Source organism: Elephas maximus, chromosome 4 (genome assembly GCF_024166365.1).
Source record: "Elephas maximus indicus isolate mEleMax1 chromosome 4, mEleMax1 primary haplotype, whole genome shotgun sequence".
In the NCBI taxonomy this organism is placed as follows: Eukaryota; Metazoa; Chordata; class Mammalia; order Proboscidea; family Elephantidae; genus Elephas; species Elephas maximus.
This window is the reverse complement of record NC_064822.1, coordinates 85,733,754-85,859,576: the sequence shown is the minus strand read 5'-3', so window position 1 is coordinate 85,859,576 and position 125,823 is coordinate 85,733,754. Positions and strand designations below refer to the sequence as shown.

General features: G+C 37.4%; 3 protein-coding genes across 6 annotated transcripts; 2 read left to right on the top strand and 1 right to left on the bottom strand.

The window, feature by feature from the left end:
• The first annotated feature begins 11,139 nt into the window (after positions 1 to 11,139).
• On the top strand, positions 11,140 to 44,454 carry TM7SF3 (transmembrane 7 superfamily member 3). The gene is made up of 12 exons (XM_049882711.1): positions 11,140 to 11,510; positions 21,734 to 21,888; positions 24,690 to 24,840; positions 27,541 to 27,661; positions 28,621 to 28,792; positions 33,050 to 33,227; positions 35,194 to 35,280; positions 36,873 to 36,953; positions 37,748 to 37,900; positions 41,353 to 41,450; positions 42,254 to 42,416; positions 43,836 to 44,454. The coding sequence occupies exons 1-12, from the start codon at positions 11,420 to 11,422 to the stop codon at positions 44,096 to 44,098; spliced, it is 1,713 nt and encodes a 570-aa protein (XP_049738668.1). The 5' UTR covers positions 11,140 to 11,419; the 3' UTR covers positions 44,099 to 44,454.
• A 3,112-nt stretch (positions 44,455 to 47,566) lies between these two features.
• On the bottom strand, positions 47,567 to 68,080 carry FGFR1OP2 (FGFR1 oncogene partner 2). 2 transcript variants are annotated; one of them, XM_049882691.1, is made up of 7 exons: positions 67,834 to 68,080; positions 60,741 to 60,889; positions 58,556 to 58,673; positions 57,335 to 57,477; positions 54,222 to 54,335; positions 51,644 to 51,757; positions 47,567 to 49,868 (listed from the first exon to the last, which is right to left on the bottom strand). In XM_049882691.1, the coding sequence occupies exons 2-7, from the start codon at positions 60,873 to 60,875 to the stop codon at positions 49,731 to 49,733; spliced, it is 762 nt and encodes a 253-aa protein (XP_049738648.1). In that variant the 5' UTR covers positions 60,876 to 60,889; positions 67,834 to 68,080; the 3' UTR covers positions 47,567 to 49,730. The 2 variants fall into 2 exon arrangements, with proteins under 2 accessions (XP_049738648.1, XP_049738649.1); XM_049882692.1 differs by lacking the exon at positions 54,222 to 54,335 and having other exon boundaries at positions 67,834 to 68,079.
• Positions 68,081 to 68,251: 171 nt separating this feature from the next.
• Positions 68,252 to 99,689, top strand: INTS13 (integrator complex subunit 13). 3 transcript variants are annotated; one of them, XM_049882686.1, is made up of 17 exons: positions 68,252 to 68,787; positions 70,101 to 70,336; positions 73,801 to 73,875; positions 82,185 to 82,387; positions 82,789 to 82,869; positions 83,968 to 84,058; positions 85,409 to 85,537; positions 87,061 to 87,145; positions 89,871 to 89,960; positions 90,139 to 90,246; positions 92,590 to 92,768; positions 94,048 to 94,218; positions 94,496 to 94,650; positions 95,214 to 95,444; positions 96,704 to 96,843; positions 98,380 to 98,515; positions 99,374 to 99,687. In XM_049882686.1, exons 2-17 carry the CDS (start codon positions 70,112 to 70,114, stop codon positions 99,411 to 99,413), a joined length of 2,139 nt encoding a protein of 712 aa, XP_049738643.1. In that variant the 5' UTR covers positions 68,252 to 68,787; positions 70,101 to 70,111; the 3' UTR covers positions 99,414 to 99,687. The 3 variants fall into 3 exon arrangements, with proteins under 3 accessions (XP_049738643.1, XP_049738644.1, XP_049738647.1); XM_049882687.1 differs by having other exon boundaries at positions 90,157 to 90,246; positions 99,374 to 99,686; XM_049882690.1 differs by lacking the exon at positions 73,801 to 73,875 and having other exon boundaries at positions 99,374 to 99,689.
• The last annotated feature ends 26,134 nt before the right edge of the window (positions 99,690 to 125,823 follow it).

Here is a 125,823-nt window from a genome sequence, read left to right as displayed (position 1 = left end):
AGACCCTAATACACAGCATTAACAGGATACAAATCATAACTAACAGCACACAAACTCCAGAAGATAAGCTAGATAACTGGGATCTTCTGAAAATCGAACACTTATGCTCATCTTGGAAACCCTGGTGGCATAGTGGTTAAGAGCTACAGGTGTTAACCAAAAGGTCGGCAATTCGAATCCACCAGACATTCCTTGGAAACAGTATTAGGCAGTTCTACTCTGTCCTTTAGGGACTATGAGTCAGAATTGACTAGATCCAGTGAGTTTGGTTTTTTTTGGTTTATGCTCATCAAAAGACTTCACCAAAAGAGTAAAAAGAGAACCTACAGACTAGGAAAAAATCTCTGGCTATGGCAAATCCGACAAAGGTCTAATCTCTAAAATCTACAGGAAAATTCAACACTTCTACAATAAAAAGACAAATAATGCAATCAAAAAATGGGACAAAGGAAATGAACAGACGCTTCACCAAAGAAGACAATCAGGCAGCTAACAGACACATGAGAAAATCCTTGCAATCACTAGCCATTAGAGAAATGAAAATCAAAACCACAATGAGATACCGTCTCACCCTGACATGATTACTGGCATGAATTAAAAAAAAAAACCAACGTAAAATAAGGAATGTTGGAGAGGCTGCAGGGAGATTGGAACTCTTATGCACTGCTGTTGGGAATGGAAAATGGTACAACCACAACGATTATGGCACTTCCTTAAAAAGTTAGAAATGGAAATACCATATGATCCAGCAATCCCACTCCTAGGAATATATGCTAGAGAAATAAGAGCCATTACAAGAATAGACATATGCACACCTATATTCATTGCAGCATTTTTCGTAATAGCAAAAAGATGGAAACAACCTAGATGTCCATCAACAGATGAATGGATAAACAAACTATGGTACATACACACAATGGAATACTACACAACGATAAAGAACAACGATGAATTTGTGAAGCATCTCACGACATAGATGAATCTGGAGGATATTATGCTAAATGAATTAAGTCAATCACAAAAGAACAAATATTGTATGAGACCACTACTATAAAACTCAAGAAAAGGTTTACATACAAAAAGAAACAACCTTTGATGGTTACAAGTAAGGGGAGGGGTGGGAGAAAAAAACACTAAATAGACAATAGATGAGTGGTAACTTTGGTGAAGGGTAAGACAATACACAATACTGGGGAATCCAGCACCACTTGTCCAAGGCAAGATCATGGAAGCTCCATAGACACATCCAAACTCCCCAAGGGACTGAATTACTGGGCTGAGGGTTGTGGGGACCGCGGTCTCAGGGAGCATCTAGCTCAATTGGCATAACAGTTTATAAAGAAAATGTTCTACATTCTACTTTAGTGAGTAGTGTCTGGGGTCTTAAAAGCTTGTGAACAGCCATCTAAGATAAAATACTCCACTGATCTCACCTTGTCTGGAGAAAGGGAGAATGAAGAAAACCAAAGACACAAGGGAAAGTTTAGTCCAAATAACTAGTGGATCACAAGTATTACAGCCTCCACCAGACTGAGTCTAGCACAACTAGATGGTGCCTGGCTACCACCGACTGCTCTGACAAGGATCACAATATAGGGTCCCAGACAGAGCTGGAGGAAAATGTACAACAAAACTCTAACTCACACACACACACAAAAAGACCAGACTTACGGATCTGACAGAGACTGGAGAAACCCCGAGAGTATGGTTACCGGACACTCTTTTAGCTCAGTAATGAAGTCACTCTTGAGGTTCACCCTTCAGCCAAAGGGTAGACAGGCCCACAAAACAAAAGGATACTGGTTGGGCACACCAGCCCAGGGTCAAAGATGAGAAGGCAGGAGGGGACAGGAAAGCTGGTTATAGTGAACCCAAGATCAAGAGGAGGAGAGTGTTGACATGTCATGGGGTTGGTAACCAATGCCACAAAACAATATATGCACTAATTATTTAATGAGAAGCTAGTTTGTTCTGTAAACTTCATCTAAAGTACAATAAAAAAAGGGGGGGTAGAGATGGAGGGTGACTTAGAGTCACACTTAGGGGCATGCTGACAGGTATTTAACAACTAACTCTGTGAAGAGAAAATAAACACCTAATTTGTTATATTGGCCAAAAAAAAAACACACACACAAGATCCAAATACATGCTGGGTGTATAAGAGACCTGATTTAAATTGAAAGACAAAGTTGAAAGTGAAAGGATAAAAAAAATATTCCATATGAACATTAGCCAAAAGAGAGCTGAGGTGGTAATATTAATATCAGACAAATAGATTTTAAGTCAAAATCTGTGGCAAGAGACACAGGATACTTGAAAATATATATGCATCTAATAACAGAGTCCTAAAATACATGAAGCAAACACTGATAAAACTGAAGGGAGAAATAATTCTATAATAGTAGGTGGAGACTTCAATACACCATTTTTAATAATGAATAGAATATCTAGACAGAAGATCAATAAGGAAATAGTGGACTTGAACAACACTATAAACCAATTAGATGTAACAGGCATATAGAACACTCCATCCAACAACAGAATACACACTCTTCTCTAGTGCACATGGATCATTCTCCAGGAACGACCATATATTAGGTCACAAAACTAGAACTAATAAATTTAAAAAGAATGAAATCATGTGAAGTATCTTCTATGATCATGATGGAATGAAACTAGAAATCAATAATAAGAAAAACTGGAAATTTTACAAATAAGTAGAAATTAAATATATACTGTTAAACAACTAATATGTCAAAGAAGGAATCACAAGGAAAATTAGAAAATATTTCATTGACAATGAAAGCACAACATACGGGATGCAGTGAAGGCAGTGCTCAGAAGGAAATTTACAGCTGTAAAGCTTCTATTTGAAAAGTAGAAAGATCTGAAATCAATAACCTGACTTTACATGTTGAGGAACTACAAAAAGAAGAGCAAACTAAGCAAACGTACCAGAAGGAAGAAAATAACAAAGATTAGAGCAGAGATACATGAAATAGAGAGTAGAAAAACAATAGAGAAATTCCATGAAACCAAAAGTGTTTTTTTTTTTTTTTTTTTGAAGATCAGTAAAATTGGCAGACCTTTAGCTAGACTGACAAGGAAAGAAAGAGAAGATGCAATGAACTAAATCGGAAATAAATGTGGGGACATTGCTGCCAACCCTACAGAATAAAAAGGAGTATAAGAGAATACTATGAACAATTATACGTTAACAAATTAGATAACCTAAATGAACAGATTCCTAAATGAATATGTGAACTACCTATGTTGACTCAAGAAGAAATAGAAAACGTCAACAGACCCATAAATAAGAGATTAGATCAGTAATCAAAAATCTCCCAATGAAGAAAAGTTCAGGGTCAGATAGCTTTGTTGGTAAATCCTACCAAAAAATTTAAAGAAGAATTAACACTAATCCTTCTCAAATTCCTCCAAAGCATAGGAGAGAACACTTTTTAACTTATTCTATGAGACCAGCATTACCCTGATACCAAAGTCAGAAAGAAAATTACAGAATGTAAATGCAAACTTCCTCAACAAAATGTTGGCAAACATAATCTAACAGTATCTTAAAAGGCCTGCACATTTTGACCAAGTGGTTCAACGTAGGAAAATCAATCAATGTAATACACCACATTAATGTTTTTGTTAGGTGCCATTGAGCCCATTGTTGCAGCTACTGAGGGTCTTCCTCTTTTTTACTGACCTTCTATTTTATCAAGCATGATGTCCTTCTCCAGGGACCCCCCCCCCCCCGATAACATGTCAAAAGTATGTGTGATGAAGTCTCGCTATCCTTGCTTGCAAGGAGCATTCTGGCTGTACTTCTTCAAAGACAGATTTGTTCATTCTTTTGACAGTCCATGGTATGTTCAATATTCTTCACCAACACCATAATTCAAAGCCGTCAATTCTTCTTCTGTCTTCTTATTCATTGCCCAGCTTTCACATGCATAGGAGGCAATTGAAAACACCATGGCTTGGATCAGGTGCACCTGAGTCCTTAAAGTGACATCTTTGCTTTTTAACACTTTAAAGAGGTCTTTTGGTGTAGAGTTGCCTAATGCAATGTTTCGTTTGATTTCTTAACTGCTGCTTCCATGGGCATTGATTGTGTATCCAAGTAAAATGAAATCCTTGACAAAAAAAAAAAAAAAAGAATATTTCAAGGTCTATTTTTTTTTTTATCATGAAGTACAAGGCTGTCAGTGATATGATAATATCCATACACCTACTATGAAGACCAATTAGTAAGACTATTATTCAAATTTATGCACCAAGCCCTAAGGCCAAAGATGAAGAAATTGAAAATTTTTACCAACTTCTGCAGTCTGAAATTGATTGAACATGCAATCAGGATGCATTGAAAATTACTTGTGATTGGAATGTGAAAGTTGGAAACAAAGAAGGATCAGTAATTGGAAAATATGGTCTTGGTGACAGAAACAAATTTTGGAAGACCAGCAACTTCTTCATTGCAAATACTTTTGTCAACAACATAAACAGTGACTATACAGATGGACCTTACCAGATGGAGTACACAGAAATTAAATTGCATCTGCAGAAAGAGAATATGAGAAGTTCAATATCACCAGTTAGAACAAGGCCAGGGGCTGACTGTGAAACAGACCACTGATTGCTCATATGCAAGTTCAAGTCGAAGCTAAAGAAAATTAAAATAAGTCCACGAGAGCCAAAATATGACCTTAGGTATATCCGACCTGAATTTAGAGATCATCTCAAGAATAGATATGATGCACTGAATACTAATGACCCAAGACCAGACAAGTGGTGGGATGACATCAAGGACATCATACATGAAGGAGGCAAGAGGTCATTAAAAAGACAGAAAATGAAGAGAAGACCAAACTGGATTTCAGAAGAGACTCTGAAACTTGCTCTTGAATGTCAAGTAGCTAAAGTGAAAGGGAGAAATGATGAAGTACGAGTTGAACAGAAGATTTCAAAGGGCAGCTTGAGAAGACAAATTAAAAGTATTATAATAACACGTGCAAAACTCTGGAGATAGAAAACCAAAAGGGAAGAACACGCTCAGCATTGCTTAAACTGGAAAAAATTCAAGCCTTGAGTCACAATATTGAAGAATTCTATGGGGAAAATATTAAATAACACAGGAAGTATCAAAAGAAGATGGAAGGGATACAGAGTCACTGTACCAAAAAAGAATTGGTCAATGTTCAACCCTTTCAGGAGGTAGCATATGATCAGGAACTGATGGTACTGAAAGAAGAAGTCCAAGTTGCACTGAAGGCATTGGTGAAAAACAAGGCCCCAGGAATTGACGGAATACCAACCAATATGTTTCAACGAATGGATGTAGGGCTGGAAGCGCTCACTCGTCTATGCTAAAAAATTTGGAAGACAGCTACCTGGCCAACCAACTGGAAGAGATCCATATTTATGCCTATTTTCAAAAAAGGTGATCCAACCGAATGCAGAAATTATCAAACAATATCATTAATATCAAACGCAAGTAAAATTTTGCTGAGGATCATTCAAAAGTGGCTGTAGCAGTATATTGACAGGCAACTGCCAGAAATTCAAGCCGGATTCAGAGGAAGACATGGAACCAGGGATATAGTTGCTGATGTCAGATGGATCCTGGCTGAAAGCAGAGAATACCAAAAAGATGTTGGTGTTTTATTCACTATGCAAAGGCATTCAACTGTGTGGATCATAAGAAATTATGCATAACATTGCGAATAATGGGAATTCCAAAACACTTAATTGTGCTCATGAGGAACCTGTACATGGATCAAGAGGCAGTCATTCAAACAGAACAAGGGGATACTATGTGGTTTAAAGTCAGGAAAGGTGTGCGTCAGGGTTTTATGCTTCACCATACTTAGTCTGTGTGCTGAACAAATATTTTGAGAAGCTGGACTATATGAAGAAGAACGGGGCATCAGGATTGGAGGAAGACTCATTAATAACCTGCGATATGCAGGTGACACAACCTTGCCTGCTGAAAGTGGACTTGAAGCACTTACTGATGAAGATCAAAGACTACAGCCTTCAGTATGAATTATAGCTCAACATAAAGAAAACAAAGATTCTCACAACTGGACCAATAAGCAACATCATGATAAACAAGGAAAAGTTTGAAGTTGTCGAGGATTTCATTTTACTTGGAGCCACAATCAACACCTGTGGGACAGCAGTCAAGAAATCAAAAGATGCATTGTATTAGGCAAATCTGCTACAAAAGACCTCTTTAAAGTGTTCAAAAGCAAACATATCACTTTGAAGACTCTGGTGCACCTGACCCAAGACAAGGTGTCTTCAGTCACATCATCTGCATGCGAAAGCTGGATGATGAATAAGGAAGACTGAAGAAGAACTGACACTTTTGAATTGTGGTGCTGGTGAAAAATATTGAATATACTGTGGACCGCCAAAAGGAACAAATCTGCCTTGGAAGAAGTACAACAAGAATGCTCCTTAGAAGCAACAATGGCAAGATTATGTTTCACACATTTTGAACATGTTATTAGGAGGGATCAGTCCCTGGAGAAGGACATCATGCTTGGTAAAATGGATGGCCAAAAAAAAGAGGAAGACCCTCAACAAGATGAATTGACACAGTGGCTGCCACAATGGGCTCAAACATAAGAACAATTGTGAGGATGGCACAGGACTGGGCAGTGTTTTGTTCTGTTGTACTTAGTGTTGCTATGAGTCAGAGCTGACTCGATGGCACCTAACAATGACATAACAACAACATGTGTGCTCCACCAGCACCATAGCTGAGGAGGCTAAGAAAACTTCCTCTCCCAGGTATTTTATACCCCTAGTCAAAGTGACTAATTGTATCTTTTTAACCTTGCTTATAAATATCCTACTGCATCATGCCTACCTCCCACCCTCACCCTGTGGCTTTCTGAGGAAGGGGCATGGTTAGCCCAGAATTGTATCTTTTTAATCTTGCTAACATCAAACCTCAGTGAGATGGTGGTTTGTTCGGAGGCCTGAAGATGTTAGCAGGAAGGGAGAAAACCCTGGCTGCCTGTCTTATCCAAAGGACTTGCTCCTCACACCTGTCATTATCACGCTCACAGGTTTTTAGTTGTGTCAGACTCATAGTGACCCTATAGTTCAAAGTAGAACTGGCCCATCAGGTTTCCTAGGCTGTAATCTTTAGAGAAGCAGATCATCAGGTCTTCTGCATAACTGCTGGTGGATTAGAATCACCGACTTTTGGTTAGCAGCCGAGCTCTTAACCACTGTGCCTCCCATGCTCCTTAAGTTTCCAGTAGCTCCCTAGATAGATACCTCAGGTTGAAGTCCAGTCCCTGGTCTCCAAGGTTCATTATAATCGGGTTCCTGCAAACAGGTCCAGCCTTCCCTCCAAGTGTGAAATAATCCTCTGCTTTAGCTACAGTCCCTTAACCCTTAGCTTTCTTTGGCTTCTTTTTTTAGGTTTAAGATAAAAGCTATGAACACTTTCTGTAGTGCAGACTCTCAAAATTTTGTATACAGTTTTAAGGTGTTTATGAATCCCTTGAAACCATGGACTCCAGGAAATAACTGGGATCTAACCTGGATAATCAAATACAGTCTGATGCGTCTACCTCAAGGTTTCCCAGCAGCGGTGTTATTGGCATTTTAGGCTGGATAAATCTTTGTTGTGAGGTGCTGTTTTGTTCCTTGTAGGATGCTTAGCAGCATCCCTATCCTCTACCCGTGAGGTGCCAGTAGCACCCCTGCCCCCAGTTATGATAACTAAAAATATCTCCAGACATAACCAGATGTCGCCTGTGGGGCAAAACTGCCATATTTGAGAACCACTCTTTCCTCATACTTCACTCTTCTCAAAACAGTTTCTTCCCTGTTATTTAATTCGTACTCTACCTTTTTGGGAAACCTTGGTGGCGTAGTGGTTAAGAGCTATGGCTGCTAACCAAAAGGTCGGCAGTTTGAATCCACCAGGCGCTCCTTGGGAACTCTATGGGGCAGTTCTACTCTGTCCTATAGGATCACTATGAGTCGGAATGGACTCGGCAGCAACAGGTTTTTCTACCTTTTCAAGTTTTACCTGTTTTGTGTAAACTTCATGAATTACTAGAGGCTGTATGGAGCTCTGGTTTCTCCCTTCCATACTGACTGCACCACGGATTGACACTTTTTCATATGTTGTCTTGTATTGCTATTAAATGTTCATAACCTCTTCTTGCCTCCCCATCTGGATTATATGGTTTTGAGAGAGAGAAAAAAATCAGTATTATATATCTCATATTTGTTAATCACATAATTTTGGTAAGTACTTTCTTTTAAACTTTATATTATTGAAAGTTTCAAATGTGCACAAAAGTAGAGAAGATAGTGTAGTGAACCCTCGTGTACCCATCACCCAATTTCAACCATCACCAACTCATAGCCAATCTGTGGTAAGTACTTTGATGTTTTTTTTTAAAAACCTGCACTGACTTCTTTTATTTTTAGAATAAATCTTTAATAATTTTTTAACTTGATGCTCTAGACCTTTAACTACCTTTATTATTTAGCCGGTCACAATTTATTAAATATCTAAAACGTTCCAATCTCGGAGCTGAAATATAATTCTCTCTTCCTTGCCTGAAATGCTCATTTCTCCATATTCACCTCCACTTTGCTCCCTTGGTCAGCCCTCAAGTCTTATGTTAAACATCTTTCTTTGTAAAAAACTTTCCTGAACTCTGAGAGTAAGTTGATTGTTGCCAATCTTTAGCACAGTTGTTCTTCTCTTATATTTTGCACTTAGCATAGAGATGTAATTATTGTTACGCGTCTCTAATTCACCCCCTGGTGGCACAGTGGTTAAGCTTTGGGCTGCTAATTGAAAGGTCGGCGAACTCACCAGCCACTCTGTGGGAGCAAGATGCGGCAGTCTACTTCCATAAAGATTACAGCCTTGTAAACCCTACTGGACAGTTCTACTCCGTCCAGTGGGGTCGCTATGAGTCTGAATCACTGAATGGCAATGGGTTTGGTTTTTTTGGGTATTTCCTAATTCACCCACCCACTGAAATTAATTCAGTGGGGCCAGAGAGAGAGGTCTGAGTTGAGTTTCAGCAAGAACCTGGAGAGGGAGGCAGGGCTACATGGTGAAAGGCATTATGTGTCATTCTTGGGAATACGGACTTTATCCTGATGCTTTTACAAGAAAAGCTTTAAAACTATACGCATCTTTTGAAGCATTTTTCTTCTTCAAAAGCAATACACGTACCATGCTAAATTTTTAGAAACTGCAGAAATGTGCAAAGAAAATAATTCTGAATTCATTTACCTGGAGATAACTATTTTAAACATTTTGATATATGTATTTTCAATCTTCCCATGTAGACATGATTGCATATTTAGAAAGAAAAGAAAGCTCATACTATATATATTTGTTGCTTTGTAACTTGACTTTCCATAAACACTTTCAAGATCAATCACTTGCCTTCTTAAACATGATTTTTGAAGGGCTGCACAGTAATCTAACCTACGGGTATGTTATAGGTTTTTTAATTCCTTATTGCTGGGTATTTAGGGTGTTTTAGATTTCTTTGCTTTTATAAAAATACCTGATGAGTGGTTTCGTACACTAATTATTATATGTACATCTAATCATATACTTAAATCTAAAAGCAGAATTATTATACGAACAGTGTGAAAATTTGTAAGATTTTTGATGCAAGTTATCAAATTACAAAAGTAGTGTCAAGTTACAGTCTCACATTCCCTGTCTGAGAGTGCCTACCTCTCAGCTCTCTCATTTACACTGGATGAATCTTTACATCTTAGTTTCTTAATCTGTTTTTGTTTTGTTATTGTTACCAGTGAGATTGAACTTTAAATGTTTTTATTAGCCGTTTCTACTTTCTTTTTGTGTGTGAAATTTCCTACTCATGTCCTTTGCTAATATTTATTTTTTGGTTGTCAATTTGCCTTTTCATTTTGTTTATGGCATTTTTGACTTTCATAAAATCTAAATTTTTATGTAGCTATAAAGAAACCTTCATGGCTTCTTCCTTTGCTTTTGTGTTTAGAAAGTTCCTCCCATTCTGAGCTCAGGTTTGTTAAAAACCATGTATTTTTTTCCCCTAAATTTATTATGGTTTTATTACTTTGGGATTGCAAATATATGTAGAGATAGAGAGAGTCTAATATCCCCTACCTAATACAAAGAAGCTAATCAGTTATCAGAGCACAATTTAATGAATTAGCTATCCACTGATTCAAATGGTACCCCTATCATAATCGCTTGGATCACCTTCCTGGGATCTTACCTGCTGAAGGTTATAGGAACCTGAAAGAGTGACTAGACACTATGGTCAGAGCTACAAAAGGTGTGAAAATTTGGACCAGGAAGTGAGAGAATAGGAAAGGAGTTGTGCCTATTAACAGTATTGTGATTATTACAGACTTTTAGTAGTGGATTAACTGAACATGGATTTTTAAAAATATAGTAGCTCGTTAAGATATGCAAATTAAAAAAACAGGAAAAAGAAAGTAGGGCAACCTTCTCCAAAGGATTTTGATTTTATAAATCTAATCATCTCATGATCTATCTGTCACATGGACTATTTTCTCTTTAACGGCACTCAGGTATGAGATTTGAGAGAGGAAGTTCAGATTAAAGTCGCGAGTCTTCGAGGATATTTCTGAGCAAGAACAAAAATTTATTTATCTGCTATCCATGCCTAGCGCAGCACACCCTGGCATTTTCTTGTAACGTTAGCTTTAGCAGCTAAGGCAGTTGCTACTGTGGGAAACAAGCTTCAATCATTCTTGCGAAAAAATGACTCCTGCGCCAGTCTTGACGACAGCGGGTTAAAGGCAGCCAGGAGATTCCTCTTTTTGTGCAAAACCCACCCAAAAAGACCGTTAAACACTCGAACAGGAGACTGCAGACGTTAGGCCGCAACAGAAAGTTATTTTTTTACTGTAACGGTGGTTTCGTAAGCGGCGAAGATACAAGAGCTAAGAGTAAATGTTCAACCACATAACTTCCCGGGGTCTTCTGTGACCCCCGCGCTGGGTCCCGGGAGAGTCCGGCCGCCAGCCGCCAAGCCCCACCCGCGAGCCTGCCGCGCGCCGGGAGGCGGTGCGCGCCGCTTGGAAACGCCTCTGGCACCGCCTCCTCCCGGGGATCCGCCGCGGTTACGTAAAAAGGGTCCGAGAGGTGGCGCGGGGAAGGCCAGCGGGGGTTAATTGCCGGAAGAGGAAGCCTTTCGCTGGCGTGGGGTATCGCTGCCAGGGTCGCGAACTAGCGACTGTGGGGTTGGCAGGTGCGCGGCGTCAGCACCTAGCAAGCGATGTCACCTGGCGCGAGCGCCCCGGGGTAGCGCAGACTAGGCTGCGAGGCCCCAACGCGCCCTCCCGCGCCCCTCCTGGACCCTTTCGCTTGACCGCCCGAGCCGGGACAGCTATGGAGCTCCTTCGGCTGCTGGTTCTTGGGGTGCTTGCCCTGGAACCGGGGGTAGCTGGAGGAGCCGAGGCTGTCGGGAACTCCAGCGAAGGTAAGGTCGAGGACGCTGCGCTTCTGCAACCCAAAGTTAGTTTTGCATTTCCAAGGGTCTTGCAAGGTCAAAATCCGCCCAGGGGTCTGTTTTAGGAAGAGAGGTGGTGCCGGAGGGCTTTGTTTAACGCTGGGTGGTAACTTCACTTGCAAGAATGGGCCACGGTCCTTTCCTGCAGGAGGAAACTCCCGTTGCTAAGGAGGTCTTACTGTCAACCTCTTAATTTAGGCTGGTGAAATGAGAAGAGATTAAGAGCTGTCTTTTTCCACATACACTCTTTTCTCCCTTTGGGGGAAGCCATGTTTGTGGCTTTAATTTAACACAAAAGCGCCTCTTTGCTTTCAAGTGGCATATCTGAGCCTATGGACAGCGAGCGAGGCTTGGTGCAGAATTCAACGGTTTATGATGAGTGGCTTTCCAAGCAGCAGCGGGATTTCACACTCTGTAGCGTTTGAGAGGAAAAATGAACCCGGAATGGGACTTTAGATCGTAGGTCATGTGCTTGGTGCGTGAGTTTTAGCAACAGATAGTGGTTTGTTAATATAAAACGTAGAAAGCACTTATTGTGCATACCCATAATCATGTGCTTTTCTCTAAGGTTAAACACATTTTCAATTTTGTTTTGAACCTGAGACTAATTGCAGCTCCCAAACAGTATTTTCTGAATAATGCGATTGTGTTCCTAAGTGCTTATTTTTGAAAAGCTCTTGTGCAAACTGAACCCTAGAATCTTTGCATCGTTAAAGGCTGAAAAGGGAAGTTATATTTTTTTCAGGGGAAAAAACCTTGTTTATAATAAGGAGCTAACATTCACTGCCTGCACTCAGTGCCAGGTGCTTTTTGTGTGCAGTACTATTTAATCCTCCCAACTCTCTGAGATAATTGTCATCCTCACCTGGCAGAAGCTGAAGCTGAAGATGTTCCTAACACAAGTCAACTGCTCAGAGGGTTATGGGCAAGATTTGAACCCCAGGTGTGACTCCCTGCAAATGTCATGGCCCTCCTACTGCAACAAAGCTGCCTTCCAGTAAGAATATCATGCATAATATGGTGCTTTATACTTAGAACTTTGCATGTGAGTTCTCTTCCCTCAGAAAAGCCTTGTGAGGGAGGTAGAAGAGACGCTGTCACATTTTAACAGGTTAAGTATTTGAGAGAATGAACTTGTAGCTGATCCAGGCAACCCCTGAGCCAGAGGGGCTGGGATGCAGATCTTTTTATTTCCAGTTTGGTGCGTTAGTATTCAATAATATCTAGAAAATTTTACACAAGTTGAGAAACCTGAGCCATAATTTGAGAAATTACATTTCTTTAGGTACTATTTCTCACCTCTTTTCTGTGATTAAAGCCCTGGTATATCCTCAGCAGGGTTATTCTTTTTGCCTTGAACTAGTATTCTGTGCAGGAGAGGGAGGATGTGTGGGAACTCACTATTATGTGGCTAAAAAGCTGATTTTCTCCACATCCGAAAAATGAAAATCAGTAGGGAGGCTAAGAAAGGTATAGTTGAAAACTTGCATCATCCTTCCTGGAATTTCCTGGGTTGCTGGTTTGAGGATTCTGATAGCTGCACAAACTGCAGCATTGAGCAACTGCTGTAATTTAGGAGGATTCTCTCACCCTTAGCAGGATGAGCTAACTTAGAAACAATTTGAGTAGTGGCTTGAAAGGTGAATGAGTCCTTGACAGCAGATCAACTTCCTAGAATGTCTGGGGAAGGTGCTTTCTATGACCAGCAGCTCACAGGAGGTGAACGTTTAAAGTTTTCCTTCCTTTTGGAGTCACAGTTCTCTGCTACCCTTATCACCTTTTGCTGCTTTAGATTCATGTCCAGTAACTCATGGGGCATTACATAGTAATTAGAGTAGGGCAGATTGTCATTTTGGCCTTCTAATGTTTGTGCTATTGATAGTCCTTTAAGTAAGATGCCAGGCCACTTGTGTAGTTAATTGCAAGTGATCTCTTTCTCTCAAAAGTGTGTGAAAAGTAGTGTGTTCATTTTTCTGTTTCCTTTCAGCATTTAGGGCTAATGAAAATTCCTAAGATAAAAATGAGAAATTGGGAGCGGCAGTTGAATGCTGGCCAGCTCAAGTAGCTAAACCATTTTTATTTTTAATATCTCATCTGAAGAAGATTACGAAGACCAAGCTAGGACAGACCTCCTCTAGAATTTGGTTGCTGCATTGAAGCTTAAATAATGGAGGTAAATTTGAGATAATTTTTAGCAAAATAGTAAAAAAAAAAAGTTGAAGATTTTTTTTTTTTTAAATCTCAGCAATGTTATACTAAAGAAACTAAACACCATTACATACAATATTGTCCATTTATAGAGAGTTCAAAAACAATAGAAGTCAGAATAATGGTTGCCTTTGCAGAAGGGGGTCAGGACTAGGGAAGGCGTTCTTTTTGGTCTTGGAAGTGATTAGACAAATGTGTTCATTTTGTAAAAATTAATTACATAGGATTTCTGAACTCTTCTGTAATATGTTATATTGTTGTAAAGTGCCATCAAGTTGGCTCCGACTCATAGCAACCCTGTGTACAACAGAACTAAACACTGCCCGGGCCTGCACCGTCCTCACAATCGTTGCTATGTTTGAGACCATTGTTGCAGCCACTGTGTCAATCCATCTCATTGAGGGCCTTCGTCTTTTTCACTGACCCTCTACCAAACATGGTGTCCTTTTCCAGGGACAGGTCCCTCCTGATAACATGTGCAAAGTATGTGAGATGAAGTCTCACCATCCTTACTTCTAAGGAGCATTCTCGCTGTACTTTCTCCAGAACACATTTGTTCATTTTTCTGGCAGTCCATGGTATAGTCAGTATTCTTAACCAACACCAGAATTCAAAGGCATCATTTCTTCAGTCTTCCTTATTCAGAGTCCAGCTCTCGCGTGCATCTGAGGTAATTGACGGTATGATGGCTTGGGTCAGGTGCACCTTAGTCCTCAAAGTGACATCTTTGCTTTTTAGCACATTCAAGGGATGCTTTTGCAGCAGATTTGCCCAATGTAATATGTTGTTTGGTTTTTTTGTTGTTGTTGTTTTTAATTGTGCTTTAGGTAAAAGTTTACAATGTAAATTAGTTTCTCATTCAAAAATTTATACACAGATTGTTTTGTGACATTGGTTGCAATCCCCGCGATGTGTCAGCATTCCCCTCCTTTCCCTTTATACCCCGAGTTCCCCATGTCCATTCATCAGGTTTTCTGCCTTCTCATCTTTGCTTTTGGACAGCTGTTCCCCACTTGGTCTCATATACTTGATTGAAATAAGAAGCATGTTGCTCCATGTGTTATAGTCTGTTTTATAGCCCTGTCTGATCTTTGGATGAAAAATAGACTATGGGAGTGGCTTCAGTTCTGAGGTAGCAGGGTGTCTGGGGGTCATAGTCTCATAGGTTACTCCAGTCTCTGTCAGGCCAGCAAGTCTAGTATTTTTTTTGTGAATTTGAATTTTATTCTACATTTTTCTCCCACTCTGTCCAGGACTCTCTATTGTGATCCTTGTCAGAGCCGTCGGTGGTGGTAGCCAGACACCATGTAGTTCTTCTGAGCTCGGGCTGGAGGCTGTGGTTCATGTGAAAGCTGAAGATTTTTAAGTTTGCGAGGTTAGGATCTGATTGGGGCAGAAAAAGGAAAAGATTAGGATTGGGCTCTTTTTAGAATAGAATTATTGGAAAGAAAAATAAGTCTGACAAATAGAAAAGAGTACCTTACTATGGGTCAGATGGCAAAGAATATGTTTGGTGGAAAAAGGAGAGCCACTGCTTTTTATAGGAAAGCTACAGTGTGTGTAAAGGCTTGGTCTTGATGTTTGCCATTTGCTCTGTAATTCCATTTGATGTGCTGTCGTTTTTCCTCCTACATCCAAAGTCATAAGATCTAATTACACCTCATAAAATGTTTCTAATGAATCCTTTTCCAGATGGCTTAGAGGTGAGGTTTTAAATGAATACTTTTTTTTTTTTTCAATAAGGATCAGCACAAAGCTCGTTCCTATGAGGTGGAGGTTAAAGGTGTCTCAAATGTCCAACTTCCTAAACTGCTGCACCACTCCATCATCTCTAACATCAACTGCTACCATCCCTCAATACTCTCCCTCCTGTCTTTGGGTTCCATAATTCCATAATGTCTCACAGAACTCAAGAACCATACTTAAGTGGTTTATTAGGGAAGTAACAGCGTATAATTCGGGATTAGGATCAACTTGGAAGTAACAGGAATAACAGCTCAGAATGAGTTCCTTGATCCGGACAGGTTCTTCTCGCCCTTTGCTGCTGGGTCCTGCTGTGGTTTTGTTGCTGCTGGGCCCTGTGGGGGGCTTCTTGGGCAAGTGTTACACCTCTTAGCTCCATGGGTTGGCAAGCCCCACTGCAGGCATCTTGTGCTAGTCTCCTGGTTCCTGCTGTTTTGTGCCGCTGTCTCTTGCTGTCTTCAGTGTTACAGCTCCTGTCTCTCCCTTTAAGTGCAGAGGGATGGCAAAACTGACCAGTCCCCTCCTTAGTGTTCCATATGCCTTATTTGCATGGTCCCACTCCCACAAGGGTGCCATGCACATTCTTTACACTGTTAGGAGGCTATCCAATCCCTTTGGTGAACCACAAGCACCTCATTTGCATAGCCTCACCCAATCATTTGGTGGGTGTTACAAAGACTATGGCTAGAAGTGCCATAATAAGTAATTCACTGCACTGCAGGTTCAGTTGCTATTAACTTCTTCAGGATATGTTTTAGGTATGTGCCTTCTATTGCCGAATCTGTTTTTGTGAGTAGAAATTAAATGCCGTTTCTGCCAGGCTGTACTGTTAAAGTTGTTTTGACTACAACTTTCAGTATCTTTCACTGTCATGTCTTTGGAAGTCTCTTCCTCACCATTATGCTTATCATGTGCCAGGCATTTTTGTGTGTGTTTCTGTTCCCTTTTTCCCACTAGTTTTTTTCATAGGGTCAAAAGGAGTCCTGGTGGTGCAACAGTTAAGTGCTTGGCTGCTAAATGAAAGGCTGAAGGTTCAAACCCACCTAGCTGCTCTGTGGGAGAAAGACCTGGTGATCTGCTCCCCTAAAGATTACAGCCAAGAAAATCCTATGGGGCAATTCTACTCTGTAACACATGGGGTTGCTATGAGTCGGAAATTGACTTGATGGCATTTAAGGACAATAATGAATGTAGTGAATATCTAGCCTTTTTTATTTTTTTTTAAGTGAGGACATGAGCCTCTGAAGCATTGGAAGGCTAATGGATGTTAATAATGATGTTTTATTTTGTAGCATTATTAAAATTCTTTCCCATTTGTTTGATCCTTACGGCAAGCAAGTGAAGTACATAGTATAGTCACCTCCATGTTACCATGTGAGAACTGAGACCCAGAGATATAAATTAATGCTGTATGATTTATTTAATTAAATTTCAAAAGCAGGCAAAGCCCATCTGTGGTGTTAGAAGTTAGGAACATGGTTACCTCTGGGGCGGAGGGAAGAGGTAGTGATTGAGGAAGTCTGAGATGCTAGAATGCTTTCTTGATGCAGGTGATGGTTTCATGGGTGTGTAAACTGTCTTTAATTCTCTGTATGCAAACTGTTTTTTTTTTTGTAAAATATAAATAACATAAAGTTGCCATTTTAACCATTTTTAAGTGTACAATTCACTGGCATTAATTACATTGTTGCGCAACCTTCACCGCTATCTATTTCCAGAACTTTTCATCACTCCAAACACAAACTCTGTACCCATAAAGCAATAACTCCTCATTTCTTCCTTCCCTCAGTCCCTGGTAACCTCTAATCTGCTTTTTGTCTCTTTGTATGCTATTTTAATAATAGTCAAAAAAAACCAAACCCGTTGCCGTTGAGTCGATTCTGACACACAGCGACCCTATAGGACAGAGTAGAACTGCCCCAAGGAGTGCCTGGTGGATTCGAACTACTGACCTTTTGGTTAGCATCTGTAGCTCTTAACCACTACACCACCAGGGTTTCCATTTTAATAAGAGCATGCACATATTTTAATTGTTTATTTGTATTTAATTGTTTCTGTGTTTTAATTGATACTTGCACTCTACCTGCCAGGGATTCTGATTTAAGTGGTCAAAACTACCTCCAGACCGTTGTAATGTACAGTTAGGGTGGATAACCACTGTATTAAAATTTCTTTCTGATAAGAATACCTCATGAGCACTATAAAACGTTTGAAAAATAAGGAAATGTGTAAGGAAAAGAAAAATTATTTAAAATACACTCTTAGTGATACCTGCTTTTAGTACCTCTACTACATTGTCAAGGGACCAGTTTTTTTTTTTTTTTTTCATGTATACAGTGCCTCTTTATTGTCTGGCTTCCATCTGGTTCTTGCTATAGACATTTGGTTGGGGAAAGAGAGGTGGTAGTGAAGTATCATCTTCTGTAGCTTTCAGAAGATCCAGAAAGTAATAGATAAGAGTTGTAACTTCCTGAAATGCCAGGTTTAGTTCTTCCCCTCCCCTCTTTCCCAGATATAGCACCCCCCATGTTCTTGAAGAAGACGTCAGAAGTAGAGACTGCAACTTAACTTTTTGGTCCTGATCATTATGTATTCTTACATGGACTGTTTGCTTTCATTTCTGATTTTCTTACACAGAATAGAAGAGACTTCTTAGGTTCAGTTTAATCATTTAAGATTCCAGGTGATCTGTTATACTGTCACAACAAAAACCTCTTTAAACGAGTTTATTGCCTGACATATATACATTCTAGAATACTCTTTCACAAAAACAACTATTTTACTTCTTATCGTCTCTTATTCATGCTGGACTGGTAACGAACCTGTATGTTCATCAGTAGAGATTGATTGAAATTCTGGTACATACACATGCTGAAATACTACATAGCTTTTAAAATGGTAAAGCTAGAATTATTATAATGATATGGAAAGACATCTATTAAATAGGCTATACCTACTAAATAGGCTATACCAAATATATTTATATCTTTCTTTTTCCTCTCTGTAAAAATATGCATGCTGATATCAGTGTAAGTCCTGAAAGGTACATACCAAACTGTTAACAGTAGTTATTTCTGAGCAGTATATTTCCCAGAGAAATTAACTTTGTCTATATTTCTTACCTCTTTTTTGGTAAGGATTATATATTATCCAGAAAAATATTACCATTTTACGGGAAAAACAAAACAAGTGGCAGAAGTGTTGAGAGAGTATCCCCATTTTGTGTAGGGTGTGTCCTTATTTTATAAATTTCAGATGTAGAGTTGAGATAAAACCTGTGTTTTGAGTGCCATCAAGGATGGGGTTTTTCAAATTGTGCAAGTTCTTTCTGAGAATATCTCACGATCACTATAGAACGTTGGAAAAAGAGGAAATGTGAAAAAGTCACTTAAAATATACTCCCAGAAATACCTGTTTTTAATATTCCTATTTATTTTGTCAATTCACCAGTTATTTAATAATGTATTTTAATATCCATGGTTCTGTACTTCTTTACTGTCTTTCTAAAGTACTGAAAGTTTTGGTTCTCCAGGTGTTTCTGAGTCATGATTCATCCTCACCCCCGGATGATAGGTAAAGGGAAGATTAAGAAGTTACCACCAACACATCTCTAGTTGATGTCTGCATCCTTTTCCAGGGCTTTTAAAAGTTTTGTGTAGTCTTTTGGGGGAGTCCTCGTGGCTCAGTGGTTAAGCGCTTGGTTGCTAACTGGGAGGTTGGCTGTTGGAAGTCACCAGCTGCTCCACGGAAGAAAGATTAGGCAGTCTGCTTCCGTGAAGATTTACGGCCTTGGAAACCCAATGGGGCAGTTCTACTCTGTCCAACAGGGTTGCCATGAGTTGGAATTGACTTAATAGCAGTGGGTTTTTTTGGTTTTGATTCAAGGCCAGTGTTATAGGAGATAAACATAGGAATTATCAAAGCATTTTTTAAAGTCATATTGAAGGACAAATGTATGTGACAATTATAGAAGTCTTGGCTAACCTTTATGAGTTAGCTTGTGCCAGCTTGGTCATGATGCCCAATACCAGAGTGACTAGTGTATAAGTGCTCAATAAATATTTATTGAATAGAGAAAAATGAGGACAGTGGGGAAAAACTGACAAGAAAAAAAAAAAATTAAAGGTCTAATTTAGAAAAGGCAGAATAGTAAATGAGTTGAGTGCTTTGGGCAAGTAAAGGATGGAAATCCAATCAATTTCCAGAAAAAAACAGACTGCTTTTGTTGGAGAGACTAGAATTTGTGGATATTTTTAAGACTTGGAAAATGAAGGAAAAATGGACCAAAATTAAAGTGCAATACATGAAACATTTTTAGTGCTCTTTACTGACATTCATTTTGATTTATGTATAATTTGGTTTCCTAAGAAAATAATCATGATGATGGAAAGGCTTGAAAAGTATAGAAAATATTTTTCTTGTTTCTCTTAAAAAAAAAAAAAACTACACATTTTCCAGACTTCCCTACCCATATTCTATTACATACTTCCCCACATTTTTATCCCTGTTCACGCTGGAGTTTTGTTCCATGTAAAATGTCTTTCTGGCTACATAAAAAGGAGGAAATGTACCTTCTTCATTTGTCATTGTTACAAATATTAAAATTTAGTTTGGGTTTTTAGAAATTTAACTGTAAATGCATTTTTTCTATCATCAACTTTTTAAAACATTAAGTTATGAAAGTAACACAGTAGCCTCACAATTTGGAGAAATACAGACTAACCATTATTCTGGTTTTAGCACTATTGGTATGTTCTGTTTGGCTTTCTTTCCATAGCTTGGCCATTCTTAATAATCTTCCCCCCCCCCTTTTTAATCATCCAGATGGAGTATTTGTGTTTTTTTTAAAAAAAAGTGTCGAAAATTGGCCTTTTCGAGAAATGGTACATAAAAATATGTTAAGCTATTTAATCTCTGGAGTGGTTTTTTTTTTTTTTTTTCCTAACTAACTGACTCTAATTTACTTCTGAAATTAAACATGATAGTTCCACTATGGGACTCTGGTGAATTGACAGTCTTTTCCTCATCGGCTCCTTTTCATCCGAATTAAACTTAAATCTTTTTCTGTTTTTAGATTTGAACCTGTGACAGTGCTTATGTAATCATGCTTGGGGGCTCTTCTGGTTTTTATGCAGAGATGTACTGACTCTAGGGTAGGGAATGGGTGGGGTGGAGAGTCCAGGAACCCAAAGAAGTAAAAGCAGCCTAATTTAGCAGATTATTTGAGAATTGACCTGGAAAAAGAAAGAGCTGGTGTGCAGCGGGGAGAAAGTCACACAGAGAACCATGGACAGAGTGAGTTAAATACAACCAGACCACGGAGGCCAGTCTACAGATGGGAGAGGCCTAGATAAGGTGTTGGAAAACCATTCTTGTTATAACTTGTCTTTTATATGGGCTTTGAACTTGAGTCCTTAAAAAAAAAATCCTTTTGCCAGAATGCCTGTGGTTCCCCTGTGTGTAAAGCACCTGGCACAGGCACTGTCCAAAGCTAGGTAATGCAATCCCTGTTTGAAGATGAGGAATTTGAAGCTTAAGGGAATTAAGTAACTTGCCTAAAGTTACACAGCTGGTAAATGGGATTAAATTAAAGCTACTTCCATCTCTGCAGCCTGGGCTGACTTCAGAATTCACTAGAGGGTACTGGTAGTATTCTTTAAAACCAGCACATTCCTGATTGTTTGTAGCCCCTCAGGGCTGTTAATCCTTAAATTCAGAGACACTGTTCTGAATAGAGGAACCCTGGTGGTGGAGTGGTTAAGCGTTTGACTGCTAACCAAGAGATCGGCAGTTCAAATCCACCAACTGCTCCTTGGAAACCCTATATGACAGTTCTGCTCTGTCCAGTAGGGTCCCTATGAGTCAGAATCAACTTGACAGCAGTGGCTTTTGAGTTCTGAATAGAATTGTTACCTCTGTTACCAGATAGGGAATTTTCCTGGGCCCTGAGAGCTGGGTACCCTGAGGGTCATTACCACTTTAAATGTTATTCATATGTTTTGAAATACTTTTCCTCCTTTTTAGTTCTCAGCTCTACCGCTCACTAGCTGAGTGACTCTGGGTGGGATGCTTCCCCTCTTTAAGCTTCATTGTCCTCATCTGTAAAGTAGGGGCAATAATATTTACCTCGGTTGGTTTTTCCTAGGGATTAATTTAGCATTTCATATATGTTTACCTGTGTGATTTCTACAAACTGATATTAAGGGTACAAATGTTATAATGAAAAATTTCTCCCATTGTAGGTCTTATTGAATTTTCTCTGGGGAAATTTAGATACTTCAAGCTCAACAAGCCCTTTCCAGAAGAAGCTGTTTTGCGTCATATTTCCAGCAATGCAACTTTTCTTATTTTCCAAATACACTCACAGTATCAGAATACAACAGTGTCTTTTTCTAAGGTAAGCACAAAGAATTATATTTGGGTGTTGTATTTAGTATAAGCATTGAAATTTGATGTCTATGTTTAAGACTTTAAAAAAAAAAAAAAATTCGAGATTGGGTCCTGTTAAGTTAGCAGTTGAGACTGGCTAAGAGGTGAGTATCGCAGGCCTCCCTTGAAGAGGTGTGACAGTGCTGAGTTTATGGGGAGGGTGTCTTGTGCCAAATGTGTCCTTCTCTGAAGTTAAGCCTTCCTCATGATTTCCTACTTTTTCTTTTCTTCTCTAGTGGGTCTTTGATGATTTTTACCTGAGCATAAAGGTTTCTGTTGTTGTTCAGCTATTTAGTGTTGAATTTCACTAAAATCCCTATAAAATCAACTTTATTCTTTTGGAGTCTTTCATGAAAATAAAAGAATTATAACACTTCTACAGATATAACACTGCTATGCTTCCAGCAATGTTAAGAACTCTGTTACAGAGGTCATGACTAAATCCCTTAACCTTGACCTCAGCTTTGAAAAGTTTTTAAAATGCTCTGGATTAGCTTTTACAAATTTATATATATTTAGCCTATATGACTTTTTAGACTAATAAATGTATTTCACCCTGTATGAAGTTGGGCTTCTTTTTATTTGTCCTAAGCCTACATTGTAACATTCTGGAATTTAGTAAACAAAGCTGTCTTAACCAAATTAATATATAGTTTAAAGTTGTAGAATTTGGTCACATTAACTTTCAAACTAAGTATTTTCTGCTTTTTGTTTCTGCTTTTCTGTTCCTACCATGTTGGTTTATTGTGTGTATGTGTGTGTGTTGTGTGTATGCGTCTGAGTTAGTTAATAGACTAGAAATAGAACAGTTTGACCAAGGAAAAGAGGAAGGAATAAATTGTGTTAATCACAAGAGTTAACAGTGTCTGTGATCCATATATTGATTTTGCCTGAGTTCTTTGCAGCCAGAGCAGAAAGCAGAGTATATATATGTGTATACAAAGTATGTTTATGTGCATATATACATGTCTGTTGTATAGATATACAGTGTATATATGTGTGTGTATATGTATATATATATATATATATATATATATATATATACACACACACACATTCATTCATTCATGAGGACCTCCTGAAGCTTCATCAGTAGGACCTTTGGGCCTCTGGTTGGGAATCCTGTATTTGGTTTTCTATATAAAACCAAACCAAACCCCTTGCTGTCAAGTTGATTCCAACTCATAGAGACCCTGTAGGGCAGAGTAGAACTACTCTATAAGGTTTCCAAGGAGAGGCTGGTGGATTCAAACTGCCAGTGCTTTGGTTGCTGAACTCTTAACCACTATGCCACCAGGGCTCCTTGGTTTTCTATATAGTTAATTTAATTCTTACAACAGCTCTACAAGGTAGTTGACAATCCTTCTTTTACATCTGAGGAAATGGAGCTTAGATAAAGGGATGTCTTCATAACTAATAAGTAACAAAAGAAGCCTGGAAGAATAGTATCTTGAGCTTCAATTCCTGTGCAGGAAGGATCTTAAAGAAAACAAAAACAAAAACAAAAACCTCATTGGTGTCAGTTGATTCCAACTCTTAGAGCAACCCTACAGGACAGAGTAGAACTGCCCCATAGGGTTTCCAAGGAGCAGCTGGTGGATTCAAACTGCTGATGTTTTGATTAGCGGCCAAACGTTTAACCACTGCACCACCAAGGCCCAAGGAAGGATCTTAGTTATCCTTAATGATAACAGTAGTCCTTTCTTGGGCTGCCTTTAGTTTCCACTGTATTTATATAGTAGAGAAGATGATGACCAGAACTGCACATAGCTCTAGATTGAGTGGTCTGTGTGAAGAGATTGCTTCTGTTTCCTGTGCCCTTTGTGATGAAAACGTGTCACTTTCGGTCTCTAGGTCAGAGGGATTTGGTTCTTTGAAGCTGTTAACCCTGTAGTTCATCAATTAATATTTGAGTTATTCTCCCTTCTGTTTTTCACATTGAAAATCATCTAGCATTTTTTCTTCCGATTTCCTTAACTTTAAGAGAACACTCTGAATCTGTTATCTCCTAGCTTAGCATCTTATTATTCAAAGATCTTTCTAAGCCAGTGAAGGGAGGAGAGTATAGAGAGGAGGGTTTTGTGAGGAGGGATTACAAGGGGGCATGAGGAAGCTTTTGGGGGTGATGCATATGTTTGTTATTGTGAGTGTGTTGATGGTTTCGTGGTGTCTGTATTATATAAACTTATCAAATAGTATACTTTATGTGCAGTTTATTATGTCAATTATAATTAAACTAAAAAAAGCTTTCCAAACACTATGAACTCCTTCACGGCAGGGCTCATGCTTTGTCTTGGCAGTTTCAGTACTTGGCATAAACCGGTTACCAAACCATAGTCGTTGAGTCGATTCCAACTCACAGTGACTCTATAGGACAGAGTAGAACTGCCCCATAGGGTTTCCAAGGAGTGGCTGGTGGATTTGAACTGCAGCTCTAGCACTTAACCACTGCGCCACCAGGGCTATGTCAGGACTTACTATGTCAAGGCAATGCTTGACATAGTAAGTCTTAATTCAGCTAAATAGAAAAGCTTGGGAATCCCACTGTGCTTCTGCTATTCCTGACCAAAGATTATCTTTTAAAGAGTCCTTCTATGTGTATGCATGGTTGCATGCAGAGATGAAAACAATTCTTTAATTATTTAATGAAGGCCTGTTTTTTGTTTGGAGAAGATCTAGAATAAAACATGCATATTAGACCAACTTTGGAATTCAGATATTTTGCTCAACTCCCTATTCATGATGACTTTTTTTTGGTTCTAATTGCAGACTCCTCTTCCGAGTACCTCGGGAACAGGCAGCGACATAGGACTGGTTTTCATTCTTAGACCAGAGCAGAGTATGTGCACATGGCACTTAGAGGCTGCAGATGCTGAGCCTGTCCAGAATATGGCTATTCCACTCTCCTATTCAGAAGGAGGTAAGCTTCTGTAATTGACTCTGGTACTCTCCAGAAAGATGGGTAATATGGGACATGTTGATGAAATTTTAGAGGAAACTATTTTTTAAAGTGCTTATTACAAGTATAATTGATTGAATCAGGTTTTAATAGCAAGGGAACCAGAGAATTGGCATAATGATTGAAAGCCCAGGTAGTGACTAAGAGAATAAATTTTTTCATCCTAAAAACATTTAAAGAGACCTTGGGGAAACACTAATAGAAAGATAAGACATAGTCCTTCACCTGTTAGTTGGCTGTTCTAGGCAGAGAAAGCAGTAAGCTCAATGTCATGAAGATGTGGAAGAAGAATGGTAAATTTGGAGAATGATGAGTAGTGGGTGTGGGCCTTGTATACCATTTGAGGTTTGCACTTTGTTCTGTGGGTTCCAGAGGAGGCATAGAGAAATTTTAAGCAGAGGAATGATGCAATCCATTTTGTCTATTAGAAAGCAAACTCTAGAAGCAGTGTGAGGTGGATTGAAGAGGGCCTAGCAGAGTCAGGAGTATCAGCACACCTTTGAGGAGTCAAAGTGAGAAATGAGGATCTGAACCACAAGAGAAGAGATGGAGAAGAAGGGCTGGACTTGAGATATTTGGAAGGTAGAATTGATAAGACACAATGACCAGTGGTTATGGATTATAAGAGGGGGTAGCCCGGACCTCCCATTTGGGCAGCTGATAGATAGTGATGCACAACAGATGTAGGAACAGCCTTGTGGTGGTGGTAAATGTTTTCGGGAGTTGGATGGGGAGATAGCAATTTCATTTTAGGATACAATCTGAGATTCCTATAGGACATCCAGATGGAGATGCCTAGTAGGTAGTTTAAAATAGGGACTTAGAGTGGAGAGGTGAGGTTAGATATGGAACCATCACGAAATAGATGTTTGTCTAGAGTGTAGTTAGAGATTTAGAAGAAAAAAATAACAGTAAATGCTGTCATAGTGCCTGCCACATGCCAGATGCTGTTTTGGGAGATACTGACTGCTGAGGAATAGGCCCAAGACTGAGAAGTAGCTGCACAGGTAGGAGGAGAGCCAGGAGGCTGCACCTTAAGCAAGAAGTGGTAAATAATACGCTTCAGAGAGGTCAAGAGAAGTGACTGAAAATGTCTATATGATAGGGCAATTAAGAGTCAACGGTGACCCTTAATGAGTGTCATTTTAGTGGTGCAGTATGGATGGCAACTAGATTACAGAGATTGAAGAATGGATATGAGTAAGGAAATTTAGACTGCTTTTAAAAAGTTTAGTGGTAAAGCAGAAGTGAAGGAACAATGGCTGGTAAAAGAGGTAGAATACAAAAAGTTACCAAAGTTGAAGAGAGAAAATGTGATCTGTAGCAAAATGGTACTTGGTGAAAAACCACGGTATCTTTGACCTTCCATGAAAGTACAATGTACAAAGCAAAATTATGAACACTGGAGCTTCAATTAGAATGTATATCATTTTCTAAAATGTAGTAAATATTTGGAAATGCAGGAAAAGGAGAGTCCGAAAGAACAGCACAGAATTTTGAGGAAGATTCCATATGACGTTGAAACATAAGTTCGCACTGCATATCTCCATTCCAGATCTGGCCAGGGGAAGTCAACCATCAGAATTCCAAAAGTTTGTGGAAACTAAGAGCCAACTGTGGGAATGATTGTATGAGTGTATGAAGTTTGTGATCTTATAAATCTTTAAATTGGCTTACCCTGTTCTATCTTAATGCCACCAGAGTGGACCATATACGGTTCTTCATGTGGAGTTGAGCTAATGTCTGGTTACTTTGAATTTTGTCGTGTGTAAAGGTCATAAATAGGATTTCTAATAAGAAAAGAAGAACTGCTTTGGCCACATTATTGGTGGAAATGAAATATCCAAATTTTGTTTTTAATTAAGTACTCAAATGCTCTTATTCCTGTAAACTCTTGGAGGTCTTGGAGTCTTTTATTTTTACTCTTTTGTGTATATGCAAAGACGATTCCAGCTGTGACAATAACACCATGTCTTCCTTTCTGGTGGGAACAGCATGTGAAAAACAGACACCCCTTCCTCTATTACCCACAGAATTTCTTTTCTCTTTGGCAGTTTTTTTTTTTTTTTTCATCTCCATGTTCTTAAGCTTTTTGAAGTCACAGACACCCAAAGTCTGATAAAAACTTCTCCCCCTAGGAAATGCATGAACTCAATATTTGACATTATAATTTTAGGATGTTTGTGGAGCTTTTGAAACCCATCCTTGGACCCCAGCTCAGGAATCTGTCTCTTCTGACCTTTTTACTCTAAAGAGGCTGGCCAATTACAGACCATGAGCTAAATCCAGCTTGCTGCCTGTGTTTGTACGTAAAGTTTTGTTGGAATACGGCTATGCCTATTCATTTACATATTGTCTATGGCTGCCCACAGGAGCAGAGTGAAATAGTTGAAACAAAGACTGCCAGGCCCACAAAGCTTAAAATGTTTGTTGCTTGACCCTTTACAGAAAAGGTTTGCTGACCCCTGCTTTAGATCTCTTAACTCCAGTTAACCTTAACCTCTTTAACCTTAGTTCATGAGATAGTATAAAACTAGAAGCTCTGAAGAATGTTTAACTTTTACCTGGGAAATTCTTGTAAGATGAAAGTTCTGTTTTTCTGAGTATGATTTAGATATATCAGAATTTTTTTTAGTAGCTTGTTATTTATTTTTCATTTAGATCCTGTCCCTGGAGGCTGTAATTTGGAGTTTGATTTAGATATCGATCCCAACATTTACATGGAGTATAATTTCTTTGAAACGAGCATCAAATTTGCTCCAGCAAACCTAGGCTATGCAAGGTATGTCTGTCTCCCGTCTCCTAAACTGCTTTTAGAACATGTGTGAGTAGCTATTGTGTAGATACAGGGAACTGTCTCAGAATCCGTAGGTCTCTTCAGTAAAATTGAATTGGCTTAATTTTTTTTTGTTTGGAATTGGTATAATTTAAATATTGTTACTAATATTTGAGTTCTTATTCACAATATTTTCCCCCTCCATTCTTATCAACTCTTTTTATTTGAATAGCCAGATGCCAAGTCTCTATTTTGAGCTCGCAGGTATAGCTTAATTTCTGTAAAGAATTTTAAATATAGAAAGCATTCTGCAGCCCTAAAATACTTTTATATTTTTATAAGGGCTTTATTATTTTAGCTAAACTCTGCCTCAGTTTTTACTTTAATATTAATAACAACTAACATTTGAGTGCTCCTTCTGCTCACCAAAAGGTAGGAAGTTCGAATCCACCCACAGGCACATCAGAAGAAAGGCGTGGTGACCTACTTTTGAAAAATCAGCGATTGAAACCCCACGGAGCACCGTTCTGCTCTGACTTACATGGCCTCACCATGGGTCAGAATCGACTTGACAGCAACCGCTTGTGCCTCATCCGTGATGCTGAGTGCTATGTAATTTTTGCCGTTTAATCCTAACAGTTTTATGAAGAAGGGCCAGTTGTTCTTATTTTACAGAGAGGCTCCCTCATGGTTATTGAGGTTAAGTGGCTTGCTCACATGCATACCTCTAACAAATGGTAAAGCTGGTTTTGCCTCTAGGCCTGACTGATAGCGGAATCTGATCGTTTAACCTCACAGCCTCTCAGCGTGTTACTTTTCTTCCGAATACCGGTTATCGCCTCTGAAAAAGGTGAACTGTTAAATTGGAACTGTTGCAAGAGTATGAAATTAGAGCTTTGGTTCCTCTTTATAGATGGAACTTGCACCGCAAGAGATTGATGTTCAGTTTTGTTGGTTGACTTTAGAGGCACAGACCCTCCGCCATGTGACGTTGGGATGGGCCAGGACTCTAGGTGGAGGTTGCGGTATGATGTCTATCAGTATTTTCTGCCCGAGAATGACCTCACTGAGCAGGTGTTGCTGAAGCATCTGCAGAGGATGGTCGAGGTGCCTCAGGTGAAGGCCAATGCTGTCAAGGTAAATCTGATTCTTGTGATTTGAGTGGCTACGTTGTGACACTTTTGTAAGTGCTGAGAAGAGGAGAAGCTACCAGAAGGTTATTGCTTTATTGTTTTTTTGTTCCTTCTGAGATAATCATTTTATTCTCTTTTATTTCTTCATCGTCTTGGGAGTCTGCTAATGATATCCCAAGGGGGTGTTGGCTGTTGAGGAGATGCATTTAAATTATATTAAGTTCTAGTTGCAAACACATATGTGCCTTGGTATTCTTGAGATATGGGTGGAAGTGGGTGTACTCCCACTCTGTCTCATAAATTAGATAAAACTTTTGACAAGTGTAAGGAATGTAGTGTTTTGAGAAAAATTAATGAGGAACTGTTCAAGATTATACACATTAGCATTAATATTTGAACCCAAATTCAGAGTCTCTAATTTGGAGCAAAAACATTCTTTGAGCTTTCAAGCCCCACACTCTTGGCTACTCTGAAGTATGAACGTGACTAGTAGCATTGGGATCACCTAGTAGATTGTTGGAACTGCAGACTCTTAGTACCTAGACCTACTGAATCAAAATTTGCATTTTTATAAGATTCTCAGGTGATTCCTATGCACATTAAAATTGGAGACTCACTGCTATAGATCATTTTTGTGGAGGGCAGGATTTTTATCTTTATATCGTGAAAGGTAGCTGTATAATATACAAGGTTGCTCATCAGTCTAGTGGTTGATGGATGGAATTCTTCTAGACTACTCTGATTCTTCTTGGAAGGTTGATAGAGAACTTGATTATGTAGAAAGTGATTGAAATAGGGCACATGTGATAGACTAGGGGCAATGTGCATTGCAGAGCAAGATCTCATTTTGTTGAGGGGGTCCCCTAGGATGTTATTGCTCCATGATAAGGCAGAGCTTTTTCTCTGCTTGTTTCTCTACCCACTTTTTGCTGAAAATTCTTGCTGGTTTACATTAATTTCGTGGTGGGGGTTGATTTTAATTTCTTTCTGAGAAACTCAACATAGAAGAAAACTGGTTTGCTTACTTATGAATTGAGAAGCTCTGTTGGTAAAGCGTATCAGTTGCCTTTTTAAGTAAGAAATATTCAAGACCAATTTTATTCTCATGAGGAATATAAGATCTCATAACAGGGCCTATTTAGGCTAGTGAAAAGCAAGTTAAATGCTCCAGAATGCAAAGAAACCCTCAAAGACTAACGAAGGTATGTCAGTAGAACTCTGAAGCCTTTTTAAAGGGCATTAGCCAACTTTGGGGCAGTTCAGGCATCACAAAGAATAATGATTGTGTTGGAGAGGTTACAGGGAGATAGGAACTCTTATGCACTGCTGGTGGGAATGCAAAATGATACAACCATTTTGGAAAACGATATGGGGTCCCTTAGAAAGCTAGAAATAGAAATACCATATGATCCAGCAATCCTACTCCTAGAAACATATCCTAGAGAAATAAGAGTCACCACAGGAATAGACATATCCACACCCATGTTCAGTGCAGCATTGTTCACAATAGCAAAAAGATGGAAGCGACTTAGATGCTCATCAATAGATGAATGGTAAAAAAACTGGTACATACACACAATGGAGTATTATGCAGCGATAAAGAACAATGATGTATCTGTGAAGCATCTTGTAACATGGATGAATCTGGAGGGCATTATGCTGAGTGAAATAAGTTAATCACAAAAAGACAAGTATGAGACCACTATTGTAAAAACTCATGTAAAGGTTTACATGCAAAAGGAAATGGTTACAAGGGAGAGAAAGGATGGGGATGGAAAAACACTAAATAGACAATAGATAAGTGGTAACTTTGGTGAAGGGTAAGACAGTACACAGTACTGGGGAAGCCAGCACAGCTTGTCCAAGGCAAGGTCATGGAAGCTCCGTAGACACATCCAAACTCCCTGAGGGACAAAATTACTGGGCTGAGGGCTGTGGGGACCATGGTCTTGGGGAGCACCTAGCTCAATTGGCATAACATAATTTATAAGGAAAATGTTCTACATTCTACTTTGGTGAGTAGCATCTGGGGTCGTAAAAGCCTGTGAGCGCCCATCTAGGATACTCCACTGGTCTCACTTCTTTGAGAGCAAGGAAGAATGAAGAAAACTAAAAATACAAGGGAAAAATTAGTCCAAAGGACTAATGGACTGCATCTACCATGGCCTCCACCAGACTGAGTCCAGTACAACTAGATGGTGCCTGGCTACCACCACTGACTGCTTTGACAGGGATTATGATAGAAGGTCCCGGACAAAGCTGGAGAAAAATGTAGAACCAAATTCTAACTCAAAAACAAAGACCAGACTTGCTGGCCTGACAGAAACTAGAGAAACCCCAAAAGTGCCCCCGGACACCCTTTTAGCTCAGTAATGAAGTCACTACTGAGGTTCACACCTCTATAACCAATGTCATAAAATAATATGGGTACTAATTGTTTAATGAGAAACTAGTTCTGTAAACCTTCATCTAAAGTACAATAAAAAAAAAAAAATAATGATCATGATTGATTGTAAGCCATGAATAAAAATGAGCCCATGCTGAAGTTAAAAACAAAAAAGAAAAAACTCAGTTGCTACCACTGGAGATGACGCTTACACCAAATCCTTATGCTCAAATTTGGTAAAGGGAAGGAATTTACTCTGCCTTTTTAAAAGAGGAAACTGTAATTCATCCTTAGTTGATCAGAGAAAGCACTTCTTTATATTGGATATAATATAAAATATCAGATTAATTCTGATTACCTTTAGAGTAAAAGGGAAAACTACCTTTAGAGTGAAGTGATCTGGTGGTCTTCACCTTTTCCAGGTGGTCAAAGTTCACTTAACTGATAGTGGGTCAGTGTGCATTACATACTCATTATGTAATGCAGTATGAAATAACCACCATTGCCTTGGAGTATTCTTACAAAAAACTTTTAACCTGAATTCAGTCTGTTGGATTTCCTGTTTATAGGAAATACAGGTGGTAAAGGAACAAGTTAGATACCGTGAACGCAATTTGATAACACATTCTGACTGTGGAATATTCTATAATTGACTCCATCCTTCAGAAGTCATTATTGTTGCTGGTGGGTGGGTAGAAGAGCATGATGGGAAGATCTGTACCACATTAACAGAGTTTGGAGATAAACAGCAAGTATGAAATCTGGTTAGCTCTTGGTTAAGAACTTGGTTAAAAGCTGTAAAAGACACTTGGGAAAATCTGAATATGGACCATGAATTAAATAGATAATAAGAAATTACTGTTAATTTTCTTAGATGAGCCAAGGTATTGTGTTATGTAACAGAATATCCTTATATTTAGTATTTTGCTACCCAGAGTAGACGGGTGCATAGCATTGGCATTACCTGGTAGCTTATTATAAACGAGAATCTCAGGTATCACATCTGACCTACAGAATCAAAGTCTGCATTTTAACAGGATCTCCCAGTAACTCTTAGGCACATTACTTGTGAGAAACACTGTTTTAGGACATGCATGCTTAAGTATTTAGAAGTGAAATGGCATGATATTTTTAACTTACTTCAAAATGGTTCAGCAGGATATTCCTGAACTGTGGAAGTCTTCTGGGAAGCTCATAATTATTTTATTCTGGAAACTCTGATATTTTACTTTTCTCATTTCTGTATTAGTAGGAACATGTCTATGTATTGTAGTTATATAGAGCGTCTGTTATTCTAGTGTATGTATTACCTATCTGAAAAAAAAAAACTTTAAATGGGAAGTTAAGAATTATTATATAACACATCCACATGTAATATTTTCTTATTTCACAGCCTGTTAGAGAAAAATTAGTGGATACTTTCTAAAAGATGTTAGCAAACATTGTGTATGCCAGTTACAGAGCTAGTAGTAATGGCTAACATTTATGGAGCACTTACTGTGTGTCAGGCATTGCACTAAGTGTTGAGGAAAGATTATTGAGCAAGATAAACATGGCCCTTGTCCATATGTGGCTTACAGTTTAGTAGATGAGAAAAAAATTTCTTTTTGCCTCGTCCTAACTAGCATTTACACATGATATCCATCATATTTTACATAAGTTAATAACATTTAACACTGTACAAAAACTTTAGAAGCAGTTTGTCTAAGAGCTTGTTCATATTAACACACAAACTGTGTGGGGTAGTCCTTTGACAAAGCTTAAAGGGTTGGTGTGTGTTTTAAACAAGAATTATAATTTAATATCACATGGAATTAAAGTAGCTTTTTTTTTTTCTTAATGTAAATACCGATAATGCATTATTTTTGGCTTCAGGTGGTTACCCTAACAGCTAATGATAAGACAAGTATTTACTTCTCCTCTCTCCGGGCACAAGGTGTAATTTATAATGTCATTGTTTGGGACCCACTGCTAAATACATCTGCTGCTTATGTTCCTGTTCACACATACGCTTGCACCTTTAAGGCAATGGAGGGTAATTGTTCTTCCCTTGGTAAGTATTATGGATTTAAACTTTGAAAAAATTTTCTTTGGCTTTGTAGATCTATATCAACTAATAGAGAACTTAAAAATACTAAAAATGCTTTTGTCTATTTTTCATTCACTCATTCAACAGATATCTTTTAGGCCCCTCACATTATTCCACTCTCTTTCCTAGTTGTTGGGGATATAGCAGTTAACAACCAGGTAGCCCATCAGTCCTTAGGTCAGTCTTTATTGGGCTGGAAGACCTTGCCGTTTTGGTGATTATACTTGCTGGAAACTTCCACCAAATTTTCATTTGAAAAAAAATCATCCCAGTGAACTCCATATTTTGGGTATAAAGATTGAATCCTAAAATGATAATCAACCACAGGTCTGAAATAGTAGAACGTGGAGTTTTAATCTTTTGTTCAATCTTCTTTCATTTGTAATCTTCATTCTTGGAAGAGTGATACATAGGTATATGTTAGGGCCTACAAATTCTGGTCATCTGTCTGTGTTTCTTATTTAAATGTATGTCTTTATGGTATCTCCATCTGAGCTCTCTAAAACATTTTAACTTATTTTGATTTGTGGTAGGTTTGTTAACATTAGCTTGTGAAATAGTACAGGTGTTTTTCTTTTTAATTTGGAATTATCTTTTTATGCTTGTCTCTAAGGAGTTATGAGGGTGGCAAGTTAGTGAGCAGGTTCTTCTCTTAAATAAGCTCCACTTTTGAACAGTAATGTTTATGAAGAGCCCTGATGGCGCAGTGGCTAAGTGCTGGGCTGCTAACAAAAGGTTGGCAGTTCAAACCCACCAGCTGCTCCACGGGAGAAAGATGCGGCAGTCTGCTTCCGTAAACATTACAGCCCTGGAAACCCTGTTGGGCAGTTATATTCTGTCCTGTAGGGTCGTTGTAAGTTGGGATTGACTTAATAGCAATGGGTTTGGTTTGGTTTTTGGTTAATGTTATTTATGTTTAAATTTGTGCCTATTAAAGGTCATGGAATTAGGGATTTGTTGACATCATGAAGCATATTACTGTTGTGCTTTATTATTATAATGTTTTTTCCCCAAACAATATATATATAATTGATAAGGTTGTAATATAAAGGTAGTTTGTACTTGTGTGAGTTAGAGTGTAATACATGTTCTTTTATTTTAATGCATGTTTGAGTTTAAACTTTTTTATTATTAGGAAAACTTTAACAAACTCCCATATACCCATCACCCAGCCTTAACAGTTTTTGACTCATTGCCATTATCTTGCTTCAGCTATACTCCCACCTTCTTCTCTGACTTCCCATCCTCCTTTATTATTGCATTATTTTAAAGCAAACCCCTGACATCATCTTGTTCACAAATACTCACCAATATTTCAGTATGTATATCTTAAAGATGAGCTCTGTTTTTCCCTCAACATAACCACAATACCATTAACACACTTAGAAATATTGAAAATAATTCCTTAATAGCATCAAATTTCCAGGCAATGGAAATCATCAGTGGTCTCAATTGGTTTTAAAAGTTTGTTTGAATTAAGTTTCAGGTAAGGTCTATATATTACATTTAGTTGATATATCTATTACTCTCCCCCCGCACCCCCTTATTTTCCTGGCAGTTTATTTGTTGAAGAAACAATTATTTGCGTTAGGCAGGTTCTCTTTCTTCCTGCCTCCTTCCTTCTTCTTTTCCCGCTTCTTCTTCTACTCTCTTTCTGCAAGAATATGTCATAGGTAGTGTTGTATACCTCTCTCAGGAAGCATATATTGTTTGATTTCTCTTTTGTTATAGCAGCAATGAATAGTCAATGTAGCAATGTTATAGATACAGTGAATATTCATTAGTGGTGGCAAGGATATTTAAAAAATAATTTTATATATGTATGTAATAAATCATTGTCAGTTTCCTTTTTTCATGAAGCTTTTGTCTATTAGTTAAATACAAAGTATCAAATTGTTTATGTTATCCACTACATTTTCATTGTTTTTAGGAAGAGTATCTACCAAAGTGTTCTTTACTCTCTTTGCCCTGCTTGGTCTCTTCATTTGTTTCTTTGGACACAGATTCTGGAAAACAGGTATTATACATCTGATGTAGTGGCTCTTTATATGCCTTGTGGTCTTTTTTCTTAAACACTATTGGGGGATTTATGACCTGGAGTCCTGGTGGTGCAGTGGTTAAGAGCTCAGCTGCTAACCAGAAGGTCAGCAGTTTGAAGCCACCAGTTGCTCCTTGGAAACCCTATGAAGCAGCTCTGCTCTGTACTGTAGGGTCACTATGAGTCAGAATTGACTCGGCAGCAATGGGTTTGGGTTTTTTTTGGAAGGAGAGTAAGCAGTTACTTATCTTCATAGGTTTGTGGCTGGGTTTTTCTCGTAAAGATTTTGCTGAGTTGCTTTGCATTTTTATTTTTTATCCCTTCTGTTAACAATGGAGTGCAAGCTCCTCTTATTAACAGGGGAATAAAATTTGGTTTGTGCAGCAGACTTCTTCAGTTGCTAGATCTGCTTGTAGGCAAAAGATAGCCTAGATTAGAAATCAGGATGGTTTAATAGAAATATATGTTGATTTTGGTGATGGTGATTGACTTGGTTTTGTATACGTCGGCTACACAGCTGCAATATACACTGAGATCGAAATGTCTTACTCAGTCCTGGGAGGTTCGGACACCAAACTGGAACTCCAGAGTCCGCATCAGTGAGCAAAGTGCAGTATAAACTATACCCCTTGAATCGATCGGAATTCTTTGGGTTGACTTTTATGGAACTGATGCTCTCAGTTACTAAAAAGGAAAAAAACTTCATTTAATTAATCAACAAGCCCTGTAACTGAGCCTCGAGGGGAGAGTGAACATAATCCTGTTGTAATAAAACTCTTTACACTTGCTTTTAGAAATTGTTTGAAGTGGCAGCTCCTTTCCCTCCATTAGGAGTCCCTGTGTGGTCCAAATGGTTAAGAGCTAATAGAAAGGTTGGTGGTTTGAGTCCACCCAGAGGTGCTTTCAAAGAAAGTCCGGGTGATCTGCTTCCAAAAAATTAGCCATTAGAAACCCTATGGAGCACACGTGGGGTCGCCATGAGTCGAAGTTGACTAAATGGCAACTAGTGTTTTTGGTTTTCCCTCCCTTACTATACTCCTTTCATGATTAATTGGGCAGAGCGTATTGTGAAGACAATTTAATTCCTCAAAGTGTAGGATGATGTGATAACATTTAACTACTAAGCTTGCTGACCTGATGTTTTGGAATATGTTGTTATATTTTTTTAACTTGCAAAATTTTTTTTTTTTTTTGCCTACGTAACTATTGAAATTTAGTGTGTAATTTCAGATCAGACACAAGTGACAAAAGTACTATTCTTGTATTAAGTATAAATATATTAAAATGAGCTATGGAATTAACAATTTAATAATTGAAATTGATCTAGATTTAAAAAAGTATACCCTGTAGTTAATACTTTAATATTGTATCTGTTTAATAATAATAGTATTTACTCCCAATGACTTCTAAAATTCTCCTCTTAGATAATAATTTTTCTTCTCTGAATGCCCTGATGTGCAAATTCTGGGAGTTTAAATGTATATTTGTAGATGAGATACTTAAATTGCATTGTAAAAAGTGTGCCTAACCATAGCATGTTTTCTTTTACTTTCCTGCTGGTTTGGTACCAGAATTATTCTTTATAGGTTTCATCTTCATGGGATTCTTCTTTTATATACTGATTACAAGACTGACACCTATTAAGTATGATAGTAAGTAAAAACTGTATAGTTGGAGTGTTCAAATGGGAAGATGCTGTTTACACACCACCTTTCCTTCTACAGTCTGAGCAGTATTATGTCCAATATTCCATTATATGTGTAAAATAAAGGGCCACCCATCCTCTAAACAGAGCCCTTGTGGCTCAGTGGTTAAGGGCTTGGCTGCTAACCAAAAGGCTGGCAATTTGAATCCACCAGTAGCATCCTGGAAACCCTATGGGGCAGTTCTACTCTGCCCTATAGGGTTGCTGTGAGTTGGAATGGACTCGACAGCAATGGGTTTGGTTTTTGTCTTTTTTTATGCTCTAAACATCTTTTCTAAACTACTCATTCAGACCTTATCTTCCTGTGTTTTAATCTGCATGGTAAATTTCTTAGTACTTAGAGAAATGAAGGGCCTTATTGATTATAAATCATGTGATATACTAATGATATGAAATTTACAGCAATCAAAATGTTAAGATGTTCTTTACCTTAAAATAAACACCCTCTCCTCCCCTAACACATTTAACAGAATACTGGTCAGCTCTTCTTCCTCAGCTCTAACTTCCAGGTTGTGCCAGGCCAGGCCTGTCACCAGTCCTGTGAGGCTTAGCTTGCTGGCTAGCTTCCACGACTCAGACCAGGCCCCTCCCGGAAAAGGGTCTCTCCATGCTTGTGTCGTGAGACCACTGCAGAGACCAACAGAAAGCCTGGGGCTGGCTCTGGCAGTGGTATTGTGTGTCTCAGCATGGGGTTGGGATTGTTGCTAGTGATCAATCCGTTCATCTTTTCCCTTTGTACAGTTCGTCTGATTCTAACAGCCATAGCGGGAAGCATTGGTGGAATTTTCTTGGTCGGTACATGGTGGCGATTTGGAACCCTCGTGCTCTGCATGCTGTGTGTTGGACTAGTGCTGGGGTTCCTCATCTCATCCATGATGTTCTTCACTCCGCTGGGTAGGAGATCCATAACTCACGTTTTGTGTGTTCAGTTCATTGCTTGAGAGACTTTATTTGGGCTCTCTAGATTCAAGTGGAGTTGCTGGGTAGTGTAAACGGTTAATGCACTTGTTGCTAACTGAAAAATTGGTGGTTCAAGTCCACTCAGAGGTGCCTTGGGAGAAAGGCCTGGCAATCTGCTTCTGAAAGGTCACAGCCTTGAAAGCCCTATAGAGCAGTTCTACTCTGACACACACGGGGTCACCATGAGTTGGAATCTGATGGCAACCAACAGCAGCAACACCAGGGTAGTAAGTAGCATGGGAATGGTTCTGGGAATTTGTTTTTAAGTAATTCAATTTCTCCTTTTTTAAAACCTGGTTAACTTGAAAGTTAACCTTCTTTGCTGTTGTTCAATAACTCACATTTTCAAAATGCAAAAAACAGAATATCTACATCCGAGGTGCTCTATTAGGCTGATTCATTCCTGTGATATATGCTTAGTTTTTATGTTATAATATTAGATAAAAGAGAAGACAGTCTGATGCAGAGCAGTGCTATTTAGACTTTGCTAACCTACAGATTCATGTGGGGTGTTTGTTGAAAATAGATTTGGGGCCCCACCCTAAATCTCTAGGGACTCAAAGACTACATTATGGGCTCTCCCCTTTTTTAATGTTTGGAGGATGGGGGTGTTGATAGTTTCTAATGTTTAGTGTGTTTTTGATGAGTAGAATGAGCAAAAATTATGAAGTCAGAAAAAAAAAAAAACCCAGTGTTTACATTCTGGCTCTGTCACTAGTATTCTCACTAACTTATAACCTTGTACAAGTTATTGAAGCTTTGTTTCATCACCTGTAAGAGCAGTAACTATCTTATAGAGTAGAATTGAGGAGTAAATGAGATAATATAAATAGAAAGGCCTCTTAATTTCCCTCTTTATAAAAATAGCCTAGAGAAGTTGTCACTAAACTTTAACTACTTCTATTGGTAGAAATAATTTTAGCATATACCCTTTATATGTTTGCCTGTGAACTATTTCATAGGTCAAGGACATTTGGGGTGAGGGTCTCCTCAGCGATAAACCATAAACCAAACCCATTGCCGTTGAGTTGATTCCAACTCATGGTGACCCTATAGTCATAGTGGGTGCAAAAGTCCATATTTTAAGTCTTAAAATTTGAAAACTATTTGGCTGACCTCTCAGAGGTGATTAGATTACTATTGATTTCATTGTATAATGTGGATAGCAAAGAGCTTATACTCTGAGAGGGTCAGCTCTTCACATGTTTGCATCATAACTACTATTTTCAATCCCTGGTTTCCTTGAAAGGCTTTTTGTTAAGTTACGTGTATTTTGTGAAGGTTGGTACTATATAGTTAAAGTAGAGGCTATGGCCCGTAATCCACCTTATGGCAGCACGTTGCAGTTCACTTTAGAGAAGGAACACGTGGGTCCTGAGGTCAGATCTTCTCACTCTGGATCTCCCACTCTGCCCAGGATATGTGAGCCAGCTGACAAATGGACTGAATGATGGCGCCAGTGTCAGTATTAAACACTGGACTTGTGTTCTTGGTTTTTAAACTTAATTTATGAGCAGGAATTCTGATATGTTTATCATCCTACAAGTGTGCTGCACTTTGAAATTCAGCAGGGGGAGAACGACAGTAGATGAGTGGTTAGCTCTTGTCTTTCCTGATGCCCAGGGAAATCACGTCTGCCAATGTGCAGTGGCTTCACAGGAAACACTGTGATAGTAAAAATCTATTAGATGGATTTTGCTTATTAATACTGGGTGTGAGTTCATAGCCATTTATTTGTATTTTTACTTTGCAGTACAAAATCATGGAGTCAGAAATTTAGAGCTAGAGCCTGGAGTTGATGCTGTTCAATATTCTCGTTTTATGGGCTAGGAGCTCTAGGCCCAGGTTCACAGACCTAGTGAGTGGAAGAGCTTGAACTACTCCTACCCTGCCCCCCCGCAAAAAAAAAAAACTAGTTACTGTGGGGTTGATTCTGACTCATTTTCAACCCCATGTGTGTCAGAGTAGAACTGCACTCCGTAGGGTTTTCAATGGCTGTGATCTTTTGGAAACAGATTGCCAGGCCTTTCTTCCAAGGTGCCAGTAGGTGAACTCAAACTGCCAACCTTTTAATTAGTAGCTGAGTGCTTATCCATTTGTGCCATCCAGGTACTCCTGAATTACTGTACCTTCCAATTATCCTGGTGATAAGTACAGAGCATTGATGTTCTTGATCTCTCCCTGTCCCTCATATACACACTTGTAAGATACACCTTTCAAAGGGGGCTGTACTGACATTTAAACGAAGAAAGTAAGAATTTTTTTCTACTTGCCTAGGTATTTCCTAGTTGTCATTTAAGCTTTTTTTTTTTTTAAATTGTACTTCAGATGAAGGTTTACAGAACTAGTTTCTCATTAAACAGTACACATATTGTTTTATGACATTGGTTAACAACCCCATGACATGTCAACACTCTCCCTTTTTATTTATTGTGATTTTTTTAAAAATAATTTTTATTGAGCTTTAAGTGAACATTTACAAATCAAGTCAGTCTGTCACATATAAGCTTATATGCACCTTACTCCATACTCCCACTTACTCTCCCCCTAATGAGTCAGCCCTTCAGTCTCTCCTTTCGTGACAATTTTGCCAGTTTCTAACCCTCTCTACCCTCCCATCTCCCCTCCAGACAAGAGATGCCAACACAGTCTCAAGTGTCCACCCGATACAAGTAGCTCACTCTTCATCAGCATCTCTCTCCAACCCATTGTCCAGTCCCTTCCATGTCTGATGAGTTGTTTTCGGGAATGGTTCCTGTCCTGGGCCAACAGAAGGTTTGGGGGCCATGACTGCCAGGATTAACACTCTCCCTTCTTGACCTTGGGTTTCCTATTACCAGCTTTCCTGTCCCCTCCTGCCTTCTAGTCCTTGCCCCTGGGCTTTTGTGCCCCTTTAGTCTAATCTTTGCCTGAAGGGTGAATCTCGGGAGTGACTTCATTACTGAGCCATACTGGTTTCTCCAATCTCTGTCAGGCCAGTAAGTCTGGCCTTTTTTTGTGAGTTAGAATTTTGTTCTACACTTTTCTCCAGCTCTGCCCGGGACCCTCTATTGTGATCCCTGTCAGAGCAGTCAGTGGTGGTAGCCAGGCACCATCTACTTGTACTGGACTCAGTCTGGTGGAGGCCGTGGTAGATGTGGTCCATTAGTTCTTTGGACTTATCTTTCCCTTGTGTCTTTGGTTTTCTTCATTCTCTATTGCTCCCGTAGGGATGAGGCCAGTGGAGCATCTTAGATGGCCCCTCACAGGCTTTTAAGATCCCAGACGCTACTAACCAAAGTAATGTAGAACATGTTATTTAAACTTTTGATGTATGTTTGTGTTCAGATGCTGAGAAAATTAACTTGGTGAACCTGTTGTTTACTTGTGATTTTTTTTTTTTTCAGGAAACTTAAAGATTTTTCGTGATGATGTTGTGTTTTGGGTCACCTTCTCTTGTATAGCTGTTATCATTCCAGTAGTTTTCATGGGCTGCCTAAGAATAGTAAGTGTTTCATCAAAAGTTAGATTCATTTATTATATTGCCCTTGGCCTTCAATTGATCATTTATGCATCAATTTTTCATATTTTATTCACTAGGGAGGAGTGTATGGTAATTTGTATGAGATGATTGATTCTAAATAGCCTTGTTATTATGAAAGCAAGAGAAATTCTATTTATGCTTATCACACAGTGATTTTTTTTTTCATCTAGTTATAAGCAAGTCATCACTAGCAATATGCTTTTAACAGTGGAAGCAGAGAAGGTAGGGCTTTCTGTAGTGCAACTTGATGGATCATTACTTTCAGCTGTTCATAGAAGAATGGTCCAGCTATTAGACTTTAGTTTGGAAGTTCTTTTCACCAGAAGATATTTTCTGTAATATTTTGTTCTCATAAAGTGTGTTGTAAGACCTCACTATGGATGTCAAAAGCAACCCTGGTGGGCGCAGTGGTTAAGTGCTCAGCTGCTAACCGAAAGGTCAGTAGTTCAAACCCTCTGTGGGAGAAAGATGTAGCAGTCTTCTTTCATAAAGATTTAAAACCCAACCTTGGAAACCCCATGGGGCAGTTCTGCTCTGTCCTAAAGGGTTGCTCAGAGTTGGAATTGACTCAACAGTATTGAGTTTGGTTTGGTTTATGGATGTTGAGGGTTGTTTTCAGTTTATCTTTGTAGGTAATCTTTATTCAGCAAGATTTGGCCCCTTTTTATGTGCCCGAGTGGATTCTCTATGATTGAGGCCAAAGATGAGAGAAGATACTTTTGTTCTACCAGTGATGATGCCTAAATTCTTCCACTCTTCCACAGCTGAACATACTGACTTGTGGAATTGTTGGCTCCTATTCGGTGGTTTTGGCCATTGACAGTTACCTGTACACGAGCCTTTCCTACATGACTCTGAATGTACTCAAGAGAGCGCTCAACATGGATTTCCGCAGAGCTTTCACAAATGTGCCTTTTCAAACTACTGGTAAGTCTCTCAAGGCAGCAGCCAGAGTGATTGTGCTAACAAGAGCACTAGGTGACTCAGACTGAAGTTTGGTGAAAGGAGAAAACTCAGTATATACGAATGATATTAGAGCCTTTTGTTAATGAGAACTTACGATCATGGGGGTAAAGAATGTAAATTTGTATGTGGTTGAAGTTCATACTTCTAAAATACCTATTAATTGAACTTTGTTCAATTGTTATGAAATTCTAAGCCATGATTACTTAGGTTTACCTGGTCAATTCCCAATTGTGAGAAAAATGCTGAGAATAAAGCATTTGACACTTTATAGGTAGGGTGCGATGAGGGATAAGATTGTCAATGTAATTTTTTTAGTTACTCCTTTTTTCTCTCCTTTAATTAAGCACTCAATTTACTAATTAAAAGGGATTTTCAATCAGTATTTTTTCCTCAATTCTAAACCAAAACCAAACCCGTTGCCGTTGTGTTGCTTATGACTTATAGCGACCCTATAAGGACAAAGCAGAGCTGCCCCATAGTTTCCAAGGCTGTGAATCTTAACAGAAGCAGACTGCTGCAATTCTAAGATTCTATTAATTAAACATTTTCCATGAACTTTTTGAAGAAAAAAATGATTCCCACAGAGATTTTTTAAAATAGATAATGCCCTGATTTCAAAAATGTTAAAATATGGAGGATGAAAAGCCTATCTTAGAATTGAAGATAATGTGGCATAAGCATAATCAGACTGTTTTTTAGGACAAATCCTTCCCTGTGCTACCCTAAGCCTGCCCTCATTGGTTAAGAGGTTGATGGCAGAGACCTTGAAATCCTTGTCTTAGAAGTTTTAAGTACAAGACAGTGTTTTTGCCAAGCCTTTTACTTAGAAAAGCTTAGTACTGTCTGTTGACTCTCTTCATGCATTTCTGTCTCTACTCTGTATGAGTGGGGCACGGTCCTTGCCAGCAGTTGCAGGAAGCTGTATCAGAGTCCCTCCTAGTCAGAACCCAGTGGAATGGGAAAGAGGCAAGTGTTGTGGCTTCTGACATTCCATGGTGTGCATATGTGAAGTATAACTAGATTGCTGCCTTTTTCCTCACCCCCTCTGGAAAAACACAACCACCACTATGTTATGAGCAATACAATGTCGGAATGCCAAGGATCCACATAACTTACTGTTTTACAACCTGTCTAAACTTTGAAATACCTGTAATAGAAAAATCCTAGTTTCAAATGTAAGAATATAGGATCCCCCACTTATTCCTTGGTTTATAAGTGAGGAAATACATATATATATATATTTTGGACTAATGCAACAGTCAGATCTTTTGAGATAGGAAGACACAAATTTAGGCCATGAAGAGTTAAGTATTAATTCTATGTTAGATTTTAAAATACAAGAGTTGAAACTGTGCTCTTCTACTGTCTTTTTTTTTCCAGACTTTATTATCCTGGCAGTATGGGGGATGCTGGCAGTAAGTGGAATTACATTACAGATTCGAAGAGAAAGAGGTCAACCATTTTTCCCTCCCCACCCTTATAAGGTATGGAAGAGAGAGAGAGAGCGCAGAGTAACGAACATTCTGGACCCTAGCTACCACATCCCTCCACTGAGAGAGAGGCTGTATGGTCGATTAGCCCAGATCAAAGAGTTCTTCCAGGGAGAACAGTCGGCTGGAGAGAGAACACCCCTACTTCTTTAGATGCCTAAGGGCTTGGTCATGGTGCTCTTGAAGTACAACCTGAGCTCTACCTTAGCTAGGGTGTTCATGCCAAGACTGCTTCCGTAATCACAACTACAAGTCTAATAAAAGAGCTGGCTTATATATCTGTGTTTTACATGATACTATGGTCTGTTTATTGCTACATGGTAAGGGCATACTAGGGAAATTAGGATTAGTCCGAGAGAGATGGTCAAAAGTTGGCGATAAGGTAGTTTTTTTATTTCAAAATGCTTGAGAAATTGCCTTTTGGTAAATTTTAAAATTTGGAAACTACCTTTTGGTTTACAAATGTACCGATTAACTTATTCCATTAAATAAAAACCAAAAAAACCAAATCCATTACTGTCAAGTTGATTCCGACTCACAGCGACCCTATGGGACAGAGCAGAACTGCCCCATAGGGTTTCCAACGAGTGGCTGGTGGATTTGAACTGCCTACGGTTTGGTTAGCAGCTGAGCTCCTAAGGATACATTTAAAAATGAATTAAAAAATAATAATATGACGATTCTCCTGCAGAGCCCCAGGATTTCTGTTTATAACTCTGTCAACATTTCTCTCACCTTTCTAAATGGGGAGGCGGTGGTTTTATTTAAATGTTATACTGAATTTGCCACTGTGTTTTGGGCAAACCACTGTGCTATGGGCACTGGTAATATGTTGGAATGCCAAGGATCCACATAACTTACTGGGTCTTTTATGGTTGTTGCATATACTTGGTGAGTTTAACCACTATTTAAATGATGCTGCTTTTTATGTTTTTTTTCAAAGTACAGTAGATATTTGAAGTTTCAGGTTACCGAAAAATCTTCAACTTTTGCTTTTAAGAATATTTTCAGAAGGATGAAACAATGAAAAAAATATAAAACTAATTTTTGCCTTGAAAAACTATATGCAGGTGTCTATTATTTATTAATCTAACTTCAGTAAAACTTAAACTTGGAGAAAAATATTTTTTGTAATTCACTGTAGAGACACTTGCTTCTACCATATCTTTGTACATTCTAACAGAATTATATGGAATGTTTGTGAGTTATTTTCTGTACCATCAAAATATACTGCCAGCAAAGACTGTAAAGCAGAACACACTTTTTTGGGGGGGGGGAGGATACAAATTGTTTAAAATTTTTCATATGTTAAATTATAAGTAATAAAAAGGCAGTGTGCATAATTTTTATAATAAATATTTTGAAAAAATGCAGAAAAGTCTCATTATTATGAAATGTTATAAAATTTTTCACCCACTATATTTGTACCATAGCAATAAGACATGAGAGAACAGTTTTCTAGCTATAGAAACAAAATTTAAGCTGGAAAAAGAATTCAGTTCTTTATTAAAAAAATCAATTTAAGTGTAATTCAAATAATAGAAAGTGAAGGAAATCTGGGGCAAAACAAACAAAAAAACCAAACCCGGTGCTGTTGACTCGATTCCTACTTATAGCAACCCTACAGGACAGAGTAGAACTGCCCCACAGAGCTTCCAAGGAGCGCCTGGTGGATTCGAACTGCGGACCCATTGGTTAGCAGCCATAGCACTTAACCACTACACCACCAGGGTTTCCAAATCTGGGGCAGTGTGTTAAAATTTATATTCTTTGGTAGGAGGAAAGTTGACTCTAACATTGGGTTAATTTGTGTTAGTGTCATTAGTACTTCTGATGTGTCAAACTGAAGAAAAATAGTAACATAGGAAAAGCTGTTACAAATGTTGTAAAAGGGTTCTGATTAACATGTTATATAGGTTAGCAACCAGTTTGCCAAACCACAAAAGCTAACTAGTGCTATAGGCCAGTTGAGTTCTGTAGAAGGTGGGATTGGAAAGCTGATTCTAACAACAAAGAAATTGCTGGAATATTAGGCCTGGGGAGATTGGCAGATCTGGACCAAGCCACAGTGCAAGATACAAATTAAAAAAAAAAAAAAAACATATATATATATATGTAACGTAGTAGTCTTTGACTTAGACTCCATATTTATTCATTCAATAAGTACTTGTTGAGTTCCTTCCTATGTGCCGGTATTGCCTTGGACACCGACACTAGGAAGATGGTGAACAATATAGGCATGGCTCCTGCTCTTGGGGCTTACACTGTAATGAGATACTAATGTAGTTACACAACATCCAGTGAAAATTTATATGGGGTGGCAGGAAGGTGGAATCTGGGAGGCTGAGGAAGAATCTATCCAGGCATAGACCAATAATGTGAAACTTGCCTCCAAAATTGGAGAGTACCGAGAGACCGAAGAAAGACGTGGGCAACTCCAGTGTGGCAGCAGATGAGTTTATTAGGGAGAATTTCAGATGTGGTGAGTCCTGGTAGCTACAGGACCAAACCAGATCTCTGCATTCTACAGTGGGAGGGAATAGGTTTTATACTGGTGGTGGGCAATAGTGGCTACAAACCAGGGACTTACGTAAGAATGGCTCAGCAAACTGTAGTGAACTAGCAGGCCACATGAGAGCGCTCATGTTTGGCCTTGCAAAGTCTGTTTCCCTGTCACATGCCTTCAGGAAATGATATTTAAGCCAAGGCCTGGAGGATGAGTAAGAGCAGCCAAACCAAAATGGGAATAAACTTTTCCCTTCTCATTATGGAGAGCCTTGGCAACTGGAAAGATGGAGCTGTCATCAACTGAGATGGGGGGAGTACAAAGAGGTTCTGGCAGTACGACTGGGAGATCAGCTTTGGATATCTTAATCTGGAGATGTATCTTTGACATCTAAGTGGAGATACTGAGAACACAGTTGGATGAGTTTGCAGTTAATGAGAGATGTCTGCGCTGGAGCTAGAAATCTGAGAGTCATGCAGCATACGCGTGGTATTTAAACTCATGAGATTGGGTAAGATCACCAGGGAAGTGAGTATGGATACAGGATAGGATAGGAATAAGGAAGGTGCCCTGTGGGTCTCTAAAATTAAGAGGTGAGAGAGAAGGGCAAAGGAAACTGAGGAGGAGCAGCCAATGAAGTAGGAGGAAAATGCCCCTTCACATTCTAATTTGAAATTATTCATCAATATTCCACTCAAAAATATACTCCCTGTTTCACGATGACAGTCAAAAAGGGTAGTGATCACAAAAAAATTATGTTACGGATCTGTGATCTTCCATTTATCATTGAAGTAATTTAGAAATTAAAAATTGTGGAAGTCTCCTTGATATTAAAGAATACATGAATTTGAACAGAAAGCATTTTATCTGTGAGACTGCATAATATTGTATTTTAGGAATTATATTTCTGTATATAAAATAAAAAATATCATTGATAGATGATAAAAAAAAATTGCAGAATCAGCAATCAAAAGTTGCTGGCCAATTACTAAGAAATGGATAGAGGCTGTTGTGAATACTCAGTTTTGTGGTAAAGAGACAAAAGGCCCTAAAAATAAACTGTATGTAAGAATAAATATAAGCATTGTTTTCAAAATAAACTGTAGACTGTACTACATTTTAATCACTCATCTTTATTGATAAAATAGACTCTTGTGCAGTACATACTCCCGGACATAAATTTAACTTCAAATAAAAACAAAAGGTATGGGATGGAAAACTGTTGCTACATAACAAAATAAATGTCTTTAAAACGCCAAGACCTTAAAAATTACATCCAAGCAAGAAAACCAAGAATAAATTAACTCTACTTAATTTGCTTACAAAAATAATTATCAAGTAATATTTTATAATAGAGCTGCCTCAGTGAATTGCCTCAGACTGAATCTCAACTGTGTAGCTCATTTTCTTTAATTTTTACTTGTGTTAAACTATTTGAATGAATTGACGTCAAATTAAGGGATATTTTCCAAAAAGGCAATAGAAAAGTTTAAAAATAAAAACTCACTTTTTTATAAATTACCAATTAAGGTCTCTGAATAAGAAACCTGTTTAATGTTTGGGCCATTAGCCTTTTTCTGTGCAAGCAACCCTGTCGCCCCTTTTCCCCCAAACTTAAGATAGAAAAATTCTGAAGTGAAAAGTAGCTTTGAATATTAGCAATATATGAAATTATACATAAAAATTATCATGTGAAGGCATACTTCTTTAACAAACTATACATTCAAAGGCAGAATTTTCTGTTTGTGCTAATATGAATATTTAATGCAAACGAATGCCGTATTGTTACGCAAACGATGCACTCCTTCTACATGTGTTTACCAACCACACCCTACCCCCCCCCGTATTTTCATAAGTGCTGCTATGCCAATTTTTTTTACACGTTGTTGTAAAAGAAAAATTTGCACAGCGTGTTTATGAAAATTCTTCTTGAGGGGAGGGCGCGGTTGGCAAACATAGAAGGCTTGTGTTATTTGCATAAAAATACAGTATACTTAAGCTTATTTGACACTTATTCTACAATCACACAAAAAAGAAAACTTTAGGTTTCAACTGATGTTAAAGCACATTTCTGTATTTGGTGGCCTTTTAAAAATTTATATACAGAATATTTGATATTTTGTAAAAACAAAACAAAACAAATCCATAGATTTCTCTCCCCTTTTGATTAAAAAAGTTTTAAGAAAAATCTTACAGGTTATGAGGACCCAAATTTTTTTGAAATTATAATTTACTTTTTACTGTTACTATTTCTTAAGAGAAATTACTTAAAAAAGAGTAAAGGCCAGAGGAATTCCCAGTGTACTCTGAAATTACCACACTTAGCATGCTATATCGAACATCTGAACTCTGTTAGCTAAATGAACTACATATAACCTTAAAGATCAACCAGAGAAGAGAAAAATCTCATCTTCATTATTGACTTAGAATCAAAACTTTTTCTTTCAGAGTAGTTTAACCTACTAAATATGTCTCTTAAAAGATCTTTCTTAGAAAGTAGTAGTCCTTCTCTTTTCATTTCCTGAAATATTTCATACACTATCAATTAGGGTAAATTAGCTAAAATTAGGGTATCATTTAGGGTAAATTAGCTAAAATTAGGGTAAGTATCCTAGTTTTATTTTTATCAATTAGGGTAAATTAGCTAAAATTAAATCACTTGTTTATGGTGAGTATAAAACATTCTTGAAGACTTTAAAACAATTTTCTTTGACAAAAATTTTAATTAATGGGAAGGCGGACAGACGATCACTAAAGCTGAAGTCTTATAGTACACAAGCCATTTGTTAACTCTGATACCAAACAGGAAGGATAAAACTTAGTATGAGGATCTATTCACAGAGAGCTATGGCATAAATTTGTGTTTTTAAAATGGAATACTTCTATAAATTCTCAAGCACTTATTGGAAATATTCAAGTTTACTCAAGTATCATCCAGAACTAGCCAAGAGCACCACTGAAAGCTCTCTATATTCAACAGTCACTGTGAAAATCCTTCATCTGTTCAATTGTAAATGGCTTAATTTCTACCTTTTAATTATGTTTTGGAATAAAGTCAATGACCAGTAAATATGCATTTTTTGTTGCTGTCTCTTAAAAATGTCATTGCCAGTGTACTGTACATTGTGTGTGTGTGTGTGTGTGTGTGTGTATATATATATATATATATATATATACATAAAATAAAAGGGTTGACTGAGATTGATTGTTCTGTTACTCAATCCATTCATTGAGCAGGCCAGTCCCAGTGACCATTTGGAGCAATTTAAGAGAAGCTCTTCAGCTCTTCCTCAGACTCAGGTCACTATTCGTCACTAATGCTGACAAAGATGTACTTTCCGAAACATCATCTTTTCTAAGGTTCAAAAATGATTCTCGAGTTATTTGAAGGATCTCTCTCAAGCCTTTGTTTTCTTGCTATAAGAAGGCAAACAAAAACAAAGATGCAGTCACCAAGGTAGCCATGAGAGTGCATACAAGTTGTAATAAAAAAAATGAAGGTGTGATAAATAAAAATGAAGTTCTATAATTGTCATAATTGTACTAAGTAATATATGCAGTTGACAACTTGAATCCAGACAACTTTTTTTTAAGGAAGTAGGAGTCATACGGAGCCCTGGTGGTGCAGAGGTTAAAAGCTTGGCTGCTAACCAAAAGGTCAGCAGTTCCAATCCACCAGCTGCTCTTTGGAAACCCTATGGGGCAGTTCTACTTTGTCCTATAGGGTCGCTACGAGTCAGAATCATCTTGACTGCAAGAGGTTTAGCTTTTTGTTTGTTTTAGGAGTCATATGTTCAACATCTCCACCACGGTAAAGCCTTATTTATGCATTTGTAGTTACAGATGGGATCTCAGAAATTGTTTTATTTACAATCACATTATACATGAAGAAATTGACATCTAGATTTATATATATATATAGATAGATAGATGCCTAAAGCCAATGAATGATACCCTGAGACTAGAACCTTTTAGTACTTTACTGCTTTTAGCAGTTTCCTTGATAGCATGGAATGTAGAATAAACCATCTGGTTTGGTTCCCTCACTGGAATCTGAGAGCAGGAGGGCTGGCTGAGTAGACTGTGATATTTCTTAAAAAGCAAAATAAGTGATCAAATCTGGCATTGGTAAACAATTTCGTCTTTATTTTTGTCTACATTAGTTAATGTAGGAAATTTGCAGAAATTTAAAAAATAACCTATTCACTACCACCCTGTCTACAGTCTCATTTTCTAAGTTTCAGTAGTATAAAGCAGGGGCAGAAAACTATGACCTGGTCCTACTAGTTGCCCATTTTTATACATTAAGTTTTATTGGAACACAGTCACACCTATTTGTTTATTATTGTCTGTGGTTGCTTTTGTGTTACATTGGCAAAAGTTGAGTAGTTAAAATAGAGATTGATTTGCAAAACCTAAAATAGTTACTTGGCCTTTATTGACAGAGTTTGCCAACCCCTACTTAAAAAAACGGGGACACACTGTATGCTGAAAGAGAAATCATGCTTGGCCCTCTATAACAAATTTTGCACCATGGTTTCAAAATGTAGCTTTTAAAGCATAGAAGTCTATTTTATTGATTTAAATTATTCAACAATGACTTGTGCTTTTGTTATCACAAAATAAAGAACATATCAGACAAAAGCTTTTCATCTTCAGAGAAACAATGCACAAAAAGTACCTGGATTAAAATTTTTTTTCTCTGCATCCTCATAATCTCTAATGGAGTGAACAAATGAAAATATTTACAGAACTGAAAACATATGTTCATCTGACAAGATGAAGCAATACAGGGTCAAATACAACAGTTACCTCCACTACTGTTACATATTACTTCCGATCTTAGACTCTTGTATTACTGTATAAATAAAGCCGGTTGCTGTCTAGTCAACTCTGATTCACAGTGACCCTATAGGACAGAGTAGAACTGCCCCATAGGGTTTCAAAGGAGCAACTGGTGGATTTGAACTGCCGACCTTTTGGTTAGCAGCCAAGCTCTTACCCACTGTGCCAACAGGGCTCCACTATATAAATAGTCTTGCATTATACACCCATGTAACCTAGCATCCAGATTAAGAAAAAGAACATTACCAGTATCCCAAAGTATATATATATATTTTAAATGGGATATATTTTCTGGCATAAGTCTTCGTATAGACAGTTTCCAACTATATTTGCATTTTAAAACTTACTTCAAGTTGAAATATTCGTTCCTGTTCCTTGCAACCCTGCTGTTCATCAATTTCAATGGCTTTCTTCATTACTGCTGCCATTTCAGTTATTTGGTCAACATGTGCTTGTAATTCCTGAAAAAAGAAAAGGGTGGGAGTTGCCAATCAGTGAAATGCTTTATTTTTGGATCTTTAAAAAAAAAAAAAAAAAATCTGTATTGCCACTTAAAATAAATACTCTTACAAGATAGCAAACAGATATTCACATGAAAGGCAGTTGAACATGAATGTGTTTTTGAGCTCAGATTTCTGTTAGGACTAGAAATGAGGATAAGCACCAAAGTACAACTAAACCCAGTAACAAGAAAAGTACTAATGATCATACTTTGCATTGCTTTCACCACAAGTCATGAGCAACTTTTTCTTTTTGCATCTACTTTTATTATTGGTCAAGGTAATGGGAAAAATAAAAATTGTTGACACAATCTCTTTTCCTCTCTGAAGTCATGATTTATAAATCTTCTCTGTATTATCCATGCCTATAAATAAATCTCAATCCAGTCTAGAATTTTTCTGGATTATAATCATCTTTGAGAGCAGAAGCTGTATGTTGTTTATAATATCTGCCTATTATTTAGTGTTTGGTACATAATAGGTAAAAAATATTGAGTAAATGAACAAAATTCTTCTTTTAATATTAAAATATTAAAGGGCCCTCTTTGTAAACAGTTCAAAATATAATTCCTGTATAATATAGATGTGTACATTTCTTAGGTGCAAGCAGCACAAATTTCTTCCGCTGTCACTCCCTCATTGTTTTTGGCACACCTGCAATGTGCCAGGCACTAAGCCAGGCAACTAAGTCTGTTAAGATATGTTTCCAAGAAGCTTACAGTCTAGTCAAAGAGACAGACAAAAAAAGTTTAAAATAACAGGAACTTGAAAACAACTATTATTTTCTCAACAAACAACTTCTACAGATCATTATTCACTGGCAATCAAGGGATATTTTATTACGTCAAGGCCAAAACTTCAATATGTCAATAGCTCCCAAAACAAACATTAAGTGTCTTAAGTAGTTATACATACTCTTTATTTGTTAAAAATGTTTAAACAGGACCCAAAATAAAACTAGTAAACCATGGAAGAAACATGATGAGGAAAAATCTGGGTATCTTTAGCAAACCACACATTTAGTATCTTCTTAACCAACAAAAATGCAAGCTAGTATTTTATTTGAAACCTATACAGTGCTAGCATTCAGGAGAAAGGAACAATAAAGCACTCAGTCTGCACTGTCCAATATGGTGGGGCTATTTAAATTTAACTGAAATCTAATACAATTTTTAAAAAATTTTAGGCCCTCAGTTGCACTAGCCACATTACAAATGCTCAATAGCTACATGTGGCTAAGGGCTTCCACACTGGACAGCACAGATACAGAATATTTCCACCATTACAGAAGATTCTGTTGGACAGCCTGGATTAGATTATGGCAGCAAGAATTATATTAAAACAAACACTTCTCATATTATGCAATGGTTAAAAAAAATCACTAAAATCCTTCCCACTGTAAAGGGAGCCTAACTTTAAAAGCAAGTTAAAAAAAAAAACAAAAAAAACTGGCAGCAGCAAACTGAATAAGGGTAATGAGTAAAAAATGTGAATACCAACAGCTTTCTTACTTTAACCTATGGCACTGACCTAGGTTAAAACACTATGTAGGAAGCAAATAATTCTTTGCCTTCAAAATGGAAGAAAACAAGATACCACTAATTTTTTCAGGACAAAATCATCATGAGTAGGAAAAAAACAAACAAACGAACCAAAAAGACCTTTCTAATAGAACAGTTAATGGTTCACTTCCTGCAATAACCTCTTTAGACAAATTTCACAGATCTTTTAATGGGCACAAGAGGCTAAGACCTGTACTTTAAAAACTGATGTAAAGGCAAGAAGTGTCAGCAGCAAAACACTCGAACTGTTCTGAAACGCCTTTCATTTTCAATTTTGTCTAGGATTATTTCTACTTTATGTAATAAAGACCTGTCACAACTGAGGAAAAAAAAAAAATAAAGACAATGGAAGAAGCACTACCGTACTCAATCACACAATCTAAACAAAGGCATTTGTATTTTATTTGTGAACTCATTAAGGGACTACAACCTATTAAAAATCTGAATTGAAAAATTTAATAGTTTGACCAAAAGTTTTATAAAATCAGACTAAAATTACTGACAAGAACATAGCTTTGATGTCCCAGAAAGAGAATGACTGTTTAAATTTTAAAAATTACTTCAAAATTTCTCAGCAACAGCCAACAAGAGCAAATAAATGAAAAGCTGGGCTAAACAGCTTTTAAAACCTGCAATTATCTAACAGGCTATGAATGATACTTTATAAACACAGAATTAACTGACAGATTTAAAGTTTCCACACTCAATATTTTCACTTGGTTTTGACAAGCACAGCATTCTTTTAATTCATTATATTTATTTCCTAATCTAACCTGGGAGGAAAATTCAATGTCAAATAACTTTGTTAAAATGGACCCCCCTTCCATTCACACCCCCAAAGTTGACTGTTTTATTTTGTGTACATTCTGATTTGCTTCCAAGTGCTTCCTCTCCAGTCCATGTTGAGGTGCTTCAAGGATGTGTCGAGATGCATCAAGGAAGAATCCTTCGGAGGTGTTACGATGTACCATGTCAATCTGTAGTACAGAGTCATTATAATGTTAATACGGACATTATCCGTAATTTAAAAACTGAATGAGTGTTAGTTCATGCGTGTTAGCCAATTGCATGAAATGTTTGTTTTTTTAACATTTCCAAAAAGGCATTTGTTCAAAAATAGTGTAAAAATGAACATTTGGCAGATATGAGTTTTTTTTTTTTCCCCAAAGTATCCACTGATTTTTAAATGTGTGCTAAAAAACTTTGAGGTGAGGGCAAAATTCTGTATTACTGTAGTCTCCAAAGGGTCTCTTACTTCAAAATGCTGCTTGTGTAACTAAGTATGTTTGTTACCTCTAAATGTAATAAAAAATTATTTTTGTGTTTAGTTATATCAGTACACTAATTCCTAAACACTTTCTGGAATATCATATTTCTATGACTTTATCATATAAGTTTCTATTCTCAATCATTTCTGCTTATTGACCCCCAATAATTAATTTAAGGCTGGATTTAAATGCCTTTCTTTCTTTGACACTTTCCTGGATTCTTCCCATGAGAAGTAATAGTTCTTCCCCCATTCCAGTAACACAATTCATATTGCTATTTTAGAATTTATCACATTCTACCTTATATTAGACAGTTATATTGGCGTCTGTATCTTGCATTACACTATAAGCTCCTATGGCAGAGTAATGCAACATATTCATTCATTCATCTTATTATCACCCATAATAACTAACCCAGGGCAAGTGTTAATAAATGTTTTTGTTTAATTGAGGCGAAGTGTCTCCTTTTTGGGAAAAATCAAAATCACAAACATTAATAGGTATTAGTTAGAATTAATAACAAGTAACTGAATAGTCATTTTATGGAAGGCAAGAATCAGCACTTAGATGACAAATTCAATCCACATTATGAAAGAGCTGGTTTACAGCTATTTTAGAAAATGTACAACTTTGCTAATTAATAAAACAGCTCTGGTGAATGTTAAAATCTAGTATGTGTTTTAGAAAACATTTGCTTGTGTCAAGCTGCTACCAGATAGTCTGCAAGCAGTAATATCTTAGTCTGTTTTTTTTTTTTTTTAACCAGGGTATTCTTCTCCACTTCATATCTTAAAATCTTATGTTCTTAAACATAAGCGTCTTTTGAAATTTCTTAATATTACATTTATCTTACTAATAATTTTAAGTCAATTCATCTTTGTACCTTTAAAAAAGCACCCTTAACTATACATTTAAATTTAAATGTTTTTACAGTGATCTCATTAATAATAGACACATTTTATGTTCAAAAGTTTTGCCACTTAAAAAAAAAAACCAGACTTACTGGTCTAAGACTGACCAGAGGAACACCTGTCCAGAGCATGGACCCTGGACACCCTTTCAACTCAGTACTTAGGTCACTCCTGAGGTTCACTCTTCAGTCAAAAATGAGAGAGGCCCATAAAACAAAATGAGACTAAATGGGCACATCAGCCCAGGGGCAAGGACAAGAAGGCAGGAAGGGACAGGAAAGGTGGTAATGGGGAGCTCAAGGTCAAGAAGGGGAGAGTGTTGACACATCATGGGGTTGGCAACCAATGTCACAAAACAATATGTCTATTAACTGCTTAATGAGAAACTAATTTGCTCTGTAAGTCTTCATCTAAAGTACGGTTAAAAAAGTTTTGCCACTTAAATATCCAAGCATTTCCTTTAGGTAAGCGTGCTAAATACCATCATTAAAAAAACAGGCAGTATTAAATCCATTTTTTTTTTTTACTAGTTGACACAAAATGTGCCTATTACTAAGTTTCTTAATGTGGAAAGTCATACAAAGAGCTATTTAATTTACTAGGTCTTGAATTCCAATAGAATTAATAATTTAAAAACACCTACTAGCACCATGATGGAGCCCTGGTGCTGCAGTGGTTAAGAGCTATGACTACTAACCAAAAGGTGAGTAGTTCGAATTCACCACCTATTCCATGGAAACCCTATGCGGCAGTTCTCCTCTCTCCTACAGGATCACTACGAGACGGAATTGACTCAATGGCAATGGGCTTTGTTTGGTTTTTTAGCACCATGGTGGAAAAAATATTTTAAATAATCTGGAATGTGTTTGAATAACTGAGAAAAATAAAAATATGCCTTATACCAACTACCATTTCTTAAATAGTATTAAAGTTATAACTAATAATAGTTAGCTCACTACTATCCAATACAGATAATGGCCTAGTTATCATCACAATTTATTCTAATATTTTTATTTCACAGCAGCAGTTAAAATTTAGTTTAGAAGAAAATATAAATGGGAAAGGATTTTTCTATTTGTTTTCATAGCAGTTGCCAGGGATGCATACAAAGGGCACAGACACAGGGATGACAATAAGTAAGATCAACAGCAGGGAAACCACAAAAGTTTAACCACTTTAGCACAGTCTCTAATATGATGTTAAAAAAAAAAAAAGTTTTTTTCTTTTTTCCACTAATATGATGTTAATTGGTATTCCATGGAGGCAGAGGGAGCAAAATTTTGATATGCTGGTTCTTTTTCCTCTCCCCAAGTCCATGATTTTTCCATTATAAACAGAATCATTTATCATTTGGAAGAATTAGTCTTATTCAGAAACCAATCTTAAAAAATAAATTAACATTTAGCAGGTTTCAAATTTCTTAAAAAGTTTTCAGTATTTTGTTTTTGCAACAGATATCAAAATACATATTTATTAAAAGAAATATTTCTTATAAGCAGATAACATACAAAAACAATTTTGAATTGAACAGACTTACCTATATTTTCCAAATACAGTTCATGTTTGAATATATATGAAAGCTACTAGAGAATAATGGTAGTTAGAAAATGATATATCACAAAAAAGAACTGAAGAAAATAAGGAAAAACAGAAAAGGTCAATTAAAGAGATACAGTATTCAATAGCATGTTAAAATGGCGTTACTAGACTTGTGATTTTTCTTTTTTTTAAATCTGAACACAAGTTAACCAATTGTCCCTCGTTTCCATTTCAAGTTATATTTATAGAATGGATTACCTTGGAGTGTTGCTCTTTTAGCTTCATTATTATACCTGGATCATCTTTTTTGCTTGCCATTAGCAGTCTGAACATTTGTTCTCGATACTTGCTCATTATAAGTTCCAAAGCAGACTGATGTTCTTCCAGGGATGTACGCAATTCTATCAAAATGACAGTATCAAACTTGCGTTAAAGGTACACAAACACTGCCTTCTGTATTAAATTTAATTTCTAATAAAAACAACTTTAATTTTTTAAATGACCACGTTAACTCTTTTTTTAAGAATCAGTTCAACAAACATTTACTAAACAGCAATTAAGTATCATACAATGTTCTGTATTAGGAATACCAAAAGACCATGGAGCTTAGAGTCTAGTGGAGAAAAAAAGAGAATTACATGTAATTATAATACAACATAGTACATACAGAGCAGAACTGTACTAAAATACGTATGAGAAATCTGTTGGGAGAAATTGGTGAAAGCTTCACAGAAGTATAATATTAAGATGATCTTGAGTTCCCTGAATAGAAAAAAGAAGGAAAGAGCCTTCTAAACAGGGAGGGACGAAAGTGGATGATGTGTTTAAGGGCTAGTCCGGGATGGCAAGAGCGAAGGGGTCACAGAGAAGAGGGCTAAAGGACGAAGGAAGAAAGGAAAGCTGGAAATCGACTTTGAATAGCTTTGTATAAGGAAATAAAGATACAATGAAGGTTCTTAAGCATAAGAATATCTTGATCAGATTTATTTTTTAAAAAAACCCATCTGATACTTCTAATGAAGATGGGTTAAAGAGAGAAAAAAGACTGGAATCGGGGAGAACATTTAGGAAAGCCCAGGCAAGAGAATATGAACACCAAAACTGGGGGACAAAGCAGTGGGAATGGAGAATAAACTTGAATTATTTCATAGGTAAGAACAATAGGGCAAATTGGATAATGAGGACGAAAAACTAGGATGACTCCAAGTAAGACAGACATTGATATGTAACACAAAATAAAAAGCAATAAATATGATTTAGGCATACGGACTGGAAACAGGATTAATGTCAAAAGTAACTTTTGACACCTGGCTGTTTTTCTAGTTTTTGAAAATATCAGTTGGTCCTAAACATGGGCTGGTTCCAAACATACAGTGAGTTTCATTTTACATTTAACAAAAAGTTTATTTCGTATGACTAGTACAACTGCAGGTTAGAGTTCTCGTTTGATTTATTATAAATAGTGATTATATATCTTGCCTTTGTTCTCTTGTTGTAGTTCTCTGATCTGTCTGTTTTCTTGCTGGATTCCCATAACTAGTGTGGACCGTGGTCGGTGTCTTGCAACTTCATTAAGTTCTTGAATTTCTTCCTGGTACTAATGAAAGAGTATAAAAGAACATTTGGGGAGAAAATACGTGCAAATCATATATCTGATAAAAGTCTAGTATATATAAAATACACAAACAACTCATAACTTTACAATAAAGACAAATAACCCAATTAGAAAATGGGCAAAGGATTTGAATAGACATTTCTTCAAAGAAGATATACGAATGCCCAATAAGCACATGAAAAGATGCTCAACATCATTCATTAGTCATTAGGAAAATGCAAATCAATGCAACAAGATCCTAATTGACAACCGCTAGGACGGCTGTAATAAAAAAAGACATAATAACAAGTGCTCGCAAGGTTGTAGAGGAATTGGAATGCTTACACACTGCTGGCAGGAATGGGTATAACTGCTTGGAACACAGTTTGGAAGCTCCTCAAAAATTTAAACATAGAGTTACCATATAACCCCACAATTCCACTCCTAAGTACATACTCAAGAGAACTAAAAACATGTTCTCACAAAACCTTGTACGTAAATGTTTATAGAAACATTATTCATAATAGTCAAAAAGTGGAAAAAACTGAAGTGTCCATCAACTGATGAATGGATAAACAAAATGTGGTATATCCATATAATGGAATGTTAGTCAGCCATTAAAAAAAAAAAAGAGTACTAACACATGCTACAACATGGATAAGTCTTAAAAACATTATGCTGTGTGAAAGAAGCCAGACACAAAAGGTCACACATTACATAATTCCATTCATATGAAATGTCCAGAACGGGCAAATCTATAGAGACAGAAAGATTAGTGGTTGCCAGGGATTGTGGGGAGGGGGTAATATGGAGTGACTGCTGATGAATGGATACAGGGTATTTTTGGAGGAGATGAAAATATTCTAGAATAAGATAATGGTTACGGTTGTACGATCTTGTGCATGTACTAAAAACCACTGAATTGTACATTTCAAGAGGATGAATTTTATGGTATGTGAATTATATCTCAATAATTAAAAAAGAACGTTTGAAAAGAAATGCAAAATTATTTAGCATTGTATTCCCTCCCCCCCCCGAATAAATGAGACTCTAAAACTGCACTTCTTTATTTCAAGGCGTTTTAGTAAGCCAGTTAATAATGCATTCGTTATAACATTCGTGGTTCTTAACTTCAGATGTCAAATTTTTTTTTAATAATTCAATACCAGATATACCTTCACTGGAGTGTCTGACTCAAGCTGGACAGTTAGGGAGGAATGTGATCTGTTTAGGGCAACAGAGTTGCAAAACAAAAGAAACAAACTTCCTCCACTATTCCCAATGCTTTTGTTAAGACTAGTATCACAGGGTGGCTTCCTTTTACAAAATGGATGAGTTTCAACAGAGGTGACTATGAACATACATTTTCCCCTACTGATTTCCATCATAACATCAGAGATTTTACAATTCTTTTAGAGGCAAAAACTTTTATCAGTGGAGGGTTTAAAATGCTAGCTAAACTTGATGGCCCACTGGAAGTGGTGAAGTACAACAGTGAATGAGCACAGCAAGAAGTGAAGCCCTCTTCAGTTCTTCTTTAATAAAAAAATAGGCAGCACTAAATAAAAAACAGGAACCAAGAGGGATGCAGTATCTGCATGAAGTGTAAACCAGATATTGTCTTGCATCATTTTCAAAAACCATTTTTTTTTTCTTAAATAGCATTACCTAAGCACTTTTATAAACAAAAATGTAAACATTTCTATATCATGAAAATATGAAACAATGTCAACACTAGTAAAAGGTATGATCTGGCTTTTGTCAAATGTATCTAGACCTAACAAATTCATTTACTTGCTAAACTCAAATGCATATCTGTTAGAAAATAAGTGGTGAAGTCTATAGGTTTAAAAAAAAAATACATACGTATACACAATATATACCACTTGAACATAAGAAAATCACACCCTAAAGTAAAACTGAAACATATAAGTTAAACTACTTTTAAATTTTCAAAGAACATTGAAACTATAACTAGATATTAATTAAACAGCAATTTATGATTCAAACAATATGAAATTACCAATCACTCCTTTTATTAAATGGAATAAACAAGAAAGAAAATCAGACCTGTTTCATGGCTTCTACTCGCTTGTTGAGAGCAGTGGTTTGCTCGATAAGAGATTCTGCTGCATCGTCGTGGTCCCTCAATCTTTCAACAAGAGCTTTAGCATCAGCGAGTGCCTTCTCAATGGTGCAGCTCATTTCTAAAGGAGCGCCTATAAAGTTAAAATCAACACTCAAAACAAAGTCAACATGTCAGCTTATTTTAGTTCCACGTGAACACGGATATTCTTCTTAAACTGTATTTGTTACAGTACATAAGGCAATTTCAGAAGCCTTTCATTTCAGGTTACATTAACAAAGATTCAAAACTGTAAACTAAATAAAGATGAAAAAACCAGACTTAAGGTTTAAACGGTATTCTGGAGTAGACCCAACAGTTGAAGCAGAGAGACTACTGTCCTGTTTTTATAAATGGATTCAAACCTGAACTAGGGAATTGAAGTACAATAAATTAAAATATAAAATTGTCAATTTAGAAAATAGCCAGTAGGTGATTAGGCATTTCCAGAGACCTTTAAGAAGTAAGCAATCTGGAGATTAATACAATTTCTCGCTTTGTAGCTAAAGCTACCAAAAAGAGCTGTATTATAAGATCTGGGAATTATAAACCAAAAAAAACCAAACCTGTTGCCATGGAGTCGATTCCGACTCATAGCGACCCTACAGGCCAAAGTAGAACTGCCCCACAGAGTTTGCAAGAAGCGCCAGGTGGATTTGAACCGCTGACCCTTCCATCAGCAGCTGTAGCACTTAACCACTACGTCACCAGGGTTTCCTGGGGCGTTATATATAGAAAAGGGTATTTGTAAATGACAACCAATAGCCTGTATCAGCTAAAACATACCCACCCACCGCCGTCTAGTGGATTCTGATTCATAGTGACCCCACAGGACAGAGCAGAACTGTCCTATAGGGTTTCCAAGGAGCACCTGGGGGATTCGAACTGCCAACCTTTTGGTTAGCAGCCACAGATCTTAACCACTATACCACCAGGGCTAAAACATAGTGAGAAATTAAAAACCAAACCAAACCTGTTGTTGTCAGAGTCAATTCCGACTCAAAGTGACCCTATGGCAGCCCTATGCCCTGTCCTTCTATTGTTCCAGTCTATCTCGCTTCTTCTAAACTTCTGTGAGGAATTATCTATATAGATGGATAACTATACAGCTTTCTTGCTTATATCTCCCAGTAGTCATATGATTATAGAACACTAGATCCTTCAGAGGAAAATTTTAAAGTTGTTTATAAAGAAAAAAAAAAAGACAAAATGACTTCTAAGTAAAATATTTAGAGACAGAAGAATTTTGTCATAAAAATAACTGGTTAGGCAAATGGTAAAAGAAGATAATAAAAGGCAAATTTGAGTTTAGAGTAAATTGTAAAAGACGAGATAAACAAGTTTATTTACCTTGGTTTAAAAGAATAACTCAAGTAGTGGGAATCTGTAATAGTTCTAGGACCCAACCTGTAAATTATAATTTTGGAACTGCTATCAGAATACTTTTTTTTCCCTCTGTAATCCAACATCTACAAATTTAATAAACAGGATCTACTTCCAAATAAAATGCACTGAGGCTCCTACATATATATGATCAGATAGCTGATCCAGACACAAGAAAACTGACACTGTATAATTTCCCCCTCCCCGAAAAACAAAATACAAACCTATGCTTTCAGAATCCTCAGACACAGATTAATTGGAGAAGACCTGATGAATTCTTCCTAGGCTGTCATCTTCATGGAAGGAGCCCTGGTTGCACAAAGATTAAGCACTCAGCTACTAACCAAGAGGTTGGCAGTTCAAACCCATCAGCCACTCGAAAGAAAAGACCTAGCGATCTGCTGCCATGACTGCCTAGAAAATTTATGGGGCAGTTCTACTCTGTCACATATGGTTGCTATGAGTCAGAATCAACTTGATGGCACACAACAACAACAACAACAATCTTTAAGGAAGCAGATCACCAACTCTTCCTCCCATAGAGCCACTGGGTAGGAAATTCCAAGTTTATATCCATCAGGTCAGAAGCAAGAGTGTCAGGGGAATCCTTAAGTTTACCACTGGCATCTGAAGTCTTGGGCAGATGTGCATTCTGGAGGACCGTGCCCTTTAACTTGTGAGATATGAACTAGCTGTGGTGCTTAGGGTCAGATAAGTACTGCATTCGCAGTTGGTTATCGGAGGGGATACTTAAAGTTGGTGTTTGCTGGAGAAGGCGCACACACAGGTAGCCAATATATGTAGGAAATACAAAATTGAATAGTATTTTAGCTGTCATGAAAACTGTGGTTTTTTAACAGGGGACTCTTCCAATTCATCTGTAATACAAACACGCTATTACTAGTACATATTCCTAAACCACAGAGAGGCAACTCTATAAAATCCATTTGGAAATATTTAGAAAGTCTTTATAGGGTTGCTATGAGTCGGAATCGACTCGACAGCAGTGGGGTTTTTTTATCAAAGTTTAGCCCTTAATGTTTTTAGTCCTCTCAAAATCATTATGATGAGTAACAGAAGATTGTCTCAAAATGTTACTTAATGTTTCAAAATATCTGATACCGTAGAAAAACAAAACTACAGTGAAGGGAGGTCTGTGGCTGTCGGGAATTAGGGGTGGAAGAGGGTGTGATTACAAACTGCTCTGAATCCTTATTGTAGTGATTTTGACATGAAACTGTATATATGTTAAAATTCATAGACCTATATCACAAAAAAGGACAATTTTACAGTATGTTAATTAAAAAAAATCATTCATCATCCCCAAGGGTTTGCCTTCACATGCTGGCTTTTAATTCATTTGGTGTTTATTTGCATGTACGGTATAAGATAGGTATGAAATTATATTTCCTTTTTCTTATGGGACAACTAGTTGACCCAGTACCACTTATTAGGTGTACATTTTTCCACCACCGATTTTTAACACTGTACCTGTCATATGTTCTTTCCATAAACATATGGGTCTTTTTCTGGGCTCTCTATTCTGTCTCTGTGTCTATTTATCAGTTTCTACATCGGTACCACACTGCCTCAATTGCTGTAACTGTAAAATAAACTCTTGCTGTGTGCTATGGCAAGCCACCTTCTTCTTCTTCAAAATTGCTCTATTATTCCTGGCTTTCTCTAAAACCTTATTCAATCCAAATGGATCTCTATTGAGTACCCTAGGGTAAAATCAAACTGCTAGATAATAACTTTAATTCAAACTGATGGTAGCTTTCAGAACCCGAGGGGTACTGCTTTAAATATAAGACAGTATTTTTTGTAAATATAGCCACCCTTTGGTCAACAAAACAGGTGTTCACTCCCATTTTACCAATGATGAGACAGTTGCAGGAATTCCAAATGTCAAGAAGTCAAATAACAGGGGCACACAGCAAAGAAGGAAGCCAAGCTAGCCCCAGGAAAAGGACTCCTGATCCCCAAACTAGTGTTCTATTCGCCAGTAAAGTTGGATCACCAGGGCCCTGTTTGTTTTTACCTACATAAAAACCATCTTAGTCTCTTCCCCCCCAATCATCTCCCCATGGAAAAACAAAGCAAATTCCATGACTCTACTCCATCATGGGGGTTCCATGATATTGTAGGAATTGCATTTCAAGCCAGCCATAGATTATGAATGGAAGTGTAAATAATGAGAAAATGAAAAATAAACATTTCAAATATGTTTACATGTAACTAATAGAAGTCTAGCATCCATTTTAATAAGGCATTACAGTTAATTACAAGATCGATGAATGTTTACTGACAGGTTTTTTGAAATTAACACTTAAAAAAAATTCTCTCTCTAGATTGCATAACAAAGTATTACTATCAAAATAAGCTATTTGTAAAATTTATTTTGTAACTACAAAAACATACTCAGTGAAAACAATTATGAACAGCAGGTAACTCAAAGTATGACTTTACCAATACTTCAGAAAAGCAGTAATACTGAGTTTCTAAGAATCTGCATGTTCATTTCCTGTATTTGAAACTCCATAGGAAAAAAAAAATTAATGTTTTATAACATGCATTTACTTTACCACTTGTCTTAAAACCCTTATGGGAAGAGAGTAAGTGGAATGGGAAGAAGGTTGTTTTCCAAACTCTCTAACAAGTTTTAATAATAATTAAAAAAAGGCTGCAGTAAAAAGGAGTACTCTCAGTTTATCTACTTATTTTTAAAGTGCCTGTCTCAAAGAGTCAGTGTATTTACAGACTTTTTTTTTTTATAGATAAACTCAATTTACAAGTGAATTTTTTTTTAAAAGCAGAGTTCTTTGTTTTTGCTGCATTAGACACATTCTCACCCACTTTACAACCCAAAGCAGTAAGACTCCTGGCACAGGGTTCAGAACATTCTGCTGATGAGAAAAGAGAAACTACCACCCACCCAATACAGCAATTGCCAGCTGCTTAATTTTTTATTTTGGTTAAGAAAAATCTAAAGACATTCAAGTCACTGTTATTTTTCATTTATCCATAAATCTACTATGCAATAGCTGAACCTACACAGAAATATTGTGATCACTGATATACCAGAGATGCACCTTTAAGTGCCAACAGTCTTGTTTAGTTTAAAACGTTTTCCTGGGTTGTTCAGGCAGGTGCTTCTAATATTAATTACCAAAAAAATCAAACCCATTGCCATGGAGTCAATTCTGACTCATAATATTAACCAACACATAGAGATAAATAAAAAGGGATAGCTATAGCTTTCATATGAACTTACAATCTAAAGAGATCAAGAGTGTATGAAATATAAAAAGCACTTTATACAGGTATATCATTGTATTTGAAACCACAGAAAATTTTCACTGTCCTTCAAAATGGTGGAATGGGCATGTTTGCAGCTTTATGAAGAAAAAAAAATTTACAGTTGGAAGGAAAAGAATTTGGAAGTAAGGGCACTGGAGGAATTTTTTTTTTTTTTTATTATAGGTGCTCTCTTGGAGTTGTGGCTAAATTATATATACATATGTTTAAACAGATATGACAATTCAAGAAGGAACTAACTTAATCTAAATCAGTTATTTCTAACCTTCAGGCCAAGGAATCAATGGAAGAAGTACATGAATGCACAATCACCAAGCATTGTTTGTAGTCTAAAACATTTTTTCCCACACATGCCCCACCATTTTCCAAATGTAGACAGATGCTAAACCAAAAAAAAATCATTGCCGTCAAGTCGATTCTGACTCATAGCGACCCTATAGGACAGAGTAGAACTGCGCCACAGGGTTTTCAAGGAGCAGGTGGTGGATTCAAACTACTGCCCTTTTGGTTAGCGGCCTAGCTCTTAACCACTGTACCACCAGGACTCCAGAAAGATACTAGTGTAATAAAATACAAAATCATTTAAGAACATTAATTTTTTTCCCTTTGGCCATTTAGCATATCTCAATAAATAAATACTAAAGTATAATTACTTGTGTGTTAGGGGTGCAAGGTTCCTCATATTCGAAAAAGGTTGGGAGCCTTCAAGCTAATACACAAAGTTCCTTCTGACTCTAAAATTCCATGACTTCAAGGGCACTAAGGACTCTATGGAAACCCTGGTGACACAGTGGTTAAGTGCTATGGTTGGCAGTTTGAATGCACCAGGTGCTCCTTGGAAACTCTATAGGGCAGTTCAACCCTGTTCCATAGGGTCGCTGAGAGTTGAAATTGACTCAATGGCAATGGGTTTGGTTTTTTCAAGAACCCTATAGGGTCACTATGAGTCAGAATTGACTCTTTTTTTTTTTAAGGACTCCCATGGTAAATTCTTTATAACTATTACATTTTATAGGGTCACTATGAGTCAGAATTGACTCTTTTTTTTTTTTAAGGACTCCCATGGTAAATTCTTTATAACTATTACATTTTAAATACGTATACACATGTAAATAATGTCTGCCATGTGCCAAATATTGGATCAGGTTTTGTTGTAACGATGAATAAGATGTGATTCTAGCCTCAAGTTAAATAGGCAGGAGAGACAGATACAGAAATAATAAAAAAAATATATGATCTAATAAATACTGCAGAACTACTGGGCTTTGGGAGCCTGGTGGGTGTTATCAATGTCACCTAGGTGAGTCTGTGAAGACAGTGGCTATGAATTGGGTCTTGATGGATAAAGCTGGGAAGGAACAGAAACCCTTCTACACAAATGGAACAGCACACACAAAGGCGCAGAGCTGGGCAAGTGCATGGCATATTTGGGAAAACAGCCATGGTTGGATATTAAAGAAAAGCAAGAAGAAACTAAACAGGTAAAACGGACTGGAATAGATTGTAAAAGGTCCTAAATGATATGCTTAACAACGAGGACTTGAATCTGTCAGCAATACAGTTTCTGAAAGAGTTTAGGCCAAGAACTGATATAAACAGATATGTATTCCAGAATGGTAGTTCCATGGAAAGAGGACATTAGAAGGAAATGAAGATGGTGGAGAACCAGCTGGGTGGCAACTGCAATAATTCTGGAGAAAGAAGACATAATACAGGGCAATGTAAGTGAAAACGAAGTGTCAAGAATAGCTCCTAGGTTTCCGGTTTGGACAGAGGGATGGAAACCGGTGCCATTATTAGTGATGGGATACAGAAAAAAGGTAGGAAGACAACCAGGAAATGAGCAGTATCCGTTGGAGGGCGGTTTCAAGAAAAAGCGTATGGTTATCTATGAAGAGAAACAGGAAAAAAGGAGTATCCCTTGGAAGATACTTTCAATAAAGAGAGAATGGTTATCCATGTCAAATGCTGCAAAGAGGTAACCTGATAACTCAAAAGGGTTCCTTTTCCCTTCAGCCCCACCCCCGTCCCTCCCGCAAAGGGTGAGCTCCCAGGTGGGTAAGGAAGGAAAAAAACAGACATGAAAGGGGTGTTCACAAGGTTAGGGCCAAGACTTTTCATTAAACGCTTTTCGCACCTCAATTTCAGCAAGAGGAGCTCAGAACTGAGGACAGGGAGAGGAATCCGGCTTCCAGGAGCGAGGAGCCCGCGAAGGGAAGCAGCTAAGGACGGGCGGCCGGTAGTTCAGAGGTGCAAAACCCCGGAGCAGCCCAGGGGAAGAAAGAAAGCTTCTGACTGGCCTAGGCCCGCTCCCGTCCCCGAATTTATTCCACTTACTCCGGTCTCAAACCCTCGCAGCCGTCAAACGTGGAAATTAAGTCTCAAAGCCTCTGTCAACGGAGACCTATAGGGAAAAGACCCCAAGCACTCGTTCAGCTTCTTCAGCAAGCAGACGCAGAGCCGGACAGAGGTAGCCAAAGAGCAGAGGCGAACGCGGCGAAGCCAACCCCATCACCGGCTCCAGAGACTCTCCGCTGGCCGCCTCTGATAAGCGCTCTGTGAGCGCCCCAACCTCGCGAGATTTCCTTCCTCGGGCTCTCCTGGGATAGAAAAAAAAAAAATAGAGTCAAGCCATTTATTTGCCATTTCTCGCCCACTTGCGCGAGAGGTAGGGGCGGGTCCTTTCTACGTCCCGCCTTACTTATCCACTCCCAAGCTTTCGCTCGGCGTCTCGTAAGGTCTCGCGAGTTTTTCAAAGGGAAGCCGGCCTGGGTGGAGTGACGGAGAGAGGGACGCTGGATGGGAGGGCTCTTCGCTTAGTGCACCTTGGTTGGTTTAGCGCAACCTGTGGCTGGTACTTCTCTGTTGGAGGAGCTCTCAAGTCACCCGGACCATTTTTCTTAATGGGTGGCTGGGAGAATTAGCGGAAAGAAAACCTTGAGGGCCGGAGGCATTTTTTTTATCCCACGCTCCGCCCTCTTCCTGTTCAGCGACCTGGGCATCTGGCCCCCCAAGGGGGAAGGGAAGGTTGGCAGGGGCTGTAGAAGAGCATTTTGCGCACGCGCGACTCCGAGTGTGCGTTTGTGTGTCCATGCGCACGGGCGCGCTTCTGCATTTAGGAAGCCTGGGCAAAGAGCGGTGTGCTAGGAGATGAGCCGGGAAAACAGTCCCCTGTTTTTGGTACCAGACAGTTCTGACTGCGCTGACCCTCCCCACCCAGCCAGCAGCCTTTTCCAGAGAGGCTGTGGCCCATAGCCTCTGTTCGTTTTCACTGCAGGACCAGGCACGAAAGTAAGCGAACGTCGATCCTGAGGTCTTCCTTACCCGCTCACCTTGTCCTTTCCGCCCTCCCCCCCCCCCCACAAAGCAGAGTGTATCTAGAAGGGGTTTCTCAAGAGTTTTGTATGACGGGGAGATGCATTGGAAAGCAGGAGATGAAAATAGCCGGATATTAAAAAGTCAGTTTTTGATGAATATTTTTTTTGCTTACCGTGTGCTTTTTGGATGTGATTTGTCTATTCAGTGTAAGATTTTATTAGCGAAGCAAGGGAGTACCATATACTCTGTTTTTAAGAAAAAGTTTTAGAAGTTTATCCTTTCCACCATTGTGATGGTAGCAACAGACTTTTTCCTATTCTGCATGATAACTTACCGTGTTGTTTCAAAAACTAAGGGAAGGGTGTGTGTTAGGACCTTGGTGCAAATACCTGTTTATGCGGTTGTCTTAGGACAAGTTTATTATGCTTTGGGCTTTTCTTTTGCTGTCACTTCTCTTTCCTGTTAATTTCGCTTCCCTGCATCCTTTCTCAGAAGTCTTGAAGCGTTTTTTGGGAGGAGAGAAGTCCTAAGTGCTGACTTGGTTTAGTTTTGGGGATTGGATGTGATTGGTATCAATTAGCAATGAACATCAAAAGTGTATTTTGAAAAGTGTCGTTTATTATGTATGGTATGTAAATCAGACATAATTATATGTAAAAATTCAAAGTTCAGAGAGCAAAATAAAATGTATGGACTCTAGCTTTGCCTGTGCCTAGTAGAGTGATGGAAACCCTGGTGGTGTAGTGGTTAAGCGGTACGGCTGCTAACCAAAAGGTCGGCAGTTCAAATACGCCAGGTGCTCCTTGGAAACTCTATGGGCAGTTCCACCCTGTCCTATAGGGTCACCATGAGTCGGAATCGACTCGATGGCAGTGGGTTTTTTTGTTAGTAGAGGGACAGAGCCCTGGTGGCACAGTGGTTAGTTAAGAGATTGGCTGCTAATTAAAAGGTCAGCAGTTTAAAGCCACCAGCTGCTCCGTGGAAACCCTTTGGGGCGGTTCTACCCTGTCTTGTAGGGTCGCTAGGAGTCGGAATTGACTCCAGGGCGATGGGGTTATTGGTTTGTAGAGAGGCAGCCCAATGTGGTGTCAGCTTATCCTTGGAATTGATACAGTTACCTTCTGGCCATGACTATTAAATCTTGTTCTTTGTTGGGCAGATTTCTTTGAACAATGATAATTCATGTTTTCTACTAAATTTTGAGGAAGGACATGTTAATTAGAAATGATTGAAAATGTTAAATGTTAACGTATATACATTCGTCTAATACATGTTTCCCTTTACAGGTTAAAACAAAATGAAGATTTTTTCTGAATCTCATAAAACAGTGTTTGTTGTGGATCACTGTCCTTATATGGCAGAATCCTGCAGACAACATGTGGAGTTTGATATGCTGGTGAAGAATAGGACCCAAGGAATCATCCCTTTGGCTCCCATATCTAAGTCATTGTGGACTTGCTCAGTAGAATCTTCCATGGAGTATTGTAGAATAATGTATGACATATTTCCTTTCAAAAAGCTGGTGAGTGTTGAAGTCTGAAGTGCAAGCAGAATCATGATTTTGGGGATGTACTTAAATGCCTGAGTACATATTTTTAAAATATGAATTTGTTCTAGACTTAACAACTGTTTGTTTTATACTTTTAAAATGTGGTATGTAGAACTGCCCTTTGGGGTTAATTTATTATGACTGTTTAGTTGGGACCAAAATAATAACATCTAAAAACTATTGAGCACTTACATGCGCAGACATGTCCCAAAGTGGTTTGTATTTATTAACTCCTTTAATTCTTACAACAGTCAATGAGGTACTGTAATTAGTGGGGTAATATTCAAAATATTCAAAACAACCAGTATAGAACAGGCACTGACTATTAAGAACTGTCAACAGACCAAGCAGAAGGGATGTGTTGGCCGTAATCACTTTGTTAGATTGTGCCAATATGTACCAGGTGAATATCAGCCTTACTTATTTCTTCCATGTTGGAGATGCAGAGACAGGCAAGGGGAGGATAAGAAACTTGACCGGGGTCACGTAGGTAGTTAGGGGCAGAGGCAGAATTTGAACCCAGGCGGGCTGGTTGTTGGCACTTCTAGTGACTGAATACTAAACTGCAGCAGGATTTGACCATATTAGGAAGAATCGCTCTTAAGAATGCTAAGTGGAAATTGTTTTTTATTATTTTATTTTTATTATACTTTAGATGAAGGTTTACGGAACAAACTAGTATCTCATTAAACAGTACACATACTGTTTTATGACATTGGTTAACCAACCCACGGCATGTTAGCGTTCTCCTTTCTCAACCTTAGGTTCCCTATTACCAGCTTTCCTGTCCCCTCCTGCCATCTAGTCTTTGCACCAGGGCTTGTGCGCCCCTTTAGTCTCGTTTTGTTTTATGGGACTATCCAATCTTTGGGTGAAGGGTGAACCTCAGAAGTGACCTCATTACTGAGCTGATAGGGTGTCCGGGGGCCATATTCTCTGGGTTTCTCCATTCTCTCTCTCAGGTCAGCAAGTCTGGTCTTTCTTTTTGAGTTAGAATTTTGTTCTACATTTTTCTCCAGCTCTGACCGGGGACCCTTTACTGTGATCCCTATCAGAGTAGACAGTGGTGGTAGCCGGGCACCATCTAGTTGTCCTGGACTCAGTCTGGTGAATGCCATGGTAGAGGTGGTCCATTAGTCCTTTGGACTAACCTTTCTTTTGTATCTTTAGTTTTCTTCATTCTTCCTTGCTCCTGAAGGAGTGAGACCAGTGGGGTATCCTGGATGGCCGCTCACAGGCTTTCGGACCCCAGTAGAATGTACAACTTTTCTTTGTAAACTATGTTATGCCAGTTGAGCTAGATGTTTCCTGAGACCATGGTTCCCAGAGCCCTCAGCCCAGCAGTTCTGTCCCTCAGGGAGTTTGGATGTATCTGTGAAGCTTCCACGACCTTGCCTTGTACAAGTTGTGCTGGCTTCCCCAGTGCTGTGTACTGTCTTACTTTTCACCAAAGTTACCACTTATCTATTGTCTATTTAGTGTTTGGGAAATTGTTATCAATTAAAGAGTAATTGATCAATAGAAATTCTCAGTATTAAACTTATCTTTGGGTTTTAAGCTCTCAAAAGTTTTAACTTGGAATAGACGTCTGGTTAACCACAAGTGGATGATTTACTTTTGGTTTCACTTGTTGCAGCCTAGGCTGGACTGGTGTCACGGGGTGGCGCAAACAATTAAGTCCTTAACTACTAGACAAAAGGTTGGTAGTTTGAACCCACCCAGAGACACCTTGGAAGACAGGCCTAGTGATTGCTTCTGAAGGGTTACAGTCTTGAAAACCCTATAGAGCAGTTCTATTCTGCACACATGGGATTGCCATGAGTCAGAATCGACTCAACTACAGCGGACAACAGCAACAGGCTGGGACCTAGCCAAGTCTTAGACTGGCATCGGTAGGGCAGTAACAGTAAGGCTAAACAGAGTTCAATATTATGCATTCAAATTAGTTCCAAATTAAAGTATAAGTTGTTTTAGTCCTTCTTTGAAGGAGCCCTGGTGGCACAGTGGTGAAGTGCTCAGCTGCTAACTGAAAGGTTAGTGGTTCGATCCCATCAGCCACTAGGCAGAAGAAAGATGTGGCAGGCTGCTTTCATAAAGATTACATCCTTGGAAACCTGATGGGCAGTTCTCTGTTCTGTAGGATCCCTGTGAGTCAGAATTGACTTGAAGGTAACAGGGACAGACGGAGTCCGTCTTTAAATTTTTGTACATTTTATGTAGGGTAGCAAATAAAGTGAGAGGGAGGGTAATATAGTGATTTAGGACACAGGCTTTTGTTCAGATCATGACTTTGTTAGCTACACCAGTGGTGTGATTTTGATCATATTACTTAATATCTCAAAGCCTCAGTTTGCTTTTCTTTAAGCATAACATTTACTTCCTGTGATTGTTGTAAGATTTAAATGAAACAGGCTAAGTGGTTTGTAAAATATGTTTCTGTCAGATAAACTGCAGGAGGAAAGACCAGTTCTCAACTTACTCCTTGTGTAAGGAAAATTAGTATTTCATGAATACTAGGGAAAAAAGATGATGGATTACATCATATAGTCCAGGGGAAAGAAAGAAATCTTACCGTTCTCCTAAAAGGAAAAATAGTTACTTCATACATTTTCTATTATGTTCCTTACTGTCATCGTCATCTAACCTGATGGTATTTTTTTATTTGCATTTTACTTTAAAACAAAATAAAGTCCACACTCATATGTTGGTTTTCAGTGCCCTGTATATCATATGGCTACTGCCTATCTCTCTGAGTTTGTCTCCTACCCTTTTTCATGCTATGACCTTTCTGTTCCTGGTATATGCTTAGAGGCCTTTGCATTTGCCTTCACTGTACCTGGAATTCTCCATCTCCAGCTTTATTTTAGTTTCCTTTGGTCATTTTGGATTCCCCTCAATTGAGACGTACATACAAAGCCCTTCTCTGATCATCCAATTTAAAGTAGCTAACCAATTTTTTTTTCATAGCCTTTAATCACTCTCTGAAATTAACTTGTTCATTTGTTTGTTAACATTCTCTCTGCACTGCCCTTTATATCAGCACATTCCCTGACACTCTGCTTTCCCCACATTGTTAGTTACAGAATGTTTTATTCCTCACTGATTTGCCACATCCTCAGTGCCAAGAATAAACCAAAAACCCGTTACCATTGAGTTGATTCCGACTCATAGCAACTCTATAGGACAGAGTAGAACTCCATCATAGAGTTGCCAAGGATTGCCTGGTAGATTCTAACAGGCAGCCTTTTGGTTAGCAGTCCGAGCACTTAACCACTATGCCACCAGGGTTTCCAGCACCTGGCATATATTAGCCATTATGTAGTTATGAAATAAATTGATTAATCAGTGAACCAGTGTAAGAAATTGCATATTACTTTTTTGGTATGGTGGTGATTAAGTGAAATTACAGTTGAATACTAATTGTTTTTGAAATCTAGGTGAACTTCATTGTGAGTGACTCTGGAGCACATGTTTTAAATTCTTGGACTCAAGAAGACCAAAATTTACAGGAGGTATGATTCAGTTTTGAGTTGTGGCCCTTTTTGAGAATTATCTAACTGTGGTAAAAAATTTTTTTTTGAAATGATTAGGAATATTTTATCAGTATAGTATTTGCACATAGTTTTAGAATGCCAAGTAACACTAAAAGAAAAATAGCTATCTCCATTCCAGTCTTTCCTTACCTAAAAGGTACAAATAAATTTCAATTTAGCTGTTCTGGTATTTACTTCCATATTTCTAAACAGCATGTTTTTACTACTGTTCATTGAGTTCTCAATTTAAATTTTATCTATTTATTGCTATCGTGAATGAGGATTTACCTCTTGTATACCCCTCCCCCCATGCCCCTATGCCCACCCCCTTTGCTTTCCTCATTTTCTCATACTGTTGTCTCAGAATTTTTGGTTATTTCAAACTTTCATATTTGCATTGTTTGGCTTACATAGAGTAGACATTACTACTGTTCAGCCAAGTATATATGATAATTTCTTTTCTTGTACAATTCTTTGTTTATTCCTGTAATTTATGATTTCCTTTTTTTTTTTTTAAATTTCCTTAGTTTTCTTTATATCTCTTCTACTTTTCCTCATGTCTCTACAAAATCTCTCAGTATTTTTATCAAAAATGTATCACATAATTTAGCAGTTTTAATTTTTTCCATGAACACCTTCCTGGAGCCCAGTCTTCTGTTCCAGTTTGAACTGGCTGTTCCACTCTGCTGTTACCCTCCTCTCTCCTTGTTTGTCAGATCCGCCCCCTCCCATCTCTCTTTCTTTGTATAATCTCTTGTTTGGGTAGAGTATAACCTCTAGAATTCTGTAAAAACCTTTACACTTTATTGATACTTCAGGTGTAAAATTTCAGGTTGGAAATAATTTTTTGAAGGTATTATCCTACCGTCTTATAGCTTCCAGTGTTGTTCAGAAGTTTTACACCATTTTTATGCCTAATCTCTCTCTGAAAGCTCTTAGAATCTTTCCTTTCTCCTTCTATGTTCTGAAAATTGTCAGTGATGTGCCTTGGTGTTAATTTTTTCTCATTCTGCTAAGTACTTATTGGCTCTTTTAGGCTGACTCTTAGATTTGTCAATTTTGGAAATTTTCTGTGTTCTTTGAAAACCTTCTTGTTTTTGTATTTTGTTTGTGCCTTTTTGGAATACGTACTAGTGGAATGTTGGACGTCCTGATTAAATTCCTTGTTCTTTTTCTCATTGGTCATCTCTGTATGTTGCTCTTCCTTGATCTTTTACTTACTTTCTTTTAACTTTTTATTTGATCATATTAATTTCTACAAACTTTCACTTATGTTCTGCCTCCATTTTCATAGTATCTTTTTCTGATGTTATGGGTTTTATATTTTTTTTAATCTGAGGTTATTAGTTATAGTTTATTCAAAGTTTTCTTTTGATCCCTATGTGTTTTTTTTATTTTTTCTTTTAAAGCAAAGCACTAAATAGCATAATAGAAGATCAACATGTTGTGGAGTAGGTGTTGCTGATGGGTGGGCTTCACTCTGGTGTAAGCCAGCTGTTTTCATTGGAGGATATCCAGATGTTGGAGTCAACAGGTCATTTCTCTGGACTGTTCAGGGTCTCCAGAGAAGGATCTTCTGCTTTTCTGCCTGTATGCTGTAAACTTGCATGTCAGCCTTCTGGGAGCCAAGTGAGGACTGGGTCCTACCGTTTGGTAGGCAGAATCTTTCCGTTTTTGGTCTAGTACTGTACTGTCTGGTATAGTAACTGCTAGCCACAGTGGTTGGAAACCCTGCTGGCGTAGTGGTTAAGTGCTACAGTTGCTAACCAAAAGGCTGGCAGTTTGAGTCCACCAGGCACCTCTTGGAAACTCTGTGGGGCAGTTTTATTCTGTCCTATAGGGTCACTATGAATCAGAATCTACTTGACAACACCTAACAATAACAGCCACCACTTATGGTTGTTTAAATAAATGAATTAAAATTAAGTGCAATAGAAAATTCAGTTCTTCTGTAGTAGTAGCCATGTTTTAGATTCTCAGTAGTCACATGTGGGCTAGTGGATACTATATTGGACAGCACAGGTATAGAGCATTTTCATCATTGCAGAAAGTTCCATTGGCAGCACTGGTCTAGTATCTATCCTTACCCTCTGTTGTGCCTTGTAGTATCCATACTTGGTAGCTTTATGGTTCAGTTCGTTTAAGGAATGTATTCTGTATCCAGGAGGTTAGGGGAGAGGTAGTCATTTGTATGAGCAGGGTGGGTTTAAGACCTGAGGGACAAATTATTCTTCATATTGACCTCAAACTATTCTTGGTTTTTTTAGATCGTGCCTCACCTCTGCTTTATGTGGTGCTTGGTGCCTCCAGTTCTTAAACCTTTTCTGGATTCCGCAGGGCATCCACCTTGCTTTTTTCCCCTCCTAGGCACTTTTTTTTAGGCACTTAGATTTCAGCTTATTCAGCCTTACTAAGTCCACTACCATTACTCCACTCATTTTCTGTCTTACACATTTTTGTTGACATTTCTTATTTGCTGTTGTCCCCTCTTCCATTCCCTTCATCTTTGTGGGTGTATTTATTTATTTTGGTGTATGCTTTTTAAAATTAAATTCCTTTACTGTGGTTTTAGTGGAGTTTTAGGAGGGAACAGAAATAAATTAATTCTCAGTCCATTAAGTTTATGCTTTTTAAAACATCATTTGTGTAAGGATATTGCGTTTATAGTAGCTTATGTTCTTTGCTATTGTTTAGTTGAGAAGAAGACTTCAGTCGACTAGGTTCTTCACTGATGAATATGCACTACATGTGAGACAGGCATGAGTGAAATATTTCAGTGTATCACTTGAACTCTTTCATGTTAAAATTTTTATGTGAATGGATGTTCTTCGATGTGTTTTAACTTTTAAAGAATTGTGTTTATTACAGTTTTTGGCCATAAAATGTTTGTGACTAGTATCATATAGATACTATCTAACCTTTAATTCTTTTAAAGTAATTCACTCAAGGGATTGGCTCTTACTGGCTTGGCTTTGTGCTTATGTTACTCCAGAATGTTCTTAACTATTTTTTCATTACTTGAAAAAATAATATTAAGGATTCCATGCATTCCCCCTTTATGTCTTTTTGAAGTGACATGTATCCTGGTGTGCTTCTTTCAGGAGGTACTGGGAAAGAAGCTTGAAGCCTCTGTAGTTGCATATACGAATATAAATATGCACAAATTAATGTAGAGATCTCTGCAGTAATGTAGAAGGTGTGCATTTGATAATGGTGGGTATACTGATTGTAAGAAAATTAACTTCCTTCTGCTTTCTGAGTTTATTACTGCTTCTCTTAAAACATTGTATCACACTCCCTGCTTTTAAATTAGGAGCAGAGGGGGAAGCTCCCATTTGCTCCTATTCTGAAGGCAACTACATAGCAAATCACTTGTGTTCAAGATGCTATAAAAGAATCGACATTTTATATTAATTATATATAATTTTGTCTGTGTTTAACACATTTAATGTTTAACTTTGGTTATCTATATCACATTTCTCTCTAGTTCCCATGAATAATCCTGAGTAACAAGCATAGTAGACTGCAGAATGTTTGACATCCTTTGCTTCAGTTATGTGATTGTGCAGGTGAAGGAGCTCTGAGGCCCACAGGGGCCAGAGGTTGCTTGACTGATGTAGCTAGATCCAGGGCTCTATTACAGTACATACCTCTCTTATACGTCTTGAGTTATTACAGAAAATCATCAGGCCTCAGAAGTTTTGGTCTTGTTTTTGTTGGCTAAGTTAAAGCTTGAAAATGTCACGCTAGTGTGGGACAGGTTCTATGATTATTCCTATTTTCAGATAAGGAAAGGGCTAGGAAAGATTGACCAGAGTCACACAGCTAATAAAAGGTAGAGCCAGGATTTGAGCCCATATCTGACTCCAGAAACCAACTTTTTTTCTTTCTGTTGCTTTCCCAGCGCCACAATACCTCTCCCCTCTAAAATTACTTTTTCTTAGTTTCTCCTATGTACCAGGGTCTTTATGTAACCATTTATAAAGTATTTTTTTCTTCCTTTTATAGTTACTTTTTGTGAATTGGTAATATTCATATAATTAAAAAAATAAAATTTTGCATATGTACATACGTCTATTCATATGCATACATATTTGTGTGTGTGTATATGTATTGTGAGTAAAAGGTATACTTTGAAAAATTTGCTTCCTCTTCATCCGTGGTCCCAGTTAGTGGTGTGCTAGAGCCTGCTCAGACCAGCTTGGGAGAACGAATTCTCCGCATCTCTTACTAACTCCATATTCGGTGATGTAACAGTTGGAGCTTGAAATCAGCCATGAAGGGAGAATTTAACTGTAGAAATTGATGAACACTACAAATTGGGACTTTTATTTTATTGTTTTTTGCAGAGCCAGTTTGCCAGCACACCATTACTTATCCCCACCACCGTTTCATAGTTTCTTATGGGTCCTTTCAGAGTAACTTTAGGCATATACAAGCAAGTACAGTTGTAGATTTTTCCCACATTTATTTACATAAAAGGTTACACATTCTACCCATACTTCTACATCTTGTTTTTTTACTTAAGTATGTATCCTGGAAAACAAAAAATATATGTATATAGATCCTGGAAATCCTTTCCTTATCAGCACGTAGAGTATTTCTGCATAGTTGTTGTTACACCTGCATGGTGTCCCACTTTATCGACGTAGTCCTCTATTGGTACGTGTTTGGGTTGTTTTCAGTTTTTCGCTTTTAACATGCTGTAGTGAATAATGTTGTACATTTATCAGTTTGCATGTTTAGAAGTTTATTTGTATATGAGTTCCCCAAAATGGAGTTGTGGGTCAGAGGGTGTATGCAATTATAATTGATAGATACTGGGAAATTCCCTTCTGCAGGCTAGTAGTATCAGTTTACTCCCCAGCAGTGTATGAGAAATACACACTTTGCAACATTTATAGTCATATGGGATGGATATAATTACTCTCGAATTGACTGGACGGTAAAAGACAGCAACAAAAACAATTACTCTTATTTTAATCAGAGCTGTAGAGGTTCAAAGAAACCAAACTTTATAGTTAAAAGGAGCATCCCTTTTTCTAATCATGCAGGATAAGAGAGGATTTTTCCTTTTTTTGTAAATCATTTACTGTGGAGTAAGACTATTGGTAAGTCTTAAAATAAATAATCTTTATTTAATAATCTTTATTTATTTTAAGACTATTGGTAAGGAGCCCTAGTGGCACAACGGTTAAATGTTTGGCTGCTAACCATAAGCTTGGCAGTTCATGCGTACCTAGTGGGTCCATAAGAGAAATACCTTGAAATCGGTTCCCGTAAAGATTGCAGGCTAGAAAACCCTATGGGGTATTTCTGCTCTGTCATATGGGGTCACTGTGGGTCAAAAATCAACTGAACATCACCTGACAACAAGAAGAGTATTTGTGGGCTAGGAAGGTATTGCTCATTACTCATTATATTGACATTTTATAAACTCTTTGAGTATTTTGTTTTGAAATATTAGCTTTTCTGTAATATTGAACCTCATAGATGTTCAGAATACCAGTTAGATTTATAAACTTTTATGTTAGTGGCATATTCTGTGAGAATTTTGTATATTTTCCTTATTTTATCCTTAAAGATATGTGGAATTGTAAGGTATGTGCCAAAAATAACATGAACTTACAGTGTGTTCTAATTTATGAAGTACTTGCATATTAAAACCCACTGCCATCGAGTCAATTCTGACTCATAGAGACCCTATACGACAGAATACAACTGTCCTATAGGGTTTCCAAGGCTTAAGTCACAATGCCACATCCTTCTCTGGTGGGTTCAGTCTGCTGACCTTTCGCTTAACAGCTGAGCACTTAATCAGTTCACCCATTTAAAGTGTACAGTTAATTAAAAGGTTTATATATGTTCACAGATAACGTGCAACTGTCACCACAGTTTTAGAACATTTTTATCACCTCAACAACAACAATAACAAAAAAACCCAAAACAACAACAAAAACCATACATTTTAACCATCATTTGCCTGTTTTGTATCCTCCCCAGCCATAAGCAACTACTAATCTACTTTATGTTTCTGTAGGTGTCCCAAATCTGGACATTTCATGTAAATTGAGTCATACATAATACATGGCTTCTTTCACCTGGCATAGTGTCTTCAGTGTTCCTCCATGTTGTAGCATGTATCAGTACTTCATCTGCGGTCGAATACTATTCCGTTGTGTAGGTACAGCATACTTTGTTTATCCACTCGGCAGTGGATGGACATTTGGGTTGTTTCCACTTTTTGAGTTTTATGAAAGATCTTTCTATGGACATTTATGTACAGTTTTTGTGTGAACATGTATTTTCATTTCTTTTGGGTATATATCTAGGAGTGGAATTGCTGGGTAATATGATAATCCCTATTTAGCATTTTGAGAAACTGCAAAACTTTTCAAGCAGCTGCACCGTTTCACATTCCCATTAGCAGTGAACAAGGGTTTTGATTCCTCCGTACTCTCACCAACACTTGTTATAATTCTTACTTTTTGATTCTAGTCATCCCAGTGGGTGTGAAGTGGTATCTCATTGTGGTTTTGATTTGCGGCACTGTATTTTTTTTGTTTTTGTTAATGACTAATACTGTGAGATGTTTTTTCATGAGTTTTTTGGCCATATATGTATCTTTTCCAGAGAAATGTCAATTCAGATCTTTTATCCATTTTTTAATTGGGTTATTGGTATTTTTATTATTGAGTTGGAAGAGTTCTTTATATATCTGGATATGAGTCCCTTATCAGATACGATTTGCATATGATTTCTTCCGTTCTGTGGGTTTCCTTTTTCACTTTCTTGATGGTGTTCTTTAAAGCACAAAAATTGTTAATTTTGATGAAGTCCGAGTTGTCAATTTTATCTTTTGTTTGTGGTTTTGGTGTCATAGCTGAGAATCCTTCGTCAAATTGGAGGTCATAAAATATATCTATATATTTTTTTCTAAGACGTTTATGGTTTTAGTGCTTATATTTACATGTTTGATCTGTTTTGAGTTAATTTTTTATCTATGGTATGAGGTATGGGCCTAACATCATTCTTTTACATGTGGCTATCCAGTTGTCTTCAGCACCATTTGTTGATAAGACTGTTTTTTTCCTATTGAAAGGACTTGGCACCCTTGTTGAAAATGAATTGGCCATAAATGTGTGAATTTATTTCTGAACTCACATCTATTCCATGGATCTATATGTTTATCTTTGTGCCAGTACTACATTGTCTGGACTACCATTTCTTTTTAGTAAGCTTTGAAATCGGGACGTGTGAGTCCTCCTTTCTTCTTTTTCAGGATTGTTTTGTCTATTCAGGATTGTTTTGTCCCCTTGCAATTCCATATGTATTTTAAAATAATTTTTTGCAAAGAAGTTAGCTGAGATTTTGATGGGGTTGTATTGAATCTGAATTTGGGTGATATTGACATCTTAACACTATTAAGCCTCCTCATCCATGAGCATGGAATGTTTTACTACTTAGATCTTTAATTTAGCAAGATTTATAGCTTTCAGAGTATAAAATTTGCATTTCATTTGTTAAAATTTATTCTTTTTGACGCTGTTGTGAATGGAATTGCTTTCTTATTTTGATGCTTGGATTGTTCACTGAAAGTGTATGAAAAGGTAATTAATATTTCTGTATTGATCTTATATCCTGCAAACTTGCTGAACTTGTTTATTAGTTCTAATAGTTTCATAATGAATTCCTTAGGATTTTTTATTTGTATAAGATCATGTCACCTGCAAATAGAGATAGATTTATTTCTTCCTTTTCATTCTGGATGCTTTTTATTTCTTTTTCTTGCCTAATTTCCCTGGTTAGAAATTCACAGTACAACACTGAATGCAAGTAGTGAGATTGTACATCCTTGTCTTGTTTCTGATCTCAGGGGGAAAACATCCAGTCTTTCACCATTAAGTATGCTGTTAGCTGTGAATTTTTTTGTAGATGCACTTTATCAAGTTGAGAAAGTTTTCTTCCCTTTCTAGTTTGTTGAGTATTATTGTCATGAAAAGGTATTAGATTTTGTCAAATACTTTTTCTCTGTCTTTGGAGATGACCATATGATTTTTTTTTTAATTCTGTCGATAAGATATATTGCATTAATTGATTTTCAGATTTTAAAACAACTTTTCATTCTTGGGACAATCTCACTCGGTCATGGTGTATACTTTTTATATGTTGCTGGATCTGATTTGCTAGTATTTTTTGGAGGACTTTTATATCCATATTTATTTTTTCAGTCTGTAATTTTGTTTTTTGTCTGACTTGTCAGAATAATTGTTTTCCATTTTACTTAGCTGATGGCAGCATTAGCTGCCGTCGGGCCTCCTAACCCTCGGGCCGATCCAGAGTGCTGCAGTATTCTGCATGGTCTAGTTGCAGCAGTGGAAACCCTCTGCAAAATTACAGAATACCAACATGAGGCTCGTACGCTCCTAATGGAGAATGCGGAACGTGTTGGAAATAGAGGACGGATAATTTGCATTACTAATGCAAAAAGGTAAGACGTTAACTACAGTCATTCTTTCACTGAGGGAGTTTTAATGTCCTATTGGGGTTTTCATTAAAAAAGCAGGACAACATGGTAGCATTTAAGGATATTGCAAGTGACCTTTCTCTCTCTTTTTCTTTGCCTTCTTAATATCGAGGCTGTGTTCATCCAGTTCTAAAATAAAGACTCACTTCGGTAAAAACTGTTCAGCTTGTCATCACAGAAGTCAGTATGACTTTTTTCTCACTAGTTTTTCAGCTGGTCATTTGATATGGGAAATGAGCATACTAAAAGCAGCCCTTATCAAAATAATTTTAAGTGCCTATAAAAAGATTCTGCAGCTGAATAGTGTTTTTAATTTTTTCTCTTACTGTTTATTCCATAGTTTTCTATGTTTTTTTATGCCATAGTGATAGCCATGTGCGAATGCTTGAGGACTGTGTGCAAGAAACAATTCATGAGCATAACAAGGTTGCTGCAAATTCAGATCAGTGAGTATAAGCCATCGGTGAAGTAAATATGTTAAATCTTATAGTTACGTGTGTTCTCTTTATAATAAGTTCTAATAATATTAATAATAACTGGTTATATTCCCATGAATTCTCTACTGCCTCAACAAATTAGTCAAAAAATGTGTGATCACAAACTTATTTCCATTTTCCCCTTTTATTTTACAATTTTACTGTTTTCCCACAAGAAAAGGTGATCAGGAAGGATAAATTAAGATACAAATTTATAATGTTTTGATGCCTCACTTTCATACTCTAATAAATTTGTAAAATGAGCAAATTGTTGGTGGAATTATTCAGTATGTTCCAAATCAGAGCATAACAAACAGTTGCAATGTATGAATTTTTAAGGAAAAAAAGGTTTATTAAAACTCATGTTTTAGACAGTTACAATGTGGACTCTATTTTAGAGTGCACTATTATTAATTTTCTTAAGTGGAATAATGGTATTACGGTTTCAAAGAAGATTATTTTCACTTGGTAAGTGAAGTATTTTGAAGTGAGGTATGTCTTCTGCAACTCATTCTCAAATGATTTAAAAAAAGGGTGTGTGTCTATTTATATATAGAATAAATAAATGTAGCTAATAGTGAATCTAGGTGAATGATACAGGTGTTCATTGAATAGTACTTTTCTTTCGGTTTGGAAATTTCAAAATAAAAAGTTGAAACTTTTTAGTGTTACAATCCCATATTTTTGGAAATAGCCAGTGAAAAGTAATGGTTAGCACTATCCTTAAAAACATTAGTAAAAGGGAAAAGTTAATATATGACATAGTAATTTTCTCTGTGGCAGTTTTCTATTTAAAATTATGATCGATTATTGGAATTTTCCCTTTATTTTATCCTTCAAGCACACAGAAAATTATTGTATTTTTCATTTGAATTTAATTTGTGTAAGTTGTTCATTGTTTATACAAGTACAGCAGTTATACGCAGTCTAAAATATTTATTTTGTGTTCACACTAATAACTGATTATAGCAAACACTTTTCTAGTGTATTAAACTTAATAGTTTCACCTGCGTGAATGTTTTACGTAGTATGTATTCTTATGTTCTAAGTGAAAAGTTTCTCTTTAAGTCTCATGCAGATTCAGAGGTGTGAGTTGGTCCTGATCCATACCTACCCAGTTGGTGAAGACAGCCTTGTATCTGATCGTCCTAAAAAAGAGGTAAGTGCAGGCGTAATCAAAGAAAAGATAATTGTGAGTTATTAATAATATATGCTGAGAAGGGGTAGTATTAAAATGTTCACATTGCCAGCATTTTCTGCCTAGAAAATATTTGGAATTTTTAAAGAAATTGGTATAGGGAAACACCTGGGTTGATACTTTGTTATAAATTGTAGCTTTTTTAGTATTTTCTCTTTTGCCTGCTTGTTGACATTTTTATTTTAATTGAATGTGTTGCATAACCATACACAGTTTTGATTTGTTCCTGAGAAATCAGCCACTTTAATGAGTGAATTTCAGTTACTTTAATGACTACTATTATTCTATAAAGATCTTTTTTTTCTTCTCGTTAGAAAAGCAGTACACTCTAACAGAAAGTATATTCCAGTAACAAATTTATTTTACTCATGAGGGGAGAGGGGGTGGGCAGCTCATTTTCAACCTTGGTTCTACTTTTTCAATAAATTTGATCAATTTTAAAGGAAAGGATGATTCTGTTGTTACATGGATTCACATGACATAAAATTCACCATCGGCAATCTGTGTTTAGAAATATAGATATGTGCATTTACGTAATTATATTTAAATGTGTGTGTTCTTACGTTCTGATTTTTCATCTAACACTAATATAAAGAAGTCAAGTATTACCTTAGTCTATGAATTTTTCGTAGTTGTATTTTTAAAATAATTATCTCTATTATGGTATTTTTACATGGTTGCCAGTGTTAGCTCTTTTTTGTTAATTTTTTTTCTGCCTCTTGGTAATGTGGCAATATATTGTCTTTACTTTGTAATAAAACATTTACTTACAATATTTATTGTAAGTAAAATTTTGTGTTATTTTGTTGTAACTTTTAGCTGCCTTATTTACTGATGATGAAATGAGATGTTTGTGGTTATTTCCACATTCTTTTCTAATAAGCAGTTTAATCAGCCGACTTTTGTCTTCCCCAGAAAATGAAGTATTTTTTCTGCCGTATTTCCATAAACCACTTTAAATCCATTTTGTTTAGAGATAAAATAAAAATTATATATATAAAAAAAAATTTTAAATCAAAGAATATTCCACTCTGAGTTTTAAGAGGACAGGGACTATATCTGTCTGTTTACTGCTGAGTCCCCAAATGGTTCACACAGTTTCTGCAATATAGGAAGCTCTGCTTAATATATATTTGTTTAATGAATGAATGCCTAGAATTTATTGCTAAAATAAGTATCATGGTTAATTTGTGGACCTTTTTATTTTTTCCAAATTCTAAAAGTACTTTTATGGATTGTAGTAACATATTTAGTGCTAGGTTATAATGTATTAATGTTTTGGAGTTATTTTTCTTTCATCCTTTTCTGTAGTTATCCCCAGTTTTAACCAGCGAGGTCCATAGTGTTCGAGCAGGACGGCATCTTGCTACTAAATTGAATATTTTAGTACAGCAACATTTTGACTTGGCTTCAACTACTATTACAAATATTCCCATGAAGGTAGGTGGTTGTTTTTCCTGGTATTTTGAAGGCTCTCTGCTTTTTTAAAATATTTGTTTAACATGTATTATTTATTTTAATTCAAACTTTACCTTTTCCCCCCCATACCATATTTTCTGTTTTGCTAGCCCACCTTCAGTGTCTTTGACCAGGTCAGTAAATACTGAAAAGGACTAAGAAAGGATCACAGAACAAAATGCTGTGCTTTTCTAATAAGAACAAGCTATTTGAGCTTTTTTTTTTTTTTTAATGTACTCATTTTTATCAAGATATAATCTCTATCTTCAGTTATTTTTTTTCTGTGATTCATTTCCTGACAGTTGTGTTATTAGATTTCACTTACTTTGTGTACTCTAATGGGTCTTTTATTTCTTATTTTTGTTCTTGCTTACCCAGTATAAAGGTGTTTGTAACTAATAGGTTCTGACCAGGGAAAGATAGCGCATAGTTTTGTATTAGTTTATTACTCTGTAGTTGAAAAATGTAGATGTGAGTCTTATGATTTTACTAATGGATTTCCTTAGGAATCTCCTGCTGCCTGTTTATTTGCATAGGAATTATCATTACATTGTGTAGGATCAGTACTATGCCTGGCCCATAGTAAGTGTTAAAGGATTTTTTATTGAGTAGAATTGAATTGGATAATATTGATTATATCTACAAATATAAGGCAGCTACTATATCTAAAAATTCAAACTGGCTTTCTTGTATTGTCCAGTTTCATTTTTTTGCCACCACCCCATGAACAATAAATTGCATGAGAAAGATAATCTTTTTATTATTTTCCTTCTAATACCACTGGCTGGTTCTTTGGTAGAAATTGTAGGCTTACCCAGTAGAATCTTTCAGATGAAAAAGCAATTAACAAGTAAGATAGCATATATATATCATTTTATACTAACTGTAAGAAAAATACTCTGAGAGTGACAAATGCCTTGCCAGTTAACTTTGACCATATTTGTTTGCTACTGGTGTGACTCTCCCTTCAGTCTTCTCTTTTTGATAAATATATAATGCTGAAATTCCTACTTACTGTTTAGTGAAAACAAGTTGCCACACTTGTTTATTAGTCTGTGTCTGCTATTTTATATAAATGATGTTTGCTGATTTGCTGTAGGTATTTAAAGATGCTGTTCCCTTCTTTAAACAACTATTTCACTTTCAATTTATGTAAACTAATTACATTTTGTGTAAAAAATGTTGGCAAGAGAGTGCATTTGAAGTAAAAATATCTAAAACTTCTAGATTAGTAATTTTTGTTAATTCTAACATAAAGTAAAAAATCATTAATTATTTTATTACCACTTAATAGCCAGTAATTTTTTATAGAGTTCATATTGCTGTGGAAAACTATCGCATCTTTAAATAAGTTAATTACTTAGCAAACAATCCCATTATTATTGCTAATTAATGTTGAACGTATTTGACCTCACTTTAAACAAAAAGCAGAAGGAATAATTAATAACTTTGGCATTTTGAAAGCAAACCCAAATTATTTCAACTGTTCTAAAATTTGCTTTAAGGAAGAGCAACATGCAAACACATCTGCCAATTATGATGTGGAGCTGCTTCATCACAAAGATGCACATGTAGATTTCCTGAAAAGTGGTAAGTAGGAGACATTTGAAAAAATTCTTCTGTAAGATCTAATGTATGGAAGCATATTAATAGCTCTGAGAAGTTCTGTAGTAAACAGACCTGCTCAACTTTATTAATTCAGCCTTTTCCAGCTTATCTGACAATATCACCTAGTAATGGTCCTGGAACTAGTGTTCTGTAGAATTTACTTTGGGAAAAAGTAGGCTAATGGAACAAATATTGAGAAAGATAGCCATTATAGTCATGTCATAGTTTCTCTTTTGCAAGCAGACAACCCTGGGAAAGGAAAGAGAACAGTAGCAGACCTGAAAGAGTGATAGACTTCCAACCTGCCTGGATAAAAACCAGCTGTTTTGAAATTACAGATTAGTTTTTTTCCTTCTAAAAATTATTTCAGTCAGTGGATTTCACCTTCAAAATTGCGATTTCTGCAACTGTATTGGCATGGTTAGGGGAGAAGACTGGGGTTTTAGCTAAAGCTCAGCTGCCAGCTAGCAAACCCCCATATGTTTCTAGACTCCCTTTATGCACTTAAAAATTAAAGGTGCTGGATTAGATGAACTGTAATATTCCATCAAATCCTAAAATTAAATGAAGTTGTAAGATTTGAAGGACATTTTAAAAGCCTTTAAGTTTTGAAATTTGGCTAAATCCTTCAGACTCTTTCCTTTGTAAATTGATGTTATCAGAGAATTAAGTGGTTGACTTCAATAATGTTGGGTACATGTATTCGGAAGTATAATACTATGAGCTGATCATAGTATTTGTTACATGTGTAAGGAGTCCTGGAACTAACGTAATATGAATTGCAAACAGGAAAAAAACTGTTTTAAAAATAAATGCATGTATTTATGTTTAGCAAATAAACGTAGGAAATTTTGTTTCTAAGGATATAATATGTGAAAATCGCTAGGAATCTGTACCCTAATATCAGTTTTAAAAATTGTTTAAACTTAGAAAAAAAGCTTAAAAATCTTTGTAACATAAGTTATTTTTTAAAAATAGTTGTTGATTTGACCTACAATTGTATGTATGATCCATGGACACCATGTGTAAGATGCTATGGTAGCAATAGGCACAGAGTGCTGTGGACACAGAGGGGTTGCATGTGAATATGCCTCTAAGAATTAGGCAAGCTTCCCTCAGGAGGTGATACTAGCGCTGGGTCTTGAATGAGTAGGTTTACTCTTTAGCCCAGATATCTCCCCTGAACTCCAGATCTATATAATTTATTGCCTACTTGTCATCCCTTAGATGTCTCTAAGATACTAAAACTCAACGTGTCAAATAATTTATGAGCTTTGTCTGGAACCAGTCTTCTAATGTTTCCCGTCTCAGTGAATGATCCTGTTGTTTATCCAGTTATATAGGACAGAAACCTCAGAGTCATTTTTGAAGGATCTTTCTCATTGTTCATATTAAATCCTTCATCACATTTTCTTGATTTTATATTCTAAATATCTCAGATATATCCACATCTGCATTTCCACTACCATTACCATCTCCCTAATCCAGCCTATTATTTTCTTAACTAGTATCCTACAGTAGCATCCTAAATAGTGTGTATCTATCCACTTTTGACCTACTAGCTAGAATAATTTTACAGAATGCTAATCCTGACTATGTTGCCCTTAGACTAAAACCCTACAGTGTTTTCACTTGTCCTTAGGATAAAGACAGAATTGCTTAAATGCTTCCCAAGACCCTGCATAGTCTGGTTCTTCCTTGTTTGCAGTCCCATCTCACATCCTTGCCTTCTTTCTGTGTTTCGTTCCTGTAGATGTGATAATCTTCATGCTCTTTCATGCCACCAGGATCTAGGCATCTGCCGTTTCCTTTGCATGAGTACTCTTTTCTCCACTTCTTTAGCCAATTTTCTACTCCTTCCTTTAGAATTCAGACCAATTTTCACTTCTCAAGGAAGCCTTCCCTGATGTCTCAGAAAAGGTTAAGTCTCTCTGTAAAAACCAAACCCAACCCAACCCGTTGCCGACGGGTGGATTCCGACTCACAGCGATCCTATAGGACAGAGTAGAGCTGCCCCATAGAATTTCCAGGGAGCGCCTGCTGGATTTGAACTGCCAGCGTTTTGGTTAGCAGCCATAGCACTTTAACCACTACACCACCAGGGTCTCCAAATCTCTCTGTGTAGGCTCTCATATCACTGTATACATCTCCCTTATAGCCTTTGTCAACTATATGGTTTTATGTTGGTTATTATTTGATTAACATTTTACCCCCCTTTATTATAAATTCCATTAAGGTAAAAATTTCTAACGGTTATATTTCCTTCCCAGATTCCTTGTTTTATATTCGAAATAAACTCATTAGGATCATGAGGATTCATTCAATTCATATAATTAATTGTGCATTTTAGATTCGTTAAGCTTTCTCTGAGTACTTAACCATGTTATTTTTATTGTTTACTAGTGGGAAATGGGAAGCAATTATAGATTCTTGAAAAGTTTTTAAGTTTTTGCTTTTGACTTTCAGCGCAGTGACTGAAATGATTAATTTAATTAATGAGAAATTCGGAGGAAGATTAAATATTTATTTTCATCATAGCTAATATCTAAACTCTCTTTGGCATTTTTCTAGGGGACTTCATAAAAAATGATGCTCTCCCGAAGTATTTTCTCTCACAGTACTTAGAGTCTTTTGGAAAGCTTCGGTAAATAATTCAAAATTTGTATTCTATTTAATAATATTATTTTTCTCTGATTTATTTTCAAAGGCGATACCCACTTAGGTGGCAGCAGTAGAGAAGGCCCATTTAAGGAGACAATAACATTAAAGTGGTGTACACCAAGGACAAATAACATTGGTAGGTATTTAAAAATAATTGAAAGAGAAAAGAGTAAATCATAAAGTTCTTTTAAGTATTGTGCAGGTATCAGTTAATTTGTTTCTTTTTGAATTTTTTCATTGTTTTAAGGGCTCAACGAGCAAAATTTTTTTTTCTTTTAAATGTGGGGATATTTCTTTATATTCTTTCAAATCAGTGTTTTCTTCTATTTCAGAGTTACACTATTGCACTGGAGCTTATCGAATTTCTCCTGTAGATGTAAATAGTAGACCTTCCTCCTGCCTTACTAATTTCCTTCTAAATGGTAACTTTCATCATTTAATGACTTTTGATTGAAATTATTACAAGTGAAATTGTTAGAATATGTGGAAATATGAACTCTTGGAGTCTGAAAAGCTATTTTCTTCAGTATAGTCTGCTTTTTCTCCTAAAACTGTTTTAAAGTTATATGCAGTCATGTGCTGCATAACATCCGTTTGGGCAACGTCTGACTGCATATATGTCTGTGGTTCCATAAGGTTATAACAGGATTCAGAAATCCTGATTAAAAACAAGACATATCGAATGTAACCAGATGTAGTGAATGCAACAGCTTCCTGCACGTGACACGCGTATCTCATGTTTACAAAGTGATTGCATTGCCAGGCATATAATGGTACACTACATATATACATATATTTTGAGTCATAATAAATGTCTTTGCTACTAGCTTATGTATGTACTGTACTTTCAATAGTTGTTTTAATGTGAACTTTTTCTACTTAAAAATACACAATTCCATATAGCTCTGCTAAGTATGTAATATGGTGTTCACACAATGTCCAAATCACATAACATCGTATTTCACAGAACGTATCATGGACTTGAATCGATGCGTGACTGTAATTAGAAATATTCTTTAACAGTTTTACTTAAAAATAAGATTTAAGGTTTAAAACTAAGATGGCTTTATGTCTGATTTTTTAGTCTATTGTGTCTAAGCACGTTTTATTTAATATACATGCTCCTCACTTACCAACTGTCTTATCCAACATCTTGCATTTACGACGATAGAAAAAAATCTACTATCTGAGTATTTTGTGCATTAATGAGGAGCTGAGCCAAGAAGGGGAGGAGGAGGACGAGGCTTGTGAGAGGGAGTGAGGCTGTGCAGGCCGCTGGCGGTTTGTATTACTTAGATGGGACGGGGAGCTGGCCTGGGCCTGTGGTAAGTGCAGCGTGTGCAGACAACACACAGGAAGCAGGGGTGGCTGGCTCGTGAGGAGGCAGCGGGATCCTGGGTTGCAGGAGTTGGGTGGGGGGCTTGGAAGTCTCTTGTTCCAAAGAGGCCTCTCTGCTACCTTGGCAGCCTTTGCTGGGCCCACACCCACCTGCCCACAGGCCTGGGAGCTGCCTGCCACCGAGGCCCATCTCCAGGTCCTGTGGGGCGGGAAGGTGGAGAGGTGAGGCACGGGGGTCTGTGGAGGCCTGGAGCTCGATCAGGTGGTGGTGAGCCCCTGTTGCTTTAGATGAGGTAGGCAACCCCTAACCATCACCACCACCCCCCCAGCCCCTGCAGGCCTGGCCATGGTGGGGAAGCAGGGCCTGCCATGCCACGTGCATTTGGAGATGTGCCAGGGGTGCCTGATGGGCAGTGAGCAACCCGAGGGGACACTGGCACCAAAGGTAGGGCATGACCCTGACTCTCCTGTAGTGCCGGTTTTCACATAACGACCTGGTCTTTGGGGCCTATCCATGTTGATAATTGATGAGTGGGTATATATTTTTTAATATTTTTATTTTAAAAATTTGATCTTTAGAGTTTAATTTTTTTTTTTAAGATAAAATGATACAGAACTATTTATCTTGGCCTATCAAATTTTATGAATCAACTTGACAGCAACTGGAAAAACTGGAATTGAATTTTAAATTGCAGTGTACTTATTTCTCTTTCAAGACTGTATTCTAGATAAACATTGTATTTTTAATATTACACCATGTCATTATTATATATGACTTTAATTCTGTAGTTTCCTTGTGTGAGAAATTTTTTAAAAAATCAAAATTACTGGGTTCTGTCTACTAAATCTAAATTCTTCAAGCTTTCTTGGTGATACTTGTGATCAGCTAGGGTTTAGAACCACTGTAAAGAGTCTGTCTGCCTTTATCATTGTTAAGTACAATTTTGATTACCAGATAACTATGGAATCCAGCTTAAACAATGTTTGGACATGTGAAATAGAAAGTAGTTAGGATAAAAGTGGTAATGAGGGAGCATTGTTGAAGTCAATAAACTGTCTTTTTTCCAAATGTTTTGTAGTATTGCTAATTTCAGGGTTACCCAGCAGTTGTCTTACTTTCCTTTTTGTTGCCCAGGAGAAAAATTTTGTATGAATTTGTAACTGAATAGCAATATAACCAAACATATAGTACCAGAGACCACTATACTTGTTTTGGAAAACTATCTATATAACTACGGAAGTTTGGAGTAACCAAGAGATAGCCAAGGCTGGAATTCAGATTTTTAGGAATTGAAAAGTAAATACACTAAACTAGCAGTGTTCGTTAAAATATGGTGATCAAATGGGAAATCTAGACATAAATATTAAGGGGTAAGTTAGAGCCCATTTGAATTTCATTATTGATAGAATAATCTTACTTTTGACAGGTCGTTCTGTTTTATTGGAACAACCACGCAAGTCAGGTTCCAAAGTCATTAGTCATATGCTTAGTAGCCACGGAGGAGAGATTTTTCTGCACGTCCTTAGCAGTTCTCGATCCATTCTAGAAGATCCTCCTTCAATTAGTGAAGGGTGTGGAGGAAGAGTTACAGACTACCGGATTACAGTAAGGCTCTAATACCTATAAATTTTATGTCTTGAGTTGATGAGTCATTCAGCACATAGTTATTGAGTGTCTATCATATGCTAGGATCTGTGTCAAAAAGACGTTTGAAAGAAGTTGACTGTTACTTTAATTAGATGAATATCCTGCAATACTTGCTCAAAAAATCTATCACTATGTAGTTTTCCCTATGTATTCAGTGTATTCTGAGAAATATGTGATGGTACTGACACAGAAAATGTAGAAAGGAAAGGAAATGGACTTGAACTAATTAGGTGAAATTTAATTTCTAGTACCTTAAATGATACGCACAAACATTTGAATATTTGTATTGCTGCTACTTTGAAATAACACCATTAACTTTTGTATTATTGGGAGAGGAATGGACCAACATACAAGGAATTATATTTCTTTTTGGGAGAAATTATATTTTCTGATTTTAATTATTTATTCCTGTTTCCTTCTTCATATTGAAAACCCTGGGAGTGTAGTGGTTAAGAGCTACGGCTACTAACCGAAAGGTCAGCGGTCTGAATCCACCAGGTGCTCCTTGGAAACTCCATGGGGGCAGTTCTGCTCTGTCCTGTAGGGTTGCTATGAGTTGGAATCAACTCTGTGGCAGTGGGTTTGGTTTTTGGTTTTTCTTTCATATTTGGCTTTTCATCACTGTCTACTTTTTAAAGAGGTTGTGAAAATTAAATGCGATAATGTATATAAATATACTTTGTAAACCACAGTGTTATGTACTGTAAGTAATTGCTTTTGATTAGGCTTTTTTTTTCTTGGATAACATTTTTTTTTGATAAGGAAAATGCTAGTAAGTATTCATTGTAGAAAATGTAGAGAATACAGATATTTTTAAAAACTTACCTGTAATTCCATCCTAGAAAGATAAACAGTGTTAACATTTTGATATTATATCAATGTAGTTTTTAAGCAAGCAAATTGGTCTTCTAATATGATTAACTCATTCTTGTTTCTGTAGATGATAGAAAAGAGTTAAATTATAGACAGGAAGAAAGATGAGTGCTCCTTGGTTTTTAAAAAGAGGAAATACCAGGAATGCAATTCTGTTTGAGGCTTTCTTCTCCAGTGTGTAAAGGCTGATAGGTTTCATGTTCAAAAGGACAAAAAAAGTAGTGGTGGAAAGGAGAGCTGTTAGAGAAAATGCTATGCTACACACCACAGGACAGAAGCCATCAGGGAGATAGGCTTTTACATGTAAGCCATACTGAAACATTGGAAAATAGTTTCTAATTATTTCTTATTTGGTTATCATTAGGATTTTGGTGAATTTATGAGGGAAAACAGATTAACTCCTTTTCTAGACCCCAGATATAAAATCGATGGAAGTCTTGAGATCCCTTTGGAGCGAGCAAAAGATCAGTTAGAAAAACACACCCGTTACTGGCCTATGATTATCTCACAAACCACCATTTTCAACATGCAAGCGGTAAGTGGTTAAGTAGTTTCAACTTTTCTCCTAGGTTAGCTATATGTTATTTATAGAAACAAGTTAGAAAACACGTAATTTATATGGTTTTTCAAGCAAAGAATGAAATTTGTTTGCTACAGGTAGAGAATTAGTAATTGAAAACTGAAGTGGTGGTTATAGATTCCCTCGCCATGATAGCTTTAAAATCAGTTGAAATTTTATCTAGGCGCTTTGCTATTTGGTACTTTGTGCGTTTCAAGACAGATTTTTTTTTTCTTTCTAAAAAATCTAATAGGTTGTTCCATTGGCCAGTGTTATTGTGAAAGAATCTTTGACAGAAGAGGATGTGTTAAACTGTCAAAAAACAATATACAACTTAGTTGACATGGAAAGAAAAAATGATCCTCTGCCTATTTCCACAGTTGGTACAAGAGGAAAAGGCCCTAAAAGGTAGTTTTTTTTCCTCTCACTTTGACACATCACATTTACTTATTATATATTGTTTTTTGGAAACCCTGGTAGCATAGTGGTTAAGTGCTATGGCTGCTAACCAAAGGGTCGGCAGTTCGAATCCTCCAGGTGCTCCTTGGAAACTCCATGGGGCAGTTCTACCCTGTCCTGTAGGGTCGCTATGAGTCGGAATCGACTTGATGGCACTGGGTTTGGTTTTCGGGTTTTATATTGTTTTTAAACTATCTTCATTGGTAAATTATGTGTCTGGTGTGTATGTATATATGTATACACATGACCAAGATGAAATAATATAGCCTAGCAGAATTGGGTACATCTTAACTTAGAATTCCACCATTAACTACCCAGTACCCTATGGAGTGTACTTCTACTCTGAAATACATGGGGTCGCCATGAGTCTGAATCGACTCAATGGAAATGGGTTTAAGAGAAAAGAAGAATGTGTTTATTATTTCCTTTTACTTTATCAGTAGCAACTGGTAATTTAATATTACTTACAGTGTTTCTAAGAAAAACGTCAATTTTAATCTTCTTTACTGTAGAGATGAACAATACCGCATCATGTGGAATGAATTAGAAACTCTTGTCAGAGCCCATATTAACAACTCAGAGAAACATCAAAGAGTCTTGGAATGTCTGATGGCATGTAGGAGCAAACCCCCAGAAGAAGAGGAGCGAAAGAAACGAGGAAGAAAGAGGGAGGACAAAGAGGACAAGTCAGAGAAGGCAGTGAAAGATTATGAACAGGAAAAGTCCTGGCAAGATTCAGAGAGGTGATTTCTGGCATTAATATAGCCCTGTGGTGCCTTCTGGCATACTTCATTCTGCAGATAGCATGTTTGAACGTTCAAACCTCATTTAATAGTAGTTCATGTAATATGTGTTTATTTCATTTTATAACAGTGTGGTTTTATTCTTAAAATCTGGAAGATCTCTTGAACTAGAGGTATGATTTTTTTTTTTAATGTTAGAGGCAAATATAGTGTTAATTTTCCCTAATTAACTTCTGAAAATCATAATGCATAATGCTTGGTATCAGTATTTACTTGCCGTATTATGATCTTCAGAGACATAGTTTTATTTATTTGTTCAGTGAATATTTAGTCAATGCCTGTGGTGGGCCAAACGTTTGGCATAAAATCCTGCCCTGAAAGAACACAGTGTTGTGGTAGAGACAGGCCAGTGAGTCAGTGATTACACCTGAGTGTGGAAGGTGCTATTATAAAAACAGGCACAGGATGCGCTTGAGAACGTAAAGGAAGGGCATACAGCCCTAATTCTGAAAACGTTCCTCAGTAGTACACTTTTTTTCCTTAGTGAGTTAAATAGTGATGTCAAGGTTAGATTTGGAAAAATGTAACAAAACTAATAAAGCTTTATAAATAAAAGTGTCTTCTATCTTCCACCTTCTTGCCAAAAATCAAGCACAAAGAATCGGATAAATATGGCAATGTAGCGAATCCCTTAAAAACAAAACAGAACTTTTTATTCTCATTTAGATCCCTCTGATCTTCAAGCATGTCCCTGTGTAGTTTGAAAATGCTTCTATTCCCTGGTGAAACTCAAAATAAGGTTGGAGTTATGTTGCTAACTTGTGGAATGAAAATATATTTCCACAGTATGCAGATTAGAGAATGAATGACAGCAAATTCCTTAATCTTATTTGTAATTTGAAATAGAGTTTTGTCTGTGTTTAAAAATTAAAATTGTGAAGTGTTTTCCTAATGTAATATTTTTTTCTTGAACTTTTTAATTTTTGCTTCTTAAGCTTTCTATTTTTTAAAAATATTTTACAGCTAACTATATTACTGAATTACTACATTAATATTAAGGGAAAAGGAAATGTATTAATTCATTAAGTTTTCTTTCCTGATTTTAGATTGAGATTTAGCTTCTGATTAGTCCTTACATTTAGCCACGAGGCTTACTTTGTGAAAGTAAAAACTGCTATGCAAAGTCTAAACTAAACTGTTGAACCATTTAGACTACTAAAAATTTAAACTTTAAATTTCACTTTTCGTCCCTCCGAAAGATTAAAAGGAATTTTAGAACGTGGAAAGGAAGAATTGGCTGAAACTGAGATAATAAAAGATTCACCTGATTCCCCAGAACCTCCAAACAAAAAGCCCCTTGTTGAAGTAGATGAAACACCACCAGTGGAAAAGTCAAAAGGTGAGGTAGACCTGTGGGAATTGTGTTGGTACAGAGTTTTCCAGTTAGCTTTGTTTTGTACAGTGTTATTGTTGTTGTGTATATGAACAAGAGATCTAACTGCTGTTTATACTAACTGTGCTGTTATGATGCTGTTTATGAGAATCTTTGTTTACAGCCTTGGAAAATACAGGCAGCAAATATATTTGTCAGCATTGAAGGAAAGGTAGTGTCATAATTCCTTGGAAAATACAGGCAGCAAATATATTTGTCAGCATTGAAGGAAAGGTAGTGTCATAATTCATTTATGAAGCCTTTGGAAAATAGCACATTTACAATGAAGTGAGATTAAAAAAATGTAATTATGTGAACTTGAATCTTTTCATTTTCCTGACACTATAATAAATGTTGGATAGTTGAAGACAAAATCTTTTCCCTAAACTCCTACTGAACCTAGGAAAGGATCAGATAGCATTCATTTATTGATAAATTAAAATATATTGTGAATAAATTTGAGTGAAGATATTATTATACACAATATTTTCATTGTAAAGCCTTTTATCTCTCATGGCAGGCTGGAAGGTTTAATTTCCTCTTGAAGGAATTCTAGGCATCAAAGATAAGATTTTGGGTTTGAAATTATTCTAAAAATAAGGCCTTATTTATCTTGAAGGTAAAGTAGATTTTGTCCTTTTGGATACATGGGAAATGGCATGCCAAAGGACCTGATGTCTTGCCTCTAGGGGAGATACCTTGCCTTCCCTAAGGCTGTAAGATCTCAGGGCTGGTCAGATTTCAGTTGCTGTGGTTCATCCTAAGGAGGAGTAGGCTTATTTGCTTTTTGTGTTGTTGTATATAGGAGTCCCCGGGTGGTGCAGATAGTTAAGTGCTTGCCTACTAACCAAAGGGCTCTTGGTTCGAATCCACGCAGATGCACCTCAGAAGAAAGGCTTGGTGATCTACTTCCAAAAAACCAGCCCTTGCAATTGCTGGGAAGCACAGTTCTACTCTGACACACATGGGTCACCATGAGTCGAATTGACACAACAGCAGCTGGTTTGGTTCTGGGGGACTAAAAAGAAGATCTTGTGTCTCCAAGAAGAGAAAATAAGTCACATACAAAGGATTAGGATTCAGATTCGTTAGACTTCTCGAAAGCACTGCTGGAAGCTATAGGGCAACGAAAAATGTCATAGAAATATGGAGAAATATTATTTTTTAATCATAGAATTCCATACCCAGAGAAATGATCAATCTAGAGCTAAGGTAAAATAAAGGCATTTCTAGATATGTCAGGTCTTAAACATCTTCATTTCAGTATCCTGTCTCAGGAAGGTACTAGCAAATTTGTTTCATTAAATTCATATATTTTCATGTAATAAATTATTCACCTCTTTACTAAAGAGTTAAAGAGGTTTTCTTCCCAGAGTAGAATAAAAGGAGATGATATTACCTGTATTTTATAATGAACAATATAAGATGAATTTGTCAAATTCGTAGATTTAAAAGTAATAAATTATTCTTTTTTCCCCGCCCCCCTTTCAAATAAAACACCAGGGCCAGTGTCCTTGTTATCCTTGTGGAGTAATAGAATTAATACTGCCAATTCCAGAAAACATCAGGAGTTTGCTGGACGTTTGAACTCTGTTAATAACAGAGCTGAATTATACCAACATCTTAAAGAGGAAAATGGGTTTGTATTATTTATTGTAGAAATTGGTTTCGTTTAATTGCCCTATGGAACTGTAATAAACACAGGTTTTTTGTTGTCTTCAGCAATTTTTTATTAACGACACTGTAATAGACTATTAATGTGAAAATTATAGGTAAGAGCTCTTTTCATTATTTTAACTATGTTTTACCTCAATTTTGTTGAGCTAAAGTGATAGATGTTATTTTTAAAGAGAAAAAAATTAATTTCTTTGATTCTTGGTACTTGTGGAAGGCCTAATCATATTGATTATAATCCTGAAAGTATTTACTCCTTATATCACTTTTTTCAAAACTCAGTAATCTTCATAGAGGGAAAAATCATAGAAAAAACTTACTACACAATACTAAATATGTATAAAATAACAGGGAAATATTTTCCTATCAAGTAATCCAGTACTAGGAATGTTGATTTTAACTGAATAAATCTTGGGTCTGATTATCTTAATCTGTTTTTCTTAGAAGAAACCCTCTTAAAATTTTATTGGTAAAGGGGTTTCTTTAATGGAAAAGAAAATAAATCCTTCACTAAATGGTGGATTTTTTTAGTTTTGTTTGGAGAGGGAAGATGGTATAGTGAGAAAAACAGTGGTTTTTGAAACATAATGTTGGGAAAGTCAGTCTCTCTAGGCCTCGATTTTTGCTTATCTGCAAAATGAGGAAGTTGGACTAACTAGAATAACCCTGACTTTAGTCCTTTTCTAGTGCTGAAGTTCTTCCGTTCTATGACTATGTTGGATTTTAATTTTCATGTGAAAGATAGTTAAAGAGAAAGCATTGATAAGTTAGTGAAAGATTTATTTTACAAACTCTCTTTTTTTTCCCGCCTTCTATTTTTCAGGATGGAGACAACAGAAAATGGAAAAGCCAGCCGGCAGTGAAAAGTGACCTGAGGAACTAGATTAACATATTGCTTAAATATTTTGCGCAGAATTTGATATAAGTACTTTTACAGCAAGATTGTATAGTTATGTTACCTGGACTGGTTTTTACATTTTTAAAAATTTCAACTAGATCTTTTTTGTACTAATTGTAAAATTGGCACACATGTCAAAAATACACATTTTAGAGTTGTTCTCCCAAATTAGACAAACTTATTTTAGGTAAAAGATGTTCCCTCTGAAAATGTTTTTTAAAAAAAATTCTATAGGCTTCTCTTTGCCAAATAAAACTGTTATCTGAAATGCAAAATATTGGAGTATTACTTTAGAAAAAATGTATTTATTTAATAACTGGCAATAGCAGTTAGAAATTTTTTCAATTTTTTTTGGAATTTAGGTGAGATTTGCAGTATTTTGATATAAAATCTTCTGTATTAATCTGCGTAGACAGTTTTTTTAAAAAATAATGTTTTCGTTTATTTTGTATTTTTTTAAAATTATTTTGCTCATGTGTTTTGTCCACTTAAAAGCAGAGTTTTCAGGTAGTTGGTGTAAGTTTATATTTACCAGTATTGGGTAATGTTACAGTTTCTTTTCTGTTAAACATTTACCATCCGTTGACTTTTCATACAGAAAGAGAAACAAAGGAGATGGCTTCATAGACTTGGAAGCAAAGAACGCTCCTAGGTTATTTGTTTTTATCGCTGAATAGAACCTTGGTCTCCTTGTCTCAGAAATGCCATGGCTGTATGGTGTGTGCTTGGTGAGCCTTCTTCCCCTCTTCTTTATTTGGAAGCTCGTAACATGTTGCAAGAAACATGTTATTTCAATGGTAAATTGTCGTTCCAGACTTTTTTTTATAGAGTTTGTTAGAGGAGGGGAAAAGCTCTTCGCTTATATAGAGAGGTTTAATTTGGGGATTTTATGTATTCTATATGAAAAATAAACAAGCCAGTGTTTAAACAAGGGTTCAGCAGACTCCCTTGCCAACCCAGTGAAATTTACGTTGCTGTTGTCTCCTTTATCAACGCCTGTCCCATTTTCAGCCCTTGGATCTGCTTTGTCCCCTAAGAAAGGGCCATTTCGTATTCTTTAGCACTAAGTTGAGGTATATGCTTACACAAGTCACACACAAACAGGACCAGGCTTAATCAGGACCTTAGACTTGAAAGATGTAAGGAGTTGTAACCCAATATTTAGTTATTAGATCATTTTTACTACCGATTGCTCTTGAGCCCAGTTTTCAGCTTGTGCCCAGTTGGGGTCTCTAGTTTATTCCTTGGTCCAAAATTCTTTCCTTTGCAATCCGTCTTTAAAGACTGGGATCCTGTTTTACTCTCCTCAGTTCATGCTTTTCCTTTTCTAAGGTCATCTACTTGTGGACAGTCTTATCTCCTTTTAAGTCTCCATTTTTAGGTACTAACTGTTCATGGATTCCTATTTCTATGGCTTACCGCTGGGGGAGTATTTCTGTGGCTGCGTTTTGAACCACCATATGCTAGTAGCTTGTCTGTTTTATTCCATTTTGTTGGTTGCTAGACTCTCCAGCTGACTTAATCTGTCTGCTTAACTAGACGCCTTTTGAGCACTTGCAAGTGAGTCCCCATCCCTTCCTCCTGCAGGAGTTAGACTGTGCTTGACCTTATAACGAGATACAAATCACAACCTTTTGGTGAAGCGGTAGTTTTAGGACACAAATAGAAGAATGACTGTCAATTGTTCGCTTCATTAAAACAAGGTCCATAATGAGATTGGATAAACATTTTTTTTATCATGTCAAGAGAAGTGGATAAAACTTCAGTTGAAAAAAATTTTTATTTTCCATTAGTATGAATAATAGCCACCATAAGGCTAATTTCCAAAATGTGAAGGTAACTCATATCCCCACTTCCCTGCTTTATCATTCTGACACCAGCCACCCACTTGGCACTTTTTCTCTCTGATCCTAACCACCAAGAATTGGGTCTGCACAAGTTAGGACTGTGTCCTTCTAGCCCCTGCCAAATAGACAAATGCCAGCCTCTCTGCTGGTTCTCACTGCCCCCAGTGTGTTCAGTAATTCTCTAGAAGACTCATAGAACTCATGGAAACTATTACCTGTACTTACTGTTAGCTAATTATTATAACCAGAAAGGATACAAGCATAGACACACAGCAGGTAAGGTCTGGGAGAGTTCTGGGCACCAGGAGGCTTCCATTGTCCCATGTCGCACCCTTTGTGGTGCGTGGATGTTCTCTCTAATCCATGAGGCCTCAAAAGAGAGGGCTGCAAGGTTCCAGTCCCCTAGTCATTGGCATCTCAGTGAATATGCATGGTTTGGGCCTTAATGTGTAGTTATGATCGATCCAGTTAATAAATATCCATGATTCATTAGGTGCCCTTCCCTTTGTGAAGCTAGTTCTCCAGGTATGGGACCTGTGAAGCCCCTACTTGACTGGTATTTTGGAATATAACATCTTAATTGCTTAAGCTATTTTCAGAAACCAGACAGAGCCAAAGGGTCAAACAAAGTTCTTTGTCCAGCACCATCCACATTGAAATCTAAGCTTAAGTTCAGACTTAATGATTGTAGGAATCAAAGTTACCCTAAAGAGAGCAGATGTACTTTCATTATAATATTCTACTGATCAAAAGCAGTTTTCTTTTTGTAATCATAAGACAAAATTTTCACAACCCTGTTACATGTTTGATAAGCTATTACAGTTATAAATGCTGTGAAATTTTACTCAAATTGCAGTGTATTTGAATATTGTTCAAAGTCACCATATGGATACATGCAACCATCGTTACAACTTAATGTATAGAGTTATTAATATATAGAGGTCTCAAATGGTTTATGCTCAACTACAAACCTGAAAATTGGTGGTTCGAACCTACCCAGTGGCTGCAGATAAAAGGTCTGGCAATCTGTTTCCATAAAGATTATAGCCAAGAAAGCAGTTTTATAACACATGGAGTCACCATGAGTCAGAATCAACTCTACATCAACAGGCCTGGTTTGGTTTTTTTGTTTATTAATATACAGATTTATTAACATTGATGTTTCATGTAAGTATTGAAAGCCAGTATGCACAGTATGTAGCTAAGTTTTAGAGCAGCGCCGTCAGTTGTTTGAATTCTTGAATACTGTGCTTGTATTTCTGCTCAGGATTGTTTTATGAAGCACTGAGTTATTAACATGGTTATTTCTGGCAGATTTCAATTAAAGTTACCAGTATAATTGCACAAATGTAGAGAACAAAATCATCCAGATGCTAATTTTGTCATGGTGCTACTGCTAATGTGAGCAAATCTAGAAATTTCCATGTTATTTTTAAAAGTTTGAAGCATTAGACTTAATTTAGGAAAGCACAGGTCTGGATTTATACTTACCAAGATTGTTCCGTAATTAAAATGAACATAAGATTGAACTGTATGAAATCACTATTTTTGTATGCAAAAAAAGGAATATTGGCAATTTCATATGGTTCAACCTGTACATTTGTCTGTATACCCTGAATATTCAGTAGAAACTGTAAATTTACAGCTTATATGTATTGAAACAAGTTCCTCCTAGTGAAAGATGCACACTTAATTTAGTCTCTGATTAGAAATTTTTATATTTATAAAATTTTAAATTCTGTGGTTGTTTTGAATCAATTGATCATGTGAAGATCCAAAGTAGAAAAGGCGACGTTGAGTTAAAAGGCCTGTCGAATTTCTTTCTTAGTAAACGGTGGGGTAATAAACAATAAACTGTTTAGATTAGAACATTAAAAGAAGAGAAAATGTCCTGTCTTAAAATAGATATCACATTAAATTTCTGTACTTATCAAGGACAGTCCTTAGGGATTATGCTTAAAGGGATAGAAGAGAAGGAAAAACCAAGGTCAGGAATAAAGAAGTGCTACAGGAGTTGTGGAGCCATGGTAGGATAGTGGTTAAGTGCTCGGCTGGTAACCAAAATGTGAGTGGTTCAAACCCACTCTGGGAGAAAGGTGTGGCAGTCAGCTTCCATAAAGATTAAGACCGTGGAAACCCTATGGGGCAGTTCTACTCTGTCCCATAGGGTGCTACGAGCTGGAATTGACTTGACTGCAGTGGGTTTAGGGTTTGGTATGGGAGTTGTAGAGATGTTCCAAAGCCTGAAGACTTTTATAAGGTCTTTGGATATGCCAAATGAGAAGCTGGCAATTACTTACAAAAAGCCATTTCCATGGCATGATGGAAGTAAAAACTAACTTACAGCAATTAAAATGTAACTTGAGTGATGTTAAAAGCATGTGAGTGTGGTCAGCTGTTTCAGAAGTGGAATAGCAAAGAAGAGTCTTCGCCTGTTAACGGTAGCTTGATAGGAGAGCAGAATACAGAGAGGCTTGTTTGCTGTTTTTTCAGTCTTTTTTTTAGATTAGTGTGATGGCCTAGTTTGTAAGCTAAAGGTAAAGAATATGGTGGAAAGGTAGAAATTCAGTAATTCTTTGTCCATACATCGTAGAAAAGTAGCCTATTGCAATGTTAATTATTGTTAAATTATTCATGCCTTTATGCTGAAGACTATAATGGGTAATTTGAACTGGGATTTTATAGCATTTTTCACATTTGAAAATGCTGTTGCCAATAGTGGAATTACCGTAATAGATGAGTCATTACATGATTGGTCTTGGTGGTGGTGGCCTGGGTGACATAAATTCGTAAGTGACCATCCAGGCATCCAAGGGGAAATAAGTGATTAGAATTAATTGCTTATTTTTTGAGTGTTAGACTCAGTGGTGGTTTATTTTACTTAATTTCTAGATCATTAGTTCTGTTTCTCATACAGTTGTTGATGCATTGGGGTTTTTGATAATATTACTTTTCACCTGGCTAATGAGATCCATTTCATAATGGAATATGAGTTGGTGTTTTAGAGTTTGGAAGAATGGCTATTCTAGTTTCTATGGCAGGGATCAGGTTTTCTCTGTAAGGTTGATGTTGAGAAGATGGTGGTACTCCTCTCCATAAGTGAAGTGAAGGTGGGACATCATACTCCAGGATGGGTGGCTTTCGGGGCCTTAGCACATCCATTTCTTGGTCAGTATGACTTATTAAGGTTCTCCCTTCGAGCACCAGGGACTGAGGAACAAGAAAAGCCTTATAGTTCTTACAGCAATGGTAAGCTACAGTCACTGTTGTTCCCACAATCAGTGTACAAATGCTTACCAAGAAAGCCAGAAGAACATTTCCAATCCAAGGGCTGTTGTCTACGCTGGAAGAGGCTAGAATGCTGCTTTCAATTAACAAACAACTCATTGTCTGGCTCCATGGTAAGACAGATTCCACTGTATGTGATGTTCTCAATTGTGCTAATTTTGTATTCTGGTAACATTGCATATGCAAAGTTTGGATGGACATTTCCATCAGGCCTCCTTAGTTTAAACATTACTTCCTGAATTTTTTTATTAGGACACCATTTCAGGGAACTGCCATTAACTAAACATAATGCTCTATTATACCAGGATATAATAGTAGACCCTGGTCTCAGGGTAACTAATACAATCTGCTCAGGGTTACTGGAGTTTAGGTAGCTAGTAAGTTTAGCAAAAAATAAGCCAATTCTCTCTCTTTTATAAATGAGTAGAAACCGTTTTTTGTGCGCAGAGTGTAAGTACGGCAGGGAGTACTTCTGGGCAGCTTGAGTTCAATGGTCAAAAGCATTTGAGCTGCCAGGCCCCCAGAATCGGTGGCACAAAGAGTAAATTCCTGAGGGGAATATTGGAAATCCAGGTCTAGGGGATATCCATATAGTATTTGATGAGTCACATTAAATTGCAGCCAGCTTTCTGGCCCTGAAGGAGATTCATTTACTGATTTTATTTCAAGTGTCGAGTAGAGTTGCTGTCTTCCTGATCATAAAACGTGTCAGGAGGGATTGGGAAATTAAATCTGTGCCCGATAGTTGCTGTTATTAATTGAATTGGATTAACAACTGTTGGAAATGTGTTGGATTGACCTAGAAGGAACAAACAAGAAACAAATTTCAACAAATAGCACTATTTAAGTACTTAAAGTTGATGATTGACTTGATTCCCCTCTTTTCACTTTTTGACATGGCATGTTTAGGAGGATGGGAAAGCATCTACCATCAATAGATCTTTGTAGTAGGCCTTCCTGTATTTGTGTACCACGTAAGTAGCTCCAAAGAAGAGTGAAAGGGACTAACTGCTGTCATTTCTGTTTTTACCCTTTCATTTGGGGGGACTTCCATCTATTCCAGGGTCAGGTTAATTCAAGTCCCATTTGTCCTTCCCTTTTCTCTCACTCCTCCTCTTCCCTCTTGCCCCTTTTTCATCTTCCCTCTCATCCTCAACTGGTAGATTTTGCATTACAACCTTGATGGTGCTTCTACATATTCATGGAGTTTGTTAGTTTCCAAGTTTCCTAATTCTTTCAGCCTTAAATTAGTTTGGAAGAGGATCTTGAAATTAGCTTATTAATAGTACAATCAAGTCTAGGTCACAGGACTTCAGAAAAATGTTTTGCCAATAGGCCAAAATTCCTAAACTGCGTGTGTGTGTGTGTTTGTGAAATTAAAAGCTCAGGAAATTTTTTACAGCTCAGGACGTAGAAATTGTATGATTGAACAGAGACATACTAATGAATTAGTGCCCTAATTTCATTTAACACATTTAAGTCTCAAAGAAGCTAGAAAACAATTCAAGCTCTGCATAGATACGGTTTTGTGTTGAGGGCTGATTATCACACAAATGAGGCTATAATGTGATATAAATGATGTGATGTAACAAAGGCAGATGGCTTTAGAAATTGTGGGTAGCACCAAGATGGAAAGAAGAGGAGTACCATGCTACTGAAAAACCCAGTGAACCCAGAAGACAGATGGGACAATCACTAGATGAACACAAAGACTAAAGTGAGATCTCAGCACTGTTCCGTATTTCATTGGATTGATTAGCAATATATGTTCTAACTACTGGGGAGATAAGTTTTTACCAAATTTCAAACAGGCTAAAGTTTCATCAGCCTCACCATTCTTGGTAATAGAATTGCTTACCTGAGTGTGGCATGTCCTCAGATTTCTGAGATTCAGAATGGAGAGCACATATTATCAGAATCTTTGTTGCTTGAAGCAATTCATAATTAGTAAAAGGCAAACTGGTTGTACCTTGTCTAAATAATGTTCCTGGCAGCTCTGTAGTGAATTCAGATGAAATGGGGGAACATTAGGAGCTTAACAATTCATACATAGGAAATCCCCCAAAATTAAAAATCAATAAAAATTTCCATGGATGTTACTGTACAAATATGTTTCAATATAGAGATGAAACAAGTTCTAAGGGAATCAATCTGATGGGTTATCTAATTCAGAGAAAAGAAGATGAACAGCTTACATTTAGTGAACATTTACCATGTTCCAGACGCAGCGCTAAATGCATTATTCTATCTCCATAATAAATAAATTAGGATAATTATTATCTTTTTATAAATGATGGAAGTAAGATAATAAAGTAAGTACCCAAAGTCACACAACTAGTAAATGATAGAGCTAGATTTTAAACCCTGGTCTGTCTGACTACAGATACTGAATTTTTAATTAGCATGCTGCCTGTGTTTGCAGTGTATCTTGAGATGGATAAGCTAAAGAAAAGAAGATGGTCTTAGCTCTAGCAGTAGAGATTGAGTCTACAAGCAATTTTGCAGCTATGGTGGACCGTAAGATTGCTACAGATGATTAGTATCTTTCTGAGATAATTTAGGAATAATAACTAGACAAAGCACGGTCTGAACTGTAGCTTAAAATGGCTTTCAGGTTTGTGAGTCTTTGATAATTCTAAATATTGCATTTAATGTGTATAGGGCATAAAATGAGTACTGCATTTTGTTGTTGACTTATATAATGTATCCTTAAAGTTTCCTCCTAAAAGTCATTTATGTTCCTTGTAAAAATATTGAAAAATACAGAGAAGAAAACAAAGCACTCATAAGTTCACCACAGTTAACTAGGTATTCTATTTTAATCTTAACATTTAGTTGGTTACTACTTGTTAGTATATAGATTTACTGAAAAATAGGACAAGGAGAAATCTAAGCCACTTCTACAATCTTTACCTTGTATATTGTTAAAATCATAAATAGTTCCATATGTTGTCAGTATGTTTGAGAAGGTTTGTGGATGACTTGCCACCATTTCAGTAGAAACCAGGTTAAGCAATGTATTGCTTGGCAAAATTTTATTAGTTCTTGAGAATCCACTGAAGGCTAAATGTTCTGTGCCTGAGTACCAGTCACTAAGAAAATGTGTTATAGTCTTTGAGCCCATACTTTCAGATAACCCAAGTGCGTTTAAAACTTTGGGCAGCTCAGACAGGGATAATTCAGATAAATCATGTAACTTAGCATATGATGAGGTCACCTCAGAATAAGATTGAGTTTTCAGAATCGCATCACACAGCGAGCCTTCCTCTAAGAGGCTGCTAGTGAAACGAGCATTATCCAAGAGCAGAAGAGTTGGATGTTTTATCCCACACAAATGTTGCATTTCTACTCATGCCAGGAGGTGAAATTGTTTCTGTAGGGAAGGGCGACTGAGTGAATCCGTTGAATATTTTTAGGACTCTCAGGTGTGTGATTATGCTCATAAAGGTGCTGTTGCTTTAGCTGATTTGGCAGAGGCAGTTGGCTGAACTCAAGGGACAAATGCGAGACTGCCAGCATCTCCCTTTTTGATGCCGAAAGTGTCAAGAATCTGTTGGATGACTGTACAAATCTTTCCAGGTAAATTGGAACAGAGGTGCTCCATTTGCTGAGAGATGTCACTGAAGATAGTCCTTCCGAAGGCATGGCTGTATCCTGCATTACTTCCTCAAAGATTGAGGATCCAAGAAAATGAGAGTACTTGGGTGAGGCAAAAAGGTCTTGTGAAAACCTAGCTTGACTAATTGGTTCTGAGACAAGGTCAGGCAAAACAATGTTTATGCATTTCCCAGTTTCCCTTTATTTCCCAATCTGTGCAGTCTACTTTTTCTAGTAACATTGACACTGTAGAAGTTCTACCCTGAAAGAAGTCAAAATTTGAGAATGAAGTAGCTGTTAATACCGTGGAAGGAATGACTTCAGGAAGAGCAAAAGAATATTCAAGGTTTGCAGTCGACAACATTTCCTTTATTGGAGTCTGTAATACTGCTGCTGTATGCAGTGGCCTTGCAATCTTCATGTTCTGTAGAGCATTTGGAATAAAGTGAGTTTCAGTGATAGGAGTGATCTGTTTTAAGGCAGCAAATAAACTGGGAATTAGTGGTGCCTTATCTTCAGGCATCCAGTGAGTCAAGGTGGGTAACAAAACAGAGGAAGCCTCGCTTAGTTTTATTTTTTCATGTGGCCCCATCGTTTGGATTGGGATAGCCTTTAACTGCCTGGATCTTCTTGTTTGAAATTTTTTAAGTAATCTCCAGCCTTCAATCTTATATCCTAAGATTTTGGCAAGATACTTAGAGGAAGCATGATGTTGAAAAACCTGCGTCAACTCTGCCAGCATTGTAGAAACCTCACACTTCATAAGCCAGTGGAATTGTATAGAGTGACCTTGTAAAGTGATGACATGCCTAGGATCTTCAGCCAACGCTGGAAGGTTCCACAGGTGCTTGCTTATCTTGCTTCTGAATGAGCTCACAGTCACTAAAGAAGGATCCAAGTGGAAATAATCTGCCAGTGTGTACACCAAAAAGAGACGTTCTTAAACACCAAGAGCTTCAGCAGCTGCTTTAAGAGTAATTTCAGCTATAATGGTAGAAAACTCTGTTGAGTTTCTTGCAGCTTCAACACTGAAGATTTAAAGGACCAGCACAGCATGGATTATTGCTCAACTAACAATCCCTAATTTTTATATAGTCCTTCAGAGTTTATGTCGTACTCTCACATGCATGATCTCATTGCCACCTCTCACAACTGTGAGGTAAGGGAGGACAGTTATTTTTGTCCCTAGTTTATCATTAAAGAAACTACGGTTCAAAGTAGTTAATTAAAATATCCAAAGACAGTAAGTACCTGATCCAAATCTAGGTTTTCTGACTTCAAATTGGAAGGTAGGGGATTTTGCTTAGTTATATGATTTTGAGTTGTTTAATCTGAGCCTCAGTTTCTTCAAATAGAAAATGGAAATAACATTTACCTTGCAAGGATGTTTCAAACATTAATTGATACAAGGAAATTTGCAAGTGTCTGGCATACAATAGATGCTCTGCTCTACTATGCTTTTCCTGTACCTTCCTTTCCCTTCTCTTTCCATCACTGGGACCTTCCCTATCCTTCCCTTCTCTTTGTTCCCTGACTTTCCCTTCATCCTTCTCCTGTCTTTGCTCTTCCTTCACTTTGTAACACAAATTTATCTCACTTCTTTTGCATCTAGACCAAGTGTGCATCTCCTTTGAGATGGAAGTACTAGTTAGTGGCCCCTCCAATTAGTAGGTGTGCTCTTTAAAGAATAGTTCACAGTTGGCTACAATTCAGAATTAGTGGAGTCATGAGGCTAATTGCTCTAGAAGCAAGGCTAATTGGCCTTGCTAAATGGAAACTGAATAACTCACAAGTCCAGAAAAGCTCTGAGGGTGTGATAACCCAAGTTTACTTTTGAAATGAACAAGCATGCTAAAAAAAAAAAATCTTCGTGTTTTAAGAAAAGAAAAATAAAGTTTATTTTAGGGTAAGATGAATAGAACCTGTTTTTAATGCATTCTTCCAAGGCTTCTACTTCCTCCATCTCCAAGACTTTCAAATGTGATAACTGCACAAGGTTTTTTAAAATTCAGGCTCTCCTAACCTTTCCAGCCTCATTTCCTGCCACGCCCCAACTCACACTGTGCTCCAGCAACATCAGATTTGTGTGTTTTTCCCAAATACACCATACTGTTTAATGTTCTGTAACTGTTGAACATGTCCTTCTTTGAGCCTATAGTGCCTTTCCTCCCTTTCTGTCTTGCTAACTTCTTCAACATTAAAAATCTGGCATGGGCATTAACTCATCCAAAAAGCTTTTGCCAACATCCTCCCCCCAAGTAGAGTTAGCTACTAAATAGAATCTATATAACAGTAACACCATTGAGGAATGTACACAATGAACAATCACCTATACGAGACCTAAAGGGCAGCATTTGCCCAGAAGCAAAGTTCAGAAGGAAGGTAGGGGTAGGAGAGCTAGGCCAGTGGACACCGGGAACCCAGGGAGGAAGGGGGCAGTGCTGACACATTCAGGGGTTTGCAACCAATGTAACGAAATGAGCTGTGTATAAATTGTTAAATGGGCAACTAATTTGCTTTGTAAACTTTCACTTAAACCACAACAAAATGTTAAAAAAAATTAGGCTGTATATATGGTTCTATTATTGCATTCATTACACTATTTAAAAAAAACCCAGTTGCTCTCTAGTCAATTTCGACTCATGGTAACTCTATAGGACAGGGTGGAATTATCTCATATGGTTTCTGAGGAGTGCCTGTAGATTTGAACTCCCAACCTTTTGGTTAGCAGTTGTAGCTCTTAACCACTATGCCACCAGGGTTTCCCATTATACTATATTACTCTTAAAATTGTTCATTTTACATTTCTGCATCTCCTACATCTTACACTACTAGATTGTGAACTCCTTGACAGCAGCTTATTTGTATTATCTCCAGTTTGTAGCTCAGGGTCTGGCAAGTAGTAGGTACTCACCAAATTCTTTTTGAATGAGTGGATGCATAAATGAACAAAAGAATAATAATAAAAAAAAGGTATGTGAAAATATAAACTTTAAATTGCTATGCAGAAGTTAGTTGTTGTTGGCCTGAGCTACAATTTTCAAAGTTTTGTATAAAAATTGCTCTATATGTCATAGAAGCAGCTTTCTAGAGAAAAAGTTTTAGATTGAGAAGTATAAGAAAAGGGTATAGTTATTTCCATCTTTGAAAATTAAAATACTCAAAATGTGAATTGTTAAACTATGTAGAACTTCTGTTTTTTAAAATAGGTAATACATGAACATATATAAAATTTAAAAGGTACTTCCTCACCCTGGTTGTCCAGTTGCCCAGTTTCTCTCTCCTATTGTTACCAGAATATTCAGACATACGCTATGCTTAAATAGACATATATGTATACAGAAAACTGCTTTTTGAAAGAGAAAGAATTGTTTTCAATTAGTACATGGCCCATGAGTTTAAAATAGTATGAAAAATAAAAACCTAGTTATTTCTCAAGATTTAATTTGCTTTGGAGCTGTTTTCCAGTTAAAGGAATTACCATAATAAGCTTTGTTTTAAGATCCTGTTGATTAGCAACATTGTGAAAACTTCTTTTCCCTCCCTGGTAGTCTTCTGTTCCTTACTCTGTGCCTCATACAAGGTTTACCTCTTCCAGTCCTTCCCCTTGTTCCTTTGACTGAACTCATCTGCTGAGCACGATGCGCAGCTGCCCTGATGCTTATTAGTGAGGACACTTACCTACTTGGAGAAGGAATTAAGCTTGCTCCCCTCACCTCATCCCTGGCCAGCACATGAGTGGTAAAGATGACGTAGGCAGTTTGTGTTTGCTGGAAACAGAAATCCCCAGATGCTAGCACCATGATTTGGTAACCTCCTCCCTCATCTCCTAAAGGCAATCCTTGCAAATTCTTGGTAGGAGAATTGTATTCCAGCCATCTTGGCAGTTTGGCATCATGAACCTGTGTAACCTGTTGAATTCAAGTATACATGAAAAATGAAGTCTGATTTTGCCTATAGGAAGAGATTTTAAACTTGCTTACTTTGTCTCTGTGGCAGACAACTGATACCAAGAGTTAGAGATCTCTGTTGAGGTTTAAATGTCAAGTTTAATCATAAAACTTTTTTTTTTTTTTAAAAAAAGAAACCCTAAAGACATATTCTTTCATCTAATGCTTATAAAGTTCTTGTGAAAAATGCAAACTTTGAGTAGAAATCACAAAATAATCATTAGAAAACTTGACAAAGTATTTCATTAGAAAATACTTTACCAAAACCTAGCAGTTATTTAACATTACTGTCAATTAAGGTTTGCATCTAAAAACACTAAATTCAAATATTGAATTTTTATTCTCAGATGAAGTTCTCTATAATTGATTATTATTTATTATCCCTTAATAATACTTTTATTTTCTGGGTTAGTAATCTTACCTACCCATAAATTATTACAAGGCACAACTTGGAATTTGACCCTATTTATTTTTACTATCTATAAGAAGACAGCGTCGGACAGCTAGGTCAGAGATACTTAGATGCTTACCTGATACTGGTTTATTTTCCCGTGGAAGGTATATGGAGAAATTGGGTAATAGAATATTTTTCCAATAATAGCAACCGTGTCTGGCATGCCGTGAAGAACCTGGATTTCTTCACACCGGTAGTGAGTCGTAACCGCCAGCATATTGTTGGAGATAGGTGTCAGCGCCAGCTCAAGAGTTGGTATTGATGAGACTCTTCTGATACAATTCAGGGACAAACAGGTGCTGGTGACAGCTGCTCCCGTGCATTTCTTACTGGTAGCCATTGCCTCAGTGTAGTGAGCTCCACTGGTGTAACTGGCTATCACTTTACTGAGCCTCAAGCTGCTTAAAAACAAAGGCAACAACACTTCAGCTGAACCAATTAGTACTTCTTGAGAAGGAGGAGATAGATTTTATCTCTCTTCAGAGCAATAGTTAAAAATTTAGATTCCTTTTGTTTTCATGTATCATTTGCAACAATTAATGGAGAGTTAAAATAAAAACATCACTGAGAGAGAGACCATTGATGCATTTTGACAAGGTGTCTGCTTTGAGTTGCTTCCTTTAGCTATGATAATCTTCCTGTGTCCAGCTCTGCCTAGAGAAGAGACATTTGGCTATAGGACTTAAAAAATACCGTACCAGGGCTTTCTAACCTGGGGGTGGGAGAGAATCACCAAAGGCTTCAAGGCTTCAAGGGCTGCCAGTTCTTCTGTACTGTTTGTTGTCTTGGCTGAACACTTTGAATAATAAATAATATGAGAGCAAGAAGAATTTTATCTGTCATGCTAAATTTTACAGAAGGAAGACTCTATTTTTAGTGTTTCAGAAAACTGGCTACGAGGGAAACCCTTAGAGCAAGCTAAGCTGTGACACACAGAACAGTACCAAATCCTTGGCCAACCTAAATGAATTTGTGTATTTGCTTCCCACATTACCAAAAGAAGCCCCAGAGGCTTCTCTTTACCCTGTGTTTTTTTTTTCTAGGCTCAAATGAGCATTGCCTTTTAAAATTGGCTCTCCTGAAAGCTAGTTATTATGCTGTTGGGCAAGGGATTGTTGAACTCCTCTTTTGGCTTGTCCTCCCTCCAAGGCCTATGGTCCATTATTTTGAATACCCTCAGTGTTAGCAAGCGTAGAAAATGGATTTGAATTTTGGAAACAGCCACATAGTGAATAAGGTTGATGGACAAACTGAGTAATGGATAAGCATTGATGGGAGGAAGAAGAAGGCATGGCCATAATTTGATATGGTGTCCTTATAAATTTGTTCTTAAGGCAGATCGGAAATAGAAATTTTAGAAATATTTTGAGCAGTAGAATAAATAAAGACCCTGTAGCAGTAACAACCTTGAAGGACCTTTTTGATTTGAAAGTGGAGGCTGTGTGGCATAGCAGAGAGAGCTTTAGAGTTAAAGCCAGCTTCCAGCCCTAGCTCAGCTACCCAGTAGCTGTGCAGCATCCAGCAAGACACTTAACCTTTCAGCATTTTGTGCCAAGCATGTCTCAACATTGTGTGCCAAGAGGGGAAGAGGTATTTAAGTTTTGTAAAGATCACCCTATCTGAGATCTTGAGTCCATGGGTGAAGGCTAACTGTGTAGGACGAATGTGAGAAAATATATAAGGATATATTGATATCCCACAAAATTAATATGGGTCTGTCATAAGAATCAATTAATGTAATAATACTTTTAAAAACAATATAAAACAAACAACACTACACACACACACACAAAGTAAAACTCTTCCTCAGAGCCAGTCTTATTTTCATTCTCATCTGTGTCCCTTTGGTGGACACTGGAATTTCCCAGCATCGCTGTTTGTCTTTTGGTAGAAACAACCTCTGTTTGGGTAAATTTTTCACTCCTCATGATAATCCGATATAACTTCCAATCTTGGTCACCCATCTCTGTGGCAAAACGGGTGAGCAAATGACTCAGGCCTGGTCAGTTGTAATATTTGGTGCCCCTTGCTACAGAGAGACGACTCAACCTACTAGTATCCTTTTCTGGGATCCTGTATGGAGATGTTGGGACATAAAATCTCTCACTTCCCATTAGGGTTGCTAAGATGGTGCCATGTGACCTGCAGCGACCTATCAGTACCCCTCTCCCACCCCACTCTATGCCAGTCCTTTCCCAGCACCCCCAGTTCCTAGAGTCCAGTTTAGCCCAGTTTCTGTCACTTGCTATGGAATAGCCCAGTCGTAAACAGCCACCTTTAAAGATGTCAAATGACCCCTTGCACCAGTTATGAATTTATTGCCTCTCACCTCCAGTACCTACTCTTTGATAATGGCCTGGACTATGTAACATTCCTCTTTTACTAAAAACCAAACCAGTTGTCATCAAGTCGATTCCAGCTCATAGCAACGCTATTGGACGGAGCAGAACTGCCCTATATGGTTTCCAAGGAGCTCCTGGTGGATTTGAACTGCCGACCTTTTGGTTAGCAGCTGAGCTCTTAACTACTGCGCTACTGGGGCTCCTTCTCCTTTACAGTGAGCACGATTTTGAGCTTTGCCAGTAGAGGGTGCAGAAGAGACATTACAGGAGGAAGGAGGCTTCTGGCTTCAGTGTGCTGTTTTGCTTTTACTTGCTACTACTGTTGGTTCCATCAGTGCTCTGTGTGTGTGTTTGTATGTGTGTACAGGTCCAGTGGCACTCTGTCCTAGCCATTCGCAGTTCCTTAGTGACCCTGCAGCCCTGCCCCAGGCCCAGGTGACCACCTCACCATGGCCCTTCTGACAGAGACACTGGAGCATTCCAGACCTCATGCTGGCAATGACACCAGGACTCTCTGCACCTACCCACAAGCTTTGCATCATCTGTGTCATGGAGGGTTGTTTTTTGCTGCCTGGTGACTGTGGACCAGCTCTGACTCAGGCAGCCATACTTTCTCAGACTTAAGAACCACAGCCTAGGAGAGTGGGCACTTCTCCAAGTTTTTCCTTTCTTAGGTACTTTCCATCAGCTGTAGGGAACTCTTTAGAGTTCTTTTACATCTTTTTTTAGTTACTGCATCCTAGCTTAGTGATTCTTAGTATTCAACTTTTCCTGTTCAAATTACTATGTGATTTCTGTCTCCTAATTAGACCCAAACCGATTCACTTCTCATTTTTAACATTTTACTGTGTTTTAAGTGAAACTTCACACAGCAATTTAGTTTTCCATTCAATAATTCATACACAAATTTTTCCGTGACATTAGGCTGCAGTCCCCACAATGTATCAGCACTCTCCACATTTCCACCCTGGGTTCCCAGTTTTTATTCTTCTAGTTTCCCTGTTCCTCGCTGCCTTCTCATCTTTGCTTTTGGGCAAATGTTGCCCTTTTGGGCTCATATAGCAGATTGTTCTAAGGAGCACATTCCTCACAGGTGTTATTATTTATTTTATAGGCCAGTTTATTATTTGGCTGAAAGGTGGACTCTGGAAGTGTCTTCAGTTCCAAGTTAGAAGCGTGTCTTAGTCCTCTAGTGCTGCCATAACAAATACCACAAGTGGACAGTTTTAACAAAGAGAAATTTATTTTCTCACAGTCTAGTAGGCCCTTTGTTCTTGTGTGCCTTTAAGTATCTTCCTTTACCTTGGTCACGTTGTGCTGACTTCCATCCATATTGTATATTGCCTTTCCTTTCACCAGAATTAACACATGTCTAGTATTTATTTAGTGATTCTCCCTCCTTCCCTCTCACATCCCTGGTAACTATCAAAGAATGTTTCTGTGTGTAAACTTATTCTTGACTTTTTACAATAGCAGCCTCATACAATATTTGTCATTTTGTGATTGACTTATTTCACTCAGCATAATATCCTTCAAATTCATCCATGTTGTGAGATGTTTCATGGATTTATCATTATTCTTTATCATTATGCAGTACTCCATTTTATGTATATACCACTATTTGTTTATCCATTCATCTCTTGATAGGCACTTAGGTTGTTTCCATCTTTTTGCTACTGTGAATAATGCTGCAGTGAATGTAGGTGAGTGTATATCTACTTGTGTCACAGCTCTTATTTCTCTAGGTTATATACCTAGGAGTGGGATTGCTGGATTATATGGTATTTCTATTTCTACGTTTTTGAGGAAGTACCATACTGCTTTCCGTAGTGGTTATGCCATCTTACAATCCCACCTGCTGTGTATAAGAGTTCCATTCTTCCCACAACCTCACCAGCATTTTTTGTTGTCTTAGACTGGGGTCCCTAGAGAAGCAAAACCAATGAATATATATATTTATCTCAAGGAAATGGCTTACATGGTTGTAGACGCTGGCAAGTCCCAAGTCCGTGAATCAGGTGTCAGACTGGAAGCTTCTCCTGACTCACGTAGCTGCAGGGGCTGAACCTAAGATCAGCAGATCAGAGAGCAGGCTGCTGGCTCAGGGGCTGTGGAGGCTGACGAATCCCAAGATCAGCAGGTAAGAAGGCAGGCTGCTGGCTCACAGGCTTTGGAGGCTGGCAAATCCCAAGATCAGCAAGCAGTCCAGCAGGCAGCTGGCTTAAATCCCAAGAACCGGAGGTCAGATGATGACAAACTGGAAGCAGGATCCAGAGCAGCAAGCAAGGTTTGCTAGAACGTTCATATATATATATGTGTGTGTGTATATATATATATGATGTAGGCCACACCTCTGAGGAAACTCCCCTTACAACTGATTGGCTGATCACATCAGGTCATGTCATGGAGGATGACTGCATCATTAAATGATTGCCAAATTACATCATTACGTAACTGCCAAACCCCTGAGAATCATGGCCCAACCAAGTTGACACACAACCTTACCCATCACAGTTGTCTGTGTTTTTGATCAGTGCCATTATTGCCAGGGTGAGATAGTATCTCATTATAGTTTTGATTTACACCTCTCCAATGTCTAATGATCGCAAGCATCTCTTCATGTGTTAGCTGCCTGAATGTCTTCTTTGGTGGTGTCTGTGTCCTTTGCCCATTTTTTAATTGGATTGTCTTTTTGTTGTTGAGGTGTTGAAGTTTTCTATAAATTTTAGAGATTAGACTCTTGTCAGATATGTCATCAAATTTTTTTTTCAAGTCTGTGTTTTTTCTTTTCTTTTGGAGAAGTCTTTTGATGAGCATAAATGTTTAATTTTTAGGAGGTCCTAGTTATCTAGTTTATCTTCTGCTGTTTGCACATTTTTAGTTCTACTTGATAGAATATTTATGCCATAAATTAGAATCCCTAGCTTTGTCCCTATGTTTTCTTCCATGAACTTTATAGTTTTAGGTTTAATATTTAGGTCTTTGACCCATTTTGATTTAGCTTTTGTGTATGGAGTGAGGTATGGGTCCTGTTCCATTTTTCAGCAAATGGATATCCAGTTTTGTGGGCAGAATTTGTTAAAGAGACTCTTTTCCCCATTTAATGGACTTTGACCCTTTGTCAAAGATCAGCTGTCCATACCTGGATGGATTTATTTCTGGATTCTTAATTCTGTTCCATTGGTCTACGTGTCTGTCATTGTACCAGTACCAGGCTGTTTTGACTACTATGGCTGTATAACATGTTCGGAGATCGGGGAGCGTAAGTACTCCTATTTTGTTCTTCTTCCATAATGCTTTAGCTATCCAGGACCTCTTTCATTTCCATATAAAGTCAGAAATTAGTTCTTCCATTTTGTTCAAGAATGTTGGAATTTGGATCAGGATTGCATCGTATCTATAGATCTCACCCCTTCTTCTTAGCATTACTCTTAGTTTCTTTGACAGGCTTCATTCTTGTCTCACCTCTGTATTATTATTATTATAACTGTGAAGTCTGTATAAAATGGGAGAAATAATGCCTGTCATATCTAATATTATGTGTGTTGAAGTGTTTGTAAGTTATTCCATGATACTTTGTTTGTCGTATTTGCTATCTGACAATGCTTTTTTTACCTTTGCTGGATTTTCTTCCACCTCAACTTCTCCCTAAATATTTTCAGGAGGTTGGTCTTTGGTTTTTGCCTTTTCTTTACACTTTGACTTCCCATACCTATAGCTTCATCCTGATCTCTTGCTGGAAATCTAGGCCCACATCTCCATTACTATCTTCAGTTACCCTCTACTATCTAGATACTAGAAGATAATGTTATAAATATTCAATTTGACAGTCAGGCCTTTGCTCATTCAACATAAATGAGGACATGAGGGCCTGTAATATGCAAGTGTAACTGCTCTAGGTGCTGGGCATTCAGAATGAACAAGATAGGCCAAACCGCTACTCTTATGGAGTTTATATTCCACAATTTAACCTTAATCTACTCTTACACTCTTACCTCCCTGCATTAACTTGTGCTACAGGGGAAAGTGAACTTTTCAATGTTATCTACTTGCTTCTCTACCAATTATTCCACCTGGAATACTCCCCATCTATACAAACCCTATACTTTTTCCAAGACCCAATTTAAACCCATCCATGGATCCTTGGTAGAAAACTCTCAAAGAAGTTACTACAGCAGTGATTCACAACTTTTTTCCATGGTAACTTATCTGAGAGATAATATATGCCCTTTAGTAACAGTGGCTTAGTATGTATCAATTCTCAGTGGGTAAAGGGAGAGTTCTTACCAGAATATCAGTACATATACAGCTCGAAAGAGTTTTCCCCATAGAGGGGCATGGTTCTTTCCCCCTCCCCAATACCTGGTTGAGAATCATAACAATATGTGTACTGCTTTAAAAAAATATATTATTTAAATTCTTATGTCTCATCTCTTCTAAAAAAAATTTATTTTTGTGGGTGTTGAGAATATACACAGCAGAACATACACCAATTCAACAATTTCTATACGTGCAGTTCAACATCATTGATTACATTCTTCAAGTTGTACAACCATTTTCACTCTCCTTTTCTGAGTTGTTCCACTCCCGTTAACATAAATTCACTTCCCTCAAGTTTCTTATATAATCTTTCAAATTGCTATTGTCATTTTGATCATATATAGATAGATCTTAAAAGAGCTCAGTGCTCAAGGCAGACATTCTTGCTAGTAAAGCTGAACTGTTGTTTGGTTTTAAGAAGACTTCAGGAGATATTTTTGGCTTAAGGTTTAAGATATCTCAGGGCAATAGTTTCAGAGGTTCATCCACCCTCCATAGCTCCAGAACGCCTGGATTTAATGACAACTTGAAATTCTGTTCTGTGTTTTTACCCCTTTGATCAGGATTCCTCTATAGAATCTTTGATCCAAATGTTCAGTAATGGTAGCCAGGCACAATCCAGTTCTGGTCTCATGGCAAAGGAGGCAGTTGGTCACGGAGGCAATTAGCCATTTTCTTCTCCTATTCCATTTTCTTCTCCTATTCTTGACTCTCCTTCTTCCTCTCTTGCTCCTGGTGAATAGAGACCAATTGCTGTACCTTGAATGACTGCTTGCAAGTTTTTTTCTTTCAATTATGTTCTAGGTGAAAGTTTACAGTGCACATTAGTTTTTTATTCAAAAATTTTATACACAAATTGTTTTTGTGACATTAGTTTCAATCCTCTCAATGTGTTAGCACTTTCCCCCTTTCCCTTACCACTGTGGGTTCTCGGTGTCCATTCATCCAGTTTTCCTGTCCCTTCCTGCCTTCTTGGCTTGCTTTTGGGCAGGTGTTGTCCATTTTGACTTGTATGCTTGATTGAGCTAGGAAGCATGTTCCTCACATGTGCTATCGTTTATTTTATAGGCCTATCTAATCTTTGGCTGAAAGGTGGACTTCGGGAGTTGCTTCAGTTCTGATTTAGGATATCCGGGGACCATCATCTCAGGGGTTCCTCTAGTCACTGCCAGACCAGCAAGTCTGGTCTTTTTTTGTGAATTTGAATTTTGTTCTACATTTTTTCTCCCACTCTGTCCAGGATCTTCTATTGTGATCCCTGTCAGAGCGGTGGTGGTAACCAGGCACCATCTAGTTCTTCTAGACTCAGGCTACTGGAGGTTGTGATTCTGTGGTCCATTAATCCTTTGGACTAATATTTTTCTTGTGTCTTTGGCTTTCTTCATTCTCCTTTGTTCCAAACGTGCTAGGACCAACAGATGTATCTTAGATGGCTGCTTGCAAGCTTTTAGGACCCCAGATGTTACTCACCAAAGCAGGTTGTAAAACATTTTCTTTATGAACTATGTTATGCCAACTGAGCTAGATATCCCCTGAGACCGTGGTCCCCAGCCCTCAGCTCCAGTAACTCAGTTCCTCAAGGTGTTTGGATGTGTCTAAGAAGCTTCTATGACTTTGCCTTGATCAAGTTGTGCTAACTTCCCCTATAGTGTGTGTTGTCTTTCCCTTCACCAAAGTTAACACTTACCTACTACCTAGTTAGTGATTCCCTCCCCCTGCCCCCATCCCTGATAACCATCAAAGAATGTTTTTTTTTCTGTGTGTAAAGCTTTTCTGGGGTTTTTATAATAGTGGTCTCATATAATATTTGTCCTTGTGTGATTGACTTATTTTACTCAGGATAATGCCCACCAGATTCATCCATGTTGTGAGATGTTTTGCTGATTCATCAGTGTTCTTTATCGTTGCATAGTATTCTGTTGTGTGTATGTACCATAATTTTTTATCTATTCAACTGTTGATGGACACTGAGGTTGCTTTTTGCTGTTGTGAATAATGCTGCAATGAATATGGGTGTACAGCTTGCGAGCTGTTAAGACCCCAGGCACTATTTAATAAATTAAGAGGTAGAATAGAAGCACTAAACACATTATTAGGCCAATTAACTAGGATGTCCCATGAAACCATGACCCTAAACCTCCAGACCAAGGAACTAAATCCCATGAGATGTTTGGTTGTATAAATAAGCAGCCTCAGCAGCTAGTCTCTTTTTGTTGTTGTTGTGGTTATAAATATGTCTATCACACAACTTTTGCCAATTCAGATTTTTACAGGTGTAAAACTTATTGACAGCGATTACGTTAATTGGCTGTGCAGCCCTACCCTTAATCAATGCAAACCGTAAACCAAAACTCAGTGCTACGTAGGCAATAACCTCCCCCCTTTCCCTCTCCCTCTCATCCCCGGTAACCACTAATAAACTTTGGTCTGTATACACTTGCCCATACTTGTCTTTTTATATAAGTGAGGTCATACAATAAGTCCTTTTGTGATTGACTTACTTCACTCAGCATGTCTTTAAGCTCCACCCATATTATAGCATGTACCAAGACTTCATTTCTCTTACTGGGTGATTCAGTTGTATGTATGTACCACATTTCGTTTATCCATTCATCCATTGATAGGCATTTACGTTGTTTCCACTTTTCAGCTATTGTGAATAGTACTGCAGTGAACATTGGTGTACAAGTATCTGTTTGAGTCTCTGCTTTTGGGTATATACCAAGCAGTGGAATTACTGGGTCATATGGAAATTCTATTTTTGGTTTTTTTTAGAAACCACCATGCCATTTTCCGCAATGGCTATACTATTTTGCATTTCTACCAGGAAAGGATAATTTCCCCATATCCTCGCCAACATTTGTTATTTTTCTGTTTTTGTTTTTTTAACCTTAGCCATTGTGAAAAAGAAAGCAAACCCGTTGCCGTTGAGTCGATTCTGACTCATAGTGACCCTATGGAACAGGGTAGAACTGCCGCATAGGTTTCCAAGGAGCAGCTAGTGTATTCAAAACTGTCAGCCTCAGTTACGAGCAGCCAAGCTCTTAACCACTGTACCACCAGGTCTTCATCCTAGTGGGAGTGAAATGGTATCTTACTGTGGTTTTGATTTGCATCTTTCTGATGGCTAAAGATGCCAAGCATCTTTTCATGTGTTTGGTGGCCGTTTGAATGTCCTTTTTGGTGAAACGTTTATTCAAGTCCTTTGCCCATTTTATGATTGGGTTGTCTTTTTTGTTGAGTTGTCAAAGTTTTACATATATTTTAGTTATTGGATTCTTATCAGATATGTGGTTTCCAAAGATTTTCTACCAAGTACGTAGCTTGCGTTTTCACTTTTTTTGTAAACTGAAAATTTTTTTTTTTTGTTTGTTTTTTTTTGTTTTTTTTATAATAACTTTTATTAAGCTTCAAGTGAACGTTTACAAATCCAATCAGTCTGTCACATATAAGTTTACATACATCTTACTCCGTACTCCCACCTGCTCTTCCCCTATTGAGTCAGCCCTTTCAGTCTCTCCTTTCGTGACAATTTTGCCAGCTTCCCTCTCTCTCTATCCTCCCATCCACCCTCCAGACAAGAGCTGCCAACACACTCTCAAGTGTCCACCTGATATAATTAGCTCACACTTCATCAGCATCTCTCTCCCACCCGCTGACCAGTCCCTTTCATGTCTGATGAGTTGTCTTCGGGGATGGTTCCTGTCCTGTGCCGATAGAAGGTCTGGGGAGCATGGCTGCCGGGATTCCTCCAGTCTCAGTCAGACCACTAAGTATGGTCTTTTTATGAGAATTTGGGGTCTGCATCCCACTGATCTCCTGTTCCCTCAGGGGTTCTCTGTTGTGCTCCCTGTCAGGGCAGTCATCGGTTGTGGCCGGGCACCAACTAGTTCTTCTGGTCTCAGGATGATGTAGGTCTCTGGTTCATGTGGCTCTTTCTGTCTCTTGGGCTCCTAGTTGTCGTGTGACCTTGGTGTTCTTCATTTTCCTTTGCTCCAGGTGGGTTGAGACCAATTGATGCATCTTAGATGGCCGCTTGTTAGCATTTAAGACCCCAGATGCCACATTTCAAAGTGGGATGCAGAATGTTTTCTTAATAGAATTATTTTGCCAATTGACTTAGAAGTCCCCTCAAGCCATGTTCCCCAGACCCCCGCCCCTGCTCCGCTGACCTTTGAAGCATTCATTTTATCCCGGAAACTTCTTTGCTTTTGGTCCAGCCCAATTGAGCTGACCTTCCATGTATTAAGTGTTGTCTTTCCCTTCACCCAAAGCAGTTCTTATCTACTGATGAATCAATAAAAAACCCTCTCCCTCCCTCCCTCCCTCCCCCCTTCGTAACCACAAAAGTATGTGTTCTTCTCAGTTTTTACTATTTCTCAAGATCTTATAATAGTGGTCTTATACAATATTTGTCCTTTTGCCTCTGACTAATTTCGCTCAGCGTAATGCCTTCCAGGTTCCTCCATGTTATGAAATGTTTCACAGATTCGTCACTGTTCTTTATCGATGCGTACTATTCCATTGTGTGAATATACCACAATTTATTTACCCATTCATCCTTGGATGGACAGCTTGGTTGCTTCCAGCTTTTTGCTATTGTAAACAGAACCGCAATAAACATGGGTGTGCATATATCTGTTTGTGTGAAGGCTCTTGTATCTCTAGGGTATATTCCGAGGAGTGGGATTTCTGGGTTGTATGGTAGTTCTATTTCTAACTGTTTAAGATAACGCCAGATAGATTTCCAAAGTGGTTGTACCATTTTACATTCCCACCAGCAGTGTATAAGAGTTCCAATCTCTCCGCAGCCTCTCCAACATTTATTATTTTGTGTTTTTTGGATTAATGCCAGCCTTGTTGGTGTGAGATGGAATCTCATCGTAGTTTTAATTTGCATTTCTCTAATGGCTAATGATCAAGAGCATTTTCTCATGTATCTGTTGGCTGCCTGAATATCTTCTTTAGTGAAATGTGTGTTCATATGCTTTGCCCACTTCTTGATTGGGTTGTTTGTCTTTTTGTGGTTGAGTTTTGACAGAATCATGTAGATTTTGGAGATCAGGCACTGGTCTGAGATTTCATAGCTGAAAATTCTTTCCCAGTCTGTAGGTGGTCTTTTTACTCTTTTGGTGGAGTCTTTAGATGAGCATAGGTGTTTGATTTTTAGGAGCTCCCAGTTATCGGGTTTCTCTTCATCATTTCTGGTAATGTTTTGTATTCTGTTTATGCCTTGTATTAGGGCTCCTAGGGTTGATCCTATTTTTTCTTCCATGATCTTTATCGTTTTAGTCTTTATGTTTAGGTCTTTGATCCACTTGGAGTTAGTTTTTGTGCATGGTGTGAGGTATGGGTCCTGTTTCATTCTTTTGCAAATGGATATCCAGTTATGCCAGCACCATTTGTTAAAAAGACTATCTTTTCCCCAATTGACTGACACTGGTCCTTTGTCAAATATCAGCTGCTCATACGTGGATGGATTTATATCTTGGTTCTCAATTCTGTTCCATTGGTCTATGTGCCTGTTGTTGTACCAGTACCAGGCTGTTTTGACTACTGTAGCTGTATAATAGGTTCTGAAATCAGGTAGAGTGAGGCCTCCCACTTTCTTCTTTTTCAGTAATGCTTTGCTTATCTGGGGTTTCTTTCCCTTCCATATGAAATTGGTGATTTGTTTCTCTATCCCCTTAAAATATGACATTGGAATTTGGATCGGAAGTGCGTTATATGTATAGATGGCTTTTGGTAGAATAGACATTTTACTATGTTAAGTCTTCCTATCCATGAGCAAGGTATGTTTTTCCACTTAAGTATGTCCTTTTGAATTTCTTGTAGTAGAGCTTTGTAGTTTTCTTTGTATAGGTCTTTTACATCCTTGGTAAGATTTATTCCTAAGTATTTTATCTTCTTGGGGGCTACTGTGAATGGTATTGATTTGGTTATTTCCTCTTCGGTGTTCTTTTTGTTGATGTAGAGGAATCCAAGTGATTTTTGTATGTTTATCTTATAACCTGAGACTCTGCCAAACTCTTCTATTAGTTTCAGTAGTTTTCTGGAGGATTCCTTAGGGTTTTCTGTGTATAAGATCATGTCATCTGCAAATAGTGATAACTTTACTTCCTCCTTGCCACTCTGGATACCCTTTATTTCTTTGTCTAGCCTAATTGCCCTGGCTAGGACTTCAAGTGCGATGTTGAATAAGAGCGGTGATAAAGGGCATCCTTGTCTGGTTCCCGTTCTCAAGGGAAATGCTTTCAGGTTCTCTCCATTTAGAGTGATACTGGCTGTTGGCTTTGCATAGATGCCCTTTATTATGTTGAGGAATTTTCCTTCAATTCCTATTTTGGTAAGAGTTTTTATCGTAAATGGGTGTTGGACCTTGTCAAATGCCTTTTCTGCATCAATTGATAAGATCATGTGGTTTTTATCTTTTGTTTTATTTATGTGATGGATTACATTACTGGTTTTTCTGATATTAAACCAGCCTTGCATACCTGGTATAAATCCCACTTGATCCTGGTGAATTATTTTTTTGATGTGTTGTTGGATTCTATTGGCTAGAATTTTGTTGAGGATT

What these genes read in the sequence shown, in the direction of transcription:
- FGFR1OP2 (XM_049882691.1), bottom strand. Translation starts at nt 60,875, where the DNA reads ATGAGCTGCACCATTGAGAAGGCACTCGCTGATGCTAAAGCTCTTGTT. An exon ending in ACTACAACAAGAGAACAAAG is followed by an intron (nt 57,478 to 58,555) that starts GCAAGATATATA and finishes TCATTTTGATAG; the next exon opens with AATTGCGTACATCCCTGGAA. An exon ending in ACTTGGAAGCAAATCAGAAT is followed by an intron (nt 51,758 to 54,221) that starts GTACACAAAATA and finishes TTCTTTTTTCAG; the next exon opens with GAATTACAAGCACATGTTGA.
- INTS13 (XM_049882686.1), top strand. Translation starts at nt 70,112, where the DNA reads ATGAAGATTTTTTCTGAATCTCATAAAACAGTGTTTGTTGTGGATCAC. An exon ending in TGTAGATTTCCTGAAAAGTG is followed by an intron (nt 87,146 to 89,870) that starts GTAAGTAGGAGA and finishes TTATTTTCAAAG; the next exon opens with GCGATACCCACTTAGGTGGC. An exon ending in CCATTTTCAACATGCAAGCG is followed by an intron (nt 94,219 to 94,495) that starts GTAAGTGGTTAA and finishes AAAATCTAATAG; the next exon opens with GTTGTTCCATTGGCCAGTGT.
- TM7SF3 (XM_049882711.1), top strand. Translation starts at nt 11,420, where the DNA reads ATGGAGCTCCTTCGGCTGCTGGTTCTTGGGGTGCTTGCCCTGGAACCG. An exon ending in CAACAGTGTCTTTTTCTAAG is followed by an intron (nt 21,889 to 24,689) that starts GTAAGCACAAAG and finishes TTCTAATTGCAG; the next exon opens with ACTCCTCTTCCGAGTACCTC. An exon ending in TCATGGGCTGCCTAAGAATA is followed by an intron (nt 41,451 to 42,253) that starts GTAAGTGTTTCA and finishes ACTCTTCCACAG; the next exon opens with CTGAACATACTGACTTGTGG.